Raw genomic sequence first — 144,179 nt, 5'->3', positions numbered from 1 at the left:
GGCAGCTATATCAGGTTATCATCGATTTAGACTATACTTGGAACAGTTATTGGAAGTCATACCAAAACACCACGTGCAAAATTTCAGCCAAATCGGGTAAGAATTGCGCCCTCTAGAAGCGCAAGAAGTCAAATCGTGTGATCGGTTTATATGGGAGCTTTGTCAGGTTATAGACCGATTTGGATCATACTGGGCACAGTTGTTGGAAGTCGTAAAAGAACTACGCATGCCAAATTTCAACCAAATCGGACTAAAATTGCGGCTTATAAGGACTCAAGAAGTCAAATCGGGAGATTGGTTTATATGGGAGCTATATCTAAATTTGAATCAATATGGTGCATCATCAATAATAAGTATATTTTCAAAATTATACTTCCTGAGCCTCTAGAGGGAGAAATTCTTATACGATTTGCCTGAAATTTCGCATAACAACTTCTTGCATGACCTTTAATATACGTATTAAATATGGATAGTATTGGTTCATAACCTCATATAGCTCCCATATAAACAGATCTTTCAATTTTATTTATTGAGCTACTATAGGGGGTAATTCTTATGAAATTTGCACAATGAATTCCATTTTGGTCTCCAACAGCCAAACCAAGTATGGCCCCAATCGGTTCATATCTTGGCATAGCTGAAATAGAATAGCAATTCTTATCCAATATTCTTTGTTTGTCTATAAAGAGATGTCGACCAAAGAACTTGACAAATGCGATCCATGGTGGAGGGTATATAAGATTCGGCCCGGCCGAACTTAGCAAATTTTTACTAGTTTCTATAGAGAATTTTGTCCAAATTTTATTTCTATAGAAAATTTTGTCAAAATTTTTTTTCTATAGAGTATGTTGTAAAAATTTTATTCCTATAGAAAATTTTGTCAAAATTTTATGTCTATAGAAAATTTTGTCAAAATTTTATTTCTATAGAAAATTTTGTCAAAATTTTATTTCTATAGAAAATTTTGTCAAAATTTTATTTCTATAGAATATTTTGTCAAAATTTTATTTCTATAGAAAATTTTGTCAAAATTTTATTTCTATAGAAAATTTTGTCAAAATTTTATTTCTATAGAAAATTTTGTCAAAATTTTATTTCTATAGAAAATTTTGTCAAAATTTTATTTCTATAGAAAATTTTGTCAAAATTTTATTTCTATAGAAAATTTTGTCAAAATTTTATTTCTATAGAAAATTTTGTCAAAATTTTATTTCTATAGAAAATTTTGTCAAAATTTTATTTCTATAGAAAATTTTGTCAAAATTTTATTTCTATAGAAAATTTTGTCAAAATTTTATTTCTATAGAAAATTTTGTCAAAATTTTATTTCTATAGAAAATTTTGTCAAAATTTTATTTCTACAGAAAATAGCCACCACTTTCCATAGCTAAAAATTGCAATCCGACCCAAAACCTGGTAAATTCATTTATTTTTGTAATAAATATTTTTGTTATTTTCTTAGTTCTTTAATTTAGGCTCTTATTTTGGGTTTCTCATATTCTCACCATAGTATTTGCTTTAAGTTGTTTTGTTTTTTTTAGGCTTCTTAAAATTTTGTTAATCTTTGTTTATGTTATTTTATTATCAATTACGTTTAACACCTCCGATATACTGAATGGTGTTTTTTTTGTTTAATTTAACTTTTGCCAATTTTTTTTTTAATATTTGTTTATTTGTCGCTCTAACGCCCAGCAAAAGCTTTGTGCATTTTTGTTAAGTGTGGGGAAAAGTTAAAAAAAAAATCACTTAAAGCTTCTTGTTGCTATAACCAAAATACGTTATGTTGTTGCTGTTTTATTAATTTTCCTAATTTTGTAATATTTATTTTTCTATTTAATGTCACATGTCCGAAACACACATCTATACCAACAACCACCCACCCACACACACACCACCCTCCATACAATCTATGTGACTTGTAAATTAAGCATATGTGTTTACATTTGTATGTTTTGGCATATATCTACACACACACACACACACACACATGAAATTGAAAACAGACCTTATATTTTTAATTTTACCCATGTTGTTTGATATTTTTATTTTTTCTTACTCGTGTTTGTTTCATTGTTTTTCATGTTTTGTTCTAATTTTATCCAATGATATTTTTTATGTCTGTCTTCTAAGGTTTCCATGGCATCACAAATATAGATTTTCTTGGTTTATTTACAATAAAAATAGTTAACAACACATGCTGTGCTGAAAATATTCCAAAAGGGAAATAAAAAATTTGCTATAATCACTAAAATTTTCCATATGAGTGATTAAATCAATGTTATAGCCTCAACTTGAGAAACACTTTTTGGTGGGAAAAGCTTTAGCGAAAGAAAAAAATCTCAAAGTTAAGTCTACGATGTTTGCACAACAAGCCGATTACTGGCTTAGGTGATTAATACCCCCAATCTCTTTGCAATCTTTCAAACTAGTCTTTAAAGGACTCAAGAAACTCATTAATGCATCTGGTCGAGTAGATGCAAAGGACCTTCGTGTTACTCTGTCTTATTCAAAGTGTGATAATGCTGAAACTTGATACTTGAACAACTCTCATTGATTGGGGATTAATCTCCCCATAATTTCTTTTCGGCTTGTTCTTAGTTATAAAATTTTGCCAACTTTGTTAGAGTTGACCACTTTGTTTCGTATCATCAGTGTCAGTGTGAAAAACTTTATCCATCTCTGCTATATTTTCATACCCACCACCGTAGGATAGGGGGTATATTCATTTAGTCCACCGTAGCGCAGATGTTAGCATGTCCGCCAATGACGCTGAACGCCTGGGTTCGAATCCTGGCAAGACCATCAAGAAAAAATTTACAGCGGTGGTTTTCCTCTCCTAATGCCGGCAACATTTGTGAGGTACTATGCCGTGTAAAACTTCTCTCCAAAGAGGTGTCGCACTGTGGCTAGCCGTTCGGACTCGGCTGTAAAAAGAAGGCCCCTTATCATTGAGCTTAAACTAGAATCGGGCTGCACTCATTGATATGTGAGAAGTTGGCCCCTGTTCCTTAGTGGAATGCTCATGGGCAAAATTTGCAAATTTGCATTCCGTTTGCCACACATCGAAATATCAATTTCCGACCCTACAAAGTATATTTATTTCGGATCGTCGTAAAATTCTAAGACGATTTAACGATGTCCGCGTGTCTGTCCGTCTATCTGTTGTAATCACTCTAGAGCCTTCAAAAATTGAGATATTGAGCTGAAATGTGGCACAGATACGTCTTTTTGATAAACGCTGGTTAAGTTCTTGAACGGTCCCAATCGGACCATATTTGGATATAGCTGCTATATAGACCGATCTCCTGATAAAGGTTCTAATACCCATAAACGCTTTATTCTTTTTCCGATTTCACTGAAATTTGAAACAGTGAGTTGTTCAAAGTTCCCCGACAACTGACACAAAGATGGTTAAGATCGGTCTATATTTAAATATAGCTGACATAAAGACCAATATCTCGATAAAGGGTCTGAAGCCCAAAAAAGCTTTATTTTTATCCGATTTTGTTGAAATATGAAACTGAGTAGTTTTAGGCCTCCCAATTTAGATAAGCTGCCATTTAGAACGATCCTGCCGATAAAGGGTCTAAAGCCCATAAAAGCTTTATTTTTTAATCGCTTTCGCTGAAATTTGAAACATTGAGTTGTTCTGAGCCTCCCAACATCTGACCTAAATATGGTTCAAATCGGACTATATTTAGATATAGCTGTCATATAAACCGATCTGCCGATAAGGGGTCTAAAGCCAATAAAAGCTCTATTTATTTCCCGATTTCCCTGAAATTTGAAACAGTGGGTTGTTCTGAGCCTCCTGATATCTGAGCTTAATATGGGTCAGATCGGATTATGTTTCGATATAGCTGTCAAAAAGACCAATATTTTGTTCTACAAAATTGAATAGTGGCTTATATATTGTATATTACGCACCTCAATGTCCGTTTCGAATTTGGGTGCTTAAGTTATTCAATTTTCACCGAATTCTGATGACTCGCTATTTTTCTCCCATATAAGTAATTTTTTCATTCTTCTGCCATTTAAGTAAATAATTTGTTTTTCCACGCTTTTGCTATTAAAATTCCCAAATTCTTTCATGTGTTTAGGGCGTAATTCCCATGCGAAACAAAACAACAAAAAACACTCTGAAACACTGGGAAAATATTTTTATATACACTTGTTTATATTTACTTAGTATAGACCTCTCTGAAGCCAGAAAAAAGGTGATTTAGAGAAATAAATCGAAAGATGAGTATATTCATATGGATTTGCTATATTAAACATATCAAACAGTCGTAAAATATTAGCAAAGAAAAAAATGTTCAAAAGAGAAACAAAAGGGTGTCCTTAACTGCAATTTGTTCAGCCACAATGTCCAGAGGCATTAGATGTAGCATTAAATGCATATCATTAGGGAAAAGAAAACCCCTGCGCATGTTCATTCGTTGCTATCTCAACAATGACTGAAACAAAGAGAATAAGAATACGTGTGATTTGCCCTCAACGCTACCGTAAATGGATAAGCATCACTGATGTACATTAGTTTGACGCTGACTCTTGACTCTTTGATTGGTCTAAGACTCTGACCTCAGATTTGCTTTTATGTCTTTACACCACGACATTCTCTGTTTGATGCTGATTTTGCTTTTGTTTCTCCACTTGCCGAGAGAGAAGTGTTTGTTTTTTTATACATACGTATGCTCTTTCTCATAGATAAATGAGGATAATGGGTTTATTGGCTCTCCTATGTGCATAAGCAATCATAAAACAGTATTTAGGTTAGTTATCTCGGTCTTTAACCGCCTGGAAGGTGCTTTTCTTTTTTACTCCCCACTTTCCACTCGTCAAGAAACTTTTGTCTCTTTACACCACGACATTCTCTGTTTGATGCTGCTTTTGCTTTTCTCTCTCCACTTGTCGAGAGAGAAGTGTTTGTTTTTTCTATACATACATAAACTCTTTCTTAAAGATAAATGAGGATAACGGCTTTGTTGGCTCTCCTATGGGCATAAGCAATCATTGACGAGTATTTAGGTTAGTAAACTCGCTCTTCTTTGCACTTCTCTATTTTACTCCCCACTTCTCACTCTTCGGTTTCGTTGGATGCCTGTGTGCATCATAGATAACGAATCTGAACTTCGCACATAGATAAGATGGTGGCGCTTGTGAATGTAGATACATGAGAATTATCTAAGAACATGCCGCAAGCAGAATTCTAGCCTCAATGGAATGCAGATTAAGTTGTTTACTTTTCTAAATATGTATTATTTCCTTTCCCGTGAAGGAAACTATGGCGTAATGCACGCATAAAGGGTTTCGGCAGTATCTTTCAATGTTTTATTTCTTTTCATTTTGCTGTAAATTTGATATTTTTTTATTTTTTTCATCAGAGCTACATGCATTGGAGAAAAAAAATACTGAATCCCGCTGATGACATTTCTTGGCCGAAATTGAAATCATGATTCGGGAAACCAGTCAAATGCTTATAGCAACAAAACACTTTTGCTGAATCTAAATACGAAAAATAAAATAATTAACGACACCTATAAGCTTGACATTTGCTGTCAAGTTTTGGGAGCACAAAAATGTATCTGTTATTTCAATCCACTTTCATGTGCATACTCAACCATTGAAGAGTATTGAGGTTAGTAATCTCACTCTCTTTCAGCCTTTTCTTTTTGACTCCCCACTTCCAATTCGCCAAAATACCATTTCATTCGAGATTTAAAATTAAACCCTCGACAAGTTTTCATCCATTGGTTCAGAGCTGCTACAACTGAAATCTCATTTGTCTGCAGGTAATCGTGGCTTAGCAGAGGTGAAAATAACAGCAAAACGTACTGCTGTTACGTTGATGTAGGCATTTTGAGTGCCCTGAAATTAAGAAACTTCTTCAACACTAGTGGTGAATTCTTCTGTGTGGCCATAGACGGGATGTTTGTAAACTAGAGGTATTAGAGTACTAAACAAATTTGATTTTCTCCATAGAATGGGGGTATATTAATCTAGTCATTCCGTTTGTAACAACTCGAAATATAAATCTAAGACCATGTAAAGTATATATATTCTTGATCGTCTTGACATTCTCACACGATCTACCTATGTCCGTTCGCTCGCAGGTAAAAATCGCGATTGTGGCCGAACGCATAAAGCTACTTGACATTTTGCTCAGATTCGTCTTATTGTTATATGCCGTTAAGGGCGCTTGGATTACCAGGCAGGGGTCTTGGGTTCGATTCCTGGCAGAAGCCTTAGTCTGTCGCTACTGTGGTATCACAATGTACTTAAAATTGTCCAAGTGAGTCGAAATTAAACTTTTCCCAATAATATGAGTTAGTCAGGACACCCCATGACTAACCATAATTTGACGTTTTGGCGTAACACAACCACACAGTTCATTTAAAGCGTATTCTGGTTGCTGTCGTCGCCATTTATTTGTATATAATTTTGACATTTTGGCAAAAGAAAACCAAGAAGAAAAATAAAAGGCTAACAAGAAATCAAGAGAAGACGTAATACCATCAACATCATCATCCATAGTCATTTTGCCATGGCAAAACAAATAATGGATTACCTTTATGCTGTCTCCCCCTCTCTTGCTGATAATTTCTCTTACTTTCTATTTAGCGAAGAAAGACGAGGTGGGTGGAAGAAGAATTTCTGTTCACCAGTTTTCTCAATTTAATTTGTATGAATGAATGAACCCAAGTATATGAATATGAAAATGAAAATGGCTATGTCAGGACAACAAAATATTAGCATTGGCGTTATTTGCTCAGTTTTTCTTTAAAACTCATAAAAAGAACATTTAAAAAATAACGAGGTGTTAATTTTTTCCTTCATTTCGTGTTTCGTTGCAATATTCTTTAACTTTTTCCCAAAACCAAAATTCTCTTTGGAAGCAATGGAAAAGGTTAGAATAACCAAAAAAAAAACATGAGTGTTAACATATGTTTCCGGTGGTGCTAGTAACGCGCCGTCTACGCATCATTTCGATTTGGACCACCATTTCGACAGCTGACATTAAACAAAAATACGCGCCTTAGTTGCATTTCCCACTTTGCCATAACGGAAATGATTCTGCCAACATTTCAATTGGTGGCCAATGTTGTTAAACAAATGTGCGTTGTACAGAGGCAGACGCAATTGAAAGGCAGCAACAATAATAACAACAATCCCTCAACATCGTCCAAACGTTTGTCCAAATATAACGCCCGTTTAACATCGGCCATAGAATTGTTGTGCTCCTCTCCTGGTCTCTTGAGACCGTTGGCCATATTGCCACAGAACACAAGTGCATCATTAAAACATCATCGAACATCTACAGCAGTGGTGCCAGCATCAGCAACATCAACCTCCGCAACACTATACCCACCCACAAGAAAAGTATGTGTGTCAGAATGTTTGTTTTTTTTTTCACATTATTCTCTTGCTCTCACTCTCTTGAATTGACCCCGCTATGAGTATTAAATTGATCAGCAAATCAATCATCAGAAGCTACCATGGCTAGCAAGTCGTCAATTAATTTTGTTCTTTTTTTTAATAATGGTTTTGTAAGTGTGTGTCTGCTTGTTTGTGTCTTTAATTGTTTGTCATCCATTAAAAAAGTTTTATAGTCCTCCTACTACTCTCCTCACGCCGGTCCCATAAGTGAGTGGTCTATGTTGATTGTCTGTTTTACAGTGTCTACAAATAATTTCACCTAAATTCATAATGTGGGAAATGTTTTAATTAACTCAGTTTGTAGTGCTAATAACTTCATTACACTATCAACGGTAAATGTAACAACAACAACAACAACAACCATAATAATAACAACAATACTAGCTCTTCTTCACTACAAAAATAAGAAGAAGAGACTTTACCGCTATCTACTGAGTTTGTATTGTCATGTATACGCTTACTCACTTCACAGCGCCTCATTCACTCTCTCACACTCTTTCTCTCTTGGTCCCACCTTTAAAAAATCGTAGAGGGGTTTCTTAACAACATGAAACCATGAAGAGAGACAATTATTTTATTGTGTGATTAATGTAAACCGTGTTGAGCTCTAAAAGTGTATCTAAATGAAGTACTGAAAATTAAGGGAAAAATAAAAGAAAAATTCATAAAAAATACAATAAAAACAATTTGCTTATACAGTTAAAATTAAGAAATTAAAAATTTAAAAAAAGGAGAGTATTTTATAAAAATCTCATGTTTTTGTCAAAAATTTTTTGTATAATTTTGGTTTCAGAGAAAATTTCATACAAGTTTTGTTTTCAGAGAAATTTTTATCGAATGTTTGCCTTTAGAGAGAATTTCATAAATTTCTTAATAAATTTCTAGAAAACATTTTATAAAATTTCGTTGAGAGAGATAATTTTTGAAAGTTTTGTAGATATTTTGTCCTTAGAGAATTCATGGAGAGAATTTCATGGAAATTTTGTTTTTAAAGAAAATGAAATCGAAATTGTGTCTTCAAAGACACCGAAGTTTTGACTTTAGAGAAAATGTAATGGCAATATTGTCTCTAGCATCTCATTTTGAGGGAAACTTTATCATAGAAATTTTGTCTTTAGGTAAAATTTCATAGAAATTTTGTCTTTAGGTAAAATTTCATAGAAATTTTGTCTTTAGGTAAAATTTCATAGAAATTTTGTCTTTAGGTAAAATTTCATAGAAATTTTGTCTTTAGGTAAAATTTCATAGAAATTTTGTCTTTAGGTAAAATTTCATAGAAATTTTGTCTTTAGGTAAAATTTCATAGAAATTTTGTCTTTAGGTAAAATTTCATAGAAATTTTGTCTTTAGGTAAAATTTCATAGAAATTTTGTCTTTAGCAAAAACTTTCGTAAAAATTTTGCTTTACGAAAAATTTTATGGAAATTTTGCCTTTAGGGGAAATTTTATAAAAATTTTGTTTTTAGACAAAATTTTATAGAAACTTTGTCTTTAGGCAAAATTTTGCCGTAGGCAAAGTTTTATAGAAATTTTGTTTTTCATAGAAATTTTGTCTTTAGGAAAAAAATGCATAGAAATTTTGACTTTAGGAAAGATTTCCTAAAAATTTTGCCTGTAAGAAAAATTTTATAGAAATTTTGATTTTAGGAAAATTTTGAAAAATTTTACAGAAAATTTAGGGAAAATGTCATAGAAACTTTGTCTTCAAGGAAAATTTCTTAGAAATTTTTTCTTTAGAGATATTTCCGATCATTGAGCTCGTCTCGAAAGAGAAACAAACAAAAATGTATGGATTTTCGCCCTAACAGGAAAAAAAAAACTTAAAAATGCAAAAATTCGGCCCTTGAAGCCATCACACCTAATATGGTTGAAAAGTCTTCTAACCAAAAACGAAACGCTTCCCATAGTGGTTGGTGTGTGTTGCTATCTTTGGCTTTCTTTTTCCATTTGCATCTCGGATCATTGAGCTTGTCTCGAAAGAGAAACAAACAAAAATTGGAAATTTTGTTTTTAAATATTTGTGTTTAGAAAATTTCTGTCAAACTGTGTCCTTTGAAAAATTCTTTAGCATTTTTATAAAAGTTTTGTCTTTAAAGAAAAGTTTACAGAAATTTTGTCTATTAGCAGAGAATTTTTTCATTAAAATGTTGGATTTAGATTTTTCTTAATTTTTTGGCTGAAAAATTTTTCCGAGAAATTATGTCTCCTTAAAATTTTGGCATTACATATATTTTTTTTAACAATTTTGTTCATTTGAGATGTCTTAAGGAAACTTTGTTTAATTTTCTCTTAAGAGATTTTTTTTAAACTCTTTCTGCAGAATTTTATCATTTTTTTGCAGAAATGTTTTGTACACTTTTGTCGTTTTTCGGTACCTGGTGGTGTATACATAATATCATCAACGAAAATGAATCATACGACACCGAGTCCAATGTGCAAATTGCGTTGTTCCATATATGAAGTGTTGTAAAATAAAATAAAAAAATAATAACAAATAATGAAAAAATATTCGTCATAGATTAGAAATGCAAGTTTTGATTTATAAAAAAAAACAATAATTATAAATAATTTTTCTATTCATTTCGCCCCCATCCGATGTTAGTTGGAATGATGAATGTCCCCACCAAATTCCAAATCAGCCACTTTAGAGCCCAAATTGTCTGGTTGACACATCACAAACCAAAATAATTGTTTTTTCGTATTTCTTCATTAATTTCGTAAACTGTTTTGTGTCCATTAGCTGATCTACATTCAATAACACCTACATGCATTTAAATGACTGACTTGTCCCCACTTTCCCTCCCCTGAACAATCTCTAAAGTCATCAAGAATTTAGAAACTTGATTAATTGCATTGTGATAATCAAAATTAACCTTTAAATAAAAAATAATTGTTTACAGGCCCATATAAATCTTGTTCATATTATAATTGAACCCATAATACCATTAAGTCTAACCACAACAACTACACCAGCATCAACAACGACAGCGTCATTTATGACAAATGCTTTAACGCCAAGCGATTCATCATCTGAATGTGAATGTGTGGCTGCTTCTTCTCCTCCAGCATGCAAGGCTAACGAAATATTGTCACAAGAAACTCTCGAAACACAACAACAAGAACAAGAACCTCCTAATGTAGTTGCCTCGAATGCTGCTGCTATTGTTGCTGCTGCTAATGATGATAATGCTGATGATAATGATGATGATGGTAGTGGTGGTGATTTTAGTGCCGCTGACACTACTTTCACCTCTTTATCCACCTCAGCATCTGCAACATCGCCATTGTCAACGCAAACAACAAATTTGTCAAATGTTACTTCCTTGTCCCCCACTGCATCTGTTGCAACTACAACAGCGGCAGCAGCATTAGCAGATATGACAGGCAACAACAAGACTTACATAACTAGAGTTAAACATTTTATAAGCAAAGTTGAAGATGAAAATGACGATGAGACACAAGAAATTAAGGTAAACAAGCCTACAGACACTCTCACTCATCCATATATGAACCTACCAAACACACCCCGCCACCTTGCATACCCACCACTCACGTTGAACTACATACACACTAGCATTATGCACTACGAATTTGCCTTTTTTATGATGAACTTTAGGGAAATCTTTTTTTTTTTTTTTTGAAAAATTATAGGACAAGTGTTATGACTCTTAAAGTCAAATTTTTTCCATAGCCGATTAACTTTCGTTCACAACAAAGAAAAATCCCTTAGGATTCTCCCTTATTCTGTAGCTAATAATTCGTCTTTTTGACGATGAATTTAGGGTAATATTTTTTTTTTTTTGAAAAATTATAGGATATGTGTTTTGACTCTTAAAGTCAATTTTTTCCATAGCCGATTAACTTTCGTTCACAACAAAGAAAAATTCCTTAGGATTGTCCCTTATTCTGTAGCTAATATTAAAAAATATTTTAAAAGAAATTAAATTATAATTTGTTGCCTTTTTAATTAAAGCTTTTTTATGGGACAAGATTTTGAAGTATCAAATTCGGATTTGCGGATTTGTATGCAAAATCGAAATTTTGGTTCCTACAATTTAAAAAATATGGTGAAATTTTGCAATAATATCTAATTTTCTAAACATAAAATTTCTTGGGAACTTCGATTCCGCATGCATGTATTCCATATAAATCACCTCATTTGCCAAAATAGAGATAGCACTATTTCGATTTTGCATACAAATCCGGACTCTGCTTTTTACATACATAAATATTTTCTACCATAAGCTTACAAAAAGTCGTATGGAAAACTTTGTATATAAAAAGCTTTGTAAAAAAGCTTTTTCAGATAATAAAAAAAGTTATAGAGAAACAATACTTCTTCTAAAATCTTAAAGAGTGTTTAAAGCTAAATCAGATTCTTGAAAGCTTAAGAAGCTTTTCTTCTAAAGCTTGTTAAAGCTTTTAGAAATAATGTTGTTTAAATTTTTAACAGAAAAGCTTTTTAAGCTTTCGACACCTTTTAAGCAACATTTTTATACCCACCACAGAAGGATGGGGGTATATTCATTTTGTCATTCCGTTTGCAACATATCGAAATATCCATTTCCGACCGTATAAAGTATATATATTCTTGATCAGCGTAAAAATCTAAGACGATCTAGCCGATGTACGTCCGTCTGTCCATCTGTCTGTCGAAATCACGCTACAGTCTTTAAAAATAGAGATATTGAGCGGAAATTTTGCAAGATTCTTTTTTTGTCCATAGGCAGGTTAAGTTCGAAGATGGGCTATATCAGACCATATATTGATATAGCTGCCATATAGATCGATCCGCCGATTTGGGGTCTTAAGCCCATAAAAGCCAAATTTATTATCCGATTTTGCTGAAATTTGGGACAGTGAGTTGTCTCAAACATGTTTCTTCAATTTAGCCCAGAACGGTCTAGATTTGGATATAGCTGCCTATAGACCGATCCGCATTAAAAAAATGCATTTAAGTGTTTGTAAAAAGCTTAAAGCTCTTAAAAAAGCCTTTAAGCTTTTATAAAAAGTATTTAAGCTTTTATAAAAAGCCTTAAAGCCTTTATAAAAAGCCTTAAAGCTCTTATTAAAAACCTTAAAGGTCTTATAAAAAACCTTTAAGCTCTTATAAAAACCCTTAAGCTCTTATAAAAAGCTTTAATGACCTTATGTGATTTTATAAAAAACCTTAGAGATTTTTTAAAAAGACTTACGTTAGGTCGAAAAGAGGGAGCGGATATTAAGGCAGGAATCGGCTTGTTGTGCGCTGATAAAAAACCCTAAAGGTTTTATTAAAAGCCTTAAAGCTGAAAGCCTTTAAGCTTTTATAAACAGCCTTTAAGCCTCTTAGCTTTTTTAAAAAGCCTTTCATAAAAAGCCTTTATGCTTTCATAAAAAGCCTTTAGGCTTTCATAAAAAGCCTTTAGGCTTTCTTAAAAAACCTTTAGGCTTTCATAAAAAGTCTCTAGGCTTTCATAAAAAGCCTTTAAGATTTCATAAAAAGCCTTTAGGCTTTCATTAAAAGCCTTTAGGCTTTCATTAAAAGCCTTTAGGCTTTCATAAAAAGCCTGTAGGCTTTCATAAAAAGCCTTTAGGCTTTCATAAAAAACCATTAGGCTTTCATAAAAAGCTTTTAGGCTTTCATAAAAAGCCTTTAGGCTTTCATAAAAAGCCTTTAGGCTTTCATAAAAAGCCTTTAGGCTTTCATAAAAAGCCTTCAGGCTTTCATAAAAAGCCTTCAGGCTTTCATAAAAAGCCTTGAGGCTTTCATAAAAAGCCTTGAGGCTTTCATAAGAAGCTTCCCTGGTTGTTACAAAAAAAAATTTTCTTCAAAATTTCAAAATCGGTAACTATAATTGAAACCACTTTCTTTGCATTTGTGTAGCGAAAAGCTCTCTGAAGCTTTTTAAGCTTAAAAAGCATAAAAAACTATTTTTGGTATCTTGCAAAGTTGTTTTACCTTCCCATTATTGGTTGAGAATCATTTCATAAAAAGCTTAAAAGCCTAACTTATATTTTTCTGGTTCCCTAATTAGAAAAGCTCTCTGAAGCTTTTTAAGCTTAAAAAGCATAAAAAATATTTTTGGTATCTTTGCAAAGTTGTTTTAACTTCCCATTATTGGTTGAGAATCATTTTCGATGGTCTCCTTATTTAAGTAAGCTTTAAAAGCTTTTCATAAAAAGCTTAAAAGCCTAACTTATATTTTTCTGGTTCCCTAATTAGAAAAGCTCTCTGAAGCTTTTTAAGCTTAAAAAGCATAACAAATATTTTTGGTATCTTGTAAAGTTGTTTTATCTTCCCATTATTGGTTGAGAATCATTTTCGATGGTCTCTTTATTTGAGTAAGCTTTAAAAGCTTTTCATAAAAGCTTAAAAGCCTAACTTATATTTGGTTCCCTCTGGTTCCCTTTTTTTCATTAGGAAAATTTACGTTGTATTCATTTGAAAGTTTTGAAACGGCTATAAAAGCTTTTAAGTAAGCTTTTAATTAGGTTGTATTTTGTCCAAAGTTTTTTAAGAAAAATGTTAAAGTTTCACAAAAATAACAAATGAAGGAATATTTATGTCTATTATTTCCAAAACATAAGTATAATTTTTTGGACAAAATAAATGTATAAAAGAAAAACCCTACACATACACACACCTTTACTTAAAAAATTTTACTTGATAAGCTTTTTATTTGGTTTACTCTAAACGTGCCCTGACAGCTTTTGTTAAACATTAAATTGTGTTTTTGTGGGAGTAAAGAAAATTGTAGTTTGACAACATAATGAGGAAAATTACTTTCTCATAATATTTTTAGTTAGGTTGTCCCAAAAAGCTTTTCTACTACACCTAAAAGCTTTTCCCGCTAAAAAGACGAAACCTTTAAGCTTTTTAAGTTGTGAGTATTTAAAACAAAAATAAAATTCCTTGCACCTATACCTCCATCTTACACCTTTCAAGCTTTTAAATAGAATTCCAATTCCAATTTCCTTTGGATAAAACAAAGTTAGCCACAAATCATGAGAAACAAATCATTAAAAAAAAAAACAAAATATCACATGGATGTTGGGCATAAAACCTTGTATAATAACAACATAAAAACACAAATTATTACCAAAACAAATCTAATCTAAGTTATTTTACACACAAAACAAAACATTTAAAAGCCTCAGAAAAGCTTTACTAATATTTAAACATCATCATCTCTTCTTTTTTTATTTATTTTCCCTACAAAACCCCACAAACAAACAAAAAAAAAAAACTTGACCTCAATAGGTTATACCACAGTTTAGCAATGTCTCCATCAGCAACAACAACATACAACAACAACATCACTCATCACAACCATCGCCCATTATACAGGAGCCACCGACTCCCATCATTTATGGGGGTCATGCATCGGCCAGTGAGGCAAATGCCCCACAATTTCCCCAACCTGCTCAACGTCAAAGCTATCAGCAGCAACCCTCACAGCCCTCATCGATGTTCCAGCCCCAACAGCCGATCTACCAAAATCAAATTGAGCTTGCCGCCGCTGCTCAACAGAATGCGCGACGTAATGTGGCCCGTGGACTCCAATATCGTGACTCGGCCTATGAATCAAGGCGTCACTCACAAAATGTCACCGCCCCTCCTGGCATCTTGTCAATGGACAATTTCCGCATGCTTAGCGTCTTGGGTCGTGGCCACTTTGGCAAGGTCATCCTGTGCCAATTGCGTACAAATAATCAATACTACGCCATAAAAGCTTTAAAGAAGGGCGACATCATAGCTCGCGACGAGGTTGAGTCTTTGCTAAGCGAAAAGCGTATCTTTGAGGTGGCCAATGCCATGCGTCATCCATTTTTGGTCAACCTGTATGCCTGTTTCCAGACAGAGGTAATTGATGGTCAATAGTCGTATGGCTTCCCAAGGTATGGTGTTTCTAAAATGTTTTTCTTTTTTTTTTTTCTTAATTCTAATTGCAGCAACATGTCTGTTTTGTTATGGAATATGCCGCTGGTGGCGATTTGATGATGCACATCCATACGGATGTCTTCACAGAACCCCGTGCTGTTTTCTATGCGGCCTGTGTTGTCTTGGGTCTACAGTATTTGCATGAGAACAAAATCATATATCGTGATTTGAAATTGGACAATTTGTTATTGGACACAGACGGTAAGATATGGCCATTCACCTAAAAAAAATACAACTTGTAACCAAACAAATAAAACTCGAAACTTTTGTTAGAAAGGAATTTACCTACATTTACTTGTATTGGCATTATGGTAGGATCTACTTTTTATAGAAAATTTTGACAAAATTTACTTTTTATTAAAAATTTTGTCAAAACCTACTTTTTCTAAGAACTTTTGTAAAATTTTATTTTTTGTAAAAAATTTTGTCAAAATTTATATTTTATAGAAAATTTTTCCAAAAATTTTTTTTTTATAAAAAATTTTGCCAAAATTTAATTTTAATAAGAAATTTTATCAAAATTTCCTTTTTATAGGATATTTTGTCAAAATTTTCTTTTTATAGGAATTTTTATAAAAATTTACTTTCAAATTATCTTTTTATATGACATTTTGATAAAATTAGGAAATTTTTTATAGGAAATTTTGTCAAAATTTGCTTTTTATAGGAAATTTTGCTAAAATTTGTTGTTTATGACAAATTTTGTCAAAACTTGCTTTTATAGAAAAATATAGTCAAAATTTACTTATTATAGGAAACTTTGTCCAAATTGGTTTTTTAGGAAATTTTGTCAACATTTTTTTCTTTTCGGAAATGTCAAAATATGCTTTATAGAAAATTTTCCCAAAATGTTTAATAAAATTTTCTTTTTATTGGACATTTAGTAAAAAAATAACTTTTTATAGCTTTTGCTTTTTATAGGAAATTTTTTCAAAATTTGCTTATTATAGGAAATTTTTTAAAATGTGCTTTTTTTAATAAATTTTGTCAAAGTGTGCTTTTTATAGGAAATTTATCCAAAATTTGTTTTTTTAGGGAATTTTGGCAAAATTTGCTTTTATAGGAAATTTTGTCGAAATGTGCTATATATAATAAATTTTATCAAAATTAGCTTTTTATAGGAAATTTTGTCAAAATTTGCTTTTTATAGGATTTTTTTTCAAAATGTGCTTTTTTTAATAAATTTTGTCAAAATGTGCTTTTTATAGGGAATTTTCCCAAAAATTTTTTTTCTGGGAAATTTTGGCAAAATTTGCTTTTTATAGAATATTTTGTAAAAATGTAAAAAACACATTTTAAAAAATTTCCTATAAAAAGCAAATTTTGACAGTTCCTATAAAAAGTTATTTTTTTACTAAATGTCCTATAAAAAGAAATTTTTTTTTTAGTTAAAATTTACTTTTTATAGGAACTTTGTCAAAGTTTACTTTTTATAGGAAATTTTTGCAAAATTTACTTTTATAGGAAATTTTGTCAAAATTAGCTTTTTTAGGACATTTTGTCAAAATTTACTTTTTACAGGAAATTTTTTTGCAAAATTTGCTTTTTATAGGAAATTTTTTCAAAATTTGCTATTATAGAAAAACTAGCCGAACCGGGCCCGCTCCGCTGCGCCTTCTTTAACTCTCTAATATCTAATATCTTTTTGAGCCCCATATTGCCACGGCCGGTAAATATGAACCGTTTGGAGGGTGTTTTAGAGCTGGGGCGGGCATCGGTGGTACTTGAACACAAATTTTAATACCATTTTCGTTTTCTGGCCTCTAATACCTTTCATTTAATACCTTTATTGTGCCCATCGGACCACTTCTGGATATGGGTGGTGTTTTTGGGGTACAGTGCGGGTCAGCCTCCACCCGATATCTAAAAATTATATTATAGCCTATGTTTCCTTCCAGACAAACGTCCACAAACTATGAAAATTGTAAGAAACTCGGTTCAGCCAAGCATCATATAATCATAATAGGTCCAATGCCGGTTTTAAGGGATGGTGTGACCCCCTATACTTCGATCTGATTTTGTGTGCCAGATTCAAAATCTACCCCCGAATATCTTTCATTTTAGCCCTATATTAAAACGAAAGTCCAATATGTCTGTTTGGAGGAGTTTTGGGGTTGGGCGGCCTGATAGATACTTGGACTCAAATTTTAATACCACATTCGTATTCGACTCTCCAATACCTTTCAGTTGATACCTATATTATCCCGATCGGTCGCCTTTTGATTTTGTATTATGTAAGGGGGAGGGTCCATCCCCCTTCCGACACCGAAAAATTATATTTCCTTCCAGACCAACCTACACAATATGCGAAAATTTCGAGAATATCGGTTCTGCCGTTTTTCAGTCTATACGGAACAAACAAACCGAGACCCATATATCCGTGATTGGCTAATGTGCCCATTTTGGGCGTTTTTGTGGGGGTGGGGTGACCCCCTATAGTTCGACATGAATTTGTATGCCAGATTCATTATCTACTCCAGCATACTTTTCATTTGATATCCATATTGTCCCGATCGGTCCACTTTTATTTTTGGGTAGTATTTTTGGAGTAAGGGGGAGGGTCCGCCGCTCTTCCGTTATAAAAAAATTATATAAACTATGTTTCCTTCCAGACCAACCTACACAATCTGTGAAAATTTCAAGGTAATCGGTTCAGCCGTTTTTGAGTCTATACCGAACAAAAAAACTCAAATTGCATTTTATATATAAGATTTTTTCAAAATCTGTTTTTTATAGGAAATATTTTCAAAACTTGCTTTTTATAGGAATATTTTTCAAAATTTGCTTTTATAGAAAAATATTGTCGTAAATTGCTTATTATAGGAAACTTTGTCAAAATTTGCTTTTTTTAGGAAATTTTGTCAAAATTAACTGGACAGGGCCCGCTCCGCTGCGACTTCTTCCACTCTCTTATTTTATCTGAGCCCTATACTTGCACGGTCAGGAAATAAGTCCTGTTTAGGTACGCTGGTACGGCCATTCAGATACTTCGCCCCAATGTGGATATCATATTGGTGCTCTACTCATAAATACCTTTCATTTGAGTCTTATACTGCTATGGTCGGTAAATAGGTCCGGTATGGGGATATTTTTGGGTTTAAGACGGACCCACATATATCAGATTCGTGCTCTAATCTCAAATACCTTTCATTTGACCCATATGTGGTCATTATTGGTCTATATTTCAGTTTGGCGGGCTTTTAAGATGGGACGGTCCCCCTAGATATCCTCCCCATAAATATTCATACCAAATTTCTGTTTTTGAGTTATTATGAACAAACCAAATTTCGCTTAAATAGCCCCACTCCAAGATCGGGCGTTTTCGAAAATTGGGTAGGATGAGGGTCCGCCCTTTAAAGATTAGATGTTAAATCTACTTCATTCTCTTGGTTTTGGTGGTGGATTGGAGTAGCTACACCTTTTGCCCCGAAAGTGGATATCACATTCATACTCTACTCCCAAAAACCACATATGAGCTACATATTGCTATAGTCGGTATATAGGTGATAGGTGAGGCGTCCCTGAATTACTTGACCATAAAACAGATACCACAATTAGAGCCCCTCTTTGTCCTAGTCCACAAATATGCGCAGCTTGAAGGGTATATAGGGTGGGGCGGCTACCCACGCACTTAGCCCTAAAAAATCAGCATCGTGCTCTACTCTCATATTCCTTTTATTTGGGCGCAAATTGCCACTTGGCCTCAAAATTGGATAACAAATTCATTTTGTAATATAAAATACTTATTATTTGAACCCTTTATTGCCATAGTGGTCTAACATGGCCGGATTGAGGGGAGATAATTTTTAATAGCATATTCGTATTTAACTCCCAAATAGCTTTCATTTGAGTCCCATATTGTCCCAATCGGTAAATATGTCCTGCTGGGGAATTTTGAGGGGTGGGGAGACCCCCTAGACACCAAGGAATACATTTTTATGTCAGATTTGTACTTTACCTTTCAATTGATACTCATATTGCCCAAAGCGGTAAAAGTGTCCTGTCGGGCGGTGTTTTTGGGGATTGGGGACCCCCCACCCAACATTTAGGGTGTTTTTGGGGAATCATAAGGTGGCATACACAATTTCGCTTAAATCTGTGTTCCCATCTTCGAGATTTGGCTTTTTTGAAAATGGAAGTAAGGGGGAGGGTTTTATAGGAAATTTTGTAAAAACGTAATTTTTTTAGAAATTTTGCAAAGACGTGTTTTTTATTGGAAATTTTATCAAAATTTACTTAGCAAATTTTTTAAAATTTTCTTTTTTATAGGAAATTCTCTCAAAATTTATTTTAAAAGTAAATTTTGCCAAAATGAATGGAAATTCTATTTTCGAGTTGTATTAGTAATTATGACTATCTTCCGTTCATTTTCTCTAAAATTTCCCTCTCCTTCCTTTCCTTTTTTATTTGTAGGTTATGTCAAAATTGCCGATTTTGGCTTGTGTAAAGAGGGCATGGGTTTCGGTGATCGTACGGGAACATTTTGTGGTACCCCTGAGTTCTTAGCGCCGGAAGTATTAACCGAAACATCATACACACGTGCGGTGGATTGGTGGGGCTTAGGTGTTCTGATATTTGAAATGTTGGTGGGAGAGGTAAGTCTTTAAAAAATACATCCTTTATATAAAATCATTGATTTTTTGTTTTTGTTGAATTTTAGTCTCCTTTCCCTGGTGATGATGAAGAAGAAGTGTTCGACTCGATTGTCAATGATGAAGTTCGTTATCCAAGATTCTTGTCATTGGAAGCCATTGCTATAATGCGAAGGGTATGTATACATAAACAATCCTGCAGGAGGTTAGGTTGAAAGAGGGTGCCGATATTGATACGCCCCATGCCACTATGGACATAGACCTAAGCCAGTAATCGGCTTGTTGTGCGCTCCTCATACTAAAAAGAAAATCTAAGTTAGGAATTCCGTGCTATTTACAAAACTCTTAATTGTTTTCTATACCACGCCCCTAAGTTGGTTCCTGTCTGGTATTGTGTCCCCAGCTAAGGTCGTTGTCTATTAGCCGCGAAAACCGGACAATGACATAGGAAATGCTCCAACGTCTCATCAACTTCCCACATGCCCTTCACATGCTATCACTTACCGCACCGATTTTGCATAAGTGAGCTCGTAGCCCTTTGTGTCCCGTTATGATACCGAAGGTTATACTGACCTCTTTCTTACTTAATAGCTTTGTCCTCTCACAATCCGCATCACCCCATAGGATTTTTGCCGTCCTATCGACTCTATCGCTGATTCACAGCGATCTTCGCCCAAGAAATAATTCTTTACAATATGGGATTCAAATGAAAGGTATTCAAGAGTAGAGTACGAATTTCATAATAAAAGTGGGGTCCAAGTACCTGGGGGGCCACGCCAGCCCCAAAACCCCTTAAAATAGTTTTATTTGACGATCATGACAATATGGGACTCAAATTAAAGGTATTCGGGAGTAGATTACGAATATGGTCTGGAAGTAGGAATAGGCTTTATAATTTATTGATAACGAAAGGGGCGGACCCTCCATCGTTACCCCATAAACACCACCCAAAATCAAAAGTGGACCGATAAGAACAATATGGGTATCAAATGAAAGGTATGTGGGAGTAGATAACGAATCTGGTATAAAAATTCATGTCGAAGTATAGGGGGTCACCCCACCCCCACAGAAAGACCCAAAATGGGCACATTAGCCAATCACGGATATATGGGACTCGGTTTGTTTGTTCCGTTATAGACTGAAAAACGGCAGAACCGATTATCTCGAAATTTTCGCATATTTTGGAGGTTGGTCTGGAAGGAAATATAGGCTATATCATTTCTCGGCGTCGGAAGGGGGACGGACCCTCCCCTTTAGGCCAAAAACACCACCCAAAATCAAAAATTGGACCGATGTAGACAATATGGGCATCAAATGAAAGGTATTGGAGAGTAAAATACAAATATGTTATTAAAATTCCAGACTAAGTACCCATCGGGCCGCCCCAACCCCAAAACTCCCCCAAACAGACATATTGGACTTTCATTTCAATATGGGGCTCAAATGAAAGGTATTTGGGAGTAGAAAACGAATATAACATTAAAATTTGCGTTCAATTCTAGGTGGCTCTTTTCCTCCGGGACTCAAATGAAAGTTATTTGAGTGTAGAAAACGAATTTGATATCCAATATTGGAGCCAAGTGTTTTGGGGTACGATCTTTGGAACGAATTTGATATCTATTTTCAGTGCAAAGTGCCGGTGGCCGCCCCAGCACCAAAACTCCCTCCAAACGCTTCATATTAACCGACCATGGCAATATGGGGCTCAGATTAAAGGGATTTGGAAGTGCAGCACAAATTTGATATCCTTATTTGTGTCAAAATGTCTGAGGTGCCATTCCTTCCTCAAACAGCAATTCTTATTACCCCAATTTTTAAAAACACCAGGAACCGAGTGGGCGCAATCTTCTCTTTCATCAATGAGTGATTTTCCATTCAAGTTTAAACTCAATGTTAAGGGACCTTTTTTATAGCCGAGTCCGAATGGCGTCCCGCAGTGCGATACCTCTTTGCCGTAATTTTTTTTAAATGGCCATGCATGGCATTGTGCCTCGCAAATGTCGCCAACATTAAGAGGCGATAAACACCGCTTTGTGGAGGCCACCGTAGCGCAGAGGTTAGCAGAGTTCGAATCCAGGCGAGACCATCAGAAAAAATTTTCAGCGGTGGTTGTTCCCCTCCTAATGCTGGCAACATTTGTGAGGTACCATGCCATGTCAAACTTCTCTCCAAAGAGGTGTCGCACTGCAGCACGCCTTTCGGACTCGGCTATAAAAAGGAGGCCCCTTATCAATGAGCTTAAAAACTTGAATCAGACTGCACTCATTGATATGTGAGAAGTTTGCCCCTGTTCCTTAGTGGAATGTTCATGTGCAAAATTTGTTTTGTTAAACACTGCTTTGTCCGATGTTCTCGCCAGAATTCGAACGCGTTCAGTGTCATAGGCTACAATGGCACATTTAGGGCGAAGTGTCCCCACCCTAAGAAGATATTGGAGAGTTAAAGAAGCGCAGCGGGGCGCACCCGGTTCGGCTAGTTTCCTATAACAATTAAATTTTCCCTAAACTAGATGTTTGACAAAATTTCCTATAAAAAGTGAATTTTGATGGAATTTACTTTCAAAATTGATTTAAATAAAATTTTCTTTATTTAATTTAATTATGTAATTTTTATAAAAACTACATTTAAAAAAAAAATCCTACAAAAAGTGACTTTTTATTTTAACACAGTTTCCTATAGAAATTAAATTTTTACAAAATTTCCTATTAAGTTTCCTATAGAAAATAATTTTTGTAATATTTCCTATAAAAGGTAAATTTTGACAAAATTTCCTATTAAATTAAAATTTTGATGAAAATTCCCATGAATATTAAATGTTGTCGAAATTTCTTAAAAAAAAAAAATATTTTTTTAACAATTTTGTTAAAAAATTAAATTTGACAAAAATTCCCATAAAAATAAAATTAACGCAAAATTTCCTATAAAAAGTAAATTTTGAACAAATTTCCTATAAAAATTGAATTTTGACAAAATTTCCTATTAAATTAAAATTTTGATGAAAATTCCCATAAATATCAAATTTTGTCGAAATTTCTTATAAAAAAATTACTTTTTTTTTAATTTCCTTAAAAAATTAAATTTAACAAAATTTCCCATAAAAATTAAATTAAAGCAAAAATTTCCTATAAAAAGTAAATTTTGACAAAATTTCCTATAAAAATTGAATTTTGATAAAATTTCCTATATAAACTGGATTTTTACAAAATTTCCTACATTTTCTTTTAATTCATTTATAATTTAATCATGTTTTTACTATAAAAATTAAAATTTAACAAAATTTCCTATAAAATTTAGTTTATGGCAAAATTTCCTAAAGAAGTGGACTTTTTTAAGATTTTTTTTATTTATTTTACATTCGTTATTGTTTCGTTGTTTCTTCAGCTGCTGCGAAAAAATCCCGAAAGACGTTTGGGCTCGTCAGAACGAGATGCTGAAGATGTCAAAAAGCAAGCCTTCTTCCGCTCCATAGTCTGGGATGATTTGCTATTACGCAAAGTCAAGCCGCCATTTGTGCCCACAATTGTAAGAGTTTATCCATATTTTCTTTGAAATAAATTTTCTAAAATTTGTTTTTTTTTTATGTTTGTATCTTCTAGGACCACTTGGAAGATGTATCCAATTTCGATGAAGAATTCACTTCAGAGAAGCCACAATTGACACCGCCAAAGGAACCACGCCTATTGACTGATGACGAACAAATGTTCTTCCAAGATTTTACCTATACCGCAGACTGGTCTTAATGCCATTATCATCATCATCATCGTCGTCATCATCATCAGAGAGAAAGGGCCAACTTCTTGAATGCCAATTACAATGTCATCAATACGTTTTACTAAGAGATAAGGGAAATCTGGCGAAAATGTTCCCACAATTAAATAAAATGCCACCCCCAATGATCATATACACATACACATACATACAGATAAGCATGCATGCGCACGGGAGGCACTTGTAAATTATTTTTATTTAATTTTTTTTTTTCTAATTTATACACATTGTTAATTTACTAATAATCGATGGTAACTGTTTCGGTTTCACTATTCGAAAAAAATCAGAGGAAGGAAAAAACAACAACAAAAAGTTGTAATTGTTTCATAAAATAATGATCATGATGATAATGTATTTTTTTTTTTTAATTTAATCTAATTATTTGTTGCTTCTTTTGAGCATAGAAACGTATCTTTAGTTAGAAACAAAATAGAAATCCAGGAAGAAACCAACAAAAACATATAAAGAATGAAAAAAAGCATGTTGCCTTTTAATATTATTTTGATAAAATAAGTAATGAAAAGAAGAAAACAAAAAACAATTAAAAATAAATTATATAAAGAAAACAAAAATCAATTATTATTAATTAAAAATAACCAACCAAGCTATATACTACTATATAACATACCTTAGAGGATGATAAATTATTATTTATATAAAAACAAGAAACGGATATATTGATCAAATCGATTAATTTGCTTTTTGTCAAAAGTCAAACGCAAAACTTTTGAAAATGAAGAAAAAAAAAACATTCTTTGTTTGACAAAAAAATATATGGAAATTTTCTTCAGTGTAACAACTTTTTAATTAAAAGTAAGCATTTAAAGATTATAGAACTACTAAAGGAGAACCCCATTATGCCCTTGGATAACAAAACAAACAATTATATACATACATACACTTGCAAACAAATATATATATACAATATATACACATTAAACGATCGAAGGAAAAACCCAAGTGCATTTAAATGCAAAAAAAAAAAAAAAAATACAATTTTAAACTAATTCCGATAATTTGAAGGTACTAAGCTCACACACACACTCCACTCTGCTGGCTAATATACGACAAAAACGCAAGGACAACATTTTCTATAGAGATAAAATGTTGAACAAATTTCCTATCGAAAAGAAATTGTCACAAAATTTCTTATAGACAAGTAATTTTGCAAAATTTCCCATAGACAAGAAATTTATGCAAAATTTCCCATAGACAAGAAATTTTTTGCAAAATTTCCCACAGACAAGAAATTTTGGCAAAATTTCCCATAGACAAGAAATTTAGACAAAAATTCCCATAGACAAGAAATTATGGTAAAATTTCCCATAGACAAGAAATTGGGAAAAAATTTCTTATAGACAAGAAATTTGGACAAAATTTCCTATAGACAAGAATTTATTACAAAATTTCCCATAGAAAACATATTTGGATAAAATTTCCCATAGACAAGAAATTTTGGCAAAATTTCCCATAGACAAGAAATTTGGAAAAAATTTCTTATAGACAAGAAATTTGGACAAAAATTCCTATAGATAAGAATTTTTTACAAAATTTCCCATAGACAAGAAAATTTTTGCGAAATTTCCCATAGACATGAAAATTTTGCAAAAATTCCCATAGACTAATTTTTACAAAATTTCCCATAGACAAGAAATTTTTGCAAAATTTCCATAGACAAAATATTTTTGCAAAATTTCCCACAGACAAAAACTTTTGTCAAAATTTCCCATAGACAAGAAATTTTTCTAAAATTTCCCACAGACAAAAACTTTTGTCAAAATTTCCCATAGACAAGAAATTTTTGCAAAATTTCCCATAGACAAGAAATTTTGGCAAAATTTCTCATAGACAAGAAATTTGGAAAACATTTCTTATAGACAAGAAATTTGGACAAAATTTCCTATAGACAAGAATTTTTTACAAAATTTCCCATAGGAAACAAATTTGAATAAAATTTCCCATTGACAAGAAATGTTGACAAAATTTCCCATTGACAAGAAATGTTGACAAAATTTCCCATTGACAAGAAATTTTGACAAAATGTTCCTGAAACAAGAAGTTTTGACAAAATTTCCCGTATACAAGAAATTGTGACAAAATTTCCTGTACACACAAAATTTTGATAAAAATTCCTTATTAAAAAAAAAATCCCTATGAAAAATTTTCCAATGGACAAGAAATGCTGAACAAATTTTCTATACACAAGACACTGAACTTGTGAAAAAAATTTCTTGTAGGCCAGCAATTTTGACAATATTGACAATTAATTTAAAAAAAAAAAACATCTGCCTCTCAAGAATTTTTGACAAAATCTCGCTAGAATCGAAATTTTTGCAAAATTTCCTAAATTTCAGCCACATTTTCTGTAAAATAGAATATTTGGCAAATTTCCTATAAAATCAAAATTTTGAAAAAGTTTTCTATTCTAAAATCTTTTGTGCCAACTTCCTTGCCCAAGAATATGCCAGCAATTCGTAATTAGAGCCTCAAATTATCTAAATTTGGTTCATAATTGTTTTTTTTTAATTTTAAATGAACACTCGACGAAATTTTGTAAAAAGAATATGGAAATATTTTCTCTATATTAAAAGGAAAATAATTTCCCAAAAATGAAAATATCACCTTAGAAGTCATCATGTACTAACAACAACATTTTGTAAATCACTTACTAACAATGACCCTTTACACAACCAACCTTATGATCCTTAGCCATTGTAATCATTATCATCATCATTATCATCACATATCACTCTAAAACTCCTGCTCTCATTATCCACCTCTCTCTCTCTTCCTCTCTCTCTCTCTCTTCCTTTTCCTTTTCCTCTCTCTCTCTTTCCCTTTTCCTCTCTCTCCTTACTGAATGTAGTCACTCTTAACTCTGTAGATAATTATGAAATATTATCCCTCCATAAACATTTTTTCCTATGTAAAAAAAAAAACAAAAACGCAAAAAGCGTTTGTGTTTCATTTTGTTTACATTCTCCCACCACCTCTCGTAACAACGACAGACAAACGTACTGTCTGTTCTTAGTCCATACTCTGACGTTTAGAAAGAAGATGAAAAAGAAAAACAAAAAAACAAACCTCAATAACAAACTATTTGCTCATTTGTTTTCAAACTCTAGATTTCATTATAAGATTTCCATCATCAAGTCCTATGTAAGGGAGCACTTTTTTATTTTTTAAAATTTCTTTAAAACAAAAAGTCAAAATAGTTGTATTACTTTATTTTTATTATTATTACCATTTTTTTTTTAATTTTATTTTTTTTTTTTGTAATATTATGTATTGAAAGATTTCTTATTAGTGTGGGTGTGTTTTGTTGAAGCACCGAAACAAAACTATTTTTATTTTATTTTTTAATAATTTTTTTTCGTTTATTTCTATTTAAGCATCTTTAATTTTTTTCTTTATTTAATTATTTTTGTGTATTAAGTCTAAAAGAATGTGGAAAAAAACAAAACAAAACAGTGTGTTAAGGTTTTTATTATTTAATTATTTACACATTTAATAAGTAATGTTGAAACTATAAATAAATAATCATTATTTAAATTGGCCTTGGTGTTTTATTTTTATTTTTGTTTTTAATACTTTTTTCACTACTAAATTTGGAATTTTCATATAATGAATAGAAATTTTGAAAAAAATTTTAAAAAAAAATAATATTTTTATATAATTTTATAAAAAATTTTTATTTTTTTTTTAATAAAATGTTAAACAAATTTTCTTAGACCTGTGATGCCTACTGACTGTGATGATCGATGGAGAAATGAATCCGACCATCATGTGTCCCAAAATACTTGACGTCACATTTGACAGCTGCTACACATTCTCCCCAAATGCCACAGAAATTTGCGATAAAGTCAAAAGTAGAAAAAATGTCTTCAAGTCACTTGCTGGCAGCACTTGCACGTGCAGACAAAGAAACCTGTCTGCGGTAAGTTATGCAGCATCAGTGAGGTCTCGTCAGCTCTGCGACACGCAGAGGAGTAATATTCAGATCTGTCAGAAAGCTGCTATTCGAACTGCGACGGGCTGTCTCCTCAGTTCTCATGTGGACCACCTCCATCAGGAGACAAATATCCTACCAGTGCGATCCCTGCTGTCTTTTGGGGCTATTATCGCAGAGACCATCCAAATCATCATCTTGTGGATAGGTATCTACTGCCCAGAAGCCTCTGGACGCACCCCATCCTAGTCGCAGAGTTCCTGGATCTGGACACTCAACAGAATCAAGCAGACGAAAGATAGAACACAATAAACTGCTACAACAAAACCAACATAGGTTAGACAATTGTATTATACGGTCAGGGCATGTCATGCTCCTTGTTGTGTTTTATATAGCGCTAGAGTTGACTTCCAAAATATTGCATTTAAAGTTCAATTTTCTCCTCAGGTATATCGCGTTTGAAATTAACATAAAAATTGTTTTTTTTTATTAACAAATCTTACTTTAAGTAAAAAAAAAACTTAATAAAAATTATATTTCTGAGTAAAAATTCTCCAATAATAAGAAAATCTTATATCTAAGTAAACATTCTTATTTTTGAATAAACTTCTATTCATTAGTAAAAATTCCTCCTTATTTTTCTATTTGTAATAGAAAAACCGAGCCCTACGGTCTGCAGTCGGACAACTAAAACTGTAAAAACTATTGTTTTGTAAAAAATCGTATTTATGATATTTTTCAGTTAAAAAATCTTATTTTTTAGTTAACAATCTTATTTTTAGTACAAATCTTTTTTTTTAGAAAAAAATCTTATTTTATCCCCACCACCGTAGGATAGGGGGTATATTCATTTAGTCATTCCGTTTACAACACATCGAAATATCAATTTCCGACCCTACAAAGTATATATATTTCGGATCGTCGTAAAATTCTAAGACGATTTAACGATGTCCTTGTGCCTGTCCGTCTATCCGTTTTGTCTGTCTGTTGTAATCACTCTAGAGGCTTCAAAAATTGAGATATTGAGCTGAAATTTGGCACAGATACGTCTTTTTGATGCACGCTAGTTAAGTTTGTGAACGGGACAAATCAGACTAATTTGGATATAGCTTCTATATAGACCGATCTCCCGATAAAGGGTCTAATGACCATGAAAAATTTATTTTTCATCCGATTTTGCTGAAATTTGAAGCAGTGAGTAGTTTAAGGCTTCACGACAACTTACCCAAATATGGTTGAGATCGGACTATATTTAGATATAGCTGCCATATAGACCGATCTCCCGATAAAGGGTCTGAAGGCCATAAAAACTTTAATTTTTATCCGATTTCGCTGGAATTTGGAATAGTCCGCAGTTTTAAGCTTCACGAAATCCGACCTTAATACGGTTCAGGTCGGTTTATAATTGGATATATCTGCCAAAAAGTCCAATATTTTGTTCTACAATTGAATAGTGACATATATATTAGACCCCTCAATGTCCGTGCCGAATTTGGGTGCATAAGTTATCCAATTTTCACCGGATTGTGACAAAAGGGGATTTACATACATACCCGAGGTGGTGGGTATCCAAAGTTCGGCCCGGTCGATTTTAATGCCTTTTTACTTGTTTTTAGTACAAAATCTCCTTTTTCGGGCAAAATATTTTTGTTTTAGAAAATCATTATTTTTAGTTAAAAATCTTATTGTCATAAAAAATATCAATGTTATCACTTTGAAAGTTTGTCAAATTTTATTTTAAAGAAAATGTACATAAGATTTTATTTTTGTAGAAGTTTTTTGAAAACTTTTTGCTTGAATAATTTTACTTATTCTCTTTAAAAACTGGCATTTTTTAGTTATAAATTTTTTTTAAGTAAAAAAGAAATTTTTTGCTAACAATTTTATTTTTAAATAATAAAAAAAATAAAAAAAAATATTTTTTACTTGACCTCAAGCCGAACTATCTACGAAATTATAATCAAAAAGGTCAACAATACACAATATAATAAAAAAATTTAGTTAAAGATTTTATTTTTAAGTAAAATTTTTTTAATTAAAAAATGTGGTTTTTGGTTTAAAATTTTAATTTTTTTTTTATTTTTAAGTAAATTTTTTTTGTAAAATATTTTGTTTTTGGCATTAAATTTTATTTTTTTTTTAATTTAATTTTTTACTAAAAATTTTATATTTCACTAAAAATGTTATTTGTTACTAAAAAATTAATTTTTTACCAAAAATTTTTTTTATTTCTAAAAATGTTATTTTTTAGTAAAATTTTTTTTACTAAAAATTTTATTTTTTACTAAAAATTTTATTTTTTACAAAAAATGTTATTTTTTACTAAAAATTTTATTTCTTACTAAAAATTTTATTTTTTACTAAAAATTTTATTTTTTACTAAAAATTTTTTTTTTTACTAAAAATGTTATTTTTAACTACAAATTTTATTTTTTACTAAAAATTTTATTTTTTACTAAAAGTTGTATTTTTTAAGTAACAAATTTTTTTTTTTTTAATTTTAGCCTTTATTTTAAAAATTTATTTTTTATTTAAGATTTATTTATTTATTTATTTTTTACTAAAAATTTTATTTTTTTACTAAAAATTTTATTTATTACTTAAAATTTTATTTTTTACTAAAAATTTTATTTTTTAAGTAACAATTTTTTTTTTTTTTTTTAATTTTAGCCTTTAATTTTTTATTCAAGATTCTTTTTCAATCACGTTTTGCGTTAGTTCAGCTCCTGATTTTTCACAATCTTATTTTCTTTGACTCACATCTTTCTCTCTTTTACTTCCCATAGTAAGACTTTTGTTTTCAGTGCCTTGTTCTACTCAAGCCAAAAATAAAAACAACAACAACCGTATTACCCAAGTAAAACTGCAATTGCAAATGACACCAATTACAAAGAAGGTAAAAACAACATTTAATTATTATGTACGTATAACTCAAAACCCCTCCCTCAAAGAAAGAAAACAGACATGTGCCTAAATTAATAAAACATAACAAAAAAAAACAACAATATGAATATTATTCTACTAAGAGACCCACATTTGATTCAAAATAAAATTTGGAAAAAATTATTATAACTTTAATTGAATAAATAAATAACCAAAAGAGTATTTTGCCAAATTTAAAAAATTTGTAGCATGTAATAAAAAATTAACAAAAATTTGTCTTTACTCATACCAAGTTTATGCAAGAGCTCACATAGCGCGAAGTGTAGTCAAGGAACATTTTATGAATAATGACACACCCAACAAAAAAAAACACAATGTAACTCAAAAAATATTTACAAATATTTAAATTTATTCTTAATATTATGAATATTTAACAAAAATAAAAAAACAAAAATAAAGTTTTTTTGAAAATCTTTCGTGGAGAGTTTTTTATTTGGGGATTTAAAAATTCTGGGATGGTACCACCATGACTACTTTTTCACAATAACAAATTTTCTATAGAAATAAATTTTTGACAAAATTTTCGTAAAAGTAAAATTTTGATCAAACTTGCTGCAAAATATTTTTACCAAATTTTTTCTGATACATATAAAAACGTTTGTACAAAAATTAATTGCTGACAAAATTTCCTTTATATAATAAAAAATTTTCTATATATAATAGAAATTTTGACAAAATTTTCTATAAAAATAAAGTTTTGGCAACATTTTCTATAGAAGAAAGTTTTGACAAAATTTTCTGGAAAAAAAAATCTGTTCACAAAATCATCTTTAAAAAAAAATAAGAAAATTTGTTGTTAAAATAACGGCGGACCCTCCCCCTTATCCCAAAAGTACCACCCAAAAATAAAAGTGGACCGATCGGGGCAATATGGGAATCAAATGAAAGGTATTCGGGAGTAGAATACAAATTTGGTATCAAAATTTGGGTGCAAGTACCTAGGTGGCTGCCCCGATCCCAAAACCCCTTCAAATAGGCATATTGGACGATAATGAAAATATGGGATAGGAATGAGGAATAGGCTATATAATTTATCTATATTGGAATCGGGCGGACCCTCCCCCGTTACCCCAAAATCAAGGTTGACCTATCGGGACAATACAAGTATCAAATGAAAGGTATTGGCGAGTAGAATACGAATATTGTATTAAAAGTTTGGTCCTAGGAACCCAGGGGCCACTCCAACCCCAAAAGTTTTCCAAACATACATTTTGGACGTACCTATCAATATGGGACTCAAATGAAAGGTATTCGGGAGAAGATAACGAATATGAAAAAAGGATGTCTAAGTATTTGTAGGTCCCCCCACCCCCAAAAGGCCCCCAAATGGGAATTTTACTCTATCATAGCTATATATGAAAGGTATTTGGGAGTTGATTACGAATATGACATTAAACTTTGTGTCCAAGAATCTAGGTGGCGGTTTACCTAAAAAAATCACCTCCAATAGATTATTTAACGAATAAAAACAGTAGAGTGCATCATTCAATTATGTGCTCAAGTGGCAGATGGAGTGTGGCGCACAACCTTCATATAGACACCATCTTCACCAAACAGCTGTATACACCAATCATGACAATATGGGGTTAAATTAAAGGTATAAGGACCACCTCACCCCAAAACAGTCGATCAATCATAATGACCTAACAGACACTGTGTGATTTAATTGATGTGTGGGGATACAAATAAATGTAGGCCGCCGTACCCCAAAAATTATGACGTTCAGCGTGATAGGACTTGCAAGCCTTAATGTTAAGATTGCAACCATTTTTGGCTCATCGCCAGGCAACAGTTATTTGTTCAAAAGTTTTACATTGTTTAATAACAAGAACTATCGCCACCGCACCAAATATATAGACTGGCAAATTAGTTCTTTACCGCAGAAAGTCGTTTAATATGGCATTTTGATTTGATTTAACAAAAAGATCAAATTATGACTATTTAATAATATAGTAATTTATAGAGAACGACCACATGATGATTAATGTTATAGGCGTTAAGCCACTCCAAGCGAGTAGTTGCACTAACATTTAAGTTAGCGCCATCTACTGGCTGTTTTCAATGACTATGTTCAAATGGATTTAGTTGATCCAATTGGATTGCAACCATCTTTAGCTCATCGATAGACAAGACCAAACAACGTGCTGCTGGGCAAGACTTTTTTGTTCAAAAGTTTTACATGGTTTAATGGTAAGAACTATCGCCACCGCACCAAATACATACACACAGGTGTTACCACAGAAATTCGTTTAATAAAATTAAAAAAAAGACTAAATGATGACTATTTAATAGGTAGTCATATAGTTATTTACAGACAACTGCCACATGAGGATCAATGTTATAGGCGTTCAACCATGCCATGCCAGACGAGTAATATAAACATTTAAAATGGCGCCATCTACTGGCTGTTATCAATTGGATTTAGTTGCTTTAACAGCTAGCAGATGGCTCTAATTTAGAGAATTCAACATGAACAGAAAGAGGGCAGAGTGGTCAAAATTGATTATACAGCATTTATCTTAGTTATGGCAACCTATCGGTCCTTTGAATAAAGAAAAAATAAAACATAAGAATTTCGTTGCGGTTGTTTGCTGCATTATTTTTTGTGTTTCCTTACCCTAATTTTCAAAAACACCAGATCTCGGAAATGGGTAGGGCGATTTAAGCGAAATTTAGTTTGCACACTTACAGTAACCGTAGGGTGGGCACCTACGAGGGCCGCCCACCCCCAAAACCCGCCAAACGGATTTACATACCAATCACTACAATTGAAGGTATTTGAGAGTAGAAAACGAATCTGATATCCAATTGTGGGGCTAAGGGTTTGGGGGACCACCCCAACCCCCAAAACACCTCTAAATCGGACATATTTACCGACCATGGCAATATGGGACTCAAATGAAAGGTATTTGCGAATAAAATACGAATCTGATATCCAAATTTGGAACAAAGTTTCTGGGGGTCCAGCCCTTTCCCAAAACAGTGTAGTGTAGAATACGAATACGATATCCAAAATATGGGACAAAGTGCTTGGGGGGCCGCCCATCTCCGAGGACAACCCCCAATGAAGACAAATATACGACCAAAGCAATATGGGGCTCAAATGAAAGGTCTTTGAAAGTAAAGCACGAATTTTATATCAATGTTCAGGAAAAGTGTCTATGGGGCCACCCCACCCCCATAACACCACCCAAATAGGAAGTATTTGCTGACCATTGCAATATGAGGCTCAAATAAGAGGTATATTAGAGTAAAACACGAATCTGATATATATTTTCAAAGCCAAATCACTGAGTGGCCGCCCCATCCCCCAAAACAGTCATGTTTGCAGACTATGAAAAAATTGAGCTCAAATGAAGGGTATTACGGAGTAGACCATGAATCTAACATCAACATTCGGGACCAACTGTCTAGGGGACGTCCCACCACCATAACAACCCCCAAGTAGGACGTATTTGCTTACCAAGACAATTTGGGTCTTCAAGACTGTGGAGCTGGATATTCATTTGGTTTTTAGGGCCCATACCCCAAACCGGACATAATTACTGCCTTTTTTAATACAGGGTTTAAGTGAATGGTATTTGAGATTTGAAAACGAATTCGATATCCAATTTTGAGGCCAATGGCAATATGGGGTTCAAATATATGAGAATTGAGCACATTGCTGATATATTTTCATGGCTTAGTGATTGGGGGACCACCCCACTCCCCAAAACTCCCCTAAATCGGGCATATTTACCGACCATGTCGATGTGGGGCTTAAATGAAAGGTATTGGGGGGTTGAGCAAGAATTGATACCCACTTTCGGGACCAATTTTTGGGGGTCTACCACTTTCCCAAAATACCCCACAATGTTTTACTGACCATCGCAATATGGGGCTCAAATAAGGGTAGGCAAATAAAAGAAGGGGCAGCGGAACGGGCCCGGTCCAGCTAGTTTTCTGTAAAATTAAAATTTTAACAAAATTTTCTATAAATATAGAATTTTGACAAAATTTTCTATAGAAATAAAATTTTTAAAAATTTTTCTATAAAATAAAACTTTAAAAAAATTTTCTATAAAAATAAAATTTTGAAAATTTTTTTTTATGGAAATAAAATTTTGACAAAATTTTCTATAAAAATAAAATTTTGAAAAATTTTTTTTATGGAAATAAAATTTTGACAAAATTTTCTATAAAAATAAAATTTTGACAAAATATTCTATAAAAATAAAATTTTGACAAAATTTTCTATAGAAATAAAATTTTGACAAAATTTTCTATAGAAATAAAATTTTGACAAAATTTTCTATAGAAATAAAATTTTGACAAAATTTTCTATAGAAATAAAATTTTGACAAAATTTTCTATAGAAATAAAATTTTGACAAAATTTTCTATAGAAATAAAATTTTGACAAAATTTTCTATAGAAATAAAATTTTGACAGAATTTTCTATAGAAATAAAATTTTGACAAAATTTTCTATAGAAATAAAATTTTGACAAAATATTCCATAAAAATTAAATTTTGACAAAATTTTCTATAGAAATAAAATTTTGACAAAATTTTCTATAAAAATTTAATTTTGACAAAATTTTCTATAGAAATAAAATTTTGACAAAATTTTCTATAGAAATAAAATTTTGACAAAATTTTCTATAGAAATAAAATTTTGACAAAATTTTCTATAGAAATAAAATTTTGACAAAATTTTCTATAGAAATAAAATTTTGACAAAATGTTCTATAGAAATAAAATTTTGACAAAAAGTTCTATAGATATAAAATTTTGACAAAATTTTCTATAAAAATAAAATTTTGACAAAATTTTCTATAGAAATAAAATTTTGACAAAATACAAAATTTTCTATAGAAATAAAATTTTGACAAAATTTTCTATAGAAATAAAATTTTGACAAAATTTTCTATAGAAATAAAATTTTGATGAAATTTTCTATTGAAATAAAATTTTGACAAAATTTTCTATAGAAATAAAATTTTTACAAAATATTCCATAAAAATTAAATTTTGACAAAATTTTCTATAGAAATAAAATTTTGACAAAATTTTCCATAGAAATAAAATTTTGACAAAATTTTCCATAGAAATAAAATTTTGACAAAATTTTCTATAAAAATATAATTTTGACAAAATTTTCTATAGAAATAATATTTTGACAAAATTTTCTATAGAAATAAAATTTTGACAAAATTATCTATAGAAATAAAATTTTGACAAAATTTTCTATAGAAATAAAATTTTGACAAAATTTTCTATAGAAATAAATTTTTGACAAAATTTTCTATAAAAACTAAATTTTGACAAAATTTTCTATATAAACTAAATTTTGACAAAATTTTCTATAAAAATAAAATATTGACTAAATTTTCCATAAAAATAAAATTTTGACAAAATTTTCCATAAAAATAAAATTTTGACAAAATTATCTATAGAAATAAAATTTTGACAAAATTTTCTATAGAAATAAAATTTTGACAAAATTTTCTATAGAAATAAAATGTTGACAAAATTTTCTATAAAACTAAAATTTTGACAAAATTTTCTATAAAAATAAAATTTTGACAAAAATTTCTATAGAAATAAAATTTTGACAAAATTTTCTATAGAAATAAAATTTTGACAAAATAAAAATAAAATTTTGGCAAAATTTTCTATAAAAATAAAATTTTGACAAAATTTTCTATTAAAATAAAATTTTGACAAAATTTTCTATAAAAATAAAATTTTGACAAAATTTTCTATAGAAATAAAATTTTGACAAAATTTTGTGCAGGATTCAAATAGAGATCCCGAGAATCTAAAATCTAAAAATATCTATAATGTTGGTGACATTTGGTGATTTATCATACAATACTACTTGAATAAAGGATTTCTTTTGGCAGCACTTTGATCGCACTTGACTGCAATGGGAAGTTCCTCTATCGTAATTGAGCTATATAAATTGCTCATTGATGTTAGAGAAGACTCCCCGCAATTCCTTATTTGATAGGACTGTGACACTTCAAACAACATATAGGCCGATCAGGACAATATATATCCATCATTAAGAGAGTAAAGTACGAATTTTGACTTCCATTCACATTTCATTTCATTTTTGAAAATGCTTACACAATTTTATTTCAGAGTATAGATACCTAATTTATGATACCCTGTGAATTTTTCAACATAATTTTATTTTATTTGTATGGAAATATTTTTTCATTGAACTTAATATTCTTCCATGCACAATGAATCTTACGGAATTGGACTACTACAACATTTTAAATGTTGCGCGCAATGCCACAAAGGAGGAAATACTTATAAGTTATCGAAAATTAGCAGCGAAGTTATGTCCCCAGAGAGATGTTCGGCATGAAAGGGATTTTGGCCTAATCACCAATGAGGATCAAACGACTCACATGTCACCATTACCATTAACACGCCAATGGGAATACATTAACATGGCTTGTGATATATTGGGTAAGCATATTTTTTGGAGTAATGTCTTAAGGTCAAATGTCATTTGCTGGGGCACTACTACACATTATTTGAGGGAAAGTTATAAAAATGCCACAAATGGCTAAATTGCAAAATAATAAAAAAAAAGAAAATCTCTTACACATACTCTCAAGCTGACTCCAGGAACACGAATTTGAAGTCTGTTGGGATTGTAAATAGGCCAAATCGGTCCATGTTTTGATATAGCTGTCATATAAACCAATCTGGGATCTTGACTTCTTGAGCCTCTAGAGGGCGCAGTTCTCGTCCGATTTGACTGAAATTTTGCACGTAGTGTTTTGTTATCACTTCAAACAACTTTGTTAAGTATGGTTTAAATCGGTCTATGTTTTGATATAGCTGCCATATAAATCGATCTTGGGTCTTGACTTCTTGAGCCTCTAGAGGGCACAATACTCGTCCGATTTGGCTGAAATTTTGCACGTATTGTTTTGGTATCACTTCCAACAACTTTGTTAAGTATGGTTTAAATCGGTCCATGTTTTGATATAGCTGCCATATAAACCGATCTGGGATCTTGACTTCTTGAGCCTCTAGAGGGCACAATACTCGTCCGATTTGGCTGAAATTTTGCACTTAGTGTTTTGGTATCACTTCCAACAACTGTGATTCAAATCGGTTCGTAATCTGATATAACTGCCATATAAACCGATCTTGGGTCTTGGGTCTTGAAGAAATTTTGTACCACGGCTTCCCACATAACCTTCAACATACGTGTCTAATATGGTCTGAATCGATTGATAGCTTGATACAGATCCCATATAAATCTTAAGCTTAAGCTTGAATTGTTTTTATTTTTTTTTTTTTCTTTTCTTTCCAAAATCAAGGCAACGATTTGCGCCGCTCCATTTACGATCGTTTTGGAGAATCCGGTCTATTGCAAGGGATCCTGCTACCCAATGGCTATTTTCCACCTTATCAATATCATGACGATCATATGCGAGTGTATTGTGATGTGTTTGCTTCGTATTCGCCATATGCCAATGTCATCGATTCGATAATGGGCAAATCTCCTCCCCTTTATAACAATCAAACCTACGGCATTGGAGTGAAAACCAAAGATCCCCCTGTCATCAAACAAATCGATTTAGAACTGGAAGATGTTTACCATGGCTGCATGAAATTAATGCATGTATGGCGGCAAGAGTTTGTTGGCTGCAGTGATGTGTGCACAGAGAAGCGAAAAAAGATTCTTAAACTTCAAATACCGCCTGGCGTAAGGGCTGGTACACAATACTGTTTCAGTGAAGAGGGCGATAGAAATGCCACGAAAATTCCTTCAGATATTATTTTCATAGTTCAGGATAAACCTCATAAGATATTTAAGCGTATTGCTGAAACTGATGACTTGTTGTACATTCATGAGGTGACCCTATGTCAAGCGCTGACGGGATTTCACTTCACCCTAAACACTTTGGATGGACGCCAATTGAAGGTGTACATAACGGATGTGGTGCACCCAGGGTTTACTAAACGCATAAACGGAGAGGGATTGCCACGCTGTAATAAAGAGATGGTGGATGATTCCTCGGTGCCTCTTAAGAGTTCAAGCGAAGATTTTGGGGATCTTGTTATACGATTTCAAAGTACAGTTTTAAACACAAATTGCGATTTTTTTTTCATAATTATATTTTTAAATTTTCAGTCGTTTTCCCTCAATACCTGAGCAAGGATATGAAACGTTTGACTCGCAAATATTTTGCTGATCTTAGTGCAATAGAACAGCAAGAAGCTGATAAAAATTCCGGATGCCATTAATTTTGGGCTATGAATAACCAATGTTTCTCTAGACTAATTGGCATAAAAAAAATATTCAAAATTTTAATCAAATAAATTTCGGCCTACTGGATTAGATTATTTTTATACCCTCCACCAAAGGATGGGGGTACACTAATTTCGTCATTCTGTTTGTAACTACTCGAAATATACGTCTGCGACCCCATAAATTATATATATTCTTGATAGTCGTGACATTTTGTGTCGATCTAGCCATGTCCGTCCGTCTGTCCGTCCATCCGTCGGTCTGTCCGTCCGTCCGTCTATCCGTCCGTCCGTCTGTCTGTCGAAAGCACGAAAACTTTCGAAGGAGTAAAGCTAGCCGTTTGAAATTTTGCACACATTAGTATAGGTCGGTTGGGATTGTAAATGGGCCATATCGGTCCCTGTTTTGATATAGCTGCCATATAAACCGATCTTGGGTCTTGACTTCTTGAGCCTCTAGAGTGCGCGATTCTTTTCCGATTTGACTGAAATTTTGCACGACGTGTTTCTTTATGATATCCAACAACTGTCCCAAGTATGGTTCAAATCGGTTTATAACCTGATATAGCTGCCATATAAACCGATCTTGGGTCTTGACTTCTTGAGCCTCTAGAGCCTCTAGAGGGCGCAATTCTTATCCGATTGGAATAAAATTTTGCACGACGTGTTTCTTTATGATATCCAACAACTTTCGGTCCATAACCTGATATAGCTGCCATATAAACCGACCTTGGGTCTTGACTTCTTGAGCCTCTAGAGTGCGCAATTCTTATCCGATTGGAATAAAATTTTGCACGACGTGTTTCTTTATGATATCCAACAACTTTCCCAAGTATGGTTCAAATCGGTCTATAACCTGATGTAGCTGCCATATAAACCGATCTGGGGTCTTGATTTTTTGAGCCTCTAGAGGGCGCCATTCTTATCCGATTGGAATGAAATTTTGCACGACGTGTTTCGATATATCTTCCAACAACTGTGCTAAGTTAAGTTCAAATCAGTGCATAACCTGATATAGCTGCCATATAAACCGATATTGGGTCTTGACTTGTTGAGCCTCTAGAGGGCGCAATTCTTATCCGATTAGAATGAAATTTTGCACGACGTGTTTTATTATGATATCCATCACCTGTGCGAACCGGACCATATCTGCATATAGCTCTAATAGCAGAGTAAATCTTTTCTTTTAACCTTTTTTGTATATCGGTATATATGGAAGCAAAAAAACCATGATTTGCAGATCTGCGCCTGGAATGTCCGCACTCTTTATAGAGAAGGTGCAGTATACGCGCTGGCGGATGTATTAGAGAAGTACAAGGCAGATATGACCGCCTTACAGGAAGTGAGATGGACTGGGAATGGCGTCACTACAACACCAAACGGTGACGAACTATACTATAGCTGTCATAATACGAGGCATGAATTAGGCTGTGGATTTGCGATTAATCGGAGACTGAGACACCTTGTCTCCAGCTTTACTGCGGTGGATGAGAAGCCAACTTCTTCAACATCAGCCTTATTTTTACTCATTCCCCGACGGAAGACAAGGACGAGCAGACCAAGGATATTTTCTACGAGCGCCTAGAGAGAGAATATGACCGGTACCCTGCCGCCCATAGTATTAAAATCGTTCTGGGAGATTTTAATGCGAAGACATTTTTGGTCCAACAGTCGGAAAGTAAATCCGAACCGATTTTAATAAAATTTTGCAGATATGTTAAGATCAGTAATGGGAGTATATGGGAGCTATATCAGGTTCTTGACCGATTTTGGTCGTACTTGGTACAGTTGTTGGAAGTCATAACAAAACACTACATGCGAAATTTCAGCCCAATTGGACAAATGTTGCGGCTTCCAGGGGCTCAAGAATTCAAATCGGGAGATGGGTTTATACGGGACCTCTATCCAAATCTGAACCGATATGTCCCATTTGCAATCTCCAACGACCTACATCAATACTAAATATCTGTGCAAAAATTCAAGCGGCTTGCTCTACGCGTTCGACCGCTATCGTAATTTCGACTGACGGACGGACGGACATGGCCAGTTCGATTCAGAATGCGAAGACGATCTAGAATATATACCTTATGGGGTCCTTGATTAATATTTCGTTACAAACGGAATGACTAGATTAGCATACCCGCATCCTATGGTGGTGGGTATAAAAACAAGAATGGTGCTCTTTCAGAAGTGATTCATTTATCGCAATAAAAACCAGCAAGGAAGGGCAAAAGTCGAGCGTTGCCGACAGTATAATACCCTACACCGACCATATAAGTACAATGTGGGAGCTATATCCAGTTTTGATGGACCTCGGCGGATGTTTTTAGAAGGGTAAAGAAAGCGTTGTACACAATTTTGGGAAGATTGGTCAATAAATCCGCTTGCTGTGGCTCTATGAGTGAAAATCGGGCGATATATAAAAATGAGAGCTATATCTAAATCTGAACCGATTTCTATGAAATTCACCAGTAATGTTGAGAGTGAAGAGAAAATCCTTCCTAACAAATTTCAAGAGAATCGGTTAACAAATGTCCATTTTATTGCATTATTACTGCATATCGGAGGAACATATATATGGAAGCTATATCCAAATCTGAACCGATTTCGAGCAATCTTTATACACGTTGTGGATGTCGTCGAAGAAAGCGTTGTACAAAATTTTGGTCAATAAATCCGCTTCCTGTGGTTCTATGAATGAAAATGGGGCGATGTATATATATATGAGAGCTATATCTAAATCTGAACCGATTTTCATGAAATTCACCAGTCATGTCAAGAGGTAAGAGAAAATCCTTCCTACCAATTTTCAAGAGAATCAGTTAACAAATAACCATTTTATTGCATTATTACTGCAAATCGGACGAACATATAAATGGGAGCTATATCCAAATCTGAACCGATTTCGAGCAAACTTTATACACGTTGTGGATGTCGTCGAAGAAAGCGTTGTACAAAATTTTGCGAAGATTGGCCATTAAATACCCTAGCAATGGCTCTATGAGTGAAAATCGGGCGATATATATATACGAGAGCTATATCAAAAACTGAACCGATTTCCATGAAATTCACCAGTCATGTTGAGGGTTAAGAGGAAATCCTTCCTACCAATTTTCAACAGAATCGGTTAACAAATGACCATTTTATTGCAATATTACTGCAAATCGGACGAACATATATATGGGAGCTATATCCAAATCTGGACCGATTTCGATGAAATTCATTCGTAATGTCGGGAGTCATAAAAAAATCGTTTCTGCCAAATTTCGAGAGAATCGGTTAATAAATGACAATTTTATTGCAATATTGTTGCAAATCGGACGAACATATATATGGGAGCTATATCCAAATCTGAACCGATTTTTTCCAATTTCAATAGGCTTCGTCTGTAGGCCAAAAAACATGCCCATAACAACTTTGAAGACGATCGGATGCAAATTGCGACCTGTAGTTTGTACACAAATCAACATGGACAGACGGACATAGCTAAATCGAATCAGAAAGTGATTCTAAGTCGATCGGTATACTTATCAATGGGTCTTGTATCTTCCTTTTGGGTGTTACAAACTAATTCACTAACTTATAATACCCTGTACCACAGCGGTGCTGTATGCCATGAGTTAACACAGTTACCACAACTTATGGCATAGAGTAACATCAATAAATGGGTTTTTATCCAATTTTCTTGTCCTTGTTTCTTATTTACTTGTGCTTTGCCACAAAATTACTTAATAACTACATATAGAGGCACTCATGTATGTGTGTATGTGTGTACACATAAACAATCTTAACATTTCCTAATTTTGGTTAATTTTTGGTAGATTGAGGTAATGCACACATTTAATTATTTATTTGGCATTTCGTTGAAAAGCGTTAAAATAATCGGATTTTGTGGGCATTGTCGCTTTTGTGTGTGAGTGTGTGTGTGTGTGTTTATGTGTATGGCGTTGTTCAACAGGATTACATTGTCTATACCTACATAGAAAATTTCCATATAAATAAACATATACACCTACGCTAATGCGTATAGGGTGGTAATATTTGAAAACACTAACAACTCGCATCGAATTAGTTATGAGCTGCTGTGTTTTTTTTTTTTTTTGCCCCTCTTCTTTTTCTTTTCTTAAGAACTAACTGAAAATAAAAACAGGGCGTTAATAATATGCTCGGCACACAAAAAGTCATTGTTAATCATCACCGCCGCCACCCATCATACAGTCGGACTAGCAACGATTTTAACGGAAATAACTTTCTCCATTAAAGGGGGGTTTCTTAATCCATTTCAAACTGTACCTTATATGGGTTACGAATATTAGACTGGGTCTTAATAACGGTGGGAAAAACAAAATGAAAAAGTCCAAGAAAAATAAAGTGAATTGTGAAAGAGGAGAGTATCGGAATTTTAAGAGTGCCATTTATTTTGTGCCCTTTTTATGCCCTCCACCATAGGATGGGGGTATACTAATTTCGTCATTTTGTTTGTAACACCTTGAAATTTGCGTCTGAGACCACACAAAGTATATAAATTCTTGATCGTCATGGCATTTTAAGTCGATCTAGCCATGTCCGTCCGTCCATCTGTCTGTCGAAAGCACGCTAACTTTCGAAGGAGTAAAGCTAGGCGCTTGAAATTTTGCACAAATACTTCTAATTCGTGTAGGTCAGTTGGGATTATAAATTGGCCAAATCGGTCCATGTTTTGATATAGCTGCCATATAAATTGAGCCTCTAGAGGGCGCAATATTCGTCCGATTTGACTGAAATTTTGCACGTGATGTTTTGGTATCACTCCCAACATCTGTGCTAACCTGACATAGCTGCCATATAAACCTATCTGGGATCTTGACTTCTTGAGCCTATAGAGGGCTCAATTCTCGTCCGATTTGACTGAAATTATGCATCAGAAGTTTTGTTATGACTTCCAATAACAATGCTAAGTATGGCGCAAATCGGTACATAACCCGATATAGCTGCCATATAAACCGATCTTGGATATTGATTTCTTGAGCCAATAGAGCCCGCAATTCTCATCCGATTTGGCTGAAATTTTCCATGAAATGGTTTTGTTATGACTTCCAATAACTATGCTAAGTATGGCGCAAATCGGTACATAACCTGATATAACTGCCATATAAACCGATCTGGGATCTTGACTTCTTGAGCCTCTAGAGGGCGCAATTCTCATCCGATTTGGAAGACAATTTGTACAACGGTTTCTCTAATGACCTTCAATATACGTGTCTAATATGGTCTGAATCGATGAATAACTTGATACAGCTCCCATATAAACCTATCTCCCGATTTAGCTTCTTCAGCCTCAACGATGCGTAATTCTTATCCGAATGAACTGAAATACTATGCAATGACTTCTACAATAACTGTGCCAAGTACTGTCCAAATCGGTCTATAACCTGATATAGCTCCCATATAAACCTATCACATAATTTGACTTCTTGAGCACCTACAAGAACTATTTGATATCCATCAAAATATCTGGGCGTTATTTTTGACCAGAAGTTGAGAAAAGTGTTAAAGGGCGGCTGAATGCGCTCTATCCGCGTCGCAACTCGATAAGAAGGAGTTGGAAACGTGGACCAGGATGTACACGGCGGTGGTTAGACCGATTCTCACCTTGCTTTGTGTGGCAGCAGGGACCAGGGTATAGTGGTGATGCTGTTATTGGGGGCAAGTAGGAGTGCTACTTGGCCGTGGAATACCAAGCAGTGAGGACTGCGCTAAGACTAAGGGATTCAGAAACATGGTGTTCATTGGAAGGCCGCTGGCGTAGAACGACTATGAGGCAAAGGCGACGCGATGGACTATGTGCCGGACGGATTTTTCTTCAATAGCGACCTGGAGGTTATACTACCGGAGAGGGATTTTTGGGCTGAAAGCGTCAAGCTGGATGGGGGCTCCGGTGCAGAGATGTTTGTGGAGTTCCTAGGAATTAGGCAGTCACATAGATTTCTGGATGGATGCACTGTCTTTCAAACTAAGGTTTTTGCCATCCCTAGGACGTTAGTTGTGAGCCTGGTTGGGGAGAGGCGCCTCTCTAAGATTATCACGATATATGTGCGCTAAAAGCCCTGACTGAGGGTCACATGAGGTCGAAGCTTGTCCGGTGCTGCAAGGTGCCAGACGCTTCTTGCAGAAGCTGTCAGATTGAGCTCCTTGCAGAAGCTGTCGAAGAAGCTGTCAGGTTGAGCTGGGTCAAGGGCCGCCAAGGAGTCGTCCGGCGAACTTTCCAGGTTCGGATATCCGATGGATTCTGCGAGAGCTGTGGTCATGGTGGGCGCCCCGTGCTGGCATTGGAATATCGATTAACACCTCTTTTCTTCTCCAAGCTCTCAACAGACTTTCGAGACTCTTGTTATGCTGAACTTATGTATCAGATTGGGGTGGCTGGTATGAGGGAACTAAGTCTATGAGGGATTTATCAATTTTTGTACCGTGTGTAACGGCGCTTCGTTTCTCTGTCTTTTTCATCTCCCTGCGAATGTATTTTGTCCAGACGTCAGAGTATTCTATCTCTACTTTTATAATCCGATTGTCTGAAAAAGATCTTACAAACCTATCTCTTTTTGTGTAAAAATATTACATCAACCGATCGGAGGCCACAGTAGCGCAGAGGTTAGCATGTCCGCCAATGACGCTGAACGCCTGGGTTCAAATCCTGGCGAGACCATCAGAAAAAATTTTCAGCTGTGGTTTTCCCCTCCTAATGCTGGCAACATTTGTGAGGTACTATGCCATGTAAAACTTCTCTCCAAAGAGTTGTCGCACTGCGGCACGCCGTTCGGACTCGGCCATAAAAAAGAGGCCCCTTATCATTGAGCTTAAAGTTGAATCGGACTGCACTCATTGATATGTGAGAAGTGTGCCCCTGTCCTTAGGGGAATGTTCATGGGCAAATTTTCCAGTTTGCATTTGCATCAACCGGTCTAAGCAATACAACAAAAACAATATACAAAAATTCAGTTGCACTAGTGCAAGGAAGGGGAATATGACTTAAACAGATGTTGCAATGGGTTCGTGTACGTACAAAGCAGAGCTCGAAGAAAGCCTACACAAACATTTGTGAATGATCACTGTCTTCTCTACAAGTTTTCTTTTATTCTGGAATGTCGCGTAAAATATTTGATAATCTTGGTATTAGAAAAGAACAGTCCTTGTAAAAGAGCATCCAATTTTATTTATAAACCTTTCAAACGCTGATACATGGTCTTCTATCTTGAATTTTTATTTTTTTATGTTCCTGGGTGTTATGCCTATTTTAAATTCTGAAATTATATAAAAAAATTTTTAAGCCTTTTATATTTTAGTTTATTTTTTATTATAGTCTCAATTATTCAAAACTTTGTCAAAAAAAAACAAAACAAAACTCGCAATCCCCCAGTCTAATGTCTCTTAACTACCCAATAGTAAATATAAATGCGCTAATACACTGGTCAAATGCCATCGAAGAGTTTGCAAAGTTTACAACAACGGTCTACATGAAGCTTTTGTGATAGTCGGTTCGTTTAAATGGTGGTGGAGCCATTCGCTCGGTCGGTCGGTGAAAAGAGCGTTAAACTTAATCGCATTTCCATGATGGAAACAATGCCAAAGGAAACCAAGGAAACCCATGTCAACATACAAGCACACTCAAACACACACACACACACATACGACAAAGTAAGTAAGTGTATTGCATATGATGTTGTTGTTAAGTAGGTGTTTGCTTCAAATGGACTCTATGACGTATGACTTGTAGAATATACTGAACCTAGAAAATAATAAAAAACATTTATGGTTTCAACTTATAAGGGTTATACAATTAAGTTTTAACAGAAAGAAATTGGTAAAAAGTTTCTTTAAAAAATTTTCGTCTCCAAAAAAATTTTTTTAGAAAATTTTTTGTCTTGGAAAATTTTCTTTAGAAACATTTTCGTCTCAAAAGAATTTTCGCCTCAATAAAATTTCTGTAGAAAATTTTTTGTCTCGAAAAAAAAGTTTTTCGCCTCGAAAAAGTTACTTTAGAAAATTTTTCGCCTCGAAAAAGTTTCTTTAAAAAATTTTTGGTCTTGAAAAAGTTTCTTTAGAAAATTTTTCGTCTCGATAAAGTTTCGTTAGAAAATTTTTCGTCTCGAAAAAGTTTCTTTAGAAAATTTTATTTAATTTTATAAAATATTTTAACTATTGGGTTGCCCAAAAGTAATTGCGGATTTTTTAAGGTTACTAACTAGTTCTCTTCTTTGCTTTGTTAATTTCGAGACGAAAAATTTTCTAAAGAAACTTTTTCGAGACAAAAAATTTTCTAAAGAAACTTTATCGAGACAAAAAATTTTCTAAAGAAACTCTTTTGAGACGAAAAATTTTCTAAAGAAACTTTTTCGAGACGAAAAATTTTCTAAAAACCTTTTTCGAGACGAAAAATTTTCTAAAGAAACTTTTTCGAGACGAAAAATTTTCTAAAGAAACTTTTTCGAGACGAAAAATTTTCTAAAGAAACTTTTTCGAGACGAAAAATTTTCTAAAGAAACTTTTTCGAGACGAAAAATTTTCTAAAGAAACTTTTTCGAGACGAAAAATTTTCTAAAGAAACTTTTTCGAGACGAAAAATTTTCTAAAGAAACTTTTTCAAGACGAAAAATTTTCTTAAGAAACTTTTTCGAGACGAAAAATTTTCTAAAAAAACTTTTTCAAGACGAAAACTTTTCTAAAGAAACTTTTTCGAGACGAAAAATTTTCTAAAAACGAAATTTTTTTCGAAATGTTTCTTTAGAAAATTTTTCGTCTCAATAAAATTTCTATAAAAAAATTTTCGTTTCAATAAAATTTCTTTAGCAATATTTTCGTCTCAAAAAGGTTTCTTTAGAAAATTTTTTCGTCTCGAAAAAGATTCTTTAGAAAATTTTTCCTCTCGAAATTAACAAAGCAAAGAAGAGAACTAGTTAGTTACCTTAAAAGCGTAACCTAGTTAAAATATTTTTGTTTTTTTTATTGCCCCTAAGGAACAACCCTTTGTGTTAAAAACAGCCCCTATCGAATTTCACTATAAGGGTATTTAATCGGTGACCAGCAGCAGCGATGGTAGCAACACAGCAACAGCAATACAATAACCAACAACAACTTCAACCTCACATAGCCATGGCTAAATGACTATACATATATCCTTTGGCTTATAGTTAGTAAGCCCACAAGCACACCACACACAATACAACTAAAACAGCTAGCCTGGCTAGTAGCTAGCAGCTAGCCAACAATGTCCCCCGCCCCCAAAAGGTTTGTTCTTCGTCGCCGTCATCGTCATTGTGTATCCATCTTCAACTTCAGCAGCGACTCGAATCGACTCAACTGGACTGAACTGGACTGACTGACACAGACTGTCAGTATTAAATCCACCAACAACGAGAAGCAATGTCCAGTGCTGGCACTGCCACCGCGTGTCCTATTTGGAAAATGTCATTTTATCGATTTTCACTTGAATAATAGAAATGTGAAAAACGGCCACCACTTAAGTTGCCCAGCAATTTTCATTTAAACGATTTCGAAACGATTTCTTTTTTAAACCAAAAGCAAAAAGGGGTTTCTTCCTATATAAGACCCCGAAACAAAGTTCACAAAAAAAGAAATTCCATTCAAACGCGGCCAATTATTTATCGAAATTCTGCATCTATGATATGTGGCATCGAAATTGACAACAGAATCTGTATTTACTCAACGCTAGTGCCTGGATTTCCCAGTGGCAGCCTGTAGCCGAAGAAACTTCGCCCTACATGAGTATGTTGGGTTTTGTGTATTTGGTGCTAATATTGGGTTGGATACTGATTGTGCTATTCCTGAAGTGTAAAAAGACCATAACGCCACACATTGGATTAAGTGACAATTATGCAGATGCCGCCATTGGTGTGGGTAAGTTTGAGACAGGGTGAGGCCACAGTTTTGCAATGGGTTTTATTTGCTAGGTAAAAAGTCCAAAAATATTGAAAAGGAATAAAACTAGACAGTAAGTTAAGTTTCTTCGAAAAAGTTTCTTTAGAAAATTTTTCGTCTCGAAAAAGTTTCTTTAGAAATTTTTTCGTCTCGAAAAAGTTTCTTTAGAAAATTTTTCGTCTCGAAAAAGTTTCTTTAGAAAATTTTTCGTCTCGAAAAAGTTTCTTTAGAAAATTTTTCGTCTCGAAAAAGTTTCTTTAGAAAATTTTTCGTCTCGAAAAAGTTTCTTTAGAAAATTTTTCGTCTCGAAAAAGTTTCTTTAGAAAATTTTTCGTCTCGAAAAAGTTTCTTTAGAAAATTTTTCGTTTCGAAAAAGTTTCTTTAGAAAAATTTTCGTCTCGAAAAAGTTTCTTTAGAAAATTTTTCGTCTCGAAAAAGTTTCTTTAGAAAGATTTTCGTCTCGAAAAAGTTTCTTTAGAAAATTTTTCGTCTCGAAAAAGTTTCTTTAGAAAATTTTTCGTCTCGAAAAAGTTTCTTTAGAAAATTTTTCGTCTCGAAAAAGTTTCTTTAGAAAATTTTTCGTCTCGAAAAAGTTTCTTTAGAAAATTTTTCGTCTCGAAAAAGTTTCTTTAGAAAATTTTTCGTCTCGAAAAGGTTTCTTTAGAAAAATTTTGGTCTCGAAAAAGTTTCTTTAGAAAATTTTTCGTCTCGAAAAAGTTTCTTTAACAAATTTTTCGTCTCGAAAAAGTTTCTTTAACAAATTTTTCGTCTCGAAAAAGTTTCTTTAACAAATTTTTCGTCTCGAAAAAGTTTCTTTAGAAAATGTTTCGTCTCAAAAAAGTTTCTTTAGAAAATTTTTCGTCCCGAAAAAGTTTCTTTAGAAAATTTTTTGTCTCGAAAAAGTTTCTTTAGAATTTTTTTTTTTTAGAAAATGTTTCGTCTCGAAAAAGTTTCTTTATAAAATTTTTCGTCTCGAAAAAGTTTCTTTATAAAATTTTTCGTCTCGAAAAAGTTTCTTTAGAAAGTTTGCTTGGGAGCTGTATCAGGTTATAGACCGATGTAGACCTCACTTGGCACGTATGTTGGAGGTCATAGGAAAAGTCATTGCGCAAAATTTTAGTCAAATCGGATAAGAATTGCAGAATCTAGGGGCTCAAAAAGTATATTCGGAGATCGGTTTGCATGGGAGCTATAACGGGTTATGGGCCGTTATGAGGTCATGGTATGGAGCTTATAAGAAAAATCATTGTGTAAAGTTTCAGCCTAATTAGATACAATCTTCAGCTTCAAGAGGCGAAAGAAGTACAATCAGGAGATCGGTTTGGATCGGAGCTATATCAGGTTATGTACCGATTTGAATCATACTTGGTACTTATGTTGCAGATTAAAGAAAAAGTCGTGGTACAAAGTAACAGCCAAAACGGATAAGAACTGCGCCCTCTAGCGGCTCAAGAAGTGTAATCCGGAGCTAAGTTTATATGGGACCTGTATCAGCTTTTAGACTGATTTAGACCATTTCTAGCTCGTATATTGGAAGTCATATGAAAAATCATGGTGCAAAATTTCAGCTTAAGAGATAAGAATTGCAGCCTATAGGGACTCAAGAAGTACAATCGGGAGATCGGTTTATGTGAGAGCTATATCAGCTAATGGTCCGATTTGAACCATACTAGGCACAGTAGTTGGAAGTCATAAAAGAACACCACGTGCAAAATTTCAGCGAAATCAGCCAAAAATTGTGGCTTCCACGGGCTCAAGAAGTCAAGCCGGGGTATCGGTTTATATGGGAACTATACTCCGATTTGGACCGTACAGCTACAGCACAGCTATTGAAAGTCATAACAGAATACTATGTGCAACATTTCAGCCAAGTCGGATGAAAATTGAGGCTTCCAGGGGCACAAGTAGTCAAATCGAGAGATCGGTTTATATGGGAGCTATATCAGGTAATAGACCGGTTTTGACCGTACTTAGCACAATTGTTGGGAGTCACAACAGAACACTATGTTCAAAATGTCAGTCAAATAGGATGAAAATTGAGGCTCCCAGGGGCTCAAGAAGTCAAATCGAGAGATCGGTTTATATGGGAGCTATATCAGGTTATAGACCGGATTTGACCGTACTTAGCACAGTTGTTGGGAGTCATAACAGAACACCATGTTCAAAATGTCAGCCAAATAGGATGAAAATTGAGGCCCCCAGGGGCTCAAGAAGTCAAATCGGGAGATAGGTTTATATGGAAGCTATATCGGGTTATATACCGATTTAGACCGTACTTGACACAGTGGTTAAAATTTCAGCCAAATCGGATGAAAATTGCAAATATGGCCCATTTGCAATCCCCAACGACCAAGTATCTGTGCAAAATTTCAAGTGTCTAGCTTTAGGCGTTCGCCCACTATTGGTCGCTTCAGAGAGTATACCAATCGCGGATTCAGTGAACTGACATCCACCTCGGATGTGCTAGTTGCCGAGAGGAAATTCTGAGTCATTATTACTGCAGCAGCCGCTCGCTTTATACCAGTCGGCCGTCGAATACATCAAGTGCGGTCCAATATCCCCACACAGACAGTGGTACTGGCATACGAGCGAAATGGGATTCGTTGTACGCACCCCACTGACCCCAGAATCAGCGAGATGAATCTGAAAAACAGGGTAGTCAACGAACATAAGCGGAATTTTTGGCTGGAATACTTGAAGCAATGTAACTTGAGCACCGTTTTAGGCCAGCTGTGGTCTACTGTTAAGTCACTCTCGAACCGCGGTAGACGGGATGACAGGACCTCAGTCCGACGACGTAACCGTGACTGATCCGAAGAGATGCTCCAGGTTGTTCAACCGTCAACCGTTATTGTGCATCCCGAGAGTGTCAGGGCAAGGAGGAGAGTCATTCGCCGTATCCGTGGTCTCCGAGCCGGTAGACTGCCATCACAATTTACCGTGGGCAAAGTTACGAATGTAATCCGTGACCCCAAATCATTCAAGGCGTTGGGTCCCGACGGAATCCCTACACTGACGCTAAAGAATCTGGATTTATCTGAGTACATCACAACTGTCCTCAACCAGTATTTTAACACTCTTATAGTTCCCGATGTCTGGAAAATGGCCAGAGTGCTCCCGCTACTGAAGCTTGAAAAGGACCCGAGTTTGGGGGAGTCGTACCGACCGATCTCCCTTCTCTCACCAGTAGCAAAGACGCTTGAGGCATTACTCCTTCCGAGTGAGCTTACTGTGATGGTCGATGGAGAAATTATTCCGACCATAAAGTGTTCCAAAATATTTGGCGTCACATTTGACAGCTCTTACACATTCTCCCCATATGTCATATGTAATTTGCGATAAAGTCAAAAGTAGACACAAGGTCCTCAAGTCACTTGCCGGCAGCACTTGCACGTGCAGACAAAGAAACCTTGTTGACCACGTACAAAGCAATTGGCCGGTCTGTGGTAAGTAATGCAGCGCCAGTGTGGTCTCGTCAGCTTTGTGACACGCAGTAGAATCATATTCAGATCTGTCAGAATGCCGCCCTCCGAACTGCGACGAGAACTGTCTCCTCAGTTCTCATGTGGACCACCTCCATCAGGAGACAAAGATCCTGCACATGCTGCCGCAGCCTATGTAATACCTTTTGAGCTGTTATCGCAGAGATCATCATCTTGTGGATAGATATCCACCGTCCAGAAGCCTTAAGGTAGATCTACATGATCTAGAGCGTGAGGTTCAGCGCTACACGAGAGAACCTCTGGATCAAGCGGCATATTAAGCAGGTCTAGACAACGTTCATGCAGACACGGTAGCAGATGCGGTAAATGGCTACCGGGTGAATTTAGTCCTTGGAGAAAGACTGCCTCCCATTGCATCTGATGAAATTGACCTCCCCCGGCAAACCAAAGTAGTTCTGGCTCAATTACTTTCCGGCAAATGTAGCCGCCTCAACTCCTGCAGAGCAAGGATTGATGCCGATGTGCAAGATGTATGTCCCGATTGTAACCAGGGACAACATGATACACGTCACCGATTTAAATGCCCAGCCAGATCCACTCGACTCAAACCCAGATCACTGTGGACGCACCCCATCTTAGTCGCAGAGTTCCTGGATCTTGACACTGAACAGAATCAAGCAGACGAAAGATAGAACACAACAAACTGCTACAACAACAACAACCGCTATCGTGATTTCGAAAGATGGACGGACGGACATGGCTAGTTCGACTCAGAATGTCGAGACCCCAATATTTCGAGGTATTACAAACGGAATGACTAGATTAGTATACCCCCATCCTATGGTGGTGAGTATAAAAAATCTTGGCAATATTTAAGCCTTGTTTGATACCCGTTCTTACAAAGCTTTTAGTTTAGATTAGGTAAGAGTTGTAGTCTATTGGGTTGCCCAAAAAGTAATTGCGGATTTTTCATATAGTCGGCATTGACAAATTTTTTCACAGCTTGTGACTCTGTAATTGCATTCTTTCTTCTGTCAGTTATGAGCTGTTACTTTTAGCTTGCTTTAGCAAAAAAAGTGTAAAAAAAGTATATTTGATTAAAGTTCATTCTAAGTTTTATTAAAAATGCATTTACTTTCTTTTAAAAAATCCGCAATTACTTTTTGGGCAACACAATATTTTTCTAAACAGACTCATTAAGACTCTTTTAGTCCATTGTGATACCACAGTAGCATCAGACCAAGCCTTTAGCGAAAATCAATCCCACGATCCCCACACTGCTACCAACTGCGCTATCGGGGCAGCATATAGCCTTTATTTATACCTAGAATTAGGGGGCTAACAATTTACATTGTCATGATAGTCTAGATGTTTGGCCTTAGCTTGCATGGCAGTAACGTACTCAACTTATGAACAGCTTTTATTCGAATCCCATATTATAGACTGTTCCGCTTCGCTATCGCCTTAAGGTACACTCAAAAAAATAATTCGTTTGAGATAAAAGAAATTTACGCCAAGTAAACTTCTTTTCTGAAAAACGTTGGACTTTGTTTACGATAAAATACATGCGATAAATACTTTCAAGAATTTGTGACAATTTTTTTTTTTTTTGACCCTGACAATAGCTTTCATTCTTGATATAGAGAACACTCCCTGCGCCAAATTTCAGTGAAATCGGATTATAAATGCGCCTTTTATGGGGCCATCGCTCTAAATCGAGAGTTCGGTCTATATGGCAGCTATATCCAAATCTGGACCGATCTAGGCCAAATTGAAGAAGAATGTCAAAGGACCCAACACAACTCATTGTCCAAAATTTCGGTGACATTGGACAATAAATGCACCTTTTATGGACCCAAAACCTTAAATCGAGAGATCGGTCTATATGGCAGCTATATCCAAATCTAGATCAATCTGTACCATATTGCAGAAGTATGTCAAAGGGCTTAACTTAACTCACTGTCCCAAATTTCGGCGACATCGGACAATAAATGCGCCTTTTATGGACCCAAAGCCTTAAATCGAGCGATCGGTCTATATGGCAGCTATATTCAAACCTGGACCGATCTAGGCCAAATTAAAGAAAGATGTCGAGTGGTCTAACACAGCTCACTATCCCAAATTTGGGCCTAAGACCTTAAATCGGCGGATCGGTCTATATGGCAGCTATATCCAAATCTGGCCGATCTAGGCCAAATTGGAGAAGGATACCGAAGGGCCTAATACAACTCACTGTCCCAAATTTTTGCAAAATCGGACTATAAATGCACTTTTTATGGGCTCAAAATCTTAAATCGAGAGATCGGTCCATATGGTAGCCATATCCAACTTTGGACCGATCTGAGCCAAATTGAAGAAAGATGCCGAAGGGCCTAATACAACTCACGGTCCCAAATTTCAGCAAAATCGCATAATAAATGTGGCTTTTATAGGCCCAAGACCTTAAATCGGCGGATCAGTCAATATGACATCTGTATCCAAATCTGCACTGATCTAGGCCAAATTGAAGAAGGATGTTGAAGAGCGGTTGATAAATGTGGCTCCTATGGGCCTAAGACCCTAAATCGGCGGATCGGACTATATGGGGGCTATATCAAGATATAGTCCGATATAGCCCATCTTCGAACTTTACCTGCTTATGGACAAAAAAAAAAAAGAATCTGTGCAAAGTTCAGCTCAATATCTCTATTTTTAAAGACTGTAGCGTGATTTTAACAGACAGACGGACTTTATAGGGTCGGACATGGATATTTCGGTGTGTTGCAAACGGAATGTCAAAATTAATATACCCCCATCCTTTGAATGTGGGTATACAAATTATGTTGTTGTTTTCGCACATTTAAATACCTACTATCTAAGTCGAGTAAATGTTACCAAACAATGTATGTGCCTTAGAAATTGTGTTTTCTTGTGTACAGCAGTCATTTGTGTGTTGCTCTAAAGATTTTTGTCATTGGACATACCAGCATTTTTGTATCGAAAATTGTCGCTTTCCATTGTCACTACACCATACGCCCTCGACCGAGTTGCTCCATATACTGTTGTTGGGTGTGAGAATGTGTCTATACCAGTGACGAGAACACAATTGCAATTGTTTGCAAGCCTATGGGTCTGTTTGAGATTATTTTCTTGTGTATGTACCAAAAAATTTGCAATAGAGTGAGTATTTTTGCCAACCACTGGTCTATACGCTCAAATACTCACCCTTCTCTCTAGAAGGAGAGACACAAGAGAATAATTATTGGTTCGGTACACGGATAATTATTTGCAACTATCGAAGCAATTTTGCAATCGAAGAGTTTTTGGTGTTAAAAAAAAGTTAAGGTCCTTATATCCAAGACGAAACAGCTAAAGGTTTTACAATAAACAGAGTTGGTAATGTTCAATAATACTTCTTTTATGGCTAACGTTAGATATGTTGCAGCGAAACGATACACGGTTGTTATAAAAGCAAAGCTTAGTGATACAAGCTTTTTGTTTGCCGTAAAAAGTTCCCAAATGTTTTTTTACGTGTAGGTATTAAGTTCATTCAGTGCGGAAAATTTCCACAAATCATTGTTTACCTTATTGTAGAAATTCTCAAAAAAGCGATTTTTGAAATAACAAGTATGGATCGCATTTGTCGAGTTCTTTTCCCGGCATCTCTTCTTAGGCAAAAAAGGATATAAGAAAAGATTTGCTTTGCTATTAGAGCGATATCACTATAGGGTCCGGTTTGGACCACAATTAAAATATATGTTGGAGACCTGTGTAAAATGTCAGCCAATTCGAATAAGAATTGCGCCCTTTGGGGGCTCAAGAAGCAAAAAAGAGCGAGATCGATTTATATGGGAGCTGTATCGGGCTATAGACCGATTCAGACCAAAATAAACACGTATGTTGATGGTCAAGGGAGGATCCGTCGTACAAAATTTCAGGCAAATCGGATAATAATTGCGACATCTAGAAGCTCAAGAAGTCAAGGCCCAAGATCGGTTTATATGGCAGCTATATCAGGTTATGGACCGATTTGAATCATATTTGGCACAGTTGTTGGATATCATAACAGAACACGTCGCGCAAAATTTCATTCCAATCGGATAAGAACTGCGCACTCTAGAGGCTCAAGAAGTCAAGACCCAAGATCGGTTTATATGGCAGCTATATCAGGTTATAGAACGATTTGAACCATTCTTGGCTCACTTGTTGGATATCATAGCAAAACACGTCGTGCGAAATTTCATTCCAATCGGATAAGAATTGCGCACTTTAGAGGCTCAAGAAGTCAAGACCCAAGATCGGTTTATATGGCAGCTATATCAGGTTATAGAACGATTTGAACCATTCTTGGCTCACTTGTTGGATATCATAGCAAAACACGTCGTGCGAAATTTCATTCCAATCGGATGAGAATTGCGCACTTTATAGGCTCAAGAAGTCAAGGCCCAAGATCGGTTTATATGGCAGCTATATCAGGTTATAGACCGATTTGAACCATATTTGGCACAGTTGTTGGATATCATAACAAAACACATCGCGCAAAATTCCATTCCAATCGGATAAGAATTGTGCACTTTAGAGGCTCAAGAAGTCAAGACCCAAGATCGGTTTATATGGCAGCTATGACTTCCAACAGCTGTGCCAAGTACGATTCAAATCGGTCTTTAATATGATATAGCTTTCATATAAACCGATCTCCCGATTTGACTACTTGAGCCCTTATAAGCCGCAATTTTTGTCCGATTTGGCTGAAATTTCGCATGCGGTGTTTTGTTATGACTTTCAAACAACTGTGCCGAGTGCAGCCCAAATCTGTCTATAGCCTGATATAGCTCCCATAAAACTAGAGATATTGAGCTGAAACTTTGCAAAGAATCTTTTTTTGCTCATAAGCAGGTTAAGTTCGAAGATGGGCTATATCGGACCATATCTTGATATAGCTCCCATATATTGGGTTGCCCAAAAAGTAATTGCGGATTTTTTAAAAGAAAGTAAATGCATTTTTAATAAAACTTAGAATGAACTTTAATCAAATATACTTTTTTTACACTTTTTTTCTAAAGCAAGCTAAAAGTAACAGCTGATAACTGACCGAAGAAAGAATGCAATTACAGAGTTACAAGCTGTGAAAAAATTTGTCAACGCCGACTATATGAAAAATCCGCAATTACTTTTTGGGCAACCATAGATAGATCCGCCGATTTTGGGTCTAAAAGCCACATTTATTATCCGATTTTGATGAAATTTGGGACAGTGAGTTGTGTTAGGCCAGTCGACATCAATTCTTAATTTGGCCCGATTTCGGTTCAGATTTGGATATAGCTGCCATATAAACCGATTCGCCGATTTATGGTTTTGGGCCCGTAAAAGCCGCATTTATTATCTGATTTTGCTGAAATGGGGAAAGTGAGTTGTGTTAAGTCACTCGACATTCTTCTTCAATTTGGCTCAGATCGCTCAAGATTTGGATATAGCTGCTATATAGACCGATCTCTCGATTTAAGGTTTTGGATCCATAAAAGGCGCATTTATTGTCCGATTTCGCCGAAATTTGGCCCAGATCGGTCAAGATTTGGTTATAGCTGCTATATAAACCGATCTCTCGATTTAAGATTTTGGACCAACAAAAGTCGCATTTATTGTCGGATTTCGCCGAAACTTGGGACAGTGAGTTGTGTTACGCCTTTCGACAGCCCTCTTCAATTTGGCCCAGATCGGTTTAGATTTTGATATAGCTGCCATATAGACCGATCCCTCGATGTAATGTTTTGGACCCATAAAAGGCGCATTTATTGTCCGATTTCGGCAAAATTTGGGACAGAGAGTTGCGTTAGGCCCTTCGACATTCTTCATCAATTTTTCTCAGATCGGTCCGGATTTGGATATAGCTGCCATATAGACCGATCTCTCGATATAATGTTTTGGGCCCATAAAAGGCGCATTTATTTTCCGATTTCACTGAAATTTGGGACAGTGATTTGGACCCATAAAAGTCGCATTTATTGTCTGATTTCGCTGAAACTTGGGACAGTGAGTTGTATTAGACCCTTTGACAGCCCTCTTCAATTTGGCCCAGCTCGGTTTAGACCGATCTCTCGATTTAAAGTCTTGGCCGACATCCGTGTCGTATATGGTTCTGATCGGTCTATATTTTTGGTTATGTTGGTAGCCAAAGACCAATATTTTGTTCAACAAAATTTAACAATGACTTGTACATACTAGACCTCTCAATATCCGTGTCGAATTTGATACATATCGGACCATATTTCGATAAAGCTACTATGGGGTCAAAAATAATGCCTTTTTCACTAGATTATGACGAAAGTTGGTTTACATGTGTACCCGAGGTGGTGGGTAGTCAAAGTTCGGCCCGGCCGAACTTAACGCCTTTTTACTTGTTTATAAATAGAAGATGGACGCAAATCATAAAATTATACCAAAGTGCCATCTGTTTGAGTGCCCACATAACATATACCCTATCGGTCTTCATGTTCTCCACATTCCCTTGTTTTGCATTCCTTTATAATTCACTCACTCCTATTTAAATTCTAGATCAACAACGTCCCACAATACATGTTATACAATTGCCACGCGATGAATTGGAACAGGAGGATCAACTCATGGAATCCTATCATCAGCGCAGCAATAGTCTTAGAAGACATTCTCAACGTATGCCATTGTCAGCGGTGGATGAGCGAACCATCAGCACGACATATCCCACGGATGCAATAGTCAATCCTGCCTACACTCATGACGAGGATTATGTTATTAATGGTAAGTCTGCCATCTTTATGGGGGAGGGGAAAACAACTACTCCCCCCCCAGGGTAGCCAAAACAAATTCTAATGATTTCTTAAACCATTTTTCTTGCCTTTACTACTTTTTTTTCATATAAACCTTTGTCGGTGTGCGTGCGTGTGTGTGTGTGTGTATGATTGACGTTTTATAGCAGCCCCACCACCCTCCTATGATGAGGTCATGCGCCAACCGAGTGTTTACCCCAAGGTTCATTGCAAAAGTAGTGAAGCCCATATTTAAGCCCAAAATACACAACGATTTGCAATCAAAATATTTTTGATTTGAGAAAATCTTTTAGAAAGAAAACAAAAAAAGTATAAAAATGAAACTGTGATTCAATACGAATGACCACATTAAAGTTAAAATGAGTGAACATTTTATAAATTCGTATTCAACATCAAGTCACAAAAGAGAACGAACGAACGAGTGAAGGAAAGGATTTCGGCGAAATCGGACAGTAAATGCGCCTTTTATGGGGCCAAGACTTTAAATCGAGATATCGGTCTATATGGCAGCTACATCCAAATCTGGACCGATCTGTGCGATATTGCAGAAGTATGTCAAGACCCTTAACCTAACTTATTGTCCCAAATTTCGGCGACATCGGACAACAAATGAGCATTTTATGGGCCCAAAACCATAAATCAAGAAATCGGTCTATATGACAGCTATATCCAAATCTGAACCGATCTGAACCAAATTGAAAAAAAGTCGAAGGGGCTAACACAACTCATCGTCCCAAATTTTAGCAAAATCGGATAATAAATGTGGGTTTTATGGGCCTAACACCATAAATCGGAGGATCGGTCTATATGGCAGCTATATCCAAATCTGGTCCGATCTGAGCCAAATTGACGGAGGATGTCGATGGGCCTAACACAATTCACAGTCCCGAATTTCAGCGAAATCGGATATTAAATGTGGCTTTTGTGGGCCTAAGACCCCAAATCGGAGGATCGGTCTATATGGCAGCTATATCCAAATCTGAACCGATCTGGGCCAAATTGACGAAGGATGTTGGAGGGCCTGACACAACTCACTGTCCCAAATTTCAGCAAAATCGGATAATAAATGTGGCTTTTATTGGCATAAGACCCTAAATCGGCGGATCGGTCTATATGGAGGCTATATCAAGATTTAGTCCGATATAGCCCATCTTCGAACTTAACCTGCTTATGGACAAAAAAGAATCTGTGCAAAATTTCAGCTCAATATCTCTATTTTTAAAGACTGTAGCGTGATTTCAACAGACAGACGGACAGACGGAAGGACATGTCTAGATCGTCTTAGATTTTTACGCTGATCAAGAATATATATACTTTATAGGGTCGGAAATGGATATTTCGATGTGTTGCAAACGGAATGACAAAATGAATATACCCCATCCTTCGGTGGTGGGTATAAAAATTTAATTAAAAACAAGTAAGAGCGTGCTAAGTTCGGCCGGGCCGAATCTTATATACCCTCTACCATGAGTCGCATTTGTCGAGTCTAGATCCCAGATCGGTTTATATGGCAGCTATATTAGGTTATACCCCGATTTCACCCATACTTGGCACAGCTGTTGAAAATTATAACAAAACCCCTCTGGCAAAATTTCAGCCAAATCGGATAAGAATTGCGCCCCCTAGTGGCTACAGAAGTCTAGATTCAAGATCGGTTTATATGGCAGCTATATCAGGTTATGGACTGATTTAAACCATATTTGGCAAAGTTGCAGTTGCAGTTGTTGAAAGTCATAACGAAACACGTCATGCAAAATTTTAGCGAAATCGGATAGGATTTGCGCCCTCTAAAGGCTCAAGAAGTCAAGACCCCAGATCAGTTTATATGACAGTTATATCAGGTTATGAACCGATTTCATCCATTCTTGGCACAGTTGTTAAAAATTATAACAAAACGCCTCTTGCAAAATTTCAGTCAAATCGGATACGAATTGCGCCCACTAGTGGCTAAAGAAGTCAAGATTCAAGAGCGGTTTATATGACAGATATATCAGATTATGGACTAATTTAAACCATATTTGGCAAAATTGTTGGAAATCACAACAAAACACCTCGAGCAAAATTACAGCCCAATCGGGGTCTCAGACGCATATTTCGAGATGTTACAAACAGAATAACGAAATTAGTATACCCCCATCTTATGGTGGAGGGTATAAAAAGGAATACTAAGGTCCTTCGGGCACTGAGAGAGAATTATGTACCAGCATATCTCATGAGAAGGATGATAAAATGATGCCTTTACAATAAGGTACTGGTGCCCTATACACCTGCAAGAGAGCCATTGGCTAAATTAGGGAGTTTAGACTGTGCGTCATGCATTGGGTATATACTGCAGTTGTTAGATCTACAATGCTATATGGTGTTGTGGCCTGGTGGACGGCGCTGCAAAAGTCCACCCACTGGTTAATACTTAACCGGATCCAAAGGATGGCTTGTTTGTGCATCATAGCCGCTCTGAGGATGCACTGAATTTAGTGCTACATCTAATGCCTCAGGACATTGTGGCTACACAAATTGCAGCGACCACTACCGTGAGATTAAGGTAGATTTCTCATGGTCATGTGGCGGCTACGGACACTGTGTTATTCATGATACAATATCCGTTCCATGTTCCAGGAAGTGTGGATTATACCCTATCTGAGCAGCTTTTTGATAAAAATTACTGTACCACTATTCCTGGTAGAACCGATGGGAACTACGATATCTCTGGTAACAGAAGTTACATAGTCTTCTATACGAATGGTTCCAAACTAAACGGCTAGGTGACCTTTGGGGTGTACTCTAAACATATAGAACTGGTCATATCGAAAAGGTTACCCGACCACTGCAGTGTGTATCAAGCAGAGATCCTTCCAATTAAGGAAGTGGTGTAATGGTTAAGATATTGGTTTGCCCAAAAACTAATTGCGGATTTTTTAAAAGAAAGTAAATGCATTTTTAATAAAACTTAGAATGAACTTTAATCAAATATACTTTTTTTACACTTTTTTTCTAAAGCAAGCAAAAAGTAACAGCTGATAACTGACAGAAGAAAGAATGCAATTACAGAGTCACAAGCTGTGAAAAAATTTGTCAACGCCAACTATATGAAAAATCCGCAATTACTTTTTGGGCAACCCAATATAATGTCATTACGACGATTGGCATAAATATCTTCTCAGACAGCCAGGCAGCCATTAAATCCCTGGAGAAAGTATTTCTGAACACAAAAACCGCCCTCGACTGTCGCAGATCTCTCAACGGGATGGCTGAACAGTTCAAAATTCATCTGCTCTGGGTGCCGGGCCACAGAGATATCCCGTGGAATTCTAAATTAGACGAGCTTGCGAGACTAGAAACTACCCTACACATTCCAGGTATACAGGAATCTGTGGCTATGCCTCAAGCGACATGTAAGCTAAGTTTTCAGGACCAGGCCCAAAGGACAACGAATGATAGATGGTCACAAAAAGGGGGGGTGTGAGCATTCCAAAACTATGTGGCCTAATCTAGACTTGAAAAGGTCTACTGCTTTGCTGCCATTGGCTAGAACAGACGTCTCAGTCATTGTGTCCGTGATGACAGGTCACTGTCTAATCGGAAAACATGCTGGCAGACTGAAGTATGCCAGCAACGACTTTTGCAGAAACTATAGGGAGGCCACTGCAGTGCAGAGGTTACTATATCCGCCTATGACGCTGAACGCCTGGGTTCGAATACTGGCAAGACCATCGCCTCGAGTATACCGCGATGGTATGAGCTGCTCCCATCCTCAATCCATTCTCCCATCGCCTTAAGTCTCATAGCCCCAGTGAATGCCTCACATTTAATCTGTACATATGTCAATGGGTCAGATATCTAGAATAGTCTCCAGTCCCCTTTTGGGCGTGGTCCTCATTGCTCCGCCTATGCCAAGACAACATGTTCTCTAAACCTGTTTGTATGGTCCTTATGTTGCACTTTTTCTCCATAGCAGTCCATCAAACTACTGAGGCGTAAGTAAGTATTGGTATGTTGTATGGTCCTTATGTTGCATTTTTCTCCATAGCAGTCCATCAAACTACTGAGGCGTAAGTAAATATTGGTCTAATCACGCTCCTGTAGAGCCAGTGGACTTTGCTCGGATTCAGGCCCGATTTCGAGCCTACGGCCTGTCTTCATAGTGCCTAACATATGTGAGCCTTCTCAGTACGCTTCGGAATGTGACACTTCCAATTCAGTTTCCTGTCCAAGATCACACCTAAGTATTTGAACTTGTCAGTTATCGGAATCGTCTTATTGAGGAAACGTGGTGCGTTAAATTGGCCCAACTTCGTTAAATTGGCCCAACTTCCTCGTGAACAGGCATATTTCAGTCTTCTCTGGGTTAACATTGAGACCTCTGGGTCTAGCCCAGTCATATGCCAAATGCAAGACCTTATCGGCCCTTCTGCAAAGTTCGTTCGGATTCTTACCCCTTAGAAGTATTATAACATCGTTTGCGTAGCAGCCGGGTTCAAATCCATCCTCAGTCAGCATCCGTAATAGGTCATTTATGGTGTTCACCTATAGGAGTGGTCCCCTGTGCCACTATCTCCCTTATATTTATGCCATGGGATACACAATTTATCCACCCTGTTCCTTAGCATATGGTTTATCCAGTCTCTAAGGACCGGGTCTGCGTAGCAGCCGGGTTCAAATCCCTCCTCAGTCAGCATCCGTAATAGGTCATTTATGGTGGTCACCTATAGGAGTGGCGATAAAATGCCCCCCTGTGGTGTGCCCTGTGCCACTATCACCCTTATATTTATGCCATGGGATACACAATTTATCCACCCTGTTCCTTAGCATATGGTTTATCCAGTCTCTAAGGACCGGGTCTGCGTAGCAGCCGGGTTCAAATCCCTCCTCAGTCAGCATCCGTAATAGGTCATTTATGGTGGTCACCTATAGGAGTGGCGATAAAATGCCCCCCTGTGGTGTGCCCTGTGCCACTTTCTCCCTTTATATTTATGCCATGGGACACACAATTTATCCACCCTGTTCCTTAGCATATGGTTTATCCAGTCTCTAAGGACCGGGTCTGCGTAGCAGCCGGAATCAAATCCCTCCTCAGTCAGCATCCGTAATAGGTCTTTTATGGTGGTCACCTATAGGAGTGGCGATAAAATGCCCCCCTGTGGTGTGTCCTGTGCCACTTTACCCTTTATATTTATGTCATGGGATACACAATTTATCCACCCTGTTCCTTAGCATATGGTTTATCCAGTCTCTAAGAATCGGGTCCACTTGGTACTGGTCTAAGGATTGGATCAGTGTATCGGTCCGCACATTGTTAAGAGCCCCATCGATGTTTATGCATACGCAGGACTAGGCTGCTGTTTCCAGTCATCATCGTCATCGAACGGTGACTGAACGTGAAGTTCGCGTCAAAGCCGCTATGCTATCAATACTGGCGGTCTACCAAAGGCGATTTTAACTTCGAAGTGACGCCGTGTTCATCAAGCTATATTCATTTACAGGAAGTGGAAGTTGCCCAACATCAAAATATTGAGTGCACTATCTGTCAAAATCAGTGATTAGTGCAACTTTGATTTTGTGTACGTAACTAGTTCGCGCCATTTTTCTTTGTTTGTGTGTGTAATGGTTTTTAACTATAAAACACACACGCAACCAAACCTCGTTGACAGAGACGTCGCAAGAAAAAACCGTACTCAGCTGTTTACGGTACTCTACCTGGTCGCAGTCGTCGTAGCAGTGTCTTGTACCCTGAGGCGGCAGCCCTTACCGATGAAGACCTTCATCGGATCAATCCGGTACGTACAACCGGCTGCCATGGGATTGACTCTACCTGGTAATTGTGTCATGGTGTTCATCATGCGGACATGATCACGATGTGAGTAAATTTTTGCGCTGCGATCTTTAATATTGGAAATATGGATTTTTAAAGTTTTCGGAAAGAAAAGTTGAACATTTCTTTTGATTCCCACCAAAATTGTGAATTTTTGGAAATGATCACGAACTTTGCCAATCTTGCACTATACTCCTCCCTTGCTTTTGTATTCCTCCCTCGATGTTTTTGAAAAGTAAACATTCTCAGCATACTCATCAATTGTGATATTTTATTTGAAACAATTTCAAGTAAGTGAGTCTTTAAGTGTTAATTGGTTATTTGCTCTTGGTTTCTTTGCTTTAGTATACAAAATTTACAATAAGTAAAGACTATTTAGAATGTAGGAAAGAAAGTCTTTAAATTAAGTACAAAAGTTTCCTATAATATGGCACACGACCTATTGGCTGCAAAAGAAGTTGCAGTTGCAGCCAATTTCCAAAACAAAAGAAGAAGAAGGGAAAAGAGTCTCTAAAAAAAGGGTTTACTTAAAAAATAAAACTTTATCATTATTGGGAACTTATTTGAAATCTAGAAAAAAAAAACCTAAAACAATTATTTGGCTTAAGACCTAAGGTTAGGTGTTCTTAGTTGGTTAAATTAACAATTATAAATATTTTTAGTAGTACATAGGGTAGTATAAAATGTCATATTTTATAAATTAATTTTTTTTTTATTTAGTATTAAATGGTATTTTGGGGGGTACTTGGTAAAGTACTATCACATGTAAGAGTAACACCACGCCCACAAACCATAGGCTCTGGGTGGTGTTTTTCAAACCAAACCATGGTTCGATATCGTTTTTTCCTTAGCCATTAGAAACCTAAAGACTTGTGGTGGCCTGTAACTTGAGGTAACGCGTTCCTCCATTTTCACTATCCGCTAGGCGAGCCAAATGCTCCGAGGCTGCATAACAAGTGGTGGCAGTGGGTGAACTGGAACGTCTATCACCATGCATTATGTTGTTATTGTTATTCTGATTATTCTGATGATTGACATTTTGGCGCAAACGTGAAGCGGCCCATATTAGAACCACCACCGAGGTCACCAATACACCCAAGCCCAGACCTGGTAGAAAACTTTTGCTAAGCGAATTCAAAAATTCATAGGGCGAATGATTGGCTGGCAGTGAATCATTAAACCCCTCTGCAGTGTGTTGTGTATGCTGTTGTTGTTGACTTGACATTGTATTGAATTTACGCGGATTTATGCCATAGTCTATATTTATTCCATTGTTAGATGTTAGCTCCGAATCCGGGGAACGATCGTATTTCGAAAGATCCGCATAGGGACGTCGTTTAAATTGCCTGGTTTGGGGCAATGAATCGGGATTGCTTATCTGCAATTGGGTTATATTTGAACAGCCCACTGTAAGATCAGACTGGGGATTGTGCTCCTGAACCATGACCAAACAAAAACGATAACTGTTAAGAAACATTTATTAGGTTTTATATTCCAAAAATTTTCAAATTTTCTTACCTTTCTCCCACATCCAAGGAGGAGCTATCTGGCACTATTACACTAACAGTGTTTTGGCCATTTATCATTTTGCTTTCGCAATGAATCTGGAAAGAAAAGATTTAAATAAATCAATAAAATATAATACAATGACACAAGGCAGGGACGGGAAGAGAAAGGAGGGGAGAGGATAAGAAAATATATTTTTAAGAAGATACTGGCATTTTAAGTTAATATTGGAAGAAATTGTTTATTAAACACACTCCAAAAAGTGGCGTAAGCGGCTACGGACAGGACAAACAAACAAGTTTGCCCATGAACATTCCATTAAGGAACAGGGCTAAACTCCTAGCATATTAATGAGTGCTGTCCGATTCAAGTTAAGCCCAATGTTGAGGAACAACTTTTATAACAAATTTGTCCATGGACATTCCATTAAGGAGTAGGGACTAACTGCTAACATATAAATAAGTGCTGCCCGATTCAAGTTAAGGCAAATGGTAAGGAACAACTTTTATAGCCGAGTCCGAAAGACTTGGAGGCCACCGTAGCGCAGAGGTTAGCATGTCCGCCTGGGTTCGAATCCTGGCGAGACCATCAGAAAAAATTTTCAGCGGTGGTTTTCCCCTCCTAATGCTGGCAACATTTGTGAGTTACTATGCCATGTAGAACTTCTCTTCAAAGAGGTGTAGCACAGCGGCACGCCGTTCGGACTCGGCTATAAAAAGGAGGCCCCTTATCTTTGAGCTTAATCTTGAATCGGACTGCACTCATGGATATGTTTGAAGTTTACCCCTGTTACTTAGTGGCATGTTCATTGACAAAACTTGCAATTTACATACATTGTGTACCAGTGCAATAATCGGTAAGAGGAGAGAAGATGAGACTAATACTTAAATAAGAAGATCAGTACAGCTTCCACTATCATCACGTGACACATAGGACTGCAGGCACACGTATACACAATAATATGTCCGGCAAGTGATAGCGTTTATAGGGCACGTGGGAAAGATGATGAGACGTCGGAGCATTTCCTATGCCAATGCACGACTTTCGCGACTAACAAACTCCGGCACATAGATGGGGAAACAATACCAGATTTCAACCAACTTAGGGACGTGGAGTGAAAATGGGGCAAAAAATTCCTGAGTTACATTTTTTTCGAGGGTTCTTTTTTAAGTATTTGGAGCACACAAGCCGATCCCCAACCTAACCTAAGAGAAATATTTTTGGGGAGATATATGCATTTTAAGTTAATATTGGAAGAATGTTTTGATAAAAAATAACAAAAAAAAAAAACACACACACTTTAATACCCAAAAAAGTACGGGCGTAAAAGAGATGGGCTGGTCTCAGAAGACCATTTATTACCACCTCAAATCCATAGCATTTATATTGGGTGCTACAGAAAAAAGGAATTCCACAAGGAAAATCAAATGGTAATTGACGCCTAAAATCTTCTCCGAGGCACTCCCACGATACTACATTTAGGAAATCTCCAAGACCTGCCCTTTACTAAGAGGACCAAAATTGTCCAATTCGAATGGCCACGCTTCCTACCCATATCGATCGAGATATCACAAGTTGAAGAATGATCTTGAACAATGACACATTCAGAAACGTATGGACAGGGATCGTGGATACGCGTTTATGTGAAGGGTTGTATTCTAAACATCGAAGATTAATGTTTGAATCGACCGCGTTTCAAGTAAACGAAACAACTGAGTTAAGCGAATATAACACTGGGAAGTAGGTAGGCTGACGGAAAGATGCAAAATACTATGGAACATTCGATCGGCGACGAAAAGAAGCTTCTTATAAGAAGTCAGTGTGACTTTCAAGTCAACGAAATGACTGAGTAAAGCGAATATAACACTGGGAAGTAGGTAGGCGGAAAAATCCGATCCCCGACGAGAAAGGGCATCTACTTAAAAGAAATTAGTGTGACTTTCGCCATTATCACGTAACACATAGAGCTTCAAGTGCATTTATATAGAATAGGTGCACCTGATAACAGTGCACATAGGGTATGCGAAAAGAATGTGGAGACTTTTGAACATTTTCTACGCCAGGTTTTGCAGTTATTAAATCCCAACGCTTGAGTAAAGATAACAAACCTGCAAACCGATTAAGAACTATTCTCAAGATTTTTCTCTACTTACCGGTGAATTATCAATGAGAATTTCGTTGATATTTTCCTCCTTGTAAACAAATATGGCATCACACATGTAATCGTTTTTGCTTAGATTTATGATCCATGTCAGTATTAGACCATAATCAGCCGAAAAATGTACTTCATGTAAAATAATCTGAAAATAAAGCAAAACATTATTCATTATACCAAATTTTGAAAAAAAATCTCTTCTCCAACTCACCTCCTCTGAAAGATCTCGCACATGATGATTTGTGCTATGATTCTGTTTGGCCATTGCCTCCAATTGTTCTATGATATTGGCATTATCCTCTTCCAGATTTTCCATATCACCACAGCTTAACATTTCCATGGGTACCTGTATGAGCGGAGCTCCCTCCAATTTGGGCGGTGTGACACAGGTTATTTTCAACAGCTCTTGGGAAACTAATTTGGCTGCCTGCAGCCATTCGGCAAATTCACGCATGGTGCAATCGCAAGATAAGGGATTCTCTTCCATGACTAACGTCTTCAATTCTCTGGCTCCATCGAGAGCATGTTTGGCAACAATCGAAATATCATTGCCCGATAAACGCAGCTCAACCAAAGATGGCAAAGGTGTTATTAGATCTGAGGTCAAGGCTCTGAGAAAATTATGTGTCAGATCCAAGGTTTTGAGTCGTGTTAAGTGTTGCAGTGAGGCACTGGATATGGCCACTATGCCATTGTAACTTAAATCCAAGCTTTCCAAGGCACCCAAACCATAGAATGCATGATCTTGTAGAACATCGATTTGATTGTGACGCAACGACAAAGTGGTAAGGCGTGAGAAATTCATAAGTGCCTTATTTTGAATGCTCTTAATGAGATTACGATTGAGGTTGAGGCTGGCCAGATTTTTCAGTACAGGTATCGAGGTGGCCGACAAGTTGCCACTCAAATTATTGGCACTTAGATCGAGGTCTCTGCAAAAAACAAACAAATTTAAGACAATAGGACTTTTAAGTTAGGAAAAAAGTAAAAGGCTTAGGAGTTACAAGCATTTTAAGTTAAATAATAATAGCGCATGAAAAACATAAACATAACCTCTCACTGTTGTTCAGTCCCAATTTCATTCTTACCTTAAATTGTGGCACTGCATTAGGGCCTTCAGACTCGAAGCGTAATCTCCCAAACGATTACCGCCTAATTTCAAGACCTCAAGTCTTCTCAGATTGGCAAAAGTTCTCTGTGATATACTCGAGAGCTGATTATGACTTGCATCCAGATATTCCAAATTTATCAAGGCCGCCAAATCTGAAGTACCCAAAGCCTTAATTTTATTATTCGATAAATCCAGGCGTTCTAAATCCACCAACGTTGACAAAGAGCTCCAGGGTACCGCAAGTAAAGCATTACCGGGTAAGCCCAAAGCCAATAGCGGTCCTTTTATACCCAAGAAAGCTGATTTGTGGACACGTTTAATTTCACCCGAGGATATGATTAGACAACGCAAAAAGACATTATCAAAAATTCGAGCATCACTTAGAAAAGTTACATTCCTCAGGGAGACATCTAACAGGGCCACTGAATAGGGTGAGGCTCTAAGATTTTCCGATAGAACCTAAAAAAGAAGTGAGTGAAATTAGTATAAAATCCATGCATCCATAATTACAATGGCCTACCGCCAAACCATGCAGATCTCCATTACATCTCAAAGTGTGGGGCAAATCACAGCCACACTCCAGGCTACGCGATACCGTTATATTGGGACATCTCCACTCGGTGGTATCATCGCCTATGGGTATTGAAGATACATCCACCGCTTTACGTTTCTTGCTCACCGTAGAGGGTTTCTTGAAAAATTTGGTACTTTTTCTTATTGTGGGCAGAGGTGACAACGAAGTAACCGGATATGCAGGGGTGCTGGTGGCGGACTCGCTTAACATAGAGGAAGCTGCATTTGTTGCAGCCATTGTTTTTGTTGTTGCATTTCTATAGATCGGTTGCAGGTTAACTGATGAAATTATTGTCTGACACAAGACAACAGTCAACAGATGCACCAGCAACACCGCCACCGCCACCACCATAGAAGACAATGAGAATTGAAACATTTTTTTGCCGGTGATTGTGTTGTGTGGAGAGGTCGCCGATGCCACCGCCGCTTCTATTGGACTCTGAAAAAAGAAAGCGAAAAAAAAATCCATTTACTATGGAGGAAATCAACCTTGATGCATTGTATTTAGAATGGAAGGAAAGTTTGTCGTTTTTGTTGTCTTGTTGACATGCCCACATTAGAAATGAATTGAGTATGGTCAGTTATTCGCTGGCAGTGTTGCCAACTTTGTGGCAGTAGCTCGAATTTTACAGCATTATTCACTTAAACTTCAAACTTAATTTCGATTTGAAATAGATTTATTTGACAGTTCTATAAAGGAAATCTGTCAACTAAACCTATTTCAAATCTACATAAACTTTTGTGAATAGGGCCATAAACCTATAGGGTAAATAAAAAAATAACTAAATCACCGCTGGGTACTTGAACCCAAATTTTAATACCATATTCGTTTTCTGGTCTCCAATACCTTTCATTTGATACCCTTATTGTGGCCATCGGACCACTTTCGGATAATGGTGGCATTGTTGGGGTAAGGGGGAGGGTTCGCCCCCTCCCGATATCAAAAAATTATATAGCCTATGTTTCTTTTCAGACCAACCTACACAATCTGTGAAAATTTCAAGGTAATCGGTATCGGTAATCGGTAAACCGACAAACAAACAAACACAAATTGAATTTTATATATAAGATGGGAGCTATATCTAAATCAAGACCGATTTTATTGAAATTATGCGCATGTATAAAACGTCTCATGCTAAATTTTGTAAAGATCAGATTAAAATTGTGGCTGCTACAGCCTTTAAAGGCCATATCGGATAAAAGTTATATATGGGAGCTATATCTAAATCTAAGGATCCGAACGAGCTATGCAGAAGGGCCGAGAGGGTCTTGCATATGACTGGGCTAGATCCAAAGATCTCAATATTAACCCAGAGAAGACTGAAATATTCCTGTTCACGAGGAAGACGAAGGTGGGCCAATTTAACGCTCCACGTTTCCTCAACTAAACGATTTCGATATCTGTCAAGGTCAAATACTTAGGGGTGATCTTGGACAGGCAAATGAATTGGAAGTGGCACATTCCGGAGCGTACTGAGAAGGCTCACAGATGTTGGGCACTATGTAGACGGGCCGTAGGCTCGAAATGGTGCCTGAATGCCAGGATAGCCCACTGGCTCTACAGGAGCGTGATTAGACCAATACTTACTTTGCGCCGCAGTAGTTTGTTGGACTGCTATGGAGAAAAAGTGCAACATAAGGACCATATAAACAGGTTCAGAGAACATGTTGTCTTGGCATAGGCGGAGCGATGAGGAACTAGGGCACTGGAGACTATTCTAGATATCCGACCCATTGACATACAGATTAAATGTGAAGCAGCCACTGCGGCTATTAGACTTAAGGCGATGGGAGAATGGATTGAGGATGAGAGCAGCCCATAAAGTCGCGATATACTCGTGGCGACGATAGGAGACCTGGAAAGAAGGGAAGAGGTTTCCGATTGGATACCTGAGATGAACCCTGAAGTCGAGTGCGAGGCACTGCTGCCTTCGGCACAGTCTTGAATTGACGTAACCCTAGTATTGCCATCTGGAAGATCATGTTACACAGATGGATCAAAGCTAGAGGACAGAGTGGGCCGGGGGGTTTACAACCAGGGACTGAGATCTGTTTTAGACTGCCTGACCATAATACGGTACTGCAGACGGAGATCAGGGCGATCACGGAATGTGTGAAGTGGTGTGGTGCCAACGCGAGGACGTCGAGTGTGCATATCTTTACCGACAGTAAAATTGCCCTAAGGGCCATAACAACCAGGACGGTAAGGTCGCGAACAGTCTTGCAATGTAAGAAGGAGATTAACGCCTTCTCTGAGGATGGCAAAATCCGCATCGTTTGGGTGCCAGGCCATAATGGAGTAAGGGGAAATGAAAGGGCAGACAATTTGGCCAGAGAACTACCGTCCATAAACTTGGCTAACCCTAAGCCTTTCGGGTCGACGCAGTCCGATTTAAGGGAGTGGGTGACGAATGCGCATGCAACGTTGTGGAATAGCGAAATGGTCGGTAGGACGGCGAAAATCCTATGGGGGGATCCAGGTCGTGAGAAGACGAGGCTATTACTAAAAGGTAGCAAGAAGGAGGTCAGTTTAGCTATTGGAATCATAACGGGACACATGTTAAATCGTTGCACCAAGTGATAGCATGTGTAGGGCAAGCGGGGAAGGTGATGAGACGTTGGAGCATTTCCTTTATCATTGCCCGGCTTTCGCGTCTAACAGATACCGGCACTTAGGTGGAGACACAATACCAGACATGAACCAACTTAGGGCAGTGGCATGGAAAACAATTAAGGATTTTGTAAGTAGCACGGAATTCTTAACTTGAAATTTTCTTTTAAGAAGTTACTTTATAGTTTTTTAGAGCGCACAACAAGCCGATTACTGTATGTCCATAGTGGCATGGGGTGGATTCATATCGGCACCCTCTTTTCAACCTAACCTAACCATATCTAAATCTGATCCAATTTTTTATACCCTACACCACTAATGTGGTACAGGGTATTATAGATTTGTGCATTTGTTTGCAACGCTAAGAAGGAGAAGAGCTAGACCCATCCATAGGTATACGGATCGGCTTTGAATCACTTCCTGATTCGATTTAGCTATCTCCGTCTGTCTGTCCATGTATTCTTGTAATCAAGTTACAGGTCGCATTTTTGTCCGATTTTCACAAAACTTTGCATAAGTGTATTTTTTGGTCCAAGGACGAATGCTATTGATTTTCAAAAAAAAATCGGTCCAAATTTAGATATAGCTCCCATATATATCTTTCATCCGATGTGCCCTTTCAAAGCTGTAGAAGCCACAATTTTGGTCCGATCCTTACAAAATTTGGCACAAAATGTTTTCTTTAACGATCGAAAATGCTTGCAAAATTTTATTGAAATCGATCTAGATTTAGATATAGTTCCCATATATATCTTTTATCCGATTTGACCTATTAAGGCTGTAGAAGGCACAATTTTGATCCGATCTTTACAAAATTTGGCACGAAGTGCTTTTTGTGACGTCTCAATATGTGTGCAAAATTTCATCATAATCGGATCAGATTTATATAGAGCTGCCATATATAAATTTCGTCCGATTTGACCTACTAAGGCTGTAGAAGGCACAATTTTGATCCGATCTTTACAAAATTTGGCACGAAGTGCTTTTTGTGACGTCCCAATATGTGTGCAAAATTTCATCATAATCGGATCAGATTTATATATAGCTCCCATGTATATATTGCATCCGATATGCCAATTTGAAGCTGTTGAAGCCACAATTTTGGTCCGATCTTTACAAAATTTGGCAAAAAGTGTTTTTTTAACCGACCCAAAATGCTTGCAAAATTTTATTGAAATCGGTCTAGATTTAGATATAGTTCCCATCTATATCTTTCATCCGATTTGACCTATTAAGGCTGTAGAAGGCACAATTTTGATCCGATCTTTACAAAATTTGGCGCGAAGTGCTTTTTGTGACTTCCCAATATGTGTGAAAATTTCGTCATAATCGGATCAGATTTATATATAGCTCCCATGTATAACTTTCGTCCGACCTGACCTATTAAGGCGGTAGAAGGCATAATTTTTATCCGATCTTTACAAAATTTGGCACGAAGTGCTTTTTGTGACGTCCCAATATGCGTGCAAAATTTCATCATAATTGGATCAGATTTATATATAGCTCCCATGTATATTTTTCGTCCGATATGCCATTTAGAAGCTGTTGAAGCCACAATTTTGATCCGATCTTTACAAAATTTGTCACGAAGTGTTTTTTTAACAACCCAAATTGCTTGCAAAATTTTATTCAAATCGGTCTAGATTTAGATATAGTTCCCACATATACCTTTCATCCGATTTGACCTATTAAGGCTGTAGAAGGCACAATTTTGATCCGATCTTTACAAAATTTGTCACGAAGTGCTTTTTGTGACGTCTCAATATGTGTGCAAAATTTCATCATAATCGGATCAGATTTATATATAGCTCCCATGTATATGTTGCATACGATATGCCAATTTGAAGCTGTTGAAGCCACAATTTTGATCCGATCTTTACAAAATTTGGCACAAAGTGTTTTCTTTAACAAACAAAAAAGCTTGCAAAATTTTATTGAAATCGATCTAGATTTAGATATAGTTCCCATATATATCTTTCATCCGATTTGACCTATTAAGGCTGTAGAAGGCACAATTTTGATCCGATCTTTACAAAATTTGGCGCGAAGTGCTTTTTGTGACTTCCCAATATGTGTGCAAAATTTCATCATAATCGGATCAGATTTATATATAGCTCCCATGTATAACTTTCGTCCGACCTGACCTATTAAGGCGGTAGAAGGCATAATTTTTATCCGATCTTTACAAAATTTGGCACGAAGTGCTTTTAGTGACGTCCCAATATGCGCGCAAAATTTCATCATAAACGGATCAGATTTATATATAGCTCCCATGTATATCTTGCATCCGATATGCCCTTTTAAAGATGTAGTAGCCACAATTTTGGTCCCATCCCTACAAAATTTAGCATGGAGCGTTTTATTCAACGTCCTCATATGTGTGCAAAGTTTCATAACAATCGCTCCAGATATAGATAAAGCTCCCATATATATTTTTCATCCGATATGGCCTTTTAAGGCTGTAGAAGCCACAATTTTGGTCCGATCTCTACAAAATTTGGCATGGGCCGTTTTATTTTACGTCTTCATATGTGTGGAATATATTTTTCATCCGATATGGCCTTTTAAAGGCTGTAGAAGCCACAATTTTGGTCCGATCTCTACAAAAATGTTCATGAGATGGTTTAGTTGACATCCCAATACGTCGATTTAGGTACAACTCCCCTAAATATCTTTAATGTGTTTCGACTTTTAAGGCTGTAGAAGCCACAATTTTCGTACCATTGTAAGAAAATCGTATAAGGAAGGTTCTAATCGATATTTCAATAGGTATGCAAAATTAAAGTCTGACTAAATTTGGATATAAGTGCTATCTTTTAAAATTATTGCGTATACTCGTTGGTGTAGGGTATTATATAGTCGGCTCCGCCCGACTTTTGCCTTTACTTACTGGTTTCAAAATGAATAGTGTTTGCCCTTGGACTAAAGAAGCGACTTTTGCAAAATTTTGTGACAATCGGACAATAAATGCGACCTGTACCTTAATCACAAGAATACATGGACAGACAGACAGACAGACGGACAGAAGGACAGACGGACAGAAGGACAGACGGACATGGCTAAATCGAAGTTTTTCTGAGCCGATCAGTATACTTAACCATGGGTCTAGCTGTTCTTCTTCTTAGCGTTGCCAACATATGAACAAACTTATAATACCACAGTGATGATGTAGGGTATACAGAAATATTCTTGATTTTGGCGACACTACTTACCCAAAACAAGCACAACTACACACTCAAGAATGCAGTGGAAATGTAAGTTACTCTTAGTATGTCCCCCAAATGGTTTGAGAAAAAGACTTGCACTCCCCTTTCCAAGATAAGATTCTGTAGTGGCAAGCCAGACATTGGAAATGTGCAGCTATTCAAAAGAATAACAAACCTACAAACTCACACTTATAAATAAATCTTTTTTGGGTCAAGTGATGTTGACACTTTGACATATTTAATTCTATTAGTCTACACTATGAGACAAACACGCACGCAGACATCTGTTGCACTTAGAATGTGTCTGTTGCAACAATTTGCCAAAATCAATGTTATAGTCTGAATAGCTACGTGACCGAAGCTAAGTAAACAATGTTTTGATATTTTACTTGGTGTCAGATTAATACTGCCATGATAAAATTTTCCTATAGCAATTTTCTCACAACCAAGACAGTGGTGGAGAATAATGTAGCACAAGTGGCATATACAAAAATTTTCCATGAGAAATGTTGTATCATGGCATCTGTTAATAGCAATGCCGTTGGTTTACTATAAGTTATGAGGACTCTAAAGGTTTTTTGTAGTGTTTCCATAGTTTTGGCCACGCCGGTACCTCATTCTCCATAATAAATCGCCTTATTCAAATGTAGATTGCACAATGAAGATTAGGTTTGTCGCATAATTTTGTCATTTAATTCGATTTCATGATGCACCACCATTCGCAGAGAATACAAAGGAAATAAAAGAAGACAAATGGAGAAAGAATTGTATCGCCTGATGACCGCATGACAAGGGATGTCCGTCGTCTAATGCCATATCTCTATGGCGTATATAGAAATTGAAAGTAAAGTGTTACACATCGTAAAGTGCATCATCATCATCATCATCATCATCGTCATCGTCATCATTATCATCATGATGATAACCATTGTCATTTAGTCATGATGACCTGCCCCCGAGGCTTTAAAAGACCATTAAAGTGTGAATTTGGGATTAGTTAGTGTGTAAATTGCAAAAGTGTTGCTTTGATTCTACGCTTCGGCTGGGAAGCGTTGCCGCGATTCTAAAGAAATCACCAAACAAGAAAACACAATAAAATCCCAAATTATAAAAACAAAGTGAAAAATTGTTGCATAAAAAATTCAAAATGAATGTGCAAAGCTTAAATCTTAAAATATCCGCTGTATTGGCAATCGCTTGCTTTGCTCTACTGCCGCCAGAATGCACATCCAAAATGTTCACCCGATGTCAATTGGCCAAGGAGCTGTTGCGTCATGATTTTCCACGCAGTTACTTATCAAATTGTAAGTTTTGCCCCCCATATAGGCTCATAGGAATCCTTTTTATTTATTACAAAATGTGCTTTAATTTGTTCTTCTTTTCTTTCCAGGGGTGTGTCTGGTGGAAAATGAGAGTAGCCGTAGTACTTCAAAAGTCATGCAATTACCAAATCAAAGTGTTAGCTATGGCTTATTTCAGGTAAATAACCTTTCTTTTTTTGAAAAATAAAAGTGAAGAGTCCTTTTGGCAGGGTTTCAATGGGGGGGATCCCTAAAAGCAGTACCCCTAATAATAAGCAGTACCTTAATAAAAAATAGGGGTACTGCCGATGTATGTAAGTAAAGAGCGGTGTATACAGGTCTAGTGCCAAGGTTTTCTGGGCCTATAAGTGGCGATACAAGTTAACTTCCGGCGGTCAAGACTGGTGGGATTAGCTTTAGATGGATATGAACATGTTGGCTGGCGGACAAAGGTTGTGGAATTAGGTTCCCACGAAATATGGGCGTATTTTTTGGGGGCTAAGGACAGGGATCCATTTAAATGACGTAGTATCTCACAAATGTAGCCAGCTTTGCAAATGCATTTGCCCATGAACATTCCATTAAGAAACACAGGGGAAACTTCTCACATATCAATGAGTGTTGTCCCATTCAAGTTTTAAGCTCAATGATAAGGGACCTCCATTTTATAGCCGAGTCCGAACGGCGTGCCGCAGTGCGACACCTCTTTATGGAGAAGTTTTTACATGGCTGTCATACCAAATGGTACAGTACCTCCCAAATGTCGCCAGCATTAGGAGGGGATAAACACCGATGAAAATTTTCATGATGTTCTCGCCAGGATTCGAACACTGGCGTTCAGCGTCATAGGCGGACAGCCTGCGCTACGGTGGCCTCCATGTAGCCTGTAGCATTAGATGAGGAAAACCATCGCTGAAAATAAACTAATGTTCTCGCCGGTATTCGAACCCAGGCGTTCAGGAACATAGATGAACATGCTCACCTTTGTGCCACGGTGAGTCCAGCTGGTGTTTGCTTTTTGAATTTAGGCTTATTTTTTAGCAAACTCAAAATGCGAAATTTTCACTGTATATGAAAAATTCTTTTAAGAGGATTGCAGAGAATACAGCCGAAGACTGAAGCTGTTGGAGTGAACATTTGGCCGGAAACTTGAAGTGGCATTGTAACTCATGGGTATATAGAATTTGTTCCACCACGGTCAAGACTGCAACAGCTCCGGTGCAGCCTTAACCGAGAAAATGGGTTAAGTAACTGGTGATTGGCTGACGCAGGCTGTTAAGCAGCAGTTATTTTAACTCTTATTTCATTTTTTTTTTATTTGCTTCCACCTTATTATACCCTCCACCATAGGATGGGGGTATACTAATTTCGTCATTCTGTTTGTAACTCCTCAAAATATTCGTCTCAGACCCCATAAAGAGTATATATTCTTGATCGTCATGACATTTTATGTCGATCTAGCCATGTCCGTCCGTCCGTCCGTCTGTCTGTCGAAAGCACGCTAACTATCGAAGGAATAAAGCTAGCCGCTTGAAATTTTGTACAAATACTTCTAATAGGTGTAGGTCGGTTGGGATTGTAAATGGGCCTTATCGGTCCATGTTTTGATAAAACTTGAAATAACTACGCAAAGTATGGTTCAAATTGATCCATTCCCTGATATAGCGGTTATATAAACCGATCTTGAATTTTGACTTCTTAAGCCTTTGGAGGGCTCAAATCTTTTCCGATTTCGCTGAAATTTTGCGTAACGTGTTTCGTTATGACTTTCCACAACTGTGCAATGTATGGTTCAAATCGGTTTCTAACCTGCCTTATAAACCGATCTGGGATCTTGACTTCTTGAGCCTCTATAGGCTCCTATCTGATTTGGGTGAAATTTGTACCACATAATCTTCAACATACATGTCAAGTATGGTCTGATTCGGTCTATAGCCTAATGCAGCTTCCCTATAAAACGATCTCCCTATTTTACTTTTTGAGACCCTAAAGGGCGAAATTTTTATTCGATTTGGCTGAAATTTTACGCAATGACTTCTACTATGGTCTCCAACATTCATTCCACTATGGTCCGAATCTGACCATAACTTGATTATATTTTATTTTAATTTTTTAATTTATTTTATTTTATTTTACTTTATTTTTTTATTTTATTTTACTTTTTTTATTTATTTATTTCCTATTTTTATTTTATTTTATTTTACCTTATTTTTTTATTTTATTTTATTTTATTATATTTTCTTTTATTTTATTTTATTTTATTTTATTTTACTCTATTTTTTTATTTTACTTATTTTTTTATTTTTATTTTATTTTTTTTATTTTATTTTTTTTTTTATTTTATTTTATTTTATTTCTTATTTTTATTTTATTTTTTATATTTATTTTTTTATTTTATTATATTTTATTTTATTTTTTTATTTTATTTTATTTTCTTTTAATTTTTTTTTGTTTTGTTTTACTTAATTTTATTTTATTTTATTATATTTTATTTTATTTTATTTTTTATTTTATTTTAGTTTTATTATATTCTATTTTATTTTATTTTATTTTACTTTATTCTATTTTATTTTATTTTTTTTATTTTATTTTATTTTTTTTTTTATTTTATTTTTTATTTTTTATTTTATTTTATTTTATTTTATTTTATTTTATTTTATTTTATTTTATTTTATTTTATTTTATTTTATTTTATTTTATTTTATTTTATTTTATTTTATTTTATTTTATTTTATTTTATTTTATTTTATTTTATTTTATTTTATTTTATTTTATTTTATTTTATTTTATTTTATTTTATTTAACTCTCCTCCTTTCAACCCAGACATTCTAGTCTGATATTTCGGTCTTAAGACAACATTCGTTGTCGGAGAACCCTTTGATAACAGCTGCCTTCAATAGTTCTTTCCAATTCTTGCCCTATTATAAACCTTACATGTAGAACGTTTCTTCTTTTTTTATTAAATTTATGCCATATTTTCTTTCTTTGTCTTCCTTACTTAGATTAACAGCAAAAATTGGTGTCGCAAAGGGCGAAAAGGTGGCATTTGCAATATAAAATGTGAAGGTAATTGACCACTCATAGCAAGTATGTGAATGCTCTGGCATGTTATTGAAAGCAAGCAAGCAACCACCCTTCCCCAACTTTAGGCAACTTTACTGTTCTTTTGTTGACATACGAAATCATTTAAAGTAAAGATTAATGCCCCCAAAGACATTCTCTGCCTACTCACATGCGGTGCCAACAACAACAAATCATGCCTTAAACTAACACATTCTGCCTACGATGCGCTGTAACTCTAACACACCCATCCCAAAAAGGGACCTCATTCGTATTTCTTTGTTGTAACCTTCATACTGACAATGGATTCTTTTTCCACCTCTTTTTTATTCCCGTAGATTTTTTAAATGATGAAATTTCGGATGATTCTCGTTGTGCCATGCAGATTTTTAATCGTCATGGCTTTCAGGCTTGGCCCGGTTGGGTGAATAAATGTCGTGGGCGATCATTACCAGATGTATCTCGCTGCTGAGTTGGAGTTGTTGCTTTGTTGGCTGGCTGTTTGTGGAATGGCGTTGCAGCCAGATGTAATGTGGGTAGTTTCTTATGGTGTGTGTGTGTGTGTATGTGCATATGGATGAAGAAACAAAAAATAAGGTTGAAATGGTTTTGGGATGCATGAAAGACATCCATGTTGTCCCTAGTTTGGCTTGAGAGTGTGTTTAAAAATTTCAAGACTAAATTCATTGTATTTTTTTATTTAAGAATAACCACCAAAAACAAACAAAAAAAAATGTATCTTGTCATTGCCATCGTTTCGTTCTTCATTGTTGGTGGAAAAAAGGAACACTATTTTAAATAAATTTAGAATAAATATTTATGAATGTTAAGTACAAACAAGTCCATGTATGTTTTTGTTGAACCAGACCTTATACTCAATATGCCACTGACCGATATTAAAGTATTTAGTTCCGACATAATATAAAAAACAAGTAAAAGGGTGCTAAGTTCGGCCTGGCCAAATCTTATATATCCTCCACCATGGATTGCATTTGTCGAGTTTTATGCGCGGTATCTCTTTTTAGGCAAACAAAGAATAATGAATAAGAACTGTAATGGTATTGGAGCTACATCAAGTTATAGTCCGATTCGGACCATAAATGAATTGAATGCTGAACATTGTAGAAGTCATTGTGTAATATTTCAGTCCATTAGGATAACAATTCCGCCTTGTAGGGGCTCAAGAAGTAAAATCGGGAGATCGGTTTATATGGGAACTGTATCAAGCTATTCATCGGTTCAAACCATATGGAACACGTATGTTGAAGGTAATGGGAGAAGCCGTTGTACAAAATTTCTGCCAAATCGGATGAGAATTGCGCCCTCTAGAGGAAAGAAATCAAGATCCCAGATCGGTTTATATGGCAGCTCTATCAGGCTATGTAATGATTTAAGCCATACTCAGCACAGTTATTGGAAATCACAACAAAACACCTCATGCAAAATTACAGCCCAATCGGATGAGAATTGCGCCCTCTAGAGGCTCAAGAAGTCAAGGCCCAAGATCGGTTTAAATAGCAGGTATATCAAAACATAAACCAATTTGAACCATGCACTGCACAGTTGTTGGAAGTGATACCAAAACACCACGTGCAAAATGTCAGCCAAATCGGATGAGAATTGCGGGCTCTATTGGCTCAAGAGGTCATGATTCAAGACCGGTTTATATGACAGCTATACCAGATTATGAACCAATTTGAATCATACTCAACACAGTTGTTGCAAGTAATACCAAAACACTACGTGCAAATATTTCAGTCAAGAAGTCAAGACCCAAGATCGGTTTATACGGCAGCTATATCAAAACATGGACCGATTTCGCCCATTTAAAATCCCAACAGACCTATACTAATAAAAAGTATGTGTGCAAAATTTCAAGCATATAGCGTGATTTCGACAGACAGGCGGCCAGATGCACGGGCATGGATCGACTTAAAATGACATGGCGATCAAGAATATAAATACTTTATGGGGTCTCAGACGCATATTTCCAAGTGATACAAACAGAATGACGAAATTAGTATACCCCCATCCTAAGGTGGAGGGTATACAAATCAAAAAACAAACAAACGCCTTAAAGACCCTCCCTGACATAAGATAGGTCACTGTATCCTTTGTTTTTTTTCTAACAAACAACACATTTAAATTCATTTAAACAGCTTGAATTCAAAGAAGCAAGGGTAAGGAAGAACTTGAATACAAAGCAGCAAGGGGAAGGAAGTAGGTTTTTCCCCTATACTATGAAGTTCAGGGTAGTAGGTGATCATGAATAACTGATAACGATGGGTAGCTTGTTGCAATCGAAATTTCCAAACATTTTTATTGCCATCGGAATACCCAACCACACACGTTGTTCTGCATTTAAATGAAAGTTCTCATTCTCTTGATCAATGTACTCTTTACTTCTAAGTCTGATTCTCCCTCTCTCTCTCTCTCTTTAGTGGCGGCATAAGCTAAAGCATATGATTTTGAAAATAATAACAATACATAAACAAAAAATAAATGAGAAAGTGTACATAATCATTACGTCTCTAACTAACCCTCCGCCTACCCCTTACTTTTATTATATGGTAGTATATTCGCTACACACACAAACAATTTGTCATAGTGGGATGTTACACTTTGCTAAACATCAACAATCAACTACATACACATACATTAGAGAAAAAAAAACGCGTTGTGCATAGTCAATAGTAATTATTTGTTTTTGTATAGTGTAGGTGATGAATTGATTATTGCATGGCTACATGGTTTGTAACACATTCGTTGGAAGGTAGGTAATTACAGCTTTAAGATTCTTCTCTTATATACATACCTATGTACAATCGAAACCGGATAAATGAAACGTTAAAAATACATCAATTTAGTTTCACTTATCCGTAATTTTCAGTTTAATGTAGTTCGGATAGGTGAAATTAGATTCGAGTTGGAACTATTTAAACCATAAGCTGCTATGTGTTGAAACGTTTTTGCGAATTTTATTGATGACATGATTTTTTTAAGTTTCAGATAGTTTCCCATAGAAACAACTATATCACTAAAGCGATTTCAGTTACATATAAGAACGGAATTTGAGGTTTAGAAACTTTTTTCAGTTAACCGATTCTCACATAAGCGTATTCGTTTACACTGAATAACACCAAAAATGAGTGGTACTTTCCCTCAAGCTTCACTTAAGTGGAATTGTTGCATGCTTTGCATGAACTCGTAAAGTCTTCGTATGTATTTTAGTGAAATTTCTACAAATTATGAAGTTTGGGGAGAACCCTCGTCCCCCTTTCCACAGATCTCGGAAAGGTTTGACAGTTTTAAAAGAATTTTCCTTGCATCCCTGGGATAAGAACACGAATTTGCTAACCTAATTTGCAGCAGAATACCTGAGGGGAATGCCCTACCCCCAAATTGGGAATAGAAATGTACAATCGTTCAAACCAGAGTGGATTTTAAATGGAAGGTATTTAGGATTAGAATACAAATATGAGTCCAAGTATCTGAGGACCTCAAGTCAACATACACATACATTGTACACTATTCTGGGCAATAGGTGTCTCTAGTGAATGGTGAATGCAGGAGGAAGCTAACGGTTGATTGATAACTTGCGCCGACAACACCACCACAAAAATTCCTTTAACGGCCATTTATGACTTGTTTTGGGTTAAAATGGTTGGCTACATGCACATAGGTCGTCACCTATGTGTTATGTTGGGCTTACAATTTGCCTTGCCGACCTAAAGCCCACCTGAGTCAAGTCTTCTTCGGCACCGCTTTCGCATTACTTCGAGGTGACTTTCAAATCGGTCCCAACACCTTCGTCCGTTTTATCGCTTGCGTTCAAGCTCCAGTCGTTGAAATCACTTATGTCTCGTTGAGATCTTTTGTCTTAGGACGTCTTCGCAATATCTTGCTACTGCGGTCCAGTTGTCAATATTTCTGATCATTTTGTCCACAACATTTTCTGCAGTTATTGATCCTATTTGGTTTTCAAGGGACGCGAGGGGCTCCTCCCATTGAGTGCCGTTGAAGAAAGTATGTTCAACGTCATCCCGGAGTTCTTCATCTTTGAAGAGGCACAAATGAGTGCACCACTTTCCTAATTTGTGTAAATATTTCCTAATAAAGTCGTGTCCGGACATCATTTGCTCATGTAATAGGTTTAAACTTCATATCTCCAATATAAAAATTTCTTTATATTTGAGATCAGTTTCGCAGACCATATCCAGTATGTATCGTTCTCCCACCGTGTCTGCCACTTTCTTGTAGTCTCTTCCCGTATTTCAGTTTTGTAGTCTTGCGTAGGTTCACTTTCGCCTTGAAAAGTGCAGAGCGTTCTTCGGCCTGGAGATCTAGCGGTGCCGTTCCTGGTGACTATTATCTGCACCTGGTGCCTATTCCTGTAGCCAGTTCCTCGAGCGGATAGTGACCTGCGTTAGCTAACGCTGGGCCTCTTCCATGTAAGGCCATTTATGACTATAGGGCATGAAAAAAAAGTTTAAACTCACATGTGATTTGTGAGGTACTACGCCATATAAATGGCAAGCAGCCATGTAAAAACTTTTCCCAAAAGAGGTGTTGCCCTGCAAAACTCCGTTTAGACTCGACTATATAAAGGAAGTACAACTTGAATCGAACAGCACTAAAAAACAGCTAAACTAAGGAGTTACAAGCATTTTAAGTTTTTATATAATTTTAAATACTCTATTCCTAGGTCAAAGGATAAGTGTGTACTATACTCGAAATGTCGATCTGCGACCATATTGTAGACCTAGACATATCCGTCCGTCCGCTTCAACCATCTGCATTCGACGAAAAACGATATCCGTTCGCATCTTATGTTCAGCCCACAACCGATCTTCATTGACATGTGAGAAGTTTGTCCATATTCCTTAATGGAAAGTTCGTGGTTGTATTTGCAAAGTAGCCTCCAACTGCTTGATGAAAGCACTCCTTGTTCCGATGATATAATGGCGCAGTGGCAAACCATTCCCCACTTCATGGAAAATGCCGCGAAATCCGTACTTGGGTACCGAAAGCCTCCCCCAAGAAACCCATGGTACGACCAAGAGTGTCGAGATGCTACTGAAGCCAAGAATGCGGCATATAGAGCAACCCTGCAATCAGTAGCAACGCACCAGATAAAGGAGAAATATCGGGAGAAAAGGAGAGAAGAAAAACGTCTATTCCGCAAAAAGAAAAAGAAAATGGAAAGACATAAGTGTGAGCGAATTGAGATAAACAGGAGTCAGAATGAAGTCCGGAAATTCTACCAAAGAATTAAAGATCAAACCGATGGGTTTCGTGCGGGCACATCCTCCTGCATTGACAAGGAAGGAAATCTGGTAAGTGACACATGGATAACATGCTGAGGATAGGGAAAGAACATTTTACCCAACTGCTAGTGTCCGAAGTTGTCGGCGAAGATTATACCGCAGAACCAATCAATGATGGTGGTATAGAATGTTTACCTCCTAGTCAGAATGAAATCCAGGTAACAGTGACCCTACTAAAGAACAACAAGGCAGCAGGAGCCGATGGGTTACACGCTGAACTATTTAAGACCGGAAGCGACACGCTGATATGGCGTATGCATCAGCTTATCTGCGCAATCTGGCTAGAATGAAGCACACCCCATGATTGGAACTTCAGCATACTATGTCCCGTACATAAGAAAGGAGACAAGACAGAGTGTACCAACTACATGGGAATAAATCTCCTCCCCAATGCATACAAGATACTCTCGAGCGTACTGTGTGAAAGATTAAAGCCTAAAGTCAATGAGATAATTAGGCCCTATGCGACTTCAGACCTGATAAATCCACCCTGCACCATGTGAATACTTCGCCAAGTCCTGCAAAATATCCGAGAAGGACAAATCAACACCTACCATCTCTTTGTTGACTACAAATCCGCTTTGATGCCCCTTCACGTTCAAAGTATTTCAAGCCATATCTGAGTTTGGTATCCCTGCAAAATTAATAAGACTCTGCCAGATGACACTTGCTGATTCGCGTTCCTCAGTAAGAATAGGAAAGAATCTCTCCGAACCATTCAATACCAAACGAGGTTTCAGACAAGGAGACAACCTATCGTGGGATCTCTTTAATTGCCTGCTGGAGAAGATTATACGAGATGCAGATGTGAAAATATATGGCACACTAATCACAAGAGAACACACGCTACTTACCTTTGCCGACGACATCGACATCATAGGACGGTCACCGGAAGTAGTAACTACAGCTTTTGAAAGAATCGAATGAGCGTCAGTGAAAATGGGTCTGGCATTAAATGGAGATAGACGAAACGGATGGTTTTAACTCCTTAAACGTCTTGTACAACCGAGCAGATGAAGAAAATGGAGAAAGTTGGGAACCACAACTTTGAGATAGTCAGTAACTACTTTGGACTTAGTAGCAGTTTGGACTAAGCAAGGCCCCCTCTCGACAGACGAAGATTACACTATACAAGACACTGATACTACCCGTGTTGTTATATGAGGCATGGGTACTTGTGAAAGTAGATGTGGCAGTGCTTGGAGTATTTGAGAGAAAGATTCTTCGTTGAATATATGGACCAGATTGCGTTAATGGAGAATATAGGCTACGTATGAACCACGAGCTGTATGGCGACGATAGCATAGTTACACGTATCAAAATACAGCGGCTGCATTGGCTAGGTCATGTTGTCAGAATGGATGAAGAAGCTCCAGCGGAGAAGGCTTTTGAATGCAAACACGGTGGTACACGCAAACCGGGTAGACCAAAAGCCCAATCGAAAGATCAAGTGGTGGAAGACACCTCAAAACTTGGTGTCAGAGATTTTAGAATGAGCGCAAAAGATCGAGGCGCTTGGAACGCTATTCCAAGTTTGGCTAGTGGGACAAATGTTCTGTCATAGCCAATTAAAGTAAGTAAAGTAGATCTAACCATATCCGTCGTCCGCTTCATCCGTCTGCATGCAGTGATAAAGATATATTCATTTACAGGTAACGGCAGTTGCCCAACAACAAAATATTGAGCGCATCTGTCAAAATCAGTGATTAGTTCAACTCTGATTTTGAGTGTTGCTAATTCGCGCCGTTTTTCGTTGTTTCTGTGTTATAGTTCTTAACTATAATACACACACACAACCAAAACTCGTTGACAGTTAGAGCACTTCGCGAGAAAAAATTGCATTCAGCTGTTTACGGTACACGACCTGGTAATAATGTCATGATTCGCTCGCATCTACTTCTTTATTATGTAGGTCGTTGGTCGTTCGGGTCGAGCTTATTGCGTGTTTTCTAAGTTCGTTGTTTCAAATTATCTAAGGGTAGTGTGACTTTAATTCGACTTGAATTATTTCAGAAGTTTTTGCTTTTATTATTCTCAAAATCATTAAACAGTTCATTTAATTGTATAAAACCGTGACAACAACAAGAAATAAAATTCAAATACGAAAAAGAGGAAAAATAAAAAAAATATTTAAATAAAACAGGGACGGACAATAAGACAGTCAGATAGCTAGCTAGTCAGTCGTCGTCGACGTCGGCACCAGTACACCAACCACGACAACCATAATTATTATTATTGTGCTCTTCGTCACCGCAGAAGCTAAAGGCAGTGTTGCGGCGGCTGTTGCTCGTCGGTTGGCGTATAATAGGATTCCGTGTTCCGTGTACAGAGTTTGTAGTGTATAAAACGTACTTATTGAAACAACAAGTGTTTTCTTTCTATCGTTTTGTTTTGTTTTGGTTGCTTTGGTTTCAATATTTCTGAGAAACGAAAAAAAAATAAGAAGAAGCAGTCTAACACAAAAGGTTCACAATGTCATGCTAAAAGAATAAATGTGGATCGCTTTTTTTTTGCTGGTGTTGTTTTTTTGTTATGCCTCTAAAATTGATTTTGTGCAAATGTTGAACAGACTTGATTTTGTATGAGTTTTAAAACCTTTTGAATAATTTGAATTTTGCACCGTGGCCGTTGTGTGTGTTTTATTTATTTAACCCCTTGTTGCCGGCTAAGCAGCTGTATTGCATTTCTTGCACCAACACGTTGGGGAAATCTATAGGCCGAATCAAGTTTTCACTATAAGTCCATGAATTGGATCATTGGCCAACCTAGAATTGGTGGAAAAAGGTTGCCATTTACCTTTTGGGGTTTGAATAGAAAGATGTTTCTTCCTTATCAGTTTGGCAGGCAAGCACACCAACTACCACAAACACATGCTGCAGCACACAACATACCATGCTCTCACATATGGCCTTTGTGCAATTGTAGGACAATCCGTTTGATTGTCAGATACAGGGTTGCCAGCAACTCGCGTTATCAACACTATCGTAAGAAAGTTTATTAATAACTTACTTACTAAAAGATGCATTACGGCAGGCTTGGGATTTGTGTTTCTAAAAAGATGGGTCAGTTGAGGAACTCCTCAAGTAGGTGTACTGCCTCCTCTAATTTGGAATATAGCCATTAACAGTATATTATTGTCTCTGGAAGAAAAAGGCCTAAAAGTGGTCGCGTATGCTGATGACGTGGCAATTGCGGTTAGGGGAAAGTTTCGCAGCACTCAAAGAGATATACTTCAGGAAGCTCTACGTGCAACAGCAAAGTGGGCTACCGAGTGGCATACCAGTGGTATGCCTCCTTGGGTGGAGAAAGTGTTCCCTTTACAGAAAGCGCAAAATACCTGAGTGTTTTGCTGGACAGGAAATTGAACTTCAAATCCAATGTTTTGGAAAGAGCAAGTAAAGCCACTCTTGCCCTATGCACCTGCAAAAGAGCCATTGGCAAAAGTTGGGGATTTAGACCTCGTATCATGCATTGGGTATGTACTGCAGTTGTCAGACCTATTATGCTGTATGCAGTTGTCAGACCTATAATTATATTTGGTGTTGTGGTCTGGTGGACGGCGCTTCAAAAATCCACCTAATGCAGTTGGCAGACCTGGTGGACGGCGCTTCGAAAATCTACCTACTGGATCCAAAGGATGGCTTGTTTATGCATCACAGCCGCACTGAGGACGACACCATCTGATGCACTGAATTAAATGCTACATCTTATGCCTCTGGACATTGTGGCTACCCAAATTGCAGCGATCACTGTGGATTAGACCCTAACTGAGCCGCTTTTTGATAAAAAGTACTGTACCACTATTCCTGATGGAACCGATTGCAACTACGATATCCCTGGTAATAGAAGTTACATAGACTTCTATACGTATGGTTCCAAACTAAACGACCAGGTGGGCTTAGGGGTGTACTCTAAAGATCTAGAACTGGTCATATCCAAGAGGTTACCCGACCACTGCAGTGTGTATCAAGCAGAGATCCTTGCAATTAAGGAAGTGGTGGAAAGGCTAAGATATAATTTATATAATATAATATATAATTTATAATTTTATTACAACGATTGGCATAAATATCCTCTCAGACAGCCATTTAAGCCCTGGAGAACGTATTTCCGAACACAAAAACCGCCCCGACTGTCGCAGATCTCTCAACGAGATAGCTTTACAGTTCAAAATTTACCTGTTCTGGGTGCCGGGCCACAGAGATATCCCAGGGAATTCTAAAACAGATGAGCTTGCAAGACTAGGAACAACCTTACACGCTGCAGGGACACTGGAATCTGTGGGTATGCCTCAAGCGACATGTAAGCTAAATTTTCAGGACCAGGCCCGAATAGCAACGAATGATAAATGGTCACAAAGAGGGGGCTGTGAGCATTCCAAAACTATGTGGCCTGATCTAGGCTTGAAGAGGTCTACTGCTTTGCTGTCATTAACTAGAACAGACGTCTCAGTCATTGTGTCCGTCATGACAGGTCACTGTCTAATCGGAAAACATGCTGACAGACTGAAGGTTGCCAGCAACGACTTTTGCAGAAGCTGTAGGGACATCGAAGAAGAAGAGACAATAAAACACCTTCTGTGTGTGTGTCCCGCACTAGCAGTCAGAAGGAGTTCCACTTTAGGTTCTCATTTCTTTGAGAACCTGTCTGATTTAGCGGATGTGAACATTTGCAAGTTATTGGGCTTTTTAAAGCGATCTGGATGATTCAATGGTAGGAACTAGAAGGCATCTTCCTTCTTCTGTTCCTGTGGTATCACAATGGACGAAAACGTCCAAAAGTGAGTCTAATGGCAGACTGCCACTTAAACCTTACCTAACCTAACCAATTTTATTGTTTGTTCTATTTTGTTGTCTTGTGACAAACGATCAATAAAGCTTGTATAGCTTCTGAGTTTTGTTTGTGATTTTGCTTTGCTTCTCAAATTATGCTCACCAACGGATAGGCGAATAAATAAACTAACAGACGTCGAGTTTCATTCTACAAAATTTAAGTATTAACTTATTTTATTTTGTAAAATAAACGTTTTTATTTCAATTTATTTAAGTGTATATTACCTATTATTAATTTTTAGTGCCACCAAAATGGCCAATGGTCTTTTCTTCGAACAGTCTAAAACGAAATTTGTTGGCAACTCTGTTTACATCTTTTGCTTGTTTTTTTCGGTACAAAGCTGTGTACGTCTATATATTTTGCCGTGTGTTTATCTAACTGGTTTGTTTTCTCTTGACATCTGTTTCTGCTAGTTGAGACATTATGACTGATGGTGTGATGATGGATGACGATAATAATGATGATGATGATGCTTGCCAGACCAAATAATAAGTTTTTGTTTGTAAACAAACAACTAAGGCAACAACGATAGCAGCATCACGTTTTGTTATCAGCTGTTATCTCAATGTAGCAGATAAAAAAAGTAAAAGAAATTTGAAAGGAAAATTATTGGCATTGGGGTCATGTGACATGTATAACATCAATGATGTTTATTTACTCCGTATGCCTTTGTGGGCTTCTTAAATAATAAAGAAAACGTTTTAATTTATTTTTAGAACAACAGAAGTCTTGAAACAGATAGCCTCCTTGGTCATAAGACATTGCAATGTGGCCCCAGCGTGTTAAGCTAAAATTATTTTCATCAATTGCGATTGTTCTATTGTTGCTGAATTGTGCTTCCCCTGTGGTTGGTAAAAAATATCTGCGCTGTGAATTATCCCGAGAGCTGGTGGAGAAATATAAAATCAACAAAACATTTTTATCCAATTGTGAGTAGGACCAAGTAATTTAAATATTTTCTGCCAGGCTAAACATTAACACCGGTATTCACAAAACTTAAAACAGCTTCAAAGTAGGTTTACTTGACAGTTCTAAAAAGAAAATCTATCAAATATTTCGAATCTACATTAAAGGCCTATGCAGAAGGAACGCATTGAGGAACGTCGCGTTGAATAATGCAACTCTGCAAATATACATATGTCAAAAAATCAGCTGGTAAAAGTTAAACAACTTTTAACTTTGACGACTAAAACACTTACGTGTGGTAGCACAGATTGACGCTCGCTTCCAAGCACTAAAGTTGAAAATTTTTTTAACTTTTGCCTTTCATGGCAAAACAATTAAAAGTGGTCTCATTTGTACAACAACCAAAAATCCTACGGTGCAATCCGCCATTCTGCCATCAAGCTGATCGACGTTTTGCCAACACACACAAAGAAATTTGTGTGCGTGTATGTATCCGTGTGCGTACATGAGTAGAGCATGTTTAAGAAGGAGGATGACAACTAAGAGAATGCAAACAAAAAAATGACATCTTAATACCGTCAAACCTGACCGGCCATTAACAGCTGTTCGTGTAAGACCACCTTTTTAAAACCGCCTTGCTGCCTTTGTGAGATTTGTGTGCAGAATTGTATTTTTGCAATGCGACGCTCAAAAACACTGCTCAACGAATGTTCTGTTATGGTTCTTAACTATAACACAAACACACAACAAAAACTCTTTAAAAGATAGGTGCACTTCGCGAGAAAAAATTTTACTCAGTAAATATATCAACAGCCGATCAGATTTGACGCTATGAGGATGTCAGATTTTTGTTCGATGGATTTTTGCCCCATGATTTTTATGTTATTGTACAAATGGGTCAACTTTTATATTATTGAGCTATGGTATGAAGATAAAATTTGGAAAAATAAATAAGCTTTTTCTCTCTCTCTCTTCGGTAGGGATCTGTCTGATAGAACATGAAAGCGATAGAGACACTAAAAAAGTTACCCGCTTGGGCAATGGAGAAAATAAGTTTGGCATCTTCCAGATCAGCAGCAAGGAATGCGATGCTGGTAATGGCAAAGTGACTGCTTGCGATACACAAAAATATCCCTGCTGTAAAGTGAAATGTGAAAGTATGAAGATATTTTACAAAAAACAAACTATTTTTAAAAATTCTTTATTTTTTTCTTAAAGATTTCCTCAACGATGACATTTCTGATGATGTTCAGTGCGCTCAAAGAATATTCGATTTGAAAGGTTTTCAAAACTGGAATGGTTGGAGTTCGTTTTGCCGCAATACCCAAAATTTACCGAATTTAAGTGTGACCTGTAATATAAACACAGTAACCCCACTATCACGTCTGACATCGTATATATCACCAAATTTCCGATTTTAACTAAGTTTTAAAAAAGAAATAAACTAGATTACGAATTAAAGGTCCACCTGAATATTTTTCCCACAAAATTTCCATCAAGGGACCCACGGCGAAACAATTAAAGGTGGTCTCATTTGTACAACAACCACAAATCATATGGTGCTAGCGGCCATTAAGCTGATCGACGTTTTGCCAACACACACAAAGAATTGTTGAAAAATGCAACTCTGTAAACAAATTCAAAAAAAAGCAACTCGCAAAAAATTAACTAATTTTAACTTTGACGACCAAAGACACTACTTCAAGTGTGACAACAGGGAATGACGCTCGGTTTCATGTGTTAAATTTGCCATTTTTTAACTTTTCCGCGTTGCATTTGTGGAATTTGTGTGCAGAGTTGAATTTTTGCAACGCGACGTTCAAAACCAAAGTTCAACGCGCTCATTGTGCTTTGGCATTGAAACGATAGAGAAGCAGGGTATTAGACCCACGACACATTAAGGCACTATAAAACGGCATGTAGTTGTCTTAAGACATGTCAAATTTAGCACATGTTGAGTTGTACATGTCGTGTGACAAAAACGAAACTAACATATGAAAATCACTTTTCAAAATAGCACATGCAAGTTTTTTCGAATAGAGCGTGACAAAAACAAAGAAAACAGATGTTTTTGTTGCCAGTCGAATGAAAGCAACCCCAAATTAAAAGGTTTTTAAAAATTTATAATTTAACTAGCTTTCTCACAACTTAAACAATTTTTACGCATAAAAAATCGGATTTTTTCTCAAATTTTTATTCATACGAAAATAACATACAGGTGTGATAGCAAACATGATGAGTCGTATGTAAATTGACAATTTTGACAACCAGCTGTTTAATTCAAATAAATAGCAAAGGAAAGAAAAATTTCACGAAAAGCCTATTATTGTAAACAAATTAGGGATGACTTTCCTGGGTTAACCAAGTTTTTTGACATAATCTGACTGGAAAGAACAACTCAATACTGTCCTCATGGATTGATAAGGAGTAATAGTACAATTAAATTGAAATGTCAAAGTGGTTTTAGAAATAAATTTGGTTTTATAGCTTAACCTCTACAAATGTGTTTTATATTTCTATTTTCGTCATTATAACACTGTTTTGTTGCTTATGTGTGGAATATCGACCCAAATAGAACATCTTTTTGAAATTTTAGAAAAATATCACAGCTGTGATATCAAGCCTTTGAAATTAGGATGTGCTGCAAAATCAAAATAAAAAATTGTGGTCAGCTGTTCGTATGGCCTCACCTTGTAAGTGCATTCTGCTAAGGAGTTATCTTTATTACGGCTACAATCGCATACACTTTCTACAAATGTTCTCTCCACATTCGCGACCCATATTTTGTATTTGTTAACAGATTATCATCTTAATTTCCATAGAAACGATCAGTCCAATGTTTTATTATTTGTCAAAAATTTTGGGTATGAGTTTGTTTCCTGGCAAACTTGATTTGCTCAGACTCACAAGTTTCTTTTTTCTAAAGATTTTTTTACATTTCTTCTTTCTTTCCAACATCTCTTTGCTCTTCAGTTAAACCAATTAGCTGCTGCAGGATTCTTTAAATAAGGTTTCGGAAAGCAATCGGCTGACATAGAATTTTTTGAATTTTTGATGGTTCTTGACATTGAGAATGTCGTTTTCTCCTATTTGTGACATTTTTAATTGGCATGTTATGACATCCCAAGTTTTCTTGGAGCCTATCCATGGTACAATTAAGAGGTAGCGTCATTAGCACAACAACAAAACTCTACCCCCAACGAAACTACCTTGAGTGGCAAATGCCGTAAAGTGTGTAGTTTTAGAAATAAACATTGTTGTACAACTTATCTTCTTCAAATGTGTTTTATATTTGATTTTCAACATTATAACATTGTTTTGTTGCTTATGTGTAGAATATAGAATCAAACAGAAAATCTTTTTTAAATTTTAGAAAAAAATCACAGCTGTGTCAAAATTAAAACAAAAATTAAAAAAATTGTACTCAGCTGTTCGCATGACCTCGCCTTATAAGTGCATCCTGGAGCCTTTCCACTTTTTGGTTTTTGGCAAGTGACTGAAACTTCCATTATTCAGCCATGTGGTTGCTGAAAATCGCACATCAATATTTTGTTCATAGCCCCCGTACGATACCTCTTCACTAATCCCACTCTAGATCAATATCTTCACATAATTTGAATAAAATGTTATACCCTCCAACCAAGAAATAATTATCATGACTAAATAGCCAAATTAAATATGCCATACTTTCGATGGGGATGAATGGTTCCACATTGAATAATTTTTTTTTTTATTACTCCATCATTTCCTTGGTGATTTCAAATCCAGGGCCAGAATTTAAATCTGCTACCCACCTCTAAATGTTACTGTTGCTGTTGTCTTCACATCTTGATATGTGGTTTTTACTTTATTAGGAGCGATAAAGATCACTGTGGGATGGTGATGATCATGTGTAGGAGTTTCTGTGTGTTTGTTTGGTGTTGAGCTATAAAATCCAACAACAACGAAAAAAGGTTTTCATCCCACTAATGACATAAATAAGAAGAAAAAAAGAGACATTTAAAATACAGTTTTTTCTCCTCCCAGACATTTGGTAAAAATAAAAACACGCTTAATTAACATGTCATATAGGCGGCGTTTATTAAATGAGATGTGGTGCTTAATTTCCTGTGGTAAAACAAGCCTCACCAATGACATTTCACAGAAATTGGGCAAATTTTTTACACAGAGCGAAAAATTAACAAACAAGATATTAGGCGAGATGATGAGTGAAGAGACAAAAATCAAGAATTGGTTACTAAGGGCAGACGAGCTAGTACTTGGAGTGTTGAGATGAAATACTGATATTGTTTGTTTACTAAAAACAGACGGGGGAGTAGTTGGAGTGTTCAGAAACTCACAGAAAAATGTTTACATGGAGTGAAAATTTAACCAAACAAAATTTAAGATGTTATGAGAGAAGAACAAAAAACCAAACCTAGGTTTCTTAAAACATGCGAAAGAGTACTAGGAATGTTTGGGAGAAATCCTGATTTTGTTTGGTAGAACACGAGTTATTATTTGGAGAGTTCGGTAGAAATCCTGATTTCGGTAAAAACCCAGATTTGTATGAGACAATATATTGAAAGTATTGGGTTGCCCAAAAAGTAATTGCGGATTTTTCATATAGTCGGCGTTGACAAATTTTTTCGCAGCTTGTGACTCTGTAGTTGCATTCTTTCTTCTGTCAGTTATGAGCTGTTACTTTTAGCTTGCTTTAAAAAGAGTGTAAAAAAATTATATCTGATTAAAGTTCATTCTAAGTCTTATTAAAAATGCATTTACTTTCTTTTAAAAAATCCGCAATTACTTTTTGGGCAACCAATATGTTCTTTTATACAAATCCCTGCAATAGAAACTAATTGGCATTACACAACTCGCACGTTGAGGGCTAGGATACTATCAAGAGCTCGGCTGATTGTTGGAAACGACCTTAATGCGGATTCGTTCCACGAATACTTTATTGACTTATTGTCATATAGCTCTCACGAAGATGAGATGGCTTGGGTGCTGCCGTAGCACATGGCCCCATTTGTAGACGGCACAAATTATTATTCGTACTCGGTAATGGAAAAGTAATAAGGCGCCGGGCTTCGATAGAATCCCTTTTGAATTCTCTTCTCCAGTTTCGTTTCTACAAGAAGTTCTACATCTGCTTAACTTTATTTTTCTTCGGGAGTCTATCTCTTCGTCCTTTCGCAGATCGTTAATCATCCCATTGCATAAAAAAGCTTACTTAAATGTGGTGTCGAATTACAGAGATTTGTCTCTGCTTGACACACTGTACAAAATATTCACCGGTATAGTGTTGAATCGAATTTATTCGTGGGTAGAGCAAAATCGGATTCTGAATGAATACCAGGCAGGATTTAGACGGGACTACTGATAATATCTTTAACCTTACAAGCATAGTTCACTTGAATTGGAGGAGAAGCAAAAAGACGTTCGCATGCTTTGTTGACTTTTCTGCTGCCTTTGACATGGTACCTTGAAACTACCTGTTTTATAAATTGGCCACATTGGGTCTCTCTATCAAAGATTATTAGATCCCATACTTGACACCACAAGTCAAGTAGGGGTTGATTCAACCCTATCTACACCTTTTAAGGTTACTCAGGGAGTCCGTCAAGGCTGTTATCTGAGTCCAATACTGTTCGCTTTGTATTTAAATGATTTACATGAGGTTCTAGCCGGTGGTGTACGCATTGGCGAGGTCGAGATTAGGGTGCTTATGTATGCAAACGATATTGTCCTGCTTTCGGACTCATCGACGAAACTTCAGTCAATGATTGATGCTCTATGCGCATATTGCTCTTTATGGGGTCTAAGTTTAAGCCTGACCAAATCTAAGATTGTTGTATTCGGTATCTTGTTGTCTTGGTATTACGGCACTGAGCCCATAGAGGTCGTAAATGAGTACAAATATCTCTGTATGAATATTACGTATAACCTTTCCTTTATAAAGCATCTTCCTATCAAACTACAATCTGCAAAAATGGCTATTAATTATACATGGCTACGCTACATCCACAACGGAAGAATTAGCATTTCGAATAAGATGAAGATACTTAATACCGCTGGCAAGTCTATATTGTTTTACGGCGCTCAGAAGTGAGGAGCAAGTAGAGAGACTGTTCAGGTTCTACATTAAAAAGGTACAAAACCTGGATTCAAATCCTGGCTGACCATCAGAAAACATTTTCAGCGGTGGTTTTCCCCTCTTAATGCTGGCAAAATTTGTTAGGTACTATGCCATGTAAAACTTCTCTCCAAAGAAGTATCGCACTGCGGCACGCCGTTCGGACTCGACTATAAAAAGGAGGCCCCTTATCATTGAGCTTAAACTTGAATCGGACTGCACTGCATTGATATGTGAGAAGTTTTGCCCCTGTTCCTTAGTGGAATTTTCATCGACAAAATTTGCATTTGCATACTTACAAAGTAATATGCCTAACTAAATGTTGCATATCGAAACGGGGCTACCAGGTATGTTTTTGGACACCCTCAGGATGCACTTTAATTATATTACCAAGGTACTTGCAATGCCTAGTGATAGATTACCCCGACTGCTGGCTGAGGAGACTATAGATGCCGGAGTTTACTGGAAAATAGCTGATTAGATTAAGGTGCTGAACTAAGTATTGACGTTGATTTTAGTCTTAGAGGTCGGGATCTAGTCATAAGGCGCAATAGTATTTCAGATACGTGTTCTACTCTAAAAAACCTCTTATTTGAGCGTCATATTGCAATGGTCAGCAAATACTTCCTATTTGGGTGGTGTCATGGGGTGTGGTGGCCCCATAGACACTTTTCCCGAATATTGATATCAGATTCATGCTTTACTACCAAAGACCTTTCGTTTTAGTCCTATATTGCTATGGTCGTAAATTTGTCTTCTTTGGGGTATATTCACGGGAATGGGCTGTCCCTTGGTCCCACATCTGGATATCAGATTCGAATTATACACTCAAATACCTTTTATTTTAGCCCCATATTGCCATGGTCAGTAAATAAATCTTTTTGGGGGGTGTTTTGGGGAAGAGGTGGACCCCTAGAAATATTTGGTTATCAGATTCGTATTTTACTCGCAAATAGCTTTCAGTTGAATCCCATATTACCATGGTCGGTAAATATGTCCGATTTAGTAGTGTTTTTGGGGTTGGGGTGGTCCCCCAAACACTTCCTCTGACAATTGGATATCAGATACGTTTTCTAATCTTAAATACCTTTGATTGGAGTCACATATTGTCGTGATTGGTGTATATATATATTTGCTAGGTTTTGGGGTGGGCCGCACTACCCCCCCCCCCCCCCACCCCCTAGGTGCCCCATCCGGAATTTGGATACCAAATTTTTGTTTGTAGATTACTAAGAGAGCACAAAAAAAATCGCACCACCCATCTCTGAGATCTGGCGTTTCTGAAAATTAAGGTAAGGGGGAGAGTCTGCTCCCCTTTAGATAACAAAAAAATGTTGTATCAGTGAAAATTTCAAGAAAATCGGTTCAGCCGTTTCTGAGTCTATAAGGAAACACAAAGAAACAAACAAACCTACAAACAAACACAAATTGATTTTTATATATAAGAAGAAAAGTCTCAGGAAAAATTTTTTTCAGAGTGTAAAACTAGACTTTAGACAGCTGCTGCGAAACAAACACATCATGTTTCAAAGAGTGCCAGCAATGGATCCAAAAACCGTTGAATATTTGAATGGATTTGAAAGGTCGTTTTTCTGTGTTTTGTTAAATGAATTTTAGAGCATGCAAAGTATTTTATGGAAGAACTATTTTGGACAATTGCGTTGAATCGAGCAGCAGTAGTAAACAAACAAAACAAAAAAACACCAGAAGTTTCATTACATTAATACTGACTTACATGGGCAGGTGGGATCGCCTAGTGGTTTGTGGATGGTTGGTTGTTGGCTAGCAAAGCGTTTGTGTTGTAAAGTAAGCCGGTGTTGGAGTGTGATACTTGAGGTTAGAGGCATATAGAGTGCCGCCGCCGCCGCCACCACAGACTAGTGTTTAGCATTAAATCCGTAGCAGAAAAACGTAACGAACCTTAGCTGTGCTATGGTCTCCAATTTCTACCTGTCGCCCAGCAACATCATCATCGTCGTCGTCATAGAAGTTGTTGCACACAGTCACACACAAGTTGTGGCAACCACAATTCATGCGTTGTTTGGTGTTATATCTCTTTTTGAAATCATCTGCCATGTTGCCATGACCATGTTGAACTGATGTTTCATTGCTTGGTTTGCTTGTTTAGCTGGATGACTGGCTGGCGGATTGGTTGGTTGCACTTTGAATGTGGCTGCCTTTTTGTTTTCATTCATTTGCTACCCGAGTATTATGTTTGATTATCATTATTTGGAATTTTTAATTTTCCTCTATTGAATTCAACTTCCGGTAGCTGTTTTGTTTGTACTGCATCATCATCATCATCATGATGTGGCACCAACCATACATCCATCGATTGTTTAAGCAAACAAATAGTAAAGTGGCAATATAGAGGGTCAGAGGCATATCTAAACGAAACAGGAAGAAGCACTGCGACTGTAAATGTTGTAACAGGTAACACCTACAACATGGCCTCTACAGCAAACAAAGTAACCCCTACGAGGGTTGCCTTAATAAGGTATGGAATAAATATTACCAAATGGGACAAAAAAGCAATAATTATAACTGGCAAAAGAGTATTGCATTTTAAGCGCAGTATTTTACCTTTAGCAAAATTTTCATTACCATAAGAAATGCCTAAACGAAATTTTCGCTACGAGCATGGTACAATTAAGAGGCATCGTCATTAGCGCAACAACAAAAATCTACCCCCAACAAAACTACCTTGAGTGGAAAATGCCGTAAATTGAAATGTCAAAGTGGTTTAGATTTTTTAGAACTTTGTTTTAAAGCTTATCTTCTTCAAATGATTAGAACACTGTTTTATTGCTTATGTGTGAAATATCGGATCAAAAACAAACAAAACAAAGTGTGCCCATGAACATTCCACTAAGGAACAGGGGCAAACTTCTCACATATCAATGAGTGCAGTCCGATTCAAGTTTTAAGCTCAATGATAAGGGGCCTCCTTTTCATAGCCGAGTCCAAACGGCGTGCTGCAGTGCGACACCTGTTTGGAAAGAAGTTTTACATGGCATAGTACCTCACAAATGTTGCCAGCATTAGGAGGGAGGAAAACCACAGCTGAAAATTTTTTCTGATGGTCTCGCCAGGACTCGAACCCAGGCGTTCAGCGTCATAGGCGGACATGCTAACCTCTGCGCTACGGTGGCCTCCATCGGATAAAATAGAACAACTTTTTATGAGTTTAGAAAAATCTCACAGCTGTGTTATCAAGTCTTTGACATTTAGATTTACTGCAAAATCAAAAACAAAAATAAATCCAGTAAGGAAAGGCAAAAGCTGGGCGGGGCCGACTATATAATACCCTACACCTACCCTACAATTATAAATTCGGGCAATATATAAGTATGTATGCATATGAGAGCTTTATCTAAATCTGAACCGACTTTGAAACAGATCGTTTAAAAATTGTTGTTACTACGGCCATATAAGTGCAAATCCGCGATAAATACGTATGGGTGTTACATCCAAATTTGAACCGCTTTTAAATCTAGCAGATATGTTAAGATCAGTAACAAAACAATACGTTGCAAATTTTGTGCAGATCGGCTTTCGGTTGGCCGTAGTAACGCCTTATAAAAATTATAAACAAGTTTTCTACAAAAATCAATAAATATGAAATCGGTAAGACTGAATTTGTTGTTATCAAATTTATTAGTATCGATACTCTCAAAAATAACTAAAAATCAATGTTTAATAATATAATATTAGATATTCCGATGAAAATTATTTTAGTGCAATTGATATTAGTCATATGTTGTGAACCAAATCGATAAAAACAAAATTTTCCAAGAATATTCGATAAAAATATCTTTTTCGTAAAATATCGATAAAAAATAAAATTTTCTAAAAAATCTTATCAACAAGTTTTCTAAGAATACTCGATAAATTTTTTTTTCCTAAAATATCGATAAAAGAGAAAATTTTCTAAAAAAAAATCGTAAAGATTCACATTAAAATTTGCTATCGATTTTATTTATAATTTAGTTTGCTGTCAAAAATCGATAAAAAAATGTTTCTTTCATTCGATAAACACCCAATAAATAAACGAATTTTCTTAAAAATGCAATTGCAAATTGTGTTAACAATATTTTTTTTAATTTCGATAAATAAAAGTTAAATAATTAAATAACAATTTTAAGAATTCAATTAAAATCGATTACCAAAATGTCTCCAAAAATTGATAAAAATCATATTTGATAGCAAAAAATTTTAGTTTTTTTCTCAAAAAAATTCGTTAAAAATTTCCTCATACCTACTTCGTAACATTTTTTCATACCTACCTCCTAACGTTATTACTGTTAAGCCCAAAATGTTCTTCTTAGTAAGACCAACAAAATGAAACATAGGATAAGCATTGTTTTTTGTTGTTTTTGAGCAATAAAATTTCTATACAAAACATGTACATATAAAAATTAATTATGACAAGACGAAAAAATTCTATAACATAGAACAGAAGGAGAAAAGCTCCGGAAAATAACTATATATGTATTGTTGTATAATGACAGGTTCGGGCATGTAAGAATCATATGCATGTATGCACGGATGTCCATATGGTCATACGGCATCCGATTTAACTCATTTACATTTGTACATCAATGTAACAAAACGTGCATGCATGCTATACATTTTTATGTATGGATATTCATATGCTCGATGCGGTTCATATATAACCGTGCATGAACCACGTGCATGGGCGCTTTAATGACGCATTGTTCTCAGCTGATGTTAGTGTAGTTGGAGTGGTTTTCTTTAAAATTTTCTTTTGGTGGAATAAAAAAAACAAAATTTAATTATAGATTTGTTGAATGATAAGAAACATAAACATTTTTTAGACATTGAAATATTCAAAAACATATTTAGGCAAATATTTTTAAGATTTTCTAATTATGAAAGAGATTTTATTTTAAATATACGTTATGGCTAGTTTATAAAAAATTTATCAAAAGAAAAAGACATTTTCAAAATTTTAAAATTTTTATATTAAATTTCGTTTTTAAATTTGATTTTGTATGAATTATTATAACAAGACTTACTTTCCAAAAAGCAGAAGACAATCTTTCCAAAAAAGACTATACATATATAACACAAAATTTCTTCAAATCCAAAAAATTTAAGAGAAAAATTGGTCGTTTCTGAAAAGTTTAAAATTCGATAACAAATCGATTATAAAAATTTAATTTTTTTTTTAAAAATTCGAAAGAAATAAACTTTCCAAATTAAATATTAAGAGAAAGTATTTATGAAAAATACATAAAAATATAAATTTTTAAAATTTCGATCAAAAACAACAATAGATTTTTTTTAAATCGATTAAAATAATCTTTTTTTAAAAAATATTTAAATCAAGATATGTAAAAAAAATCAATACAAATTTTCCAAATTCCAAAGACTATATATAACTCAAAATTTCTTAAAAATCAAGTAATTTAAAAAAAAAAAATTTCAAACATTTTCTTTGAAATGTCGAAAAAAAAATTTTAAAAAACAATATTTATGATTATTTAAATTTTCGATTAAAAACAAAAATCGATTTTTTTGAAATCGATTAAAATAATTTTTTTTTTAACCATTAAATTCAAGATATGTAAAAAAAATCTATACAAATTTTCCAAATTTCCGAAAAATGCCTACATAAATCGAAAATTCTTAAAAATATAGTAAATTCAAGGAAAATTTAGAAAGGAAACGATTACAAAATTTTTTTTTTTTTTTTTGAAAGGTCAAAAAAAAGAAATTTTTTTGTAAATTATATATTTAAAACAATATTTACGAAAAATCCATAACAATAATAATTTTTAAATTTTCCTTTAATCGTTTTTTTTAATCGATTAAAATAAGTTTTTTTTTAAACATGTTAAAATCACGATATGTAAAAAAATTCCATACATATTTCCCATATTTTTAAAATCTTAAAAATTCTTAAAAATCTACTAATTTGAAAGAAAAATTGGTAGTTTCTAAGAAGTTTAAAAATTGATAAGATTCGATTACAAATTTTTCAAATTTTTAGAAAATTAAAAAAAAATAGATTTTCTTAATTAAATATTGAAAAACAATATAGATGAAAAATCCATAAAAGTGTAAAATTTTAAATTTTTTGGTTAAAAATAATAATCGATTTTTTTTTAATCGATTAAAATAAATTTTTTAAAAACATTAAAATCAAGATATTTAAAAAATCGATAAAAATTTTCCAAATTTGCAAAAAAGACTATATACAATTAAAAAATTCTTAAAAATCTAGTAATTTGAAAAAAAAAAATTGGTAGTTTCTAAAAAGATTAAAATTTGAAAAAAATCGATAACAAATTTTCAAAATTTTTTTGAAATTTCAAAAAATATATTTTCTAAATTAAATATTATAAAACAATATTTATGAAAAATTTATAAAATGTTAATAATTAAATTTTCAATTAAAAACAATATTCGATTTTTTTAATAAAAATCGATTAAAAAACATTTTTTAAAAATATTAAAATCAAGATATGGAAAAAATACGATACAAATTCCAAAGACTATATATAACTCAAAATCAAGCAATTTGAAAAAAAAAATTGGTAGTTTCTAAGAAGTTTAAAAATCGATAAAAATCGATTAAAAAATTTTTAAATTTGTTTAAAGCTCGAAAAAATTTAATTTTTTTAAATAAAATATTAAAAAACAATATTTATGAAAAAATCCATAAAAATATTAATTTTTAAATTTTTCCGTTAAAAACAATAATCGATTTTTGTAGATAGATTAAAATAATTTTTTTTAACATTAAAATCAAGATATGTAAAAAAAAGATACACATTTTCCATATACCACTAAAAAAAACTAAGGCAAAAAAAATCAACCAAAAACAATCGATTTTAAGTTTTGAAGCAGTTATAACAAAAACAAGACACATTTACATTTGAAGCAATCATAAACCATAATCAGATCCAAGTGTATTTAATGAAAGGGTAAAATGGTACATTAATGACTCATCAATCGAATTTTGAAATTCAATCGTATAATCAAAAAAAAAGCTACTTTTAGGAAATTGATTTTTTAAAACCGGTATATAGTTTCAGGCACAATGGACTGAACGCAAGGCAAAGTAATAAACTAAAGGCAGGGCCGTAGAAAAAAAGTTTAAAAAGAAACAAGTAAAAGCGTGCTAAGTTCGGCCGGGTCGAATCTTATATACCCTCCACCATGGATCGCATTTGTCGAGTTCTTTTCCCAGCATCTCTTCTTAGGCAAAAAAGGGTAAAAGAAAAGATTTGCTCTGCTATTAGAGCGATATCAAGATATGATCCGGTTCGGACTACAATTTAATTATATGTTGGAGACCTGTGTAAAATATCAGCCAATTCGAATAAGAATTGCGGCGCTCGGGGGGTCAAGAAGTAAAATAGAGGGATCGATTTTAATGGGAGCTGTATTAGGCTATAGAACGATTCAGACATTATTTAATACGTATGTTGATGGTCATTAGAGGATCCGTCGTACAAAATTTCAGGCAAATCGGATAATAATTGCGCCCTCTAGAGGCTTAAGAAGTCAAGACACAAGATCGGTTTATATGGCAGCTATATCAGGTTGAAATTTGGGACAGTGAGTTGTGTTAAGCCCTTCGACATCTTTCTTCAATGTGGCCCAGATCGGTCCAGATTTGGATATAGCTGCCATATAGACCAATCTATTTTTTAAGGTCTAGCGCCCATAAAAATCGCATTTATTACCGATTTTGCCAAAATTTGGGACAGTGAGTTGCGATGGGCCCCTTGACATCTTTCTGCAATTTGGTCCGTATCGGCCCAGATTTGGACCCATAAAAGGCTCATTTATTATCCGATTTTGCCGAAATTTGTGTTAGGTCCTTCGACATTCTTCTTCAATTTGCCTCAGATCGGTACAGATTTGGATATAGCTGCCATATAGACCGATCTCTCGATTTTAGGTTTTGGGGCCATAAAGGCGCATTTTTTGTCCGATTTAGCCGCAATTTTAGACAATGAGTTGTGTTAGGCTCTTCGACATCCCTCTTCAATTTGGCTCAGATCGGTTCAGATTTGGATATAGCTGCCATATAGACCGATCTCTCGTTTTAAAGGCTTGGCCCCATAAAAGGCACATTTATATTCTGATTTCGCTGAAATTTGGCACAGTGACTTATGTGAGGCTTTTCGACTTCCGTATCGTGTATGGTTCTGATCGATCTATATTTGGATATGGCTACCAAGAAGACCAATATTTGTTCTACAAAATTGAACAAAGACTTGTACCTAACAATAATCATCCTAATCGGACGATTTTTTGGTATAGCTGCTATGGGGCATGAATTATGAATTTTTCACCGGATTATGACAGAAGGTGGTTTACATGTATACCCGAGGTGGTGGGTATCCAGAGTTCGGGCCGTCCAAACTTAACGCCTTTTTACTTGTTTTATTTTATTTTACTTCATTTTATTTTTTTTATTTTATTTTATTTTATTTAAGTTATTTATTTTATTTTTATTTTAATTCAATTTATTTTATTTTAATTTATTTTATTTTATTTTATTTTTTTTTCTTATTTTATTTTATTTTATTTTATTTTATTTTATTTTATTTTATTTTATTTTATTTTATTTTATTTTATTTTATTTTATTTTATTTTATTTTATTTTATTTTATTTTATTTTATTTTAAGAAAGTCATGCTTGATCTTCCCCTTCCGAAACTAAGTCAGTGCCATGTCTCTGTACCGGACATAAATGATTCAGTTACTCATTGTTATGAATGAATGAATGAAGATCTGCAGAACTTGAGAAATTTTTGCCCACAATCAAGAGTTTATGTTTTTGGTTGTTGTTCTTGTTTATTGTTCTTTGCAACAGTCCGATAAACATCTTGCAAGAGGTCCAATCAAAAGAAAAAACAAAAACACAATGAAAACCAATCTCCAGAAAATGGATTGAAATTAAATCACAAAAAGCATTGGTCGAATAAAAAATACTCTACAGAGTTGAGACACACGCACTCATGTGAAGTGCCACCAACAGCCACAAGACCAGCAGTCAAGCTAATGTCCCTGTTCTGGCGGCAGATGGGTGTTTTTGCGGCAGCATTTTGTCCCTTTGCTTTGTGCATTTATGGTTTAGGCATTTTGTAGCATGTTCTTGTTGTTGTTGTCTTTATTTGGTTTGCATGTGGCTTGTCTGTTAGGTTAGCCACCAGGCAAGATATCTGTTTCACATAACAATCAAGCGGTAGACAGCAGACTACAAAACAATGAATGAATATCCAAGTGAATGAATGAATATCAAAACGAGACTCCAACCAAGCGCAACGTACTCGTACAGGCCATAAGAGAAGGGAAGCAAACAAACAAACAAACAATGTCTTGCTGGATTGAAGTGAATTGTAAAGAATTTACATTTGAGGTTTTTATGCTCTCCGTCTCGTGTTTTCTCCCTTTCTCTGTAGCTCGTCATCCTTGTCAATCTCATTTGGATGCATTTATTTTGTTTTAAGACGGAAACGGATGTTTTCAGAATGCAAAACAATAAAACAATCAATTCAATTGAAATGAAATGAAAACACCAACACATTTACAATTTAGGGAAGCATAGAAACATAACCAGCACCACACACTCACACACACACACTCACACACATGCTGCTTCATTCACTAAACTGAATGCTTGAAAACGGTTCGGCTCATGAATGGCTAAACCCATTCAATTCAAAGGCCCATAGCCTTTTTGTCCATCAAACTATAGCCATGGGTCAAGTAGTAAGCGGCTTTGATTCCCCTCCCCCCTTTGTTTTTACCAAAAAAAAAAGCAACAAAAAGATTCAAGCACACAATCAAAACAAAATAAAGAACTTGTTTCGCTTTGACAGGCAGTCATACCAAAAAGAATAGAAGAATTACGAAGCTCTCACCAAATGAAACGATAGCAAAAATTAATGAAATAACAAACAAAACAAAAGACTTAAGCAACAAACCTCATACACCAGAGAACATGGGTAAATTGAAAGATTAGCATTAAACAAAATCAAATGGCTTGTCCATACAAACATTGATAAATACATTAAAACTAGAAATAACAAACAAAATGTGTTTCTCTCCCTTGCTCTTTCTCTCTCGCTCGATGGGTCCAGCACCAACAAAAACCCATGTTAAAAAAAATCAAACGATTTGGGTCTTACTGTTATTACAGCCGCCTCAACATGTGACATGAGCCAGTGTGACAGCCAACTTGACTTGACATAGTCTTACTTTGGCAAAGATTTTGTTGTTTGTATGATTGGATAGAAAAAAACTGCATACTTTCAGCGACCAACAAAAAAGACACACACACACACAATGTCAACACAGAAAAAACAGCATTTGACACCCACATACTTCCCTCGGCTTGTCGAATGGAATTGCTTAAACGTAGGCAAAATTAATACAAAAAGAAACTTGCAAAAAAACAGATCTTAAATATTTCAAGATACATTCAACATTTTGAGCTAGCTCCAGAATGAATGGTTGCACAATGGGATTACTTTAAAAAAAAAAAATATTTAAATGTTTGCGACCTGCAAAGCTCATGAATTTTTGTTCGGCCTGTTTGCTGCCTTTCCAGATCTAAGTGGCAATGTCCAAAGAGATTTGATTAACTCCAGACTAAGCCCATTGTGTTTGTATGATAGTCTAACGCAATATGATTGCTGTCTCTCTCCCCTGGCTCTCTTAAAAACACTGGTAATTTCAATTACGTTGGTTAGATGACGATGATGGCATAAGTACTTTGTCAATGATACTTTGTAGACCAGAAAATTAGAAAAAAAAAATGCCATTTCACAATGACTTTAAATATGCATATGGACAATGCCGCAGCTATGCTATGGCCGCTATCTTCCAATGGCATCTTGGTCTGTCTGCAGAGCCTCTAAACATGCTGATGGTGCTAGCCCACGAACATATGCTCATGACATAGGTAGACAGTGGCGGATGGATGAGCAGACTTACTTATCCAGCTACTTGCATGAATTAAGCCAAAAAGAATTTCTTTACGAATATTTTAAAAGACTGAGACGTCTTAAATCGTTCCAAGTTCAAAACCCACACAGGTTGATGTTAAATGGTTGGGGCACTTTGGTTTGCCATACAGCGAGCTGTTAGTTAATTGTAAAAGTTAACACAATCACATAGCGGTGGATATATTGGGTTGCCCAAAAAGTAATTGCGGATTTTTTAAAAGAAAGTAAATGCATTTTTAATAAAACTTAGAATGAACTTTAATCAAATATACTTTTTTTACACTTTTTTTCTAAAGCAAGCTAAAAGTAACAGCTGATAACTGACAGAAGAAAGAATGCAATTACAGAGTCACAAGCTGTGAAAAAATTTGTCAACGCCGACTATATGAAAAATCCACAATTACTTTTTGGGCAACCCAATATTTCTCGCTATCCTCTTGACTATGTGTGGGACAGACATTTAGCAGCAGGCAATTCATTTGTGTGTTAACCAAAAAACCAAACCAAAACTGATATATAACAACAGCAGCAGCAGCAGCACCACCACCAGCCGCAACAAAACGACTAGTAGTACAACCAACAAATCTTAGCAAAACTTAACGTAGGCGTGCACAACAACATTTGACTTGAATCTTGAAAGCCAGCCATCCAATTCAACCTCTTCGAATTGGTTGAGGTAAGTAAGGAAAGATACAACAAGTCAAATAAAAATCTAAGCTACGCTATGAATTTCAACGAAAACCCTGAAATCTTTGTTGTTTTTGTTTTTAAGAAATTAACAACGACTTTTGCCTTCTTTGCCACACAGACACAATGCTACTTTCGCTAAATTAACCAAATAAAAACAACACAACAACAACAGTGCATGCTGCTATTAAGTTTGTGGGTGGTCCATCAGACATTCCCCCAATAATATGTCACCACAACTCCATGACTACATTGAGTCATTGCTTTGGCATTGGTGGCCGCCAAGCAACATTCCTCATTAAAGTACCCAACTTTTTTTGATTGACCTAGAACATAAGATTGAAATAACTTACTTTCGGTAGGTAGGGAAAGGCGTGGACCCCAAAAGTGGGTATCAATTTCCCCCATTATCTTTCATTGGAGCCACCCACATTGACACGGTCGGTGAATACGTCCGATTTAGGGGTATTTTGGTTAGTGAGTTGGTCCCCCCCACCACTAAACCCCGAAAGTATATCAGCAACGTGCTCTACTCTCAAATATCATTTATTTGAACCGCATAGTGCCATTGGCCTCAAAATTCGATATCAAATTCGTTTTCTAATCTCAAATACCTTTGAACACCTTATTGCAAAAGTCAGCAAATATGCCCGAGTTCCACTCTCTTTAAGACCCAAATTGTCATGGTAAACAAACACATGGGTTGTTACGGGCAGTTCCCTACTCCCAAATATTTTTCATTTGAGCCCCATATGTCCATAATCGGCAAATTTGTCCGGTTTGGTGAAAGATTTGGGGGGATGGGACAGCCACTCAGTGACTTGGCCATGAAAATATATATCATATTAGCCGAACCGGGCCCGCTCCGCTGCACCTTCTTTAACTCTCATTCTCATCTCGAATTCGTGCCATTGTAGCCCATGAAGCTGAACTCGTTCGAATCCTGTCGAGAAGCGGTTGTTATCCCCTCTTAATGCTGGCCATGCCATGCATGGTGATTTAAAAAATGTTTCCCAAAGAGGTATCGCACTGAGTTTGAGTTTAAACTTGAATCGGAAAGCACTCATTGATGAGAGAGAGAGAGAGTATGCCCCTACTCGGTTCCTGGTGTTTTTAAAAATTGGGGTAATAAGAAGTGCTTTTTAGGAAAGTAATGGCACCCCAGACATTTTGACTCAAATATGGATATCAAATTCATGCTGCACTTCCAAATCCCTTTAATCTGAGAGCCCCATATTGCCATGATCGGTTAATATGAACCGTTTGGAGGGAGTTTTGCTTCTGGGGCGGCCACCGGCACTTTGCACTGAAAATAGGTATCAAATTTGTTCCAGAGGGCGTACCCCAAAACACTTGGCTCCATAATTGGATATCGAATTCGATTTTTTATTCTCAATTACCTTTCATTTGAGTCCCATATAGTCATAATGAGTCAATTAAACCATTTGACGTATCTTTAGGGGGAAAAATAATCTACTCCCAAATACCTTTCTTTGAGTCCCATATTGAAATGAACGTCCAAAATGTCTGTTTTTGGGGAGTTTTGGGGTTGGGGCGGCCCGATGGGTACTTAGACTTAAATTTTAATACCATATTTGTATTCTACTCTTCAATACCTTTCATTTGATGCCTATATTGTCCACATCGGTCCACTTTTAATTTTTGTGTGGTGTTTTTGACCTTAAGGGGAGGGTCCGCCCCCCTTCCGATTTCGAAAAATTATATAGCCTATGTTTCCTTCCAGACCAACCTACAGAATATGCGAAAATTTCGAGAAAATCGGTTCTGCCTCTTTTCAGCCTAAACGGAACAAACAAATCGAGTCCCCTATTAGTTAATGTGCCCATTTCGGGCATTTTTGTAGGGGTGGGGTGACCCCCTATACTTCGACATAAATTTGTATGTCAGATTCGTTATCTACACCCGCATACTTTTAATTTGATACTCATATTGTCCTTATCGGTCCACTTTTGATTTTGGGTGGTGTTTTTAACCTTAAGGGGAGGGTCCGCCCCCATTCCGATATCGAAAAATTATATAGACTATGTTTCCTTCCTACCTACAACCTACAGAATATGCGAAAATTTCGAGAAAATCGGTTCTGCTTCTTTTCAGTCTAAACGGAACAAACAAATCGAGTCCCCTATTAGTTAATGTGCCCATTTCGGGCATTTTTGTAGGGGCGGGGTGACCCCCTATACTTAGACATAAATTTGTATGTCAGATTCGTTATCTACTCCCGCATACTTTTCATTTGATATCCATATTGTCCTTATCGGTCCACTTTTGATTTCGGGTGGTATTTTTAGGGTAACGGTGGAGGGTCCGTCCCTTCCGTTATCAATAAATTATAAAGCCTATTCCTACTTCCTGACCATATTCGCAATCTACTCTCAAATATCTTTCATTTGAGTCCCATATTATCATGATCTTCAAATAAACCTATTCTAAGGGGTTTTGGGGCTGGGGCAGCCCCCCAGGTACTTGAACCCAACTTTTATTATGAAATTCGTACTCTACTCTTGAGTACCTTTCATTTGAATCCCATATTGTCTCGATCGGTTGACTTTTATTTTTGGGTAGTACTTTTGTGGTAAGGGGGAGGGTCCGCCCCCTCCCGATATCAAAACTTTTTCACGCATATTGATATAAGATTCGTGCTTTACTCCCAAAGAAATTTCATTTGAGTCTTATATTTCCATGGTATTGTAAATTTGTCCTCTTTGAGGGGTGTGTTTGGAGAGAGGCGGTCCCACATTTGGATATCAGATTCGTATTCTTTACTCAAATACCTTTTTTTAGACCCATATTTCCATGGGAAATAAGTCCTATTTGGGGTTGTTTTGGGGAAGGATTGGACCCACACAAACTTGGCCCCACGTTTGGATATCAGATTCGTATTCTACTCGCAAATACCTTTCATTTGAGCCCCATATTTCCATGGTCAGTAAATAAGTCCTATTTGGGGTTGTTTTGAGGAAGGTATGGACCCCCAAACACTTGGTCCGACAATTGGATATTAGATAACTTTTCTAATCTTAAATACCTTTCATTTGAGTCACATATTGTCGTGATTGGTCTTTATATATATTTGGTAGATTTTGGAGGGGGGCGGCCCCTAAGGCACCCCTTCCGAAATTTGGATAATAAATTTTTGTTTGTAGGTTACTATAAGAGAGCATACAAAATTTCGGTTAAATCGCACCACCCATCTCCGAGATCTGGCGTTTCTGAAAATTAGGGTAAGTGGGAGGGTCCGCCTTCCCGCTTCAGATATCCAAAAATGTAGTACCCTATTTTCACCACGGGATCATTATGCACCATATGTGAAAGTTTCGAAAAAAAAAATCGGTTCAGCCGTTCATGAGTCTATAAGGAACACACAAACAAACAAACACAAATTGATTTTTTTATATAAGATTTTAATTAGTTTTCAGCAATGAAATGATTTGTGGAAAAAATTTGACAAAAACTAAATTTGACAATTTTGGTTTCCTTCTGTACGTACCATTGGTGACCTAGAAGCAAGAAAAGACTTAAGACACAAGCTGTGGCAATTCGCTCATTCTCTCTCTCTCTCATATATTTAAGATACATACATATATGAAAAACCGTTATCATAAGCTCTTAACATTCCAACGCTCTCCCTCCCTCTCAATTATGTATATTCCCCAATACAGTTATGGTCCTTAAGTTGATTTTGCTCTCTCTCCTCCTTTTGCTATCACTTTCATTGCAAGAAGAAAAGACTTAAGACACAAACGCTGAAAAGGCTTGAGACATATACCCTGAAAAGACTTAGGATACAAACTTTGAAAAGACTATACACCAACATATGTTGTCTGTACGTGAGACATTACCTCGCTATTCCACTTTATATGTTATCAAGGTGTTGCCTGTAAGCTTATTGGCTTATAACGCTTTGGTGTTGTATAACTCGCGTTGGGGGACTTGGCTATAAATACAACACTTGCTTATTGCCAGGCCTAAGAAGTGTACATTAGTTCCAGATGTGCTGGGAATATAACTGCCAGATGGCGCTCTAGATAGCCCACCTGCTTCTGCAGTAAAGCTGTGTATGCATCTCTAGCGAAGTTTTCGGTTGCAGTCAAGACATTTATGTTCCCAATAAAAAAAAATTGTATAGAATACAAAATGGCGACAAACTTCAATTTATAATTTTGGCTAAATTTTCATAATTTTTAGCTAATAAAGTACATATGTGCTGTAGTTAAACGTTTTTATCTGCAAATAACTTTATTTCATATAGCATGGAACTATGAAAATATACATCTTCATTCGTAGTTTTGAGAAAAAGAAGAAGGAAAATTTCATTTGAGCTAAGTACCTGCAAGTTGGTACGGTGCAAGTTCCCGCTACCGTTACCGAAAATTTCGTTTAGGATATTTCAATGCATTTCTTATGGAAACGAAATTTTCGCCAGTGGTGCATACTGCGCTTAATGCCAGAAACTCATTATCAGGGCTAGGTGATATTAATAGCGAGTAGATCTCTGTTGCTTTTCTGACTATTGTGTCCGTCACGACATGACATGGCATGCGAAAAGGTTTTCATCAAAAATTCTTCGACTCCAGCTTGAGGGACAGACTCCCCAGCCCTGGACACAACCATCCAATCGAATTTCGATTGCTGATTGATCATCATTTCACTTCGCAGATGACTGTCAAATTATAATTTTTTTAAAAATCTTTTCTTAAACTTAGGGTCTTTACTTAAAAAAAATCAACATATAAAGAAGCTTCTATTGGTAAGGCTATTCGGTGCCTTTAACTTAGGTGAAACATTGCTTTCCCAATTTCATAGCCTTCAACGACATTTTTACCTTCATTTAAAGGTTTGTGTCTATAATAATAAGACACAATATAAAAAACAAGTAAAAGAGTGCTAAGTTCGTCCGTGCCGAATCTTATATACCCTCCAACATGGATCGTATTTGTCGAGTTCTTTCCCGGTATCTCTTTGTAGGCAAACACAAAAGAAAAGAATTGCTATGCTATTGGAGCTACATCAGTTATGGTACAATTCGGACCATAATTGAATTAAATGTTGGAGACCATAGTAAAAGTCATTGTGTAAAATTTCAGCCAATTCAAGACCCTCAAGTAGCAAAAGCGGGAGATCGGTTTACAAAATTTCAGCCACATTGTATAATAATTGCGCCCTCTAGAGGCTCAAGAAGTCAAGACCCCAGATCGGTTTATATGAGAGCTATATCAGGTTATGGACCGATTTGGATCATACTTAGCACAGTAGTTGGAAGTCACAACAAAACACTTCATGCAAAATGTCAGCCAAATCGGATGAGAATTGCGCCCTCTAGTGGCTCAAAAAGTCAAGACCCCAGATCGGTTTATATGACAGCTATATCAGGTTATGCACCGATTTAAACCATACTTAGCACAATAGTTGGAAGCCATTACAAAATACTTCAGGCAAAATTTCAGTAGAAGCTCAAGAAGTCAAGACCCCAGATCGGTTTTTATGACAGCTATATCAGGTTACAGACCGATTTCAACCATGTTATTGGAAATCATGGCGAAACACGTCATACAAAATTTCAGCCAAATCGGATAAGAATTGCGCTCTCTAGAAGCTCAAGAAGTCAAGACCCCAGATCGGTTTATATTACAGCTATATCCGATTATAGACCGATTTCAACCATGCTTAGCAGAGTTATTGGAATGCATAATAAAATAACTCAAAATTTCAGCCAAATCGGATGAGAATTGCCCCATCTAGTGGCTTAAAAAGTCAAGACCCCAGATCGGTTTATATGGCAGCCATATCAAAACATGGCCCATTTACAATTCCAACCGACCTACACTAATAAGAAGTAAAAATTTGCAAATATTGCCCATGAACATTCCACTAAGAAACAAGAGCAAACTTCTCACATATCAATGCAATCTGATTTAGGTTTAAGCTCAATGACAAGGGGCCTTCTTTTTATAGCCGAGTCCAAACTGCGTGCCGCAGTGCAACACCTCTTTGGGGCGAAGTTTTACATGGCAAACAAATGCAAACCTTACAAAGGTTGCCAGCATTAGGAGGCGGACAGGCTAACCAGCGTCATAGGCGGACAGGCTAACCACTGCGCTACAGTGGCCTCCACACTAATTTGAAGTATTTGTGCAAAATTTCAAGCGGCAAACTTTACTACTTCGAAAGTTGGCGTGCTTTCGACAGACAGAGGAAAGGATGGACAGACGGACGAACATGACTAGGTCGACTTAAAATGTCATGACGTTCCAGAGTATTTATACTTTATGGGGTCTTAGACGAATATTTCGAGGAGTGCTTGGAATACCAGTGCAGGGGGTGTGGGTGCGATTTCCGCCAGAAGCCTTGGTCTATCGCTACTGTGGTATCACAATGGACCTAAAATTGTCTAAGTGACAAAGCACTGCCACTTTTACCTAACCTAACCTACAAACAGAATGACGAAATTAGTATACCCCCATCCTATGGTGGAGGGTATAATTAATGTTTAAAGAACAAAAAAAATCAAAAAATTGCAAATAACAAAGAATCGGTTGTATTAAATACAGCAATGACAAGAAGACAATTATCTAAACCTTTTTCCTTATTCCGAAATCTCTTGTTGTGGAAAAACCTCTCTGACTCCGATGAAAATGCTAATATTAAGGTGGGCAGGAATTGAAATGAAGTGCGTGGTGGTATGTTTGTTTGTCTTTTTTTTTGAAAGGTTTTCATTCATCGCAAAGCAGAGTATGCGTTTTTTTGAAAATTCAATACAATTTTATTCATGAAATGCAAGCGGGTAGTGCAGAGGTATGTTTAAATGTATGTATGAATGTTTGGCACAATGTAATGGGTGTTATGCAAATAACTTTTATAGATTTCTGGTTGCTCTGCCAAACAATGTTTTTGTGGCGGTCGTAGTTGTTTTCACAAACACAGGCACTTTAATTTCACATGTAGGTTCAAAATGGATTAAAAGCCAAAAATTGAAGAAAAAAAATCAAGTATCGCAACATAGCTCTAAATAAACATTAATAGGCACACGCACACACATGGACTAGTACCACCTCTGCATTGTGGCGTTGTAAATCTAACGAATAAATTCAAATCAATTTTAGAGGTTTTTTTCTTGTTTTTGTTGTTGTTGTTGGAGCCGACTGCTCCTCAAAAACAACAGCCTTGTAGTCAGTTATAGTCATCGTTTTCGTTGTCGTTGTCGTCGTCTTTATGTATAACACCATTATAGGAGTAGTTTTCATTTTAAGCAATTAACACATAAAGAACGTGGGAGTCGGCGTTTCTTATTTTGTTAAATACAATAAAAACGGAACAACAACAACAACAATAACAGCAACAGAAGCAGCAACGAGAGTCTAATAACACATCAAGTCACAGCCACAGCCACAGCCACTGCTCACAAAACCAACCTCAGTGTACAAAAATAATAAAGAGTAGGTTGTCTTTAATGGCTCTGCAACAACAAGGCATTGTAAAAAAAAGCAAAACAAACAAAAACAAGAAGAGAACTACTCAGTATTGTAGCTTGATTGACTTAATACAAAAACAAATACGGGATCAACCAAAATAGAAAATCAATCAGGTTTACTTAGCCAACAGTGTTGCCAAACCATTTTTTTTTTTCAGACTACTCTAATACCGTTTAGCCCATTGTGTGAAGAGCATTTCAACGCAAAATAATTTGGATTTATGCAATCATTTATTGGCTATTTAAGAACGTTTGTCTAAACCACTTAGCCGTTAAATATATAAAATCGAAGATTGCCATAACATTTATCATCCGGGCGATCATGGAATGCGTGAAGTGGTGTAATGATAACGCGAGGACGTCGAGTGTGAACATCTTTACCGACTGTAAAATTGCCATAAGGGCAATAACAATCAGGACGGTAAGGTCACGAACAGTCTTGCAGTGTTAGAAGGAGATTAACGCCTTCTCTGAGGATGGCAAAATCCGCATCGTTTGGGTGCCGGGCCATAACGAAGTAAGGGGAAATGAAAGGGCAGACGATTTGGCGGTGAAGGCAAGAGGACTGCCAACAATAAACTTGGTTAACCCGAAGCCTTTCGGGTCGACGCCGACCGAGTTAAGGGAGTGGGCGACGAATGCGCATGCAACATTGTGTAACAGCGAAACGGTCGGTAGGACTGTGAAAATCCTATGGGGGGATCCAGATCGTAAAAAGACAAGGCTATTACTGAAAGGTAGCAAGAAGGAGGTCAGTATAGCTATTGGTATTATAACGGGACACATAGGACTACGAGCTCACTTATGTAATGCGGGGAAGATAATGAGACGTTGGAGCATTTCCTTTGTCATTGCCCGGCTTTCGCGTCTAACAGACACAAGTACTTAGGTGGAGGCACAATATCAGACATGAACCACCTTAGGGGAGTGGTATTGAAAACAGTTAAGGATTTTGTACGTAGCACGGAATTCCTAATTTAACATATTCTTTTTAGAGGTTACTTTATAATTTTTAGAGCGCACAACAAGCCGATTACTGGCTTAGATGTATATCCGTAGTGGCATGGGGCGGATTAATATCTGCAACCTTTTTTTCAACCTAACCTAACCTTACCTATCATCAAGTTCCAAAATAACCAAGATATATTCATTTGCAGGTAGTGGCAATTGCCCTACAACAAAATATTGAGTGCACTATCTGCGAAAAATCAGTGATTAGTGCAACTCTGGTTTGGAGTATGTTACTAGTTCGCGCCATTTTTCGTTGTTTGTGTGTGTTGTGGTTCTTAACTATAATGCACACACACAACCAAATATCGTTGAAAGACAGACAGTGCACTTTGCGAGAAAGAATTGTACTCAGCTGTTAACGGTACACTACCTGGTAATTATGTCATGAAGATGACCACTCTCTTGGCTAAATTATTGTTAATGGCTTATGAATGTTATTGTGAACGCTATTGTGAATTAAAGGTGTAAACTCAAGTTCAGGAAATCATGAAGCTTTTGATGAAAACCTACTATTCTCATGCAGTGTAGTGACGGATACAATAGTCAGAAAAGCAACAGAGACCAACTCGCTTTTTAAATAAGCCAATACCGCCTGGTATTATTTTGTACGCGTCATTGGCAAAGATTTTTAATGCCATTTGGTATCAATTCAATACCAGATAAAGGAGGCTATTAAGAATTGACGGCGTCACATTTGTATTCTTGTCATTGCGCCAGAAATGTTGTTGAGCTTTGTACTTAAAAAATTGACGCCACTATAACCATATATATTGACGCCGTTTGTTAAACAACTAATAAAATGTTTTATTACAAAATTAATATGTGAAAACCTATTCAATATATCGAAAAAAATTAATCGAAATAAAATTAGATTATAATTATTTTTAAATGGTTTTTTGGTTCATTAGGGCGTGGAATAATCAATAACGGTCTGGTACTAAAACCAATAACGGTCTGGTACCAAAACCAATAACAGATTGGTAAATACAAATGAAAAATTTGCCATGAACATTCCACTAAGGAACAGGGGCAAACTTCTCACATATCAATGAGTGCAGTCTGATTAAAATTTTAAGCTCAATGATAAGGGGCCACCTTTTTATAGCCGAGTCCGAACGGCGTGCCGCAGTGTGCTGGCATAGTACCACACAAATGTTGCCAGCATTAGGAGGGGAAAACCACCGCTGAAGAATTTTTTTTTATGGTCTCGCCAGTCTAAACGGCTTGCCGCAGTGTGCAGGCATAGTACCTCACAAATGTTGCCAGCATTAGGAGGGGAAAACCACCGCTGAAATTTTTTTTCTTATGGTCTCGCCAGGATTCGAACCCGGGCGCTGAGCGTCATAGGCGGACATGCTAACCTCAGCGCTACGGTGGCCGCCAATAACAGATTGGTACTAACATCAATACCAATTCGGTAACAAGGCTAGTACCAAACGGTGCTTATCATTTTATGTTTCATCCATGCCATCCAGTACAGTTTTAGTACCATACGGTGTTGCTTTACTATCAATACCGTATGGTATTGAAATAAGCACGTTTGTTATCAACTTTTCTCTGGGTGCAGGGTCTTATAACGTATTTCCGGCATTACTGCATAAGGAGGCGAGCTATCTTGTACGCCATCTGGCAGCTACATATATTCCCAGCTCGCCTGAAACTAGTGTATACTGCAAAAGCCTAGCAAGAGGCAAGGATAGTATTCAAAGTCATGCCCCGCAAGGCGAGTTATTTAACACCAAAGCGCTATAAGCCAATAAGCCTACAGGGTACTCCATGATAACACGTAGAGTAGAATAGCGAGGTAATGTCTTAAGCACAGATAACATGACTATCTTAAACAGAAGTATCAGGGTGCTTTCAGATTGAGGAAATCTCTAACAATAACCAATTTTAGGTGGACTAATGTCTCAAATTCTAGAAAGCTGCTCGTCCCCACGCCCAATGGGGTTATTTTGCGAACTAGTGGCTCAAATACTGGAAAGCTGCTGGTCCCACGCCCACTGGGGTTATTTTGTCACCGCTCCTGCAGTAGAGCCGGCAAAAATATTGATCAGGCGATGGTCAAAATCATAATCTTCGACAAATTCTAAGAAGTTTTTCCTAAAAAAAAAAACAATGAAGCCTTAAAAATAGTGATTAAATTCCAAGACAATCCACTGATTCTACAAGAGTGTGATCAGGCCGATACTGGTATAGGCATTGGTTGTATGATAGACCATGAAGAAAAAATTCATCATTAGAATATTACTACAGTTCTGAGGGACATGTTTTCTTGGCATAATGGCCCTATGAACACCAGGACCGTAATTGCACTCGAGATGATTTTGGGCAGCACTTACAGTCTTACTTACGTAATTGAGCCAGAACTACTCTGGTTTGCCGGAGGAGGTCAATTTCTTCAGGTGCAATGGGAGGCGGTCATTCTCCAAGGACTACAGGGTGGCTGATGAAAGCCGCTACCAAAAAAAAATGTAATAACTTTTTTTCTATTTAATAATAATAATTTAATAATTAATTTAATTAATTAATTAATTAATTTAATTAATAATAATTTAATAATTAATTTAATAATTTAATTTAACATGAATAAAAGAAAAATGTATTCCATACACCGAAAAAAAAATGTAGCAATATTCATCATTGTAGCAATATTCATCAGCCACCCTGTACATTCACCCGTTAGCCATTTACCGCATGTGTCTGCATGAATGTTGTCATGAATGTAGAGCGGCCTCGTCAGCCAACCCAGTCTTTTACAGTTGTCCAGAATGACTCGGATATCGAAATACTGTAGAGAGCTCAGTGCAGAGAAGAGGTATTGGCCCATTCGCTCTGACTGGAGAGCCGCCTCGTCAGCCAACCCAGTCTTTTACAGAAATTCAGAATGTCTCGGATGTCGAAAGACTGTAGATAGCTCAGTGAAGAGGAGAAGGTATTAGCACATAATTCTAAGTCTTCGCCCCGTAATTGCAGGGCATTGAAACACCAGATGCTCGATCGTCTCCAACTGCTCCTCATTTCCCCAGAAACCCCTACAGAAACCCTTATCGTCTCGAGCCCAGCGCGATGTCAGCGACCTGACAAGGACCATTGACGTCCTAGTTCAAGGTCAAATGACGTCCTAGTTCCAGTGAGCTTCGGACTTGGCAACCCTGCAGTCTCCAGCAACATCCCACGACAAGTCTTCGCATTTGCAGTAGTAGGCATCCACCATCTTAAACAGCCAGGACTGAGGGAGGGTTAACTATCGGCGTTCCAAACCAGGCCAGTTCATTAGCCGCCTCGTTCCCCGCCACCCCTTGATGGGCCGGAAGCCAGCACAATCCGACATCGGTCCCAAAAATCCGAGACGCTCCTTGCATCTACCGGCAATCCTTGACTTGCCGCTAGATGCGGCAGCCAGGGCCTTCAGCGCTGCCTGAATGTTCACATAAATCCTGACAGCCTGACAAGGCTCTGAGAGTCCCAAAAACATCAGCCAGAAAGACACTGCATTCTTCCAGATGTCTATGTGACTTCCTAATTCCTTATTACCCCATCCAGCTTGGGCCGTGTAAGCAGAGGGGCCCAAGAAGGGCGGCACACTCCCAGCCCAGAGCTTCCTCCAACCTCCAGCTCGCCATAGAAGATTGAAACAATGTTATATAGGCCTCCCAAGCCAGCGGCCTTTCGCAGAACAAACAAATGCCCGGGATGGGTGACATCTAAATCTTTAAAGCGAAGTGGTGTCGCTCTGCGGCACCCTATTCAGACTCGCTCATTGATATGAGAGGGGAGGATCACCGATATTCCTTAAGGGAATGTGCATGGTAAAATTTCCAACAATTTTGCTCCGATTTTGATAAAATCATACAAGAGATGTTTTATCCGATATCTCAAGAGGTTTGAAAAATCAAAATTCGATCTTATCTGGGTTTTATAATCTGTTGAACCCAGAAAAAACACAAAATGGCAATACTGTTTGCCACTAAAACTTCGGTTCGGTAGCCTTATTAAAACTAAACACACAAACCAAAAACGTGGTTATTGTTTTTAGAGAGAGGATTACTACTCAAATATACATAAATATTTGGCAACGGACTATATTATGGTTGAGATATACAAAAAAAAAATAATACTAAAAATTAGAAAACATTTTAAAAATTTACCTAATACTTACATTTGTTTCTTTTTCAAAAGAAAAATTTGCCTAAATTCGTAGCTACAATAACTACTCCAATTGTATTGTAGGCCCAGCAGCTGTAACTATTGCAATGTTATTCGTAGTTTTACTCAAAGTTGTTGTTGTTGTCGTTGCGGAGAGTTGACACAAAAGCGTGGTTGTATGGAAAAACGTGGGCGCAACAAAAGGATGTTTGTCATTCATGCTCTTATGGTAATATCGTTGTTTGTGGTGGTGGTTGGCCAAGTATTTTCTGCAGCTGTTTTTTTGTTTTGTAGATTTCTCACAAAAAGAACCCAAGCAGTATAAGGAAAACCAACAATGTCATTCTATTGTTGACAGCACGTAGGAAAATTACATTCATTAAACAACAGACTATGGACACTTTTCTATGATGTATTTTTTCATTTTATTTTAAAAACGTTGGCCAAAACACTTGAGATACTTGCAATTAAATGCTTCAATTTATCATGAGGCTAATGATAAAAAATGGAGAAGACAATGACGATGATGATAATGGCTGTTATTCTTTGCTACGACTTTATGCTAGGTATTTCACAATTACTCTCAATGGATGCGAAGAAGCTCTGTAGACAAACGGTAAAACCAAACGAAAAAGACTTAAGACACAAACTTTAAGTATTTCATACGCACTGCAACACGAACCACACACACACACGCACTCAATGCGCTATGCAATCTCATCAACTATGAAAATTGCAATAAGTTAATCTTTTTTTGTTTTTCTTGTTCTAAACAATTACAACAACTGCTTGAGGCAGACGTCTTTAGCGCACTTGCTTTACACACACATTTTTAAGAATATCTGATTTTTGTTGCTTTCGTACACTCAAAATATAAGTGAATATTTTCAACTTATTGTATTACATTCACAATTGCCTTTCATATATCATCAATGGTGGACCATATGCAATTACATTCGCATATATATGTATGTATGTATGTACATGTATAGATAGCTACAAGTGTGTGCTTTATCATATGTATGTGGGTAGAATTTTGTTGTTTTTTTATATTTCGTTTAACCGATTCGTTTGTTTGTTAATTCGTTCCGTCTTCAAACCGCCTTGCGTTGTGTTCGCTTTGAAATGAATTTCATAATTGAAACAATCTAAAAAAGAGCTACGAGTTGCATTGTGTTACGAGATGGTATTGGTGTCTGGCCGGCTATAGACATTCGATAATGTTGAAAGCAGCAGCTGCTGTCAAACATGTTGGGTGTTGCAATCACCTACAGCAGGTAGATATGACATGTGGTAGTAATCTATAGAAAAAAGCCAAAAAAGGCCAGGCCAAATGCCTGGATTGGAAGCCTGGAGAGAACAAAGACCGATTCAGACCACATTTGACACGTATGTTGGAGGTCATGGAAGATGGCATTGTACAAAATTGCAGCCAAATCGGATAATAATTAGGCCTTCTTGAGGCTCAAGAAGTCAAAATCCCCGATCGGTTTATATGGTAGCTATATAAGGTTATAGACCAATTTGAACCATATTTGGCACAGTTGTTGCAAGTCATAACAAAACAACTCATGCAAAATTTCAGCCAAATCGGATAGGAATTGCGCCCTCTAGTGGGTAAAGAAGTCCAGATTCCAGATCGATTTATATGGTAGCTATATCAGATTATGGATCGATTTAAACCATACTTGGCACAGTTGTTGGAAGTCATAGAGAAACACGCCATGCACAATTTTAGCCAAATCGGATAGTAATTTTGCCCTCTAGAGGCTCAAGAATTCAAGACCCCAGATCGGTTTATATGACAGCTATATCAAGTTATGGACCGATTTCAACCATACTCAACACAATTGTTGGAAACAAAACACCTTATGCAAAATTTCAGCCGAATCGGACAAGAATTGCGTCTAGTGGCTCAAGAAGTCAAGAAGTACGGCAGCTATATCAAAACATGGACATATCGGTCCATGTTTTGATATAGCTGCCCATTTACTCCATTTACTCATCCAACCTTTTATATCCTCCACCATTGTATGTGGCGAAAATACACGAAATATCCACTACCGCTCCTATAAAGTATATATGAATGTCTAAAAAATCTAAAATTATGTAGTAATTTTCATCCCTCTGTTTGTCAAAATCACGATACACACTTTGAAATTGAGCTGAAACTTTGCAAAGATTTTTTTCTTGTCCATAGCCTCCAAATATTTTGGAACCCTGAACAGTGTTAAGGTCCACGCTCCATATCGGTTAACATTTGGACACAGCTCCAGGGAACCGATCCTATAAGAATCGCATTTATTACCCGTTTTTGCTGATAACTTGCTTAGTGAGTTGTGTTATGCCCCTGCATATTATGACGGTAATTTGATATAGGTGCCACTTGTATAGGCCTTACGATTTAAAGTCTCGGGCCCTCAATAGCAGCGATTTGGCCAACATTTGACACAACGAGTTGTGTTAGGCCCCTCAATATTCTTGTCGAGTACGGTCTAAATGCGACGATATTTGGATATATGTAGCTGCCATATACACAAATCTCCCGACTTAAGTTCTTGGGCCCATAAAAGTGCATTAATTACACGAATTCACTGAGATTCGGCACAGGGAGCTGTATTAAGGTCTTTGATTTTCTTGCTGAGTATGGTCCAGATCGGTCTATATTTGTATTGGAGGTGTGCACGTGAGTCATAAGTTGTCGCGTCACGCATGAGTCACGTGGTTCGTATCCAAACACGTAATCGTACATGCAAAATGCTGATTTTCGATTTTCTTGCTGAGTATGGTGCAGATCGGTCTATATTTGTATTGGAGGTGTGCTCGTGAGTCATAAGTTGTCGTGTCACGCATGAGTCATGGGATTCGTGAGAGAGACCCAAATCCAAACATGTAATCGTACGTGCAAAATGCAAATTTGCCCATGAACATTCCATAAAGGAACTGGGGTGCTGTCCGTTTCAAATTTAAGCTCAATGATAAGGGACCTCCTTTTTATAGCCGAGTCCGAACGGCGTGCCGCAGAGCGACACCTCTTTTGGGGAGAAATTTTAACATGGCAAAGTACTTCACAAATGTCGCCAGCGTTAGGAGGGGATAACCACCGCTGAAATTTTTTCTGATGTTCCTGCCAGGATTCGAAACCAGGCGTTCAGCTTCATAGGTGGACAAGCTAACCTCTGCGTAAAATTTTCGTGAAAGTGAGTCGACATTAAAAAGTCGTGCCTGGGTAAAATGTTTTTCTCGTGAGCGTGAGTGGAAAACACTCACATGCACATCTCTAAAATTTGTTCATAGCTGCCATATAGGACGATCTCACGATTTGAAATCTCACATCCATAAAAGCGTCATTTGGTGCATCGATTTAATGGAAATCCAAAACACCAAACTTGGCATAAAACTTTGGTGTCAAATAAGCGAGGGGGAAGCCCTATCCCAAACCCCATGCAAAGGGACATGTTTACCGATTGAGACAATATGGGTATCAAATGAAAGGTATTTAAGAGTACAGTACGAACATGATATAAAAATTCGACCTCACGTGTCGGGGGGCCCACCCCACCACCAAAAATAACCCAAAAATTACATGTTGTCGGCAATATGGGTATCAAATGAAAGGTAATTGGAAGTAGAATACGAAACTTAAGCCGAAGGGTTGCCACCCCACCCCAAAAATCACTACCAAATGGACATGTAGGCCGATAGGGACAATATGCGGCTCAAACGAAAGATGTTTGGGACTAGAATACGAAAATTATATAAAAATTTCGTTTAATTTCCGGGAAATCGCCCCAACCCAATATTATGCTCCTAATGGACATGTATACCAAACGGAACACCATATGAAATTCTAAAGTTATTTGAGGGTTTAATACAAATATAAATAATTTTAAAATTTGGATCATGTCAAAAGGGGGCCGCAAACATTTATGGGTGTAGCAAAACTGATCGGGCCAGATAGTCGTATATAAAATAAAACAAGTAGAAAGGCATTAATTACGGCCGGGTCGAACTTTGGATACCCACCACCTCGGGTATATTTCATGTTAACCACATTTCGTCATAATCCGGTGAAAAATCCATTATTTATGTACCCATAGCAGCTATATACAAATATGGTCCAATTTGAACCAAATTCACTGTTCAATTTTGATTCAATATTGGTCTTTTTGGCAACTATATCCAAATCTGGACCGTTCTGGGCCAAACTCAAGAAGGATGTCGAGTGGCCTAACACAACTCAATGTCTCAAATTTCTGCAAAATCGGAAATGTGGTTTTTACGGGACTAAGGCTTTAAATCGCCAGATCGGTCTATATGGGGGTTATAACAAGACATAGTCCGATATAGCCCATCTTTGAACTTAACCTGCCCATGGACGAAAAAACAATCTCCGCAAAGTTTCAGCTCAATATCTCTATTTTTAAAGGCTGTAGTGTAGAGACATAACTAGATCGTCTTAGATTTTTACAACGATCAAGAATATATATACTTTAACGAATATACCCCATAAGACCGCTCAACTTTCGTGCCATATTATGATAAAGCTTATATGGGTTTATAAATGGTGGTGCATGCAGGACAGGAATCGATACCCACCAGAGACTGTACTACCGTTACTGTAGTGCAACGATGGCCTAGCAATTATCTAGGTTAGGTTGGAATAGTAAAAGCGTCCTAAGTTCGACCAGGTCGAATCTTGGGAACCCACCACCATGGATTCTGCTAAAAACTAATACAAAATAAATTTTGTTGAAGCGCATAATTCTATTCTACATACCAAACATCTAGGAACCGAACAAGGATGATCGAGAGACCGGTTTATATGGGAACTATATCAGGCTACAGACCGATTGGGACCGCACTCGGCACAGTTGTTGGAAATCATGACAAAACACTACATGCAAAATTTCAGCCAACTCGGACAGAAATTGCGGCTTGTAAGGGCTCAAGAAGTCAAATCTCAAGATCGGTTTATATGGCAGCTATATGCGGTTATAGACCGATTTGAATCGTACTTGGCGCAGATGTTGAAAGTTATAACACAACACTAGATACAAAATTTCAGCCAAATCGGACAAAAATTTCGGCTTCCAAAGGCTCAAGAAGACAAATCGGGAGATCGGTGTATATGGGAGCTTTGTCTAAATCTGGCCCGATATGGCCCATTTGCAATTCCCAACGACCTACATCACATATATATTGGAGCTGTATCCAATTCTGAACCCATGTTTTCAAATTTCAATAGGCTTCATCTATAGACCAAAAAAGTATGCCTGTGCCAAATCTGATGATCAGAAAGTGATTCTGAGTCGATCGGTATTCTTGTCAATGGGTTTCGCCCTTATCCTTCTGGTTGTTACAAACAAATTCACTGAGTTGTAATACCCTATGTACCACAACAGTGATGTAGGGTACAATGGCAAAGTTAGTACACCCCCAAGCTATGTTGCAATGCATAATAAGGGGCACAAATAAACTAAAGCCCTTATCTTAACTGCAATTTCTACGATTTTGTTTCCTTTCTTTTCTCTGTCAAACATGTTGAACTGAAATGTTCGCCATGAACGATCAAATGCTTGAGAATGCTTTAGCCTCTGTCACATACCCGCACACTGTTTATGTATGGGTATATGTGAATGAATTCATTCATTAAGTCCCATTGATGTTTTACAATCAACAACCACTGCAACCACTACCAATGAGTGGCGTTATACTAAACACATTATTTCGTTTGTAACACTTCAAGTTAGAAATAATATACGTCGGATCGTCTTTTCGCTTAAAATCATCATATATTTTTTTTCGATTGTGATGCAATCGATGGCGATGCCCATTAGGGTAGGTACTCTAGTCGACTTTTCACGTGAACAACTGTCAAGCTCCATATAAAAAAAAATTTTAATGAAAATTTTTAAATGCTAATTATCGCATCCTTTATCGAGCCAGTCTTTGTTGGATGATTGACTTCGTTTCGTTAAAACCAATTGCATTATGTCTTACGAACATAGTTTGTCAAAATGTTATCGATTCAAAGAATAAAAAATCGATCTGGCACCCATATATTACCATCCCAAAGGTTAACAAAGTAAATGGTGGTTGCAGGGTTCACTAAAGAAGGTAAGGTAACTTGCCCAGCTGATGGAATTTTCCATTTCCAGAGTTGTATCCAAATCCCACTAGAACGTCAAATGCTAGGTTTGGATTTTAAAATGTTTTCACATTTTAATTGTTTTTATTTATAATTTACACGTTAATAATCATACATCTTTTGATCTTGCGGCTGCTACAATGAGAATGCAAATAAAAACTAAATTGTCAAATAGGAAGTGTCCAGAAATTTGACAGCTTAGTGTGAATTTGTGCCACAGGGTTGTATCATTGATTTCGTTGTTGTTGGGCAAGTAAACTAACTAACATGGCATTTAAACAGGTTTGTTATTTTAAATTCCGTTTTGTTTAGAAACCATTGTACAATTAAGAGGTATTGTCATTAGCATGACATAACTGCCAGGTAGTGTACCGTAAACAGCTGAGTACAATTTTTTTCTTGCGAAGTGCACTATCTGTCAACAAGTTTTGGTTGTGAGTGTGTATTATAGTTAAGAACCACAACACACAAACAACAAAAAATCGGGCGAACTAGTAACATACACAAAATCCGAGTTGCACTAATCATTGATTTTGACAGATAGTGCACTCAATATTTTGTTGTTGGGCAACTGCCACTACCTGTAAATGAATATATATTGATTGATACTAAATGATATTTAAAATCTTTTGCCAATGACGCGAACAAAATAATACCAGGCGGTATTGGCAAAGTACTGTTTTTTTTTCATCAGTGTAGGGCTAAAATAAAACACAGCAAATGAAAAGGCATGGCGAAACAATTAAAGGTGGTCTCATTTGTACAACAACCACAAATCATATGGTGCAATCGGCCATTTTGCTATCAAGCTAATCGACGTTTTGCCAACACACATGAACAAATTTGTGTTCGTGTGTGTATACGTGTACGTTCATGAGCAGAGAATATGGGTGAATGAAGATAACAACAAAGAGAATGCAAGCAAAAATCTGGTATCCTTATGCCGTCAAACCTGGCCAGCTGTTAACAGCTGTTCGCGTGAGACCACCTTGTTAAATCCGCCTCGATGAAAAGGTAGCATGCAGCACACAGCTGAGTACAATTTTTTTCACGAAGTGCACTACACAGAAAGAAAAATTTTCATGATATGAATGATTTTGTTATAACATATATGAAAATAATGTTTAAATACGTCCCAATGAAACTTTTCACAAGATTTATGAAACACGTTTCAAGTAAAATAGAGAGATCGATTTTTATGGGAGCTGTATCGGGCTGTAGACCGATTCAGACCATAATAAACACGTATGTTGATGGTCATGAGAGAATCCGTCGTACAAAATTTCAGGCAAATCGGATAATAACTGCGACCTCTAGAGGCTCAAGAAGTCAAGATTCCAGATCGGTTTATATGGCAGCTATATCAGGTTATGAATCGATCTGAACCTTATTTGACACAGTTGTTGAAAATAAGAATAAAATACGTCTTGCAAAATTACAGCCAAATCGAATAGGAATTGCGCACTCTAGAGGCTCAAGAAGTCAAGACCCAAGATCGGTTTATATGACAGCTATATCAGGTTATGGACCGATTTGAACCATACTTAAAACAGCTGTTCGATATCATAACAAAATACTACGTGCAAAATTTCATTCCAATCGGATAAGAATTGCCCACTCTAGAGGCTCTAGAAGTCAAGACCCAAGATCGGTTTATATGACAGCTATATCAGGTTATGAACCAATTTGAACCATTCGACATACCTCTGAAATATGGTACAAATCGGTCCAGATTTGGATATAGCTGCCATATAGACCGATCTCTCGATTTAAGGTCTTGCGCTCATAAAAGGGCGCCCTAGGCCCTTCGACATCCTTCTTCAATTTGGCCCACATCGGCCTAGATTTGGATATAGCTGCTATATAGACAGATCCCTCGGCTTGAGGCTTTGGGCCCATAAAAGGCGCATTTACTGTCCGATGTCACCGAAATTTGGGACAGTGAGTAAAGCTAAGCCCCTCGACATACCTCTGCAATATGGTACAAATCGATCCAGATTTGGATATAGCTGCCATATAGACCGATCTCTCGATTTAAAGTCTTGCGCCCAAAAAAGGTGTATTTATTGTCCGATGTCGCCTAAATTTGGCACAGTGAGTTGTGTTAGGCCCTTCGACATCCTTCTTCAATTTGGCTCAGATCGGTCCAGATTTGGATATAGCTGCTATATAGACCGATCTCTCGATTTGAAGTCTTACGCCCATAAAACGAGCAGTTATAGTCCGATTTTGCCAAAATTTTGGACAGTTAGTTTTGTTAGGCACTTGGACATCCTTCCTAAATTTGGTTCAGATCAGTCCAGTTTGGATATAGCTGCCATATAGACCGATCTCTCGATAGAAGGTTTTGAGCCCTTAAAGGTGCATTTATTGTCCGATGTCGCCGAAATTTGGGACAGTGATTTGTGTTAGGATCTTAGACATCCTTCTTCAATTTGGCTCAGATCGGTCCAGTTTTGAATATAGCTGCCATATAGATCGATCTCTCGATTTAAAGTCTTGCGCCCATAAAAGGAGCATTTATTATCCAATTTTGCCAAAATTTGGGACAGTTAGTTTTGTTAAACACTTCGACATCCTTCCAAAATTTGGTTCAGATCGGTCCAGATTTGGATATAGATGCCATATAGACTGATGTCTCGATTTTAGGCTTTGGGCCCTAACAAGGCGCATTTATAGTCCGATTTTGCCCAAATTTGGGACAGGGAGTTGTTGGGACAGTTCGACAACCCTCCTAAATTTGGCCCAGATCGGTCCAGATTTGGATATAGCTGCCAGTCGCATTTATATTCCGATTTCACTAAAATTTGACACAGTGACGGATGTCGAACCCGTGTCGTATATGGTTCAGATCGATTTATTTTAAGAAATAGCTACGAAAAAGATCAATATTTTGTTATACACAATTGAACAATGACTTGTACTTATTAGTATTTGGTCCAAATCGGAACATTTTTCGATATATGTAGCTGCTATGGGGCATAAGTTATGCATTTTTCGCCAGATTTTGACTAAATATGGTTTACGTTTATACCCGTTTATACCGGTGGGTATCCAAAGTTCGACCCGGCCGAACTTAACGTCTTTTTACTTGTGATATAATAGATAGATTTTACAAACTCCTCCGACACAATGGAGCGTAACTTCGTAATAATTTGCAAATTTTCTATTTACGAAGGAACACAAAGAGAAATTGGTAAAAATGCTGCATTCCACATGCCAACTTGCATGAATCTGTTCTGTGCCACTTTTACGATATTGGGAAGACCACGCAGATCGTAAGTCTTGGCCGTATACGGTCTTTGCTTCTAGGTGCAACGATTAGAATTCTGACGTTTTCTTTTGTTTCTCTCCTAAGAGTCAACTCAAGAGAAAAGAAAACGGAAATCCAGTAAAAACACAATTGAATTAACAAAAAGAAGAAGAAACAACAACGTGTAAACGTGTTTTGTAAAAACAATTTTATGTTTAAAGAAGAAGAATGACCACAATCGATTGGAAATTTGCTAAATCACTTTCATGGCACATTCAAAATACCCTCAAAATTTTCTCTTCTCTCAATTTTCTTCGTTCATTTCTAATCTTAGCATTTAGCGCATTTTGAAAGAATCGGAAAACTCAACTTAATGTTGAACATCTGTGGGTTCTGGGGTATCTTAGTTACCATTCAACTGGACAACATTTTAATTCATGTTCATTTATTGTTTATTTGTAAAATAATAATGATTTCTTATATTTCTGATATTATATGAAAGTATTTCTTAAATTCTAGACTTAGATGGTTTACCAGTTTACTATGATCGATATACAGGTACAAACTTTCTACATAGTCGTGTCTGGCGTTCTCCTCGCCCGACAAATTCGATCGAACATTCAATAACTTTAATGGATATAAGTTGTGATGTTTCAAATAATTGTCTATAGCTAAAAACTTTTCTTTTTCGTTCGACAGCGTACTTCTTTTTATATATTCTAAAAATTTATATTTATCCAATTGGATGAGGTTATCAGGAAAATGTTTATGTTTAGTAAGAAACAACCATGTTCTCTGTAACAGGGCCAACATTTCGAAATCATCAAAAAATTCCAAAAGCTCTACTAATTCTGATGCCTCCGCTTTTGGCATTTCGTTTTTAATGTAGATAAGGCAATCGGCTTTTATGGTTTCTATCAAGTATTTATCACACAAACGATATAAATCCAAGACATCTTTTAGGCAGAAATCCCCGAGATCCTCAGTGCGTTCCGAGCTATACAAAATAAAACGTAGTTGTCTAAACACATATGGATTGTCTGAAGGAAGATAAATTCCAAATGGATTTTTCGAATCTTTAAAACCACCGTGCATTATTTTTTTCAAGGCTTTCGATTCACCCGCAAATATTAATTGATGGCCTTCTATTGCAGACCTTTGTGATTCGGATCCGCATATAAATTTGCAGTCAACATCAAAGCCTATTTCCTTGTATTGTAGAAGCCTTTCGGGATAATCGAAATCTTGCTCTATTTCTTCTATTACAGTAACGATTTCTTGTTTTTCTGTCAACGTTTCCTCTTCAAGTGGCTCAGTTATGGAAGCGTCTTCTTGTTTTTCAGTCGACATTTTCCTTACTTGCAGTGCGTCTCCAAGCAGTTTATAATGATCCAAATAGTCAATGAATGTTATCCCCCTTTTTTGCCGAGCTTTAATTCCATTGGTCTATAGACGACTTTCGACTAATCGATTAGTCAATTAATCGACTTTCGATTAATCATCCGAAAATTTCGAAATCGACTTTATGCAGAGTTTGATGCATGGTCATTGTAATAGTATTGGCAAAAAATCAAAGGTGTATGCGTCACATGTACACATAACCATCAGTCATGCCTGAAAACTCAAAATCATTTGATTTTTTCGATGAATGGCGTCTATCGATTACCGTTTACAATGTGTAAACATTAATTGACAGATATTAAAAAAACACGTTTTGTCCAATAATGTTATAAAATGAGAAGTAAAGCATGAAAACTTAAAGAAGAAATCGATGTACCATATTTGGCAAAGACTGTAATAAACACGTACGCAATATGAGTATGATCATGATGTGCCGTCTAAAAGGGCCATTATGGGGTTTAATGGGAAGCTTACATTGCACATCATAAATCGTGGTCATTGGCTGCGTTTTATTTTAGTACTATAGCTCTGTTTGGAAACTCAAAAATTTGTGCAAATTTGCACAAAATTTTACTGACTTTACTACTTTATTTGCCAGCAGAATAGAGCGCGAGAGAGAGAGCAAATTTTGAAAGTTCGAAAATGGAGAACCTGCAAATTTCTACTGGGACGTTTTTTGCCAGCAGAAATTTGCTGCTTTGAACAGATGTTTTGTAAAGGTCAGCTGTTACATGAAAATACAAAAGCTAACACACTAAGGAAAGACAACGACAAGGTCTATGTACGCCTATACAAATTTTATGTCGTTAACAACATTTTGATATGAACATATAAGTTCACACAACTAGCATACCTCATAAGAGTGACCGTATAGACTTTGACATAATTACCAGGTAAGTGTACCGTAAACAGCTGAGTACATCGAGTTTTGGTTGTGTGTGTTTTATATTTAGTTAAGAACCAGAACACAACCAAACAACGAAAAATGGCGCGCGTAACATACACAAAATCAGAGTTGTACTTATCACTGATTTTGACAGATAATGTTGTTGGACAACTACCACCATCTGTAAATGAATATATATATATATATTGTTACATACCTCGCATGTCAAAAAAAAAATTAAATTGGGTTGGTTTCTATTATGTAAGTTACACGACAAAGGCACGCGCACATCAAAACATATGATTTGAATATGTTTACTATTCAAAAATTGTTTTGCAGTCCGTAAATTAGAGTAGTTATTTTATGATTTAAATATTTAACCACATTACTAACAATTTCCAATGAAATTAACTTTGGAAATGACATAAATAATCTGAATTTTAGGAATTCGTGTGAAGCAAAAGGCGCATGGTATGTAGCTCTACTCAAAGAACGCATGTGGCCGCATCTGATTGCTTACGCACGCATAAGACCTTCGCGTGGTATGTAACTCTAGCTGAAGCGACTAAATCCACTTAATGGGTACATACATGGCGAAACAATTAAAGGTGGTCTCATTTGTACAACAACCACAAATAATATGGTGCAATACGCCATCTTGTCATCAAGCTGATCGAAGTTTTGCCAACACACACAGAGAAATTTGTGTGCGTACATGAGCAGAGAATATGCGAGAAAGAAGATAACAAAGAGAATTCAAACAAAAACTGGCATCTTAATACCGTCAAGCCTGACCGGCTGTTTATAGCTGTTCGCATGAGACCACCTTTTCAAATTCGCCTTGCGGTAAATAAAACACCTCTAAGGCACACACAACCAAAAAATTGACAGATCAATCCCATGGCAGCCGGTCGCACGTACCGAATCGATCCGATGGAGTCCTTCATCGGCAAGGACTGCCGCCTCAGTGTACAACTTACTGCTACAACAACAACACCAACAACATTGACAGATAGCGCTTTTCGTGAGAAAAAATTGTACTCTGCTGTTTCCTGTGCCTACCTGTGTTAATATGCCTTGGTTATCTATACATATGACGTATACAGCCATATTTTACATTGACCATACATCAGGATGTGCCATGTAAAGCCCCCACAATGGAAACGTGCAAGATGTGGTTGAACATGAGGAATACCCTTTTTATAAACGACAGTCTCGATTTTTGTCTTGAACGAGTGTGAACGAGTTTTTAAACACGAAATGTCGGCTGAAAATCCAAAAGATCAAGTTATAAAAAAAGATTTTGATTACCCCCAAAGGCTTCTAAAATTTAAGAATGCTGGTATCGAAGTGGATTGCAATTTTATATGCGGATCTGGCTCCGAAAAGTCTGCAATAGGATGTCATAAATCCATGCTTGTAATTGAGTCTGAAGTCTTCAAAAATTTGTTGGATGGCAATTTCGTCGAGTCTACAAAACCTTTTGAAATTCCTCTTCCATTCGATAGTCCAAACGTTTTTAGAAAACTGCGCTTTATATTGTACAGCACCGATCGCACTGATGATCTGAAAACGTTCCGTTTCGAAGAAATGCTGGATCTATATCGTCTTAGTGATAAATACTTGGTAGAGTCCGTAAAAGACTTGTGTATGAATCACATTAGAGCGTCATTTCACCAGCGTGAAGAAGCTGACTTAATTAAGCTTTTGGCTTTCTCTGAAGAATTCGAAATGATGACCCTACTGGCCAGGACATGGAAGCAAATAGGCGAAACAGGCTACACATTTCCTGATGGTCTCATAACGCTAAAGCGATCACAATTTTTGGAATATATAAGCCGTTGCCCTCGGAGGCATTCGGGGCATGTTAAATTTATAGCTATTACCAAGTATTTAAAACACCACAACATGATGCCACAAAATCTTTTGGATGTAAGAACTAAATGTAGTAAAGAGAAGGCAAAGCATGATTTTGCAGAAAGCTTGTATCTTCACGTTGACGTACAACAATGTTCATTTTTGACTGATATTGAATTGAAATATTTCGAAATCATTAAAAATATATGAATATAATGTTCTGCAACATTCTGGGTACTTGTACTTTATTTTTTCCCTTACTATTTTTTGTATCGGCTGCAGTTTATCATTCTCTGGAGGTTGTAACAGTTGTTGTTGTTGTTGTTGTAGCAGTTTATTGTGTACTATCTTTCGTCTGCTTGATTCTGTTGAGTGTCAAGACCCAGGAACTCCGCGACTAAGATGGGGTGCGTCCACAGGGATCTGGGTCTGAGTCGAGTGGGTCTGGCCGGGCAGTTAAATAGGTGACGTGTATCGTGCGGTCCCTGGTTACAATCGGGACATACATCTTGCACGTCGGCATCAATCCTAGCTCTGTGGGAATTGAGGCGGCTGCATCTGCCGGAACGTAATTGAGCCAGAACCACTCTGGTTTGCCGGGGGAGGTCGATTTCTTCGGGTGCAATGGGTGGCGGTCGTTCTCCAAGGACTACATTCACCCGGTAGCCAATTAACGCGTCTGCTACCGTGTCTGCATGAATGTTGTTCAGACCCGCTTGATCTAGAGGTTCTCTCTTGTAGCGCTGGACCTCACGCTCTAGATCGTGTAGATCAACCTTAAGGCTTCTGGGCGGTGGGTATCTATCCACAAGATGATGATTTGGATGATTTCTGCGATAACAGCCCAAAAGGTATTGCTTAGACAGCATGTAGTTATGTCTTCGCACTGGTAGGATCTTTGTCTCCTGATGGAGGTGGTCCACATGAGAACTAAGGAGACAGCCCGTCGCAGTTCGGAGGGCGGCATTCTGACAGATCTGAATATTATTCCACTGCGTGTCACAAAGTTGACGTGACCACACTGGCGCTGCATAACTTACCACAGACTGGCCAATTGCTTTGTACGTGGTCAACAAGGTTTCTTTGTCTGCACCCCAAGTGCTGCCAGCGAGTGACTTGAGGACCTTGTTTCTACTTTTGACTTTATTGCAGATTGCTGTGGCATGTGGGGAGAAAGTGTAGGAGCTGTCAAATGTGACGCCAAGTATTTTGGGACACTTGATGGTCGGAATCATTTCTCCATCGACCATCACAGTCAGCTCAGCATTCACCTCACGCGTATTTGTAGTGAACAGTGTGGCTGAAGATTTGGTGGCGGATATCTTCAGATTTCTTGCAGCGAAATATGAGGCAAGCTCGTTGAGGTAGACGTTCAACCTATCGCAGATGTCATCAATGGGTGGGGGGCCTGATGCCATGATCGTACAGTCGTCCGCATATGATACGATCTCTATGCCGTCTGGAGGAGGTGGGATGGAGGAAAGGTAGAGGTTAAACAGAGCCGGAGATATCACCCCACCTTGGGGAACTCCCTGTTTCACTCTACGGTGTTTTGACTTCTTATCCCTAAATTCCACAAATGACTGGCGGCCACACAGATAATTCGCGACCCAACGTTTCAGGCCTGGCTGGAGGGACGTGTTGGCGATGTCCTCAAATAATTTGGCATGGCTGACCGTGTCGAATGCCTTCGATAGGTCCAGTGCCACGAGGACCGTCCTATCACATGGCCTGGGTTGATTGAAGCCACGGCAAATGTGTGTGGTGATGGCATGCAAAGCTGTTGTTGTGCTGCGCAGTCTCCGAAATCCGTGTTGATGCTCGGCGAATGGAAATTCTCCTACGAGGCTCGGGAGGAGTAATGCCTCAAGCGTCTTAGCCACTGGTGAGAGAAGGGAGATCGGTCTGTACGACTCCCCCAAACTTGGGTCTTTACCAGGCTTCAGTAGCGGGATCACTCTGCCCATTTTCCAGACATCGGGAACTATAAGAGTGTTCAATGACAGGTTAAGGACAGTGGTAAGGTACTCAACTCCAGGTAAATCCAGATTCTTCAGCATCAATGTAGAGATTCCGTCGGGGCCCAACGCCTTGGAAGGTTTGGCGCCACGGATGACATTCGTAACTTCGCCCACGGTAAATTGTGATGGCTGTTCATCGGCTCGAAGACCACGAATACGGCGAATGGCTCTCCTCCTTGCCCTGTCTCTCTCGGGATGCACAATAAATTGACGGTTGAACAGCCTGGCGCATCTCTTCGGATCAGTCACGGTTAACTCGCCAAAAGTGACTGAGGTCCTATCGTCCCGTCTACCGGGGTTCGAGAGAGACTTAACAGTGGCCCACAATTTGCCTGCACCGGTGCCTAAGTTACATTGCTCCAAGTGTTCTAGCCACAAATTCCGCTTATGTTCGTTGACTACCCTGTTTATTTCCAGATTCAGCTCGCTGATTCAGTAACAGTGATTATTGCTAGTGCGCGAACTAGTTGCGCTTTGTGGGACAGCAAGGCGGATTTAAATCTAATAAATTGTTTTGCCATTGTTGGACATTAAATATGTACACGTTATTGTGTTTTCCCCAATTACATGAAAGATAAGTATCTGGCACTAAGCCATGAATTCGTGTTCGCCAGAAATTAAAGTAGTCCAGCTGAGGCTAGGCCACACTTGTTTGCCATGGCAAAGTTTATGCCTCTGGGGCCAGAGAGTCTAATCTCTGACTCTTAACACAAAATTCGTTCTGGAGGAGGCTATTGTCGTTAAAGCCCATTAGAATGAGTTTCATTAAGGTCTTCCGGAGTAAAAGAAGTATTGTATTTTTCAATCAACTCCTTTATGCGAGCCTTGGGTTCAGAACGTGACAATATTTCCTTACCTGTTCCAGTGTGGCTATGGCGGAATAAATCCCACAGGTATTATAACAAATTCTGTCGTCGAACTGTTAAGATTTTCGGTTTTGTTTACAAACCATATTCTAGCATAGTGGTAGACATAAACACACATATTATGGGCTTTGAAACAGCTCATGCTCTAAGAATATGAGCTGGTACCGTGTCGGAATTTCTCCTCCTTCTCGCAAGTTCGTGTGTTCATCTTGAGGATCTTCCTGCACTTCTCAACTTATCGCAGATTGCGGTGGCGTAAGCAGAAAATCTTTCTGAAAGGAAAGAGGACTCAAATCACTTGGTATCACCAAGATAGTAATGTCGGCACCCATAAGACTGCACAAAAGTTTCACATCCGTACAACTGAACAAACTACGAAGAGACAGGTAAATATGAGTGGAACTATGAATGAGGGTTACAACTGGATCCATAAGGTAACCTTAAACACCGGGCATGACTCGCTGTCACAGCTCATGGTAGTATGCAACTCACATAATCTACAAGCACCGCATTTTTTGATAAAAGATAAAACGAATCATTCATAATATTTACATTAATTGATAAGTCTAATATGTAAATGTTTTGGTCCATTAAATTTTAATAAATTGAATTCAGGAAGTGGCATTGACACCTGTTACAGTGTCTGAAGACTCCGATTTTATTTGCAAAGTCGATGGAATTAATGATGAGGGTATATTAAGCGTCTGTAAGGTTTACAAAAAAATCATTTAGAAGTATCTTTATATATGTAGATATCAAGAAAATACCTTTCCAGGACAAGCGGCCTCGTATTGATGTTTGAGACTTTCCATTTCATAGACGCATGTTGCCAGAGCAGTCCGTAGTTCACACAACAAAACCATATCCGATCGCAATTCATTAAAGGAATTACAAATATCCTCAGAAGGTGGAGGCGTGGGATCTTAAAGTAAAAAATATTTTTATTATTTTTTATTAACAATTTCAGCTCGGCAAATGGATAAAAAACGCCTCAGTGTATAACACACCGCTACAACAACAAAACAGATCATGCTACTTTTAAACCATATTTCGAGAATCTTTCAATTCTTCTCACCTATGCAATATGTTGGTCATGAAAGATATGCGACTTTTTTGTCAAACAGCCATTTTGTAACTGTTTAACAAATAAAGAAACATTTGACCTGACTACGGATATCAAATGAGTCTTGAAATATGAATAGTGAAAATTAATAAACCAACAACCCACTTCATCATTTGATACTAATGACCTTGCGACTCTACTTACCCACTTTAAATTCTTGTATGGCTTGCTCTAAGGCTTTAACCTTTCGCTGCCCTATATTGGCGGGTAATTTCATTTTTTGTGATCTCAATGAAACACCTGAACCACGTAAATCGGCAAATTTAATGCCGCTGGTGCCAATTTCAATTGCATTCACCACAGAATCCACCTTCGAGGGCCTGGGCTGATGATGCAGCTTCTTTTTGTGTAATTTCTTTTCATATTTTCGAGCATTCTGTGCATTGGTTGTTGCATCTCCTTGCTGATCGGCTTGCGATATAAGCTTTTGTAAATCCTGTGTCTTGCGTTCGCGCTCTTTTTTGCGAGCTTCTATTTTACGCAATTCGTTAAGCAAATTCTGTTCTTCCTTCACCTGTTGACTGGTGCGTTCAAAAAGTTTCTTAAGTTGATCCTTGCGTCGACGTTCGTGTTCGATGTCAAAGGCAAAAGGTTTTCTATCATAGACGTTTGCGCAACCTCCAGATGATTGGCCTGGCTTTGCCTTGGAAAGAATACCAATTATTTCATAGTAACGTTCTTTGAGATCTTCCACAGATTTTATGCCATATTGAGAACGATCCCAACGATCTGCCATAATAATAAATCTCAAGTCGAACCTGAAAATAGATTAAGTTACTATATTTTCATTTTCAATTTTCTTGAACCCCAAACCTTTTAGCCAGATCAAATAAATGATCTGTCTGCTCCTTTGTCCACTTCTGTGTATTTGTTTGCAGGTGGGCATTATATTCCGCTACAGTGTACTGGGGTATTTCAAGCTGTTTATTAAACTTCGCAAAGGGGTAAGGGGTGTCTTTGCTCTCATCGCTGATACGTTTCCAATGGTGAAAGACAGCGCCATCGTTACGAGCAGGATTCGAAAATGGGGCCCACTCCCATTTTCTTACCTTCTTCATGCCCAGTCGGGCTTTGACTTGTTTGTAGCCCGACCCTATGCCTAGGGCTGTGTCAGTGGGCAATAAAGGCGGTGCATCTTTGTTGTCATTATACAGTAATGCAAATACCTCACGATTCATACCCTCAGGGCGTTTGGAGTTAGCCTTAGCCCTGTAGAGAAAACATTTAAACAATTCATTTTTGCCATTTTGTCATCACACACATAGTCACAGACGCTACTCATATTGGAGTACATACTTTTCAAAGTTCCTTTTTTTGGTAGCTAAAAACGAGTCCCTGGTAATTTCTGGCGTATTGGGACGTTCAATGTCCAGTATATCTCTAACGTCCGTAGTCATTTTAGTAATTAAGAATAATTAATACTATAATATCTTTTACTGCAATCTTCAGTGGAAATATGAATAAAAACAAATGCTTCTTCTACTTTTTCACATTAGGTCTGTGCGAGTACGAAAGGAAAAACTCACGCAAAACTTGCGTGATGTAACCGACGTCGATATGTTTCATTAGCTGCACATACAGGGTGACAACCACAGTAAAACTAATTGTTTTTAAAATTAAATCACTTAGCAAAACGTTAAAAATAAATAATGTATGACATTTGTATAACAAAGCTTTTGCTATAATTCATTAAAAAGCCTCAAACTGTTCAAAAAAAAGAATATATATATTATGCAGAGAACTTCGAATTAAGATATTGGAAAGCGACATGGGCGAAAGCGGAGTTCTTACAGCAAAGGGGAATTCAATACCTTCAATATGAAGTATTACACTTAGCTGGAATCAGTTTTTTCTTGAATAAAGATTCCAGGTTTCTGTTCAGAAACTGGATGTCAGGACACTGATTCCAGCTTTAAGACCAGGAATGGACTTCGTAGAAAAATGTGCGAATGTCACGTCAAAGAGGGGGTCAATGTCTTCAATTTGACGTATCAGACATAGCTGGAATCAGTTTTTCGTTGAACAAAACCCTGATTCCAACCTGATTTTCACGCCACGTCAAAGAGGGCGTCACTTCCTTCAATTTGAGTTATCACAAATTTTTATTTCTTTCTTTCGCGTGATATGTAACTCTATCTTAACTCAGTCAGTGCCCCAAAAACAAAATATTGAGTGCATTATCTGTCAAAATCAGTGATGAGTGCAAACTCTGATTTTGTGTATGTAACTAGTTCGTTCTTTGTGTGTGTTATGGTTCTTAACTATTGTATAATACACACACACACACACACTCAAAACTCGTTGACAAATAGTGCACTTCGCAAGAAAAAATTGTACTCAGCTGTTTACGGTACACTACCTGCTAATTATGTCATGGTTGCACTCAAGATATGTTCATTTACAGGTAGTGGCAGTTGCCTAACAACAAAATATTCAGTGCACTATCTGTCAACATCAGTGATTAGTGCAACTCTGATTTTGTGTATGTTACTAGTTCCCGCCATTTTGCATTGTTTGTGTGTGTGTGGTTCTTAACCATAATACACACACAACCATTATTCGTTGACAGATATCGAGTGCACTATCTGTTAAAATCAGTGATTAGTGCAACTCCGATTTTGTGTATGTAACTAGTTCGCGCCATTTTACGTTGTTTGTGTGTGCTATGGTTCTTAACTATTGGGTTGCCCAAAAAGTAATTGCGGATTTGTTAAGAGAAAGTAAATGCATTTTTAATAAAACTTAGAATGAACTTTAATCAAATATACTTTTTTTACACTTTTTTTCTAAAGCAAGCTAAAAGTAACAGCTGATAACTGACGGAAGAAAAAATGCAATTACAGAGTCACAAGCTGTGAAAAAATTTGTCAACGCCGACTATATGAAAAATCCGCAATTACTTTTTGGGCAACCCAATATTTCGCGAGAAAAATTGTACTCAGTTGTTTACGGTACACTAACTGGTAATTATTTCATGGATAACAGCAAAGAGAATACACAGAAAAATCTGACATCTTAATACCGTCAAACCCAGTTGGCTGTTAACAGCTGTTCGTGTTAGACCACCTTTTTAAATCCGCCTTGAATGATGTTCGAGGGGCCTATCCACTTTTTGTTCTCGCAAGTGACCCATGGCGAAACAATTAAAGGTGGTCTTATTTGTACAACAAACACAAATCATATGGCGCAATCCGCCATCTTGTCATCAAGCTGATCGACGTTTTCCCAACACACACAAAGAAGCTTGTGTGCGTGGGTGTATACGTGTGCGAACATGAGCAGAGAATATGCGAGAAAGAAGATAACAACAAAGAGAATGCAGACATAAATCTGACATCTTAATACTGTCAAACCTGGCCGGCTTTTAACAGCTGCTCGCGTGAGACCACCTTATTAAATCCGCCTTGCAAGTGACCTAACCTTCTCTTAGTGAATCCTGCAGTGTTGTTGTCTTATGTCATGCCAAATTTTGCTATTGTTAAATTGCACACATAGTGTGTTACGAATGAAAGAAGTCAGTTGTTTTTGTGCCACTCCAAATTAAATTGTTTTCACAACTTTATGATGTAAACAACTTTCTCATAAATTTGTAGCCATAAAAACAGCTTTTGCTCACATTTTTAGATTGTCATACAAAAATAAGATAGTAGTTTGAGAGCAAAAATGATGAGTCGTATGTTGCAATTTTGACAAACTAATGACATGTCTTTGATTAGAAATGTAAAAAAAAAAAAACAAGAAAAGATTTTAAAGGCCAAAATAAGTGTGAGCTCAACAGACATAGAAATTCACGAAAATGCCTTCTGCAATGAGTAGCCACGATCACAGGGTGACTACATTAACTTTAACTTTCACTTAAAGTTTGGTAATTGGTAACAGAAAGTACTCATTAACTCATTACATCTTTGTTGTTGTTCTGTTGCACGTGTTATTGTTTTGGTGAGAGAGGCCGCAGCCAATACTTGTTTTTTATTCAAAAAATTTTAAATAATAAGTCACAAAAAAGTAAGCCGTGTAAAAAATTGCACAGTGTATATTTAGCAAAGAGGGGGTGTAAAACAAAACAAATCTACCATGGAATTCAAAGAGGGAAAGATTAGACTAAATGTTCAACACCTCGTGGCGGTTTTACCTTCAGAGGAACATAATAAATATTTACACAAATTTTTGGAGAAACAGGTAGATATATTTGTGGATATATTTTGGCGAAAGTATGCACTAGAAAACATGTACCATCATTATAGAGTATAAATGAAAAAGATGTGCAAGCCCTTCTGAAGTTCTTAAGTCTCTCACTGTTGGAGGAAAATTTGACTATACCCATAGCGGTGGCTTTTGAAGATTGCTTGTTGTTGTTGCTAACAAACGCTTTGGACGAGTGCAGTGATAACGGTGTAAATAACCGTAATGATCTTAAGGGAGTTGCTTTTCATGACTACCAAAAGAAGGCCATAGCCTTGGCGAAACTCATGCACATGTCTTTGTGCGTCAAAAGGTGAGATTGCAGGGGAACAGGTTTAACGGCACATGATTTGAAGTTTCTTATACCAGCCTTCTTCTCTTTCAGATACGCTTTATCATATTTCTCCAATAAACCACCTATTTTTGCTAAATCTAATGATGCTTCAGACAAAAGTGTTGCTGCCAAGAAATCCAGAAATGACGAAACAACAAAACATCCCAACGAGATGGATATAATCAAATGCTGCTATCGTCTGCTAACAGCCAATGTGGACTACTTTAAAGAACTTTGGAACTG

The 144,179-nt window shown here is 36.6% G+C and overlaps 8 protein-coding genes across 25 annotated transcripts in view; 6 read left to right on the top strand and 2 right to left on the bottom strand.

Annotated features, from left to right (window-relative positions):
- The window catches only part of LOC106090181 (serine/threonine-protein kinase N), a 193,695-nt gene extending 169,620 nt beyond the window's left edge, over positions 1–24,075 (top strand). For 10 of the 12 annotated variants that reach the window (XM_013256285.2, XM_013256287.2, XM_013256286.2 and 7 more), the window contains 7 exons: positions 10,338–10,907; positions 14,681–15,283; positions 15,373–15,562; positions 19,775–19,956; positions 20,022–20,129; positions 23,335–23,475; positions 23,550–24,075. In XM_013256285.2, the coding sequence (XP_013111739.2) occupies positions 10,338–10,907; positions 14,681–15,283; positions 15,373–15,562; positions 19,775–19,956; positions 20,022–20,129; positions 23,335–23,475; positions 23,550–23,693 (1,938 nt within the window). In that variant the 3' untranslated portion in view covers positions 23,694–24,075. The remainder of the gene's footprint in view (positions 1–10,337; positions 10,908–14,680; positions 15,284–15,372; positions 15,563–19,774; positions 19,957–20,021; positions 20,130–23,334; positions 23,476–23,549) is intronic. The other 2 variants (XM_059368505.1, XM_059368506.1) reach the window with 1 other exon arrangement.
- A 12,686-nt stretch (positions 24,076–36,761) lies between these two features.
- LOC106090180 (dnaJ homolog subfamily B member 13) lies at positions 36,762–39,008 on the top strand. The gene is made up of 3 exons (XM_013256279.2): positions 36,762–37,075; positions 37,942–38,700; positions 38,760–39,008. The coding sequence occupies exons 1-3, from the start codon at positions 36,844–36,846 to the stop codon at positions 38,870–38,872; spliced, it is 1,104 nt and encodes a 367-aa protein (XP_013111733.2). The 5' UTR covers positions 36,762–36,843; the 3' UTR covers positions 38,873–39,008.
- A 9,260-nt stretch (positions 39,009–48,268) lies between these two features.
- LOC106090179 (uncharacterized) lies at positions 48,269–59,435 on the top strand. Of its 2 annotated transcripts, none has more exons than XM_059370079.1 (3): positions 48,269–48,769; positions 58,765–58,986; positions 59,165–59,435. In XM_059370079.1, the coding sequence occupies exons 1-3, from the start codon at positions 48,634–48,636 to the stop codon at positions 59,248–59,250; spliced, it is 444 nt and encodes a 147-aa protein (XP_059226062.1). In that variant the 5' UTR covers positions 48,269–48,633; the 3' UTR covers positions 59,251–59,435. The 2 variants fall into 2 exon arrangements, with proteins under 2 accessions (XP_059226062.1, XP_013111732.1); XM_013256278.2 differs by having other exon boundaries at positions 59,162–59,435.
- A 5,638-nt stretch (positions 59,436–65,073) lies between these two features.
- LOC106090187 (uncharacterized) lies at positions 65,074–122,163 on the bottom strand. The gene is made up of 7 exons (XM_013256297.2): positions 121,876–122,163; positions 70,117–70,608; positions 69,574–70,055; positions 68,697–69,417; positions 68,484–68,630; positions 66,343–66,428; positions 65,074–66,287 (listed from the first exon to the last, which is right to left on the bottom strand). Exons 2-7 carry the CDS (start codon positions 70,543–70,545, stop codon positions 65,687–65,689), a joined length of 2,466 nt encoding a protein of 821 aa, XP_013111751.2. The 5' UTR covers positions 70,546–70,608; positions 121,876–122,163; the 3' UTR covers positions 65,074–65,686.
- LOC106090190 (lysozyme) lies at positions 76,898–81,187 on the top strand. Its single transcript, XM_013256305.2, has 4 exons — positions 76,898–77,290; positions 77,377–77,465; positions 80,291–80,354; positions 80,687–81,187. The coding sequence occupies exons 1-4, from the start codon at positions 77,134–77,136 to the stop codon at positions 80,818–80,820; spliced, it is 444 nt and encodes a 147-aa protein (XP_013111759.1). The 5' UTR covers positions 76,898–77,133; the 3' UTR covers positions 80,821–81,187.
- LOC106090188 (lysozyme c-1) lies at positions 87,856–92,875 on the top strand. Of its 6 annotated transcripts, none has more exons than XM_013256304.2 (4): positions 87,856–87,996; positions 91,225–91,437; positions 92,395–92,571; positions 92,633–92,875. In XM_013256304.2, exons 2-4 carry the CDS (start codon positions 91,275–91,277, stop codon positions 92,833–92,835), a joined length of 543 nt encoding a protein of 180 aa, XP_013111758.1. In that variant the 5' UTR covers positions 87,856–87,996; positions 91,225–91,274; the 3' UTR covers positions 92,836–92,875. The 6 variants fall into 6 exon arrangements, with proteins under 6 accessions (XP_013111758.1, XP_013111756.1, XP_013111757.1 ...); XM_013256302.2 differs by having other exon boundaries at positions 87,856–88,005; XM_013256303.2 differs by having other exon boundaries at positions 87,856–88,009.
- A 16,708-nt stretch (positions 122,164–138,871) lies between the features above and the next one.
- Positions 138,872–140,927, bottom strand: LOC106090178 (DNA methyltransferase 1-associated protein 1). The gene is made up of 5 exons (XM_013256277.2): positions 140,717–140,927; positions 140,234–140,629; positions 139,565–140,178; positions 139,065–139,219; positions 138,872–139,001 (listed from the first exon to the last, which is right to left on the bottom strand). The coding sequence occupies exons 1-5, from the start codon at positions 140,815–140,817 to the stop codon at positions 138,909–138,911; spliced, it is 1,359 nt and encodes a 452-aa protein (XP_013111731.1). The 5' UTR covers positions 140,818–140,927; the 3' UTR covers positions 138,872–138,908.
- Positions 140,928–143,374: 2,447 nt separating this feature from the next.
- LOC106091702 (midasin) overlaps positions 143,375–144,179 on the top strand; it is a 32,989-nt gene continuing 32,184 nt past the window's right edge. The window contains exons 1-3 of the mRNA XM_013258321.2: positions 143,375–143,599; positions 143,665–143,915; positions 143,988–144,179. The exon at positions 143,988–144,179 is cut by the window's right edge and continues 802 nt beyond it. Coding sequence (XP_013113775.2) covers positions 143,495–143,599; positions 143,665–143,915; positions 143,988–144,179 — 548 coding nt within the window. The 5' untranslated portion in view covers positions 143,375–143,494. The remainder of the gene's footprint in view (positions 143,600–143,664; positions 143,916–143,987) is intronic.

The sequence above is a fragment of the Stomoxys calcitrans genome, chromosome 5 (assembly GCF_963082655.1).
Source record: "Stomoxys calcitrans chromosome 5, idStoCalc2.1, whole genome shotgun sequence".
Classification (NCBI taxonomy): Eukaryota; Metazoa; Arthropoda; class Insecta; order Diptera; family Muscidae; genus Stomoxys; species Stomoxys calcitrans.
The sequence above is the reverse complement of the archived record's forward strand: the minus strand, read 5'-3'. Positions and strand labels throughout refer to the sequence as shown.

Coding starts and splice junctions, on each gene's coding strand:
- LOC106090187 (XM_013256297.2), bottom strand. CDS start 70,545: ATGTTTCAATTCTCATTGTCTTCTATGGTGGTGGCGGTGGCGGTGTTG. Junction 70,056..70,116: donor GAGATCTGCATGGTTTGGCG/GTAGGCCATTGT, acceptor CTTCTTTTTTAG/GTTCTATCGGAAAATCTTAG. Junction 69,418..69,573: donor ATGCAGTGCCACAATTTAAG/GTAAGAATGAAA, acceptor TGTTTTTTGCAG/AGACCTCGATCTAAGTGCCA.
- LOC106090190 (XM_013256305.2), top strand. CDS start 77,134: ATGAATGTGCAAAGCTTAAATCTTAAAATATCCGCTGTATTGGCAATC. Junction 77,291..77,376: donor ACGCAGTTACTTATCAAATT/GTAAGTTTTGCC, acceptor TTTTCTTTCCAG/GGGTGTGTCTGGTGGAAAAT. Junction 77,466..80,290: donor TTAGCTATGGCTTATTTCAG/GTAAATAACCTT, acceptor TTCCTTACTTAG/ATTAACAGCAAAAATTGGTG.
- LOC106090178 (XM_013256277.2), bottom strand. CDS start 140,817: ATGACTACGGACGTTAGAGATATACTGGACATTGAACGTCCCAATACG. Junction 139,220..139,564: donor CATACAAGAATTTAAAGTGG/GTAAGTAGAGTC, acceptor TTTTACTTTAAG/ATCCCACGCCTCCACCTTCT. Junction 139,002..139,064: donor AGGCCGCTTGTCCTGGAAAG/GTATTTTCTTGA, acceptor TAAACCTTACAG/ACGCTTAATATACCCTCATC.
- LOC106090180 (XM_013256279.2), top strand. CDS start 36,844: ATGAATCTTACGGAATTGGACTACTACAACATTTTAAATGTTGCGCGC. Junction 37,076..37,941: donor CATGGCTTGTGATATATTGG/GTAAGCATATTT, acceptor TCCAAAATCAAG/GCAACGATTTGCGCCGCTCC. Junction 38,701..38,759: donor TCTTGTTATACGATTTCAAA/GTACAGTTTTAA, acceptor TTAAATTTTCAG/TCGTTTTCCCTCAATACCTG.
- LOC106090179 (XM_013256278.2), top strand. CDS start 48,634: ATGAGTATGTTGGGTTTTGTGTATTTGGTGCTAATATTGGGTTGGATA. Junction 48,770..58,764: donor AGATGCCGCCATTGGTGTGG/GTAAGTTTGAGA, acceptor TTTAAATTCTAG/ATCAACAACGTCCCACAATA. Junction 58,987..59,161: donor CGAGGATTATGTTATTAATG/GTAAGTCTGCCA, acceptor GACGTTTTATAG/CAGCCCCACCACCCTCCTAT.
- LOC106090188 (XM_013256304.2), top strand. CDS start 91,275: ATGTGGCCCCAGCGTGTTAAGCTAAAATTATTTTCATCAATTGCGATT. Junction 91,438..92,394: donor CAAAACATTTTTATCCAATT/GTGAGTAGGACC, acceptor TCTCTTCGGTAG/GGATCTGTCTGATAGAACAT. Junction 92,572..92,632: donor CTGTAAAGTGAAATGTGAAA/GTATGAAGATAT, acceptor TTTTTCTTAAAG/ATTTCCTCAACGATGACATT.